This window comes from Meles meles, chromosome 9 (genome assembly GCF_922984935.1).
Source record: "Meles meles chromosome 9, mMelMel3.1 paternal haplotype, whole genome shotgun sequence".
Taxonomy (NCBI): domain Eukaryota; kingdom Metazoa; phylum Chordata; class Mammalia; order Carnivora; family Mustelidae; genus Meles; species Meles meles.
Genome location: NC_060074.1, coordinates 66,152,658 through 66,294,416, shown reverse-complemented (window position 1 = coordinate 66,294,416; position 141,759 = coordinate 66,152,658). Strand labels below are relative to the sequence as shown.

Genomic DNA, 141,759 nt, shown 5'->3' with positions numbered 1-141,759 from the left:
CCGGGAGGAGTTGTACAGCTGTGTATAGAACATTCAACTTTCCAAGCCTCTGTTCACTACTCCTATGATTCTTTTGAGGAGTAAATGATAGAATTCATAAGGTAGGATTTGGCACTGGGTAAATGCTCAGTAAATGTTTGTAAACAGTTGAAGTAGGAGACGGCAGTGGAACTAATAGGGATCTTAAATCCATATGTTATCTACCTATTGGTAGATCATTAAGGAAACCTTGTTTTCTCATTTGTATTTGAGTATCCTTCATGTTGCCTAGGACAATGAACTCCAGAGGAACACTGGGTCCACCCAGAAACTTACTTTTTTGAATGTAACCTTCTCCATACTGTTGTTTGATATCTGGAGACAGATGCTTCCAAATTGCGAGTTTTTTTTCAGTGGCTTTTATTGGATCTGATAATCCTGTTTTGAAAAATCCTGGTTCAATACAGGAAACATGTACACCAAAAGCTTTCATGTCCCGTCTGTGAAAAGAACACATTGGTGATGTTTAATCCAGGTTTGTTTGGAGAATGTTTGCTATTTGGGTGATTATTTTCGAATGAATTTTTTCATGGGATCACAGAATTGCATGGGTTGGAAAGGAGTATTTAGTTCTACACTCTCAGTTTGCAGCGAGGAAGCTGAAGTTTGTGTGGTGAAGGCTGGTTTAATGGCAGAATGGGAAAGGGATCTGGGCAGACCTCCTCCTGGACTAGTGCTCTCCACTAAGTCACACTCTCTCATCAAATTGACAAGCAGTTGGGTTAAGGACAGGTTTCTTCTCAGTATGCAAAATACCTGATGGGGAAATGGAATAACGATTGGCCTGGATGGACAAGTCTACTTCCATTTTAGAAATGTGAGGACATTGCAACACAAATGAGGACAGGCTGGGGACTCAAGTGTGACAGTCTCTGATGTGGCTCACCTGCTCCCTAAGCTTCTCAGTGAGATCTTTCATTATGTGGCCTCAGAAAACCGAAAGTCTACTGATTTACTGGGCAACAAGGTTTTAGGGGAATCATGATGCACTTTCCCCTTTTAAAAGCAAAACAAAGAATTGCAAACTGTTATATGAACAATTATTTCCTAAGTTTAACGTATATTTCCACCAAGGATCTATGAGGAAGTAATTACTCATTTTATACAAGTCTTTTCCACATGATTTTTAAGGAACTCTACCAATGAACTTAAAATGTGAATTATCTTAGGTTCTGCTTTCAGCAACATGCCTATTGTTTCGTTTGCAATGTAGTTTACTAAAAATGCAAATTAACTTGATCTTGAAAGATTTTGAAAAGTATGTTGCTTGCATCATAATTATTAAAAAGTTATTTGCTAACTTAATTTACATTACTCACCTATCTTCTGTGCTCGTTTGGGTTTTGGGAAGTATTTGGAAAGATTTGTCACCCCATCTACTAATGAAATAACATACAATCTATGGACAAATGGCTTTAAGTCACCCAACTAAGTTTACCAGGTAAGTCAAACCAGTATGAACTCAGTTATGTGTGCTGTGTTGGGCAAATACAGCTTTGAAGAGCCCCAGCCTTCTCCCAGTTGGACCACTGCCCCTAAATCCTCCTATATACAGAAATTCTGGGGCCACCACTGGATTGGGACCTGCATGCACAATACCATTTCCAGTACGAGCTCCATGATTTAGAAAAGAACAACAACAAAATGAAACCATTCTTTACTGGGTAATTTCAGGTATGGTATAGTGCATTGCAAACACACAAGTCCTTTAGTTGAAATCCCTTTTTAAAAGTGGTTATTAGTCTCCAAGAGGGTGGGAAGAAACCCTGGTGCTTTTTGTCTCTCTCTCTTTCCTCCCATCATGTGGCCCCATGCCCAGCATACATGTGTGAAGTAGTTGGCAGAATGGAGTAACTTCCAGCAGGAGGGCAGTCCCAGGAAACGAGAGAGAACTGGAAAGACGACAGAGAGAAGAGCTCAGGAAAGTGAGCTTCTAACATTGTTTATGCACTGCACACGTGCATGTGTGGGTCTGACTTAGAGAAGCGAACTCTGGGACAAGCTTCTTCCATATCCCAGATGGCTACTGTGTAGTACATCTGCAGAACAGATCTGAATAGCACAGCAAAGTCTTTAAAAATCAAGCAAACATTGAAATCTCAAAGTACAGAATGATGGTTAGCGATTGTGACCTGAATGCAACCTCATCAGCTGTCTGCTAAAACAAAAATACTGGTGCACCTCGGTGGCTCAGTCATTTAGGCAGCTGCCTTCAGCTCAGGCGAGCACCGTCCCTCCCTCTGCCCCTCCCACCCCACTCATGCGTGTGTGCTCTCTCTCTCTCTCTCTCTCTCAAATAAATAAAATGAAACAAAAATATCAACATTCTCCATAGGACTTAAATAAGACCCATAGTCTCATATCATTCCAAATACTCAGCATAAAACTGGCACATTCCAAATGTTCAGCATAAAAAGAACTGGAAAATCTCAACTCACATGGGAAAAGACAATGGCAGATGCTAATGGTGAAGGACACAGATGTAGGAATTATCAAAGTCCTTAATGCAGCTATTATAAAAATGCTCCAAATACAAAGGAAAATACTCTTGAAGTGAATGGAAAGTTAGAATGTTTCCCAAAGAAAAGAAAAGACAAAGAAGAACCAAATGAAAATTTTATACTTGAAAAACACAATAATCAAAATAAAATTTTTTTGGTTGGACTCAATAGCACAGTGATGATGGAGGAAAGTCAGTGAAGTTGAAGGTGGACCATTAGGAATTACCCAATCTGTACAGCAGAGAAAGAAAAAAAAAGAGAAAGTGAACAGAACCTTAAGGATTTGTGGGACAAAGTCAAAGGTCTAACATTTGTGTTATAGAGTCTCAGAAGGAGAAGAGAAAGACTGCATTGCAGAAAATAATGTTTGAAGAGGCAATAGCTGAAAACTCATCAAATTTGACCAAAGACATAAAGCGACAGATTCAGGAAACCCAGTGAATATCAAATGTTATAAATCCAGAGAAATCCATGCCTGAGGGCACTGAGTTGGGGGTCTTTATTTGCTAAATAGATTCTTTGTTTTGAGCTCTGGGGTTCTCTGATAACACACAGCAAAAAGATGTGGTCAGTGCTTTCCTGTGGGAGCAAAATCTTCACCTCTGATTAGTAAATTCCCCCTTTTGTGGTAAATGGAAGCATCCGAGGAAAACTGTCTTTCTTGTCTTTGTGGGGTGGGGTGGGGATGGGAAAGTTATCGTCCATTTAGCTGTAGTGTCTGAAATGTACGGAAATCTGGATCCAGACTTGCAACAAGAGGGGGACAAAAGTTGCATAGCTGAGTTATTATTTTGTGATAATTACATTTACCTTATAAGATAATTTTCTACTGAGGGTGTAAATAAGATGGTACTATTGTTTCTGCAACTGACAGTTATACCAATGGAGAGTTCTACCCTGCCTTAGGTTTTCTATATGATTCCCTGACTGTATAACACACCGACCTGCAAAATATAAATTTACCATCACCGTCAGCATCATACATTAATGCAAAAAAGTAAAAAAGACTTAGATAGACTTAGGTTCAAATCTCAATTCCACTTACCAGCTGGGTGACCTTGGGCAAGTTACTTAATCTCTTTGTTTCAGTGGTATTGCCTACAAAGTGGGAATAATTTAAAGCACTAAATAGAGTGTCTAGTACATAATTAACATTCAGTAAACATTACAGATATTATTTCCTAATATGTCAATGTTTGCTTTACCTTAAGCTGTCATTGAAGCCTTCTACTGCATATTTGGATGGATTATAGCCCCCTCCGCTGAACGCCAGCCGACCTCCAATGCTGGAGATATTGATAATCCTTCCTTGAGCTTTTTTGACCAAGGGAAGCAAATTTAGAGTCACACTGATGAGGCCAAACAAGTTCACTTCAATAGGTTCTCTGTAGTCCTCCACTGTCAGCCAGTCGGTGGGAGCCAGCACGCCCAGGACACCGGCATTATTGATCAGCCCCCAGAGACCTAGATCAGAGTGGAAAGGAAGCAGGTGTGATGGAAGATGGCACTCATATGGGCATCCTTGATGGAAATACAGCCCCTGCTTTACTCAACTCTGCCATTTCCTCCTTGTAGACACCTTCCTGCTCTGAAATGCTTTACAGTTTTGGGAAGGAACTACTCTCCGAGAGGGCAGGGAGGCGAAATTAAAACAGTTGGAGCTCTGTTACTGGAAGCCAGTCTCACAGTAACTCTAGTTCTGGTTCTGTATGTAAAATACTGACACCGTCTGAATGAGCCTTTTGCTTTTTCGTCTTTTTTTAAAATAATTTTTTATTTTTTTATTAACATATAATATATTATTAGCCCCAGGATACAGGTCTGTGAATTGCCAGGTTTACACACTTCACAGCACTCACCATAGCACATACCCTCCCCAGTGTCCATAACCCAGCCACCCTATCCCTATCCTCCTCCCCTCAGCAACCCCCTGTTTTGTGAGATCAAGAGTCTCTTATGGTATGTCTCCCTCCGGATCCCATCTTGTTTCATTTATTCCTCTCCTAACTCCCCCCCCACGTTGCCTCTCAAATTCCTCATATCAGGGAGATCATATGATAATTGTCTTTCTCTGATTGACTTATTTCCCTATTGCTTTTTCATCTTAGATGCAGAGTAAATTGGTCTACTTTTTCCATTTGCTAGATCGCAAAGCCAGAGATTATTTCATTATAAACTGCTTTTTACAAAGAGCAATACAATCTACTTTATATCTATTTTCAGTAAAAAAAAAAAAAATCCAGTCATCAATTATTTTATGACTGAAAACATTTAATATTGTTAAAGTTATTTGGAATTCAAGCATTAAAAATTATCAGGAGCATTATTAAGCCATTGCTTTTGTGGTTTGGAGTCTCAACTAAATGATGAAGATATGATAGAGAAAATTCACATACATTGATTGCTTGCATGATCTCCTGTAGCTTCAGCCCCAAGTTCCTTCACTGTGAATGTAGCTAAAATGTAGCTAATGTAGCTAAATGTAGAATTTTATGTAGCTAAACTAGAATTTTATGAGAGAAGTGCAGGAAAAGTCAATACCTCAAACTCAGTTCTAAATTCACCCACTGGGACTTAAGACTGAGGATGATGTGAGCTGTGTCTCTCATGCAAACAGTGAGCTTGCCGCTCAAAACTACTGAGGGCTTTATCCTAAGATTTCCCCAAGGTTCTCCAGTACCATAGCTGGTATTTAGGAGACATTTTCTTGAAAGGTCATTTAAGATCCGAACACTTTTTATTTAGCTGTAGCTAATTTACAACACCCCCTCCATTCTTCCCACCCCCACATCACTCACCTTTCTCCCCAACTTGATTTTTCACCCACTGGGCAGTCCTCTTGACATTCTCCGGGTCAGTTACATCCAGAAGCACAGTGTGAAGCCTTTCTGAGGTTTCTGCCTTTAAAGCTCTTGACTGTGATTCAGTCAGACAGGCAGCAATTACACGAAATCCTTTTTTATCAAAAGTTCTGGCTGCCAAGTTTCCAAAGCCACTGTCACAACCAGTTATGAAAATATACTTATCTGTGATGTCTGCAATCTTTAGTTGTCTTTTATAGTTCCATAGAAAACCACAAAGGATTAGGAGGACTAACACCCAGAAGAACATTTTTTTCCCCTCTGTATAGGATAGGGACTCTCCTTTCTGGAACAATAAAAGAAGACGTTGACCTGAGAGTTCAAAATTAGAAAGAAAACTCAAATTAGAACCATCAAGGTGCGATAACCCAACACTGACGACTTCAGATATTTTAATGCATTTGAGTGAATAGTTAAAAAAAAGAAGAGTAACTATGATTTGGCTAGGAAGATGGCCTTTTAAGTGCTCAACCATTCCTCTAAAGTAATGCAAAAAAAGCCAGAAAAAGTGAACAGGAGAGGGGTTCCATGGCAAAGCTGACGCAACTCTTGTGTCGATGTGAATGGATGTATGAATTCATCCATCTGAAACAGAGACTGTCACGGTACAATCTTAACGCTTGCAACCTCGTGAAATTCAAGAGTAGAATAGGCGAATCTATTAGAAAATGTTCGGTTCCAATTGATTGATTAGAGTCTTAATTATTTTTATACTGTCAGGCAATGTAGTTGCCACTATGAAAATATTTCCAAGTTGGTTTTCATTTTCTTATGTTCAGTGGGTTATTGTCATTCTTCAACCCAACTCTGAGATCATCCCATCTCCATGCTGAGAGTATGCAAGTGCATGGTCACCAGGGAGCGCCTGGAGAGAGGGTGAGATGGATGGGAAGAGACTGAGGGATGATGGCCAAAGGCACAGCATCCCAAACAGAATCAAGAAACCTCAGATTCTGTTCTCTTTGCACACTAGTTTCTGTGAGAAAAAGAATCACATGACATAGGATAAAGGAATGCAAATTCTTTCTGGAAAATCATGAGGTTTTGACCATAAGTGCAGCAGAATGACCTAGAAAACTAATTAGTACAGGCTAGAGGTGACCTAGGGGCAAAAAATCAAACTGGTGGAGGGTTTCCTTTCTCCTTTCCTCAGAAGACTACCACTTGCATTTTCCCTCAGCATGTATTACCTTTTTATCTTTTCCTACATAAAAAAAAATTACTATTTCATGTAGGCTGACTGTACCAATTTAGAAATATCACATTTGTTTTGGAAATGTTAAAGAAAGACAACTATGTTAAATTTATAGTTTTTGTTTTTTTTTTTTTAAGTAGGACTTGATTTCATGACCTTGAGATCAACACCTAAGCCGGATGCTAACCAACTGAGACACCCAGGTACGCTTATTAATTTTATAGTCTTGACCATTTAAATGCATATGCCATCTTAAAAATTGTACTAATTATTATACAATGTTTGGCTGCAAAATAACATTTGTGAATAAATCAAGCAATTGTATTATTGAAAACAAGTGTGATACTAATTTGGAAGCATAATATCAAAAGTATCATGGAGTGAGACTTCAAACTATTTGGGATATAAAATCCCATATATATTGCAATGTTTGTCATTTACAAAGACAATCTATACTATCACTTTTATTGTGGGTACTGATTGCTTGGGAAGAGAAAGCTATCCCGTAGCAGGAAGTGAACAAGAACCAGGCAGAGATGGGGGTGGGGAGGCGGGGCGCGCGGGGTGGCATTTGCCTGTTTGCCTCAGGTCTGAGCATCATGACAGCTCAGACTTCCTAGCTCAGTCATAGGCAAACCAAAGGAAGGAGATCATTAGGTCCCACCCCACATAGGAGCAGCACTGGGTCTGCATTGGCTCTCTCTGCCTTTGGAAGCAAGAGGAATCACAGAGAATATCACCTGCAGGAGAGACCTTATTTCCTTCCCTTTCGATGCAGGAAGTTTCCTTGCTTTGCCCTATGTTCACACATATCTCTGCCCTTGATCTGGATCCACCCTTAAAATCAAGAAGGGCTTTGAGTGCTTCATAGAGACAATGGATAAGTCTGGAGTTGAAGTTTAGACCTCACAGATGCTTTGGGAATCATGACTGTTCATGGACCTTATGTTCAAAATGCTTGCAAGGCCAAGCAATTTTATAAACGTGGGCTTTCTTTTTTCTTTTTTACAGATATTTCCTGGTTTTTCATTTGAACCATTTAAAAAAATTGTTCATCTATTTTCTGTTTGTAAAAGTAACTTATGCTCATGGTAAAAAAAAATTGGCAGATACAGAAAAAAAATAAAGAATGGAGTAATCATTATCACATTTGACTCTTAATATTTTTGGTACATATTTCTTCCAGTTTTTTTCCTGTATATGTAAATATTTCTTTCTCTAATAAGGAATAGAAACATACACACAGATAGAATTATACACATATACTCACCTACTCACATTCATGCAACTTTGTTTCTACTGCTTTATAAGGAACAGATTACTTCAGATAAAAAAAAATCACTTGCTATAATATATCATCTTCACTTCTCAAGGAAATTTTGGTCTCTGCTTTCATCTTTCTTCCCGGCAAAAAATCTTTAGCTAAAGAAAGAAGAGGTAAGGGACTGTCCTTTGATAAAACTAAGTCAGAGGTGAATATTAAAATATAGTGGGTTTAAGCAAACTGGCCGATTCTTTTGATATGGCTGTGTCTATTTTTAAGGCGTCAAGTTTTTAGATGATCATGCCTTAATAATTTGGGTTGGTTTCCCAAATCTTTCCTGTGTAAGAGTTACTTATTTATGGAAAATTAATGCCCAACTAGTAGAATTTTCCCTTCTTAAATATATAAATACATTAAAAAGTGTATAATTTTGAGGTAAGGTGCTGGTGTAACTATCTCTTGGGAAATTTCATTTTTAGAAATTTTAAGGAAATTTTCTATTTATAAATTCAATTAGCATAGTGTGTTGTTCAACTCTAGCCTCAATAAATTGAATAATCGAATAACTAAATGTTGAATTGTTTTCTAAATGGATTCTGTAGACTTCATTGCAATCCAAATTTCATGGAGTTATTTGAAGAAGGCAAATGTTCATGGAGTTTAACGTGCCCTAGATCAGAGAGTGGAAACTTTCTATGTCATCGTGTTTTGCTGGGCAAGTAGAAGGGGAGGAATAGTGAAAGAATGGTTTGCATTTGTGAAGCATTCTACACTACACTTTTAAATATACATCTCATTTGATTCTCCCAACAACCTTTTTTTTTTAAATTTTATTTTATTTATTTATTTGACAGACAGAGACCACAAGTAGGCAGAGAGGCAGGCAGAGAGAGAGGGAGAAACAGGCTCCCCACTGAGCAGAGAGCCCGATGCGGAGCTCGATCCCAGGACCCTGAGATCATGACCTGAGCCGAAGGCAGAGGCTTAAACCACCGAGCCACCCAGGTGCCCCACCTAACAACCTTTTGAGTTAAAGGGGGCACGTTACTTGCCTCATTTTATAGAAGAATTAATATGACAACTAATAAGCGTAAAAGAAATGATAGAGTTAGAAAAATCACCATTTGGCAACTGTAATAGTAACAACTACATCAGGCAAGAATGATCAATGGATGCTAAAATTATTAGGTGAAATTCTGATAAGAAACAATAATTATAGAATCTCAAAATATCTCCCTGTGAGAAATGTACTAATTAAAAAGAGAGAAATAATAATTTCACAGTATAGAAATCTGACAGATACCACCTTAATCAAGTAAGAAAAACTCACACCACTAGTTGTGGGACAAACCAATATCATGGGCCTCCTGGTACTGTGCACCGGGAAGGACACAGCAGCACTTTCCTGCATAAATGGAAGCTAATCCTGCATGAAGACATATCTCCCAATTCTGCACAATGTATGGCCTGTACTCTTTAAAAATGTCAAAGTCACGAAGGAAAAGAAAGAGTGAAGGCTGCCTCCAGATAAATGGGAACTGAAGAGATGTGATAACTCATGCAATATGTGATATGGATCAGAAAACTATTTTTTTTTCTTTTGCCAGAAAGAACATTATTTGCTCAGCTAGTGGAATTTGAGTAAGATTTGTCGATTTGATAAATAATATTGCATTCTCAATTTTTATAATTTACTATGATTATGTAGAAAGTGCCTTGCTTTTGGGAAACACACACGGAAGTATTTAAAGATTTAAGTAGCACCGTGTCTGCAACTTACTCTCAAAGTTAAGAAAATAATAAGTATATTTATATAAATAAGTAAACATGTTAAGGAAGCAGTCTAAGTGTTCATCGATAGATGAATGGATAAGGAAGATGTGGTTGCCAAGCCACAACAGGCAGTTGCTGGGGCAGTGGTGGTCGGTGGGTGGGGGTGGGGAATGGGTGAAACAGGTGAAAGGAAGTAAGAGTTACAAACTTCCAGTTAGAAAATAAGTAAGTCCCAGGGATAAGAGGTAGAGCATGGGAAAAATAATCAATAATAACATAATAACTTGTATGGTGATAGGTAGTGAGCATTTTGTAATGTATACAAATGTCAAGTTACTATATTGTACACGTGAAATTAATATAATATTGTATACCAATGATACTGCAATTAAAAATAGAACAACAGCAACAAAAACCCCCCATACATAGGATATAAAGAGAGAATGACAATGCAGATGTGGTAAATGTTAATATTTGGGGATTCTGGGTTGTACTATTCTTTCCACTTTTCCGTAAGTTTGACATTATTGCAAAATAAAAAAGTAAAAATCTGACAGGGGAAAATAAAGCATTTTTTTTTCTAAGAAAAGGCTTCTTTTAATCCAAAGGAGTTTCACGCACGAATCAAGAACTCCAGCACTCCAAGATCTAGTGACCTTGGACTTCTACTCTGTGGTAAGTTCACCTTCACAACCACTAGAGAAAAGCAAAAACTCAAACCAAAACCGTTAGGCTCCCTCTTCCCTCCTCATGCTCTCCATTTCCTCCTTACTTCCTCTTTCATTAGAACTCATTTTTTCCTTGGTGACAGGCAACAGAGAAGAGCTTTTCAGTTGTTAAGGATGGGCTCACATTAAAATGTGTGATCTTCATTATGTACCCCTCTGGGCTGAGAGTCATTTCAGGCGCTGGTGTCCCAGCCTGCAGCCTGAATCCAGGGGACTACCAACTCTGACCTGAGTTTTGTATAGCCTGTTCTTACCTCAAATATTATTGTCCAGGAAATAGCGGTTCTTCTTCAATTCCTAAGGTTCACATTCCTCTAGGTCATTGGATTGAGTCAATCACAAACCAACACACACAAACCTTTGACCTCTATCTTAGCCAGGATTCCACGTGCGGTCGTGTTTGCTAGCAGCAGCCCTCGGTCTGAGTCATTGGGAACGCGACGTGGACGCAGAAGCTGATTGAAGGCCGATTGGTTCGTCGACCACAGAGAAGTAAGTGAATGACTGTGACTACTATGGTCGCCTCAACCATATTCTGCCAGCCTGGCTGCCTCCGATAATTCAGACTGGGGGCACTGACCCTAGTTGCTTGGGCTGTTTGCTTATCAGCTTTGTCTTCCAGTTTATCTCACAACAAAGCGCTTAGCAGGGGTACACACCACTTGGCTGAAGGCAAGAGCCCCTCATCTGTAACATTCTTCTTAGGACCCAGGGGCTGTGAGCCCGTGGGCTAGTCAAAGCTGAGGACAGAGTGAGAGGAAGCAGATCTGCAGCCCCACATGGGGCACGAGGACTGGCGCAATTCTAAATATGCATCCTCTGAACTGGCCTGGAGATTTTCCCTAAGCTAGTAAAAATAAACCTGGAAAGCGAGGACTGAGGCCGCGCGCGCGCGCACACACACACACACAAACACACACGCACACACACACCCCGGCAGGGCAGGGGTTCGGAACCCAGGTCTCAGAATCAGGCAGATAGAGGTCCAGTGCCCTCTTCTCCATCATCAGAGGTCTTTGGGGGAAATTATTTATATTTTCTTAGCCTCCATTTTCCTAGCTGCAAAATGGAAATAATCACTTCTCTGGTGGAGAGTACCTGGTAAAGTAAAGGGACCAATGCCTGCTGCACAGGAAGAACCTCATCTTTAGGGCGGGATCAGTCGTGTTCACTGGTGAGGGGCCTGCTCTGTGTGCTGCTCAGACCTCCGCAATGGGTACTTTTTGCTATTTGGGGTGAAACAATTATTTGTTGTGGGGTCTGTTCTGAGTATTGCAGGATGTTTAGCAGCACCCCCTGGCCTCTATCCCCGAGATGCCAGGAGCACCCCCTCCCCAGTTGTGACAACAAACAATGTCTCCAACCATTGCCAGATGTCCCCTGGGGGACAAAACAGCTCCCAGGTGAGAACCACTGGTCTAGAGCTTCCTTGTGTTGGGGGTCCAGAACCACTTTTCTGGAAACTCTGTCATTAGTTCCTTGGTAGGGCCACATTGATGAGAGTTATCTTTTATGGCCTTACCAGAAAAGTTTATTACTTATAAATATTACTTCTAGGCTGCTACTCTAAGCGTTAGTTTCTATGATTTTAAAAAAGTGTCTTTTTCGGGATGCCCAGGTAGCTCAGGGTTTAAGCATCTGCCTTCGGCTCAGGTCGTGATCCCAAGAGTCCTAGGTCAGCCTCCCTGCTCTGCAGTGAGTCTGCTTCTCTCTCTGCCCCTCCCCCAACTTATTCTCTCAATCTCTCTCTCTCAAATAAATAAAATAAATAAAAAACAAGACTTACAGTAAAATTATCTCCATTACATAGAGTAAGAACAAATTTAGAAATGCAGGCTACACTATGGAGTATTATGCCTCCATCCTAAAGGGTGAAAACTCAACTTTTGTATCAACATGGACGGGACTGGAAGAGATTATGCTGAGTGAAGTAAGTCAAGCAGAGAGAGTCAATTATCACATGGTTGGAGTTGAGGGAAACTGGAAGGGGAGATGAACCATGAGAGACTATGGACTCTGAAAAAAACAATCTGAGGGTTTTCAAGGGACAAGGGGTGGGAAGTTGGGCCAGCCTGATGGTGGGTATTGTGGGGGGCACGTATTGCATTGAGCACTGGGTTTGGTGCATAAACAATGAACTCTAGTACACTGAAAAGTAATTAAAAATTTTTAGAAACAAAACAAAACAAAAAGAAATGCAGGCTAATTGTCTCAAGATAGAATTGTAGCACTGTTTTGAAGACGGAGACCAGGGGCCACTCACATTTGGTCATTCACCCTTTCTGCCTCTGCTACACTGCCACCTGGCTTCCAGCTCAACCCCAGGATCTAGGCTATGCGCACACTTCTCTACAACCACCAGTACTCGCATGATCCTTGGCATTAGGTAAAATAAATGCTGTCGAAGGAAAGAAGGAAGAGAAGAAGGAAAAACTTTCAACTCTAAGCCCAGGGTTTTGGTGGTAACTGGATTAGTCTTCGAGCCCTCTGAACCATCAGACAGAAGGGTAGTAATAGCAACATAATATTCACACTTCCAATTTAGAGAACTTTAAGAGTTTTTGAAAAGTGTTCGAGGAATATTTATCTCATTTGATTGTCAAAATATTTCTGTGAGCTAAGTAGAGCAGGTATCATAACAGAAAGGCATTATCCAGAGAGTGGCTAGAGCTAAAATTCTGATCTCTCAACTCCCGAACTGTGTAGAAGGAGCAGGAAGAAGTGCAAAGAAATTAATGCAGTATCAGTTAATAGGAGGAATAAACACACCTTATCAAAAGTCTTGATCATACCACAAAGATGGAAAAGGAACCAAGAAAGGAGAACTAATTGTCTCTTTCATTTGCCATGCAAAATGCTTAAGTGTAAGCACGTGTTTCCAGCTGTAGGAAACTATTGCAACTTGATTGCTGCCCTTTCTCACTTCCGCTTTTTTTAAACTTTTTATACCTGGGTGTCTTTTCCCCGTAAAAAATTAAAAAATAAAGATCCTCTGATTTCACTTCTCTTATTCACATTCCTCGCCCTTTAAAAATAAATGGCAGTTACAGACAAACAAAAAGAACTGAGAATAATGTCTCCATGTCTCAATGTCATGGTGAGCCCCACTCTTCATAAGAAATACAGAATTCTTTCTTAATACTCCCTTCCATGTGACTTGATTTTATTTCTGCATAATTCCATGAGGGGCTTTGTTTTAGAAGGCGATACTACAACTAGTCAGTTACACTGACTGATTGGAATATGTAGAATTTTTATTTACTTTCAATTTGTTATAATCACAATGCAAGCTGAATCAACAACTAAACAGTTTCTTAAAGAAAATCAAAGATCATTAAGCAGCAGCTTTCTCCAATGTTTTCCTTTTGAAGTTCTCTTTCACAACTTTCTTAATAACCATGGCATTTAGGACATGAATGTCCTTAGGACACTTAAATTTTGTTAACCTATCTATGTTATACCAAATTCCTTTTTATTTTGACATTTTCCTTGAAGTAAGAAGTTCTGTTTGTTTTTTAACCCAAGTGAGCTTTCACAGATTTCTGCCACACCTCTAAGAAAAATAAATAACTCGACCTAATGCAAAACTAATTTATATGATGAATAAATAACATTTCTGTGAAAAAAAAATGTTCAAGTTGGGCACCCAGAAATCTAAGGAAATTTTTTTCAGCAGAGCCAAGGGATCCTATATGAAATATGCTACATGAAGCAGCAAAGGCTTCTCTGAGGGTCTGATTAAAATAATAGTAATAATAATAATAATGGTTATGATGCTGCTTGCTGATACAATTGAGGTGGTCTTCATCGTCATGGAAACAGTAAGTTCTCTCGCTCTATGGAATAAAGAAGTTCCTCCACCAGTTACATTCCCTTGAATCCTGCTTCCTTCAGGAGGGAGTTAGTGTGTGATACCCAGAGTGTTATTTGTCTGGTGGGACCAGTGAGGTGTGGAAGAGTGTGTTTCCTCTGCAGATTCATTCATTCAGAAAGTCTCCTAGGAGAGGGAGGGCAGCCACTCCTAACGGAGGGAAGGCCTGATGGGCTTACACTGGTATTTTTAGTTCTAAGGATAAAACTATCTCTAATTTTCTTTTGCCTTCTCTCAAACATTTTAAGTTATAATTCATCATAATAGCCACAATTATCAGTTAATAAATTATTCCCCATTCTCCTCAGGTTCATGACTTTGCCAATAGGCTTCCTGATGGTATTGGCAGGTTAAGAATTATTGTTAAAGCCATGGGTGCTTTACTTAAGAGATGATATATTGTATATGGTTATAGCTTGTCTTACAAGGCTTCAAAGAAAGCTTAGACGGGTGCCCGGCTGGCTCAGTCAGAAGAGCACGTGACTCTTGGTCTTGGCGTCATGAATTCAAGCTTTCTGCCGGCTATAGAGATTACTTAACAATGACAACAACAATAGTAACAATAACAACAACAACAACAAACTTAAAAAAACCAGAAAACTTAGTGTTGGGTCCATGGTCAAAGGAGCAAGACTGATAAAAAGTGAAGGTCAAGCAAAGCTTTATTTTGCACCAAGCATCGAGACTCAAACTGATGGGCCAGGGCCGTCTCTTGCAAAGAGGCGACCCCTCCCAGCCTCACAGACTAACTTTTATAGAGTAAAGGCCATGTGGTTGAGCCTGGCCACACACAGGTCAATTCACCCTATAGTAGCTATTTGAACTAGCCTATCACTCTGGTCAGAATTGGTGCCCAAAAGGCAGGGCCCACATTCTTGGGTGGTTAGGGAGGTGTTTTCCTGATTGGATGTCTCCACCTGGCTTGACTCATCCTTGTATTTTGGGCTCTGTTACCTCCTCCTGACCTGACACGTCCTGGTATATGGGCTCTGTTATCAGGGGCTGGTCAGTCATACTTTACTGGTTTCCCAGAATTGGTTCTAAATACGTTCCTCTGGGGGGGCAGGGTCAATCTAAGTTTACTGCATAAACAACAAAATGACTTTCTCTGGCTAAGTAGGTCCTTACATTTAGAATATGGAGACAATGTTACATATAGATGCTGAAAGTGTGTTCAAAACTTTAGTGTGTTTCTTTTTTCTGCACTTAAATTTGAGCAGAAGGAAAGCTCTGAGGTTTTAGTCTGTACCTTAAGAAAGTGACATTTGTTATAAGGATTTTACGACCAATTCCCCCTCTCCTCATTTAAAATGTAGGAGATAACTATTTTTTTTCTTGTATTTAAGCACTGGGATTTGTTCTAAAAATTGGACACACTTTTCAAATCTCAAAAACTCAATACAAAGATGATATGACATTTAAATTTCATTTTATGCAGCATCTAACCAAGGACATTCTTAGAGCATCTAACATATGCCAAAGGATTCTAAGATAAATAAAGCATAATCATTACCCTTGAGCTAGTAGTGTAGGGGGACATTTCAGAGCTATTTGTACAACCCAAGTTGATTTTTAATTTAAAAATATGTTTTATTTAAACTTTTTCTGCAACTGCTAAAAATCAACCTACTGAGGGAGTGCACCATACACCATTTAAATCCTAAAGCCTTTAACAGGGGATGCTGGGATTAAGTGGCAGCAAAACCACTAAACTACCCACTGTATTTTGGGAGTCAAAGTGAAGACAGACTTGGACTTGGGGGAAAGCTCAATATCTTCTTGGCAAAATGCCAACCAGAGGATCATACATCGGAAGCAGGCTTACTGCTGTCATCTTAGTATCCAGGAATCCAATATTGTGCATCATACGCATTGTGAGGAAGTTCCCTGATTCCTTCTGACCCAAAAGGAATTTTTCTCACTCACTGAGCATGCCTGTGTGCATTCGCCTCAAGGGACGTCTGGTAACACTGGCAAAGCAGGTAGACAGACAGATCAGACCCATAGTTTGTACAGAACCCCAGTAGCACATCTGTGGTTCCAGTAAGAAACTCAACTAAGATTCCTACTCCTTTCAGAGCCCCTCCCCAATCCAGTTTCCAGTGAATTGTAAGATTTACAGATGAGATATAAGATTTTACAGAGGGAATAACTAGATATAAATTTGGTTGTAACTCTAAGGTGCCAAAGAACATTCAAAGAGAGACCTGGGGGGCAGTTCCAGGCAAGGACCCGGGTGACACTGGGATCACGTCTATGGTAAGATGGACTCAGTGTCCATCACAGCCTTCTAATAGTAATATTATTATTACTATTGTTACTTCATAACATGAAAAACAACTTGATTAGTTCTGTAAGAGTGAGGAAAATCAAAGGCAGTTTGAAGACGGACACGAGAAAGGGAGGGATAAATGACAGAATTCAGTCACTGGTTACCTTACTGGAGATGAACTGGAGTAGAGAAGCTGTTGGGGACCGGCTGGGTGGAGGGTGGTTCTGCCCGCTGTGCTGAGGAAGGAAGGATTGAGCCACCTGACCACACCAGTCCTCTGGAGGAGGAGATTCCCCGGGCTTCCGTCCAGCTCTGAGCACACACATGTGTGAAGAGCCCTCAGGTTCCCTCCTCACTCTGAGTCATTCTTTTGTGACACCGACTGATAACTAAGTCTTTCTCCAGTGGCTGGAGGAAGCCAAACAGCTGTGGGTCATGTGTTTTTGGAGGAATTGGTAGAACCTTCAGTAACTTAAATTTAACAACTTTCAGGAGGGACTTAAAAAGGATGAATAACATTCCTGTATCTCTGAGTGCAATCTCTTGACCAGATTCAGCAGTTGAAATAATGTAACGTGGAAGCGTTTTGTAAACTGTCCCATGCACATTGTTTTAATCAATTAATTTTTTAAAAAGATTTTATTTATTTATTTGACAGAGATCACAAGCAGGCGGAGAGGCAGGCAGAGAGAGAGGAAGGGAAGCAGGCTCCCAGCCGAGCAGAGAGCCCAATGCGGGGCTCGATCCCAAGACCCTGAGATCATGACCTGAGCAGAAGGCAGAGGCTTTAACCCACTGAGCCACCCAGGCACCCCTAATCAATTAATTTTGAATTATGATTACTGTTCATAGTCTCTTTTGTTTGTTTGTTTTTTCTTCCTATTAACTTGTCTGTTCTGATTTAGTACTCTTTGCCTGCTAAGAGAGTAGGTAGGGGACACCAATCTTGGAGGATTCTTTTTCTCTCAGTTTTTCAGCATCGATGAGCAAGGAGATGAAAGTGATTTAATGCAATGAGGTTCTGTACTTATTTATGAGTTTTGATTGGTGTTTGAAGGCATGACAAGGAGCGCTTACTGAAGTGGTGCCTGGAATGGAGATTCCTGCGAATGGAGATCCCCGCCCAGAGCTGGTCTGCTTCAGAGCTTGTCACGATTGACCTGCCATATCCTGGGACCACAGGTGAAGAGGAGGATGAGACTGTGCTAATCTGTAACCCCCCCTCCCCCAAGGCTACCACCTTCCCCTTAAGCACACAGCCAGGTACAAACTCCATGGATTGCTTACTTTCAGTTTCCCTATATGTCAGTTTATTGCTGTAGGTCTCAGGCTTCCCAGGCTTCTCTCTTCCCTCCTTGAAAATGCAATTTATTATAGTTTAGCTGGGATGAGTGAAAGAAAGGCTGTATCTGTCTAGGTAGGGTTTAGACACTGCTTTCATCCTGTAAATCAAATGGGGATCTTTTTTCTCCAAAAGAACAAAAAAACCAAGACTGAAATTTACAGAGGTAAGGATGCAAGGTGCCAAAAACATGCCAGATATACTTCTCCATTATCTTCTGCAAGTCAAAGTAAAGCTTAGATAGAGAAACCTCTTAGGGAAGTAATACATTGACTCCCATCCACATGAAGAAAGGTATGAATGATTGATATCAGACCCTTCCTGTGTGCAAGTTATTGTCACCGAGGGACATAGAGAGCCATAAGAATCTGGGTGGTCTGGAGGAGAGAAGGGAAAGGAACAAAGACAAAGCTATCACATAGGTCATTTCTGTCCTTTTCAGGTGGTCCCATATAGAGGTTCGGTTAATGGAATCATTTGTCAGCGGTGCCTTGTCTGGACTACATTCAAATTTACATCTCAAGAGCTAAATTTTCTTTCATTATTTTCTTTAACAAGGCAACCTATGAAGGGCTTCTTTTTTTTTTTTTATTTATTCGACAGAGAGAAATCACAGCTAGGCAGAGAGGCAAGCAGAGAGAGAGGAGGAAGCAGGCTCCCTGCGGAGCAGAGAGCCCGATGTGGGGCTCGATCCCAGGACCCTGGGATCATGACCTGACCCGAAGGCAGAGGCTTTAACCCACTGAGCCACCCAGGTGCCCCTGAAGGGCTTCTTGTTCAGAACTTTCCCTATATCAGATTTCTGGTCATCAAAGCTAATGTAAAAATTACAGAACCAATTTGCCATTCTATTTTTTCCTAGTTCCTTTTAAAATTGGAAGATTGCACTGTGGATTTCATTAAGCTATAGAAAACAAAACACTAAGCATATGACTGTCCTTTTTCTTTTAAATCTCTATGTCATGAGCAGACATTTCTGCAGAGAAGACATTTAAATGGCCAACAGACACATGAAAAAGTGCTCAACATCACTCGGCATCAAGGAAATACAAATCAAAACCACAGTGAGATACTACCCCACATCAGTCAGAATGGCTAAAATTAACAAGTCAGGAAACGACAGATGTTGACGAGGATGTGGGGAAAGGGGAACCCTCCTACACTGTTGATGGGAATGCAAGCTGGAGCAGCCAGTTTGGAGACAGTATGGAAGTTCCTCAAAAATGTAAAAATAGAGTTATCCTATGACCCAGCGATTGCACTACTGGGTATTTATCCCAAAGATACAAATGTAGGGGTCTGAGGGGGCAGCTGCACCCCAATGTTTATAGCAGCACTGTCCACAATAGCCAAACTATGGGAAGAGCCCAGATGTCCACTGACAGATGAATGGATAAAGAAGATGTGGAATATATATACACAATGGAATATTATGCAACCACCAGAAAATGAAATCTTGCCATTTGTAATGACATGGATGGAACTAGAGGGTATTATGCTAAGCGAAGTAAGTCGATCAGAGAAAGACAATTATCATATGATCTCACTGATATGTGGAATTTGAGAAACAAGGCAGAGGATCATAGGGTAAGGGCGGGAAAAATGGAACAAGATGAAACCAGAAAGGGAGACAAACCCTAAGAGGCTCTTAATCTCAGGAAACAAACTGAGGGTTGCTGGAGTGGAGGGGGGGTGGGAGTGATGGGGTGGCTGAGTGATGGACCTTGGGGAGGGTATGTGCTATGGTGAGTGCTGTGTGTTGTGTAAGACTGATGAATCACAGACCTATACCCCTGAAACAAATAATACATTATATATTAATAATAATAATAAAAAAATCTCTATGTCGCCCATATTTCCCCCAATTTCTGCCCAAGGGTGCTTTTTTTCCACCCTTTCAGACACCAAAACACAAGAACGTCCAGATTCAAGGCTATCTCAGGCGACATGTCTCGGGTTTCTTGCAATTGCACTGTGCTAGGTTCCAAGGCAGAGATAGTCTTGAAAGGAGATCAGATGAAGAACAGCACGTAGGCCAGCACTGCAAGCTAATGGATCCAGCTCCTGGAGCATGGCTGGTGTCACTCTTGTAAGGGGGCCATTGGGGGCAAGGCTGTTTAGGGAGGGTGGATGCTGGCCTTCTCCTTCCTGGAGTAACGGAATCCTGTTTCCAAGGTCACTCTCAGTGCAGTGTGTCATAATGATGAATTGGTATTATGACTTTGCATTTTTACAAGTGTACATTGCAATTTGTACTTCTTCTCTTTGTCAACAGATAGCTTTCTTATTTCCAGCATAAAGATCCCCCTTATGACACCAACAATGACTTTTCATCCGAGCAGCTTAATGCTTCCCATAAATGCATGGCTAGGCTTGGTCAAAACTAGGAGCTTTGCTACTCATTTGGCATTTCCCGGTTCTCCCAATTGTAAGATGAAGCTGGGCTAATCTTTTGTTCCCCTTCACTGTAAAGTCCTTAGCTAAACTAATAGTTACGGACTGAATTGTGAGAACATTTGGTAGATTCTTTGAAGAAGATCTTTCTTATTTGCAGAAGGCACAGCCTTTTAGCTTATTCAAATAAAAGGTCTTGGCTGGAAAGGTGAGGTAAGGAGTATTGTATTAGGGAACATTGACCTGGAAAGGCAAAAGAAGCAAGAGAGATGAATGAAAGCTTAATAAGAGAAATGTGACTCTCACAGAGGAAGGGAGATGGGTGTTCCTTTTGGTGTGACCATCACATGCAGAACATTAAAAAAAAAACAAAACACAACAGAACGTTCCATGACATAGGAATGATTCGCTTGCCAAGTTTCCTGGCTTCTTCCAATCCAAGACAAATTCTTTTCCCCAGAATTTTAGATGAGATGGAGAGACTCAAATGAGATTAAGGGCAGATACTAGATACATTCCATCATGTAATATGCAAGTACCACCTAGTAGGAAAGAACTCCCTGGGATCCATGAAATGGAGAAGAGTTAGAGGCAGCTCTTAGCAGTTAGAGGTAACTATTTTCAGACCCTGTTTGAGGGTACTCAGAATTTTTTATTCTGTGCCAGGCCTGTGCTAGGATGATGAGATACAAAGATGAATAGGGTCATTTTTATTGAAGAACCACTTACCATTAGCTCACTCATTGCTGATGAGGGAATCCCATGGAGCTTTTCCTGGCCTTGAATGACCCCTGCTCCTTGCTGGCTCCCAACATGTGATTCTCACTTGTGACTATTTTTTTTTTAAAGATTTTATTTATTTGACAGAGAGAGAGAGAGAGATCACAAGTACGCAGAGAGGCAGACAAAGAGAGAGGAGGAAGCAGGCCCCCTGCTGAGCAGATAGCCCGATGTGGGGCTCGATCCCAGGACCCTGAGATCATGACTCAAGCCAAAGGCAGAGGCTTTAACCCACTGAGCCACCCAGGTGCCCCTCACTTGTGACTATTTTTTCCCCCCATTCCTTGAGACTGTTTTAGATTGTAGAGGAAAGGGTGACCTCCTCTTCTGCTGGTGGATATGTGAACTGCTACAATCTTTCTTGAAAGCGATTTGGATAGATCCATTAGAATAAAATATACAGAATACTTTTGGACCCCGCAATCTCACTCTCGGGAAATTCATCCTATAAAAACAAAGACCAGTATATATGTGTATATGAACAAGATGTGGCAACGAGATCTAAGAACAAAGTATGTGCCACCTGCATTAGGATGGCTGAATAAATTGTGGCAAATACACCCAGAGAATATTATTTTGGAGCCGTTAAATGGGAGCTCTACTACTTGGTTTGGAAAGCTTTTTGAGATGTCTTTTTGTAAAGCAAACAGAGAATCTCCACACATGCATGAAGATATTTAAGTGAACATGGAGAAAATATGGAGGGATATGCATTGGATTGTAAATATGGGGCATGGTAGTTAGGTGGTGTAGGTGAAACGAGAGGACAAGGCAATACAAAAAGGAAAGGATTTTTTTTTTAAAGACTACACTGAGAATGAAATGACCCAACACAGTGGCAACTAGGGAAAAGTCCTGCCCACCCCCATCGCCCCCCAGAAAATCACCAAAACCTACAATACTTGAATCTAATGGAGCCTTTACATCCCAACACTAGTGTACAGGAAATACAGAGAAAGGAGGAAACAGAATAAATTATACGCTGGAGTTCCCATCAGCAAACCAATGGAGGGAATTCGAAGGACAAACAACTTTATTTATTCCATAGAAATAAACTGCACACACACACAAATGGAGAGGAAATCTGTTGATTAAAGGAGGCTTAAATTAGACGTAATAACCGTGTGCCATATACAGGAATTATTTGGATCCTGATTCAAAGGGACATACTTTAAAACAATAATAAATCCACTTATAGCAATTTTTATGACACAATTGACAATTTAAATAATGGATAGTTGATTCTATTAAGTAATTATTGTTAATTTTCTAAATGTGATGACGGTATTAGGGTTATCCAAAAAAGAGCCTTTGCTGTTTAGGTTAATTACCGAAATATTAATGGAGGAAATAATAGGATGTCTGGGAATTGTTTCAAAATACTACAGTAGTGGGAGGAATGGCTATGGGTGTGGTTGGGCCAGGATTAGCCATGGGTTTAAGCTGGGGTTGGTGATGGGTATCTAGGAGTTCAGGACACCAACATGTCTACTTTTATGTAGATTTGAAATAGTCTATTATAAAAAAGTTTCAAACGTGATATAACATACTTTTTTATTTTTGTAACTTTTTTTTACAAATGTGTGTAGTGTTAGACTGATTTTATGTATGCATGAATACACGTATATATAATCAATGTTCTTCTGCACTGAAGTTCAAAATTGGATTAAATTATTATTGGGGAGGAGAGAGGCACACTGAGATTAGCTTCAGCCTTCATAATCTGTGCTTGGAATGAATACCTTATTAAGAACAGACTGGTCCCTTAATGGAAGATATAGGTTTGCTGTAGGTTTTTTATGCTTCTAAATATGCTTTTAAATTTTCCCTACTTCTTTGTCATAATGATATTTAAACGGTAACATCCCTCACTGCTATTTTATAAAGTACATCAGAGTCTTCTCTCATGGTCATGGAGTTGAGCCTGCATTCACAAGCACCCAAATGTCAATTCAAGTGCTTTGGCTATTAATCAACCAACCCAGGCAGGCCCCACGTATTTCTTGTGCAAAATACTTTGCCAGGTGTTATGGGAAATACGAGTAATAGGGAACAAACTTAGCCAGCAACAAGCTTACTTAGCCAGCAACAAGCTTACAATGTCTGGAACAATCATTGCTTTTAAACCTAAATATCTTTATCATCTAGACGCAATGGATTCATTTAGTTTGCAAGATTTATGGGCACTATTAGGGTGACTGAAATTTGTGAAACGCTATTAGCTTTTCTGATTTTCCCAATATAATGTTCTTTTCTTGCTTGAATACAGTTATGTAAACTTGGCTTTTTGGTGGTTACTTCTTTTGCAATGTGAATTATTAGTTTCACTGTGTTTGAAAGCAAACTACCTGTAAGCTGATTTGTGTGCAAAGCCTCCCATCCTGGGAATGGAAATGTTGTTATTAATGAAATCTACCAAAAATAAAGGACATGTCCCTTGTTTTAATAGCTGAAGTTGATGGGCTGTAGACACAGAAAATGACCCGCAGTGATGTCCATCTGGCCTAATATAGGCTAGCTTCCGGTGGCCCTTTCGTGCATCACCAACATTGTTAAGCAAATGTCCCAGGTGAACTGTTTCTTACCTTTATAGGGACTACTGCCTGAGAGCTTCTCAAAGCACGGGGGCCTGGTTTCTCTAGCTTTTCCCTGAACGAGAGAGAGCCTTTCCTTTGCTGAACTGCGGCTACAGAACTTGGGTTTTGGCTCTGTTCCATCTGTATGGAGGCTTGTTTAACATTTAAACAAAATCCCAATAATTCCAAGAATTTTTTTTACTATTCCTTTAGTTTTGTTATTAAATAAAAGTAACTTAATCTCATCAGAGAAAAATCAACAGAAAAATCTTTCCTTATTTAGCGACTCCGAGTAATACTAACAAACTTCAGTTTAGTTGGCCAAGCACAACGCTACAAACATTAGCTTCTTTAATCCTCGTAACAACCCGATCAGTTGTTAGACTATACACTAATTTGTAGTTGAGAAAACTGAGACCCAGAGAGGTTAAATAATTGATCCAATGTACTTACCTTGTTATTCAGACCCAGATCTGTCTCACTTTAGAGTCTGTATCAGCATACTCAAAATCATGGTTATAATTTAGAGTACATTTATTTAGTCTTTTTCTTGTATGATGTATGTGTGTCTCCATGTGTTTTACCAAAACAGTATTATATGTATTGTTGGCTGCTTTTTTTTTTTTTTTTTTCCTTTGAGAGAGAAGGAGAGAGAGCACCAGCCATTGCTGGGTGGTGGCGGGGGGGTGGGAGGGGCAGTGTGGCTGTTGGGGAGCCGCAGAAAGAAAGAAGTAGACTCCTGGCTGAGCAGGGAGCCCCATGCAGGGCTCGATCCCAGCACTCCAGGATCATGACCTGAAACAAAGGCAGCTGCTTAACTAACCCAGGTGCCCCTGTTGGTGGCTTTCTAGAAAATTTACCCTAAACTTATCCAGAACACTTTCTGCTATCAATAAATATTCTTCTGTTCAGTGATTAAAAAAACAAGAAGTTGGGGTGCCTGGGTGGCTCAGTGGGCTAAAGCCTCTGCCATCAGCTCAGGTCATGATCCCAGGGTTCTGGGATCAAGTCCCACATCTGGCTCTCTGCTCAGCGGGAGCCCGTTTCCCTTCCCCTCTCTCTGCCTGCCTCTCTGCCTACTTGTGATCTCTGTCTGTCAAATAAATAAATAAAATCTTAAAAAAAAAAAAAACAAAAAACAAGAAGTTGTATTGTATCCCATCATAGGGGTTTGCTTCCTAACCTCCATAATTGTGTGTTTAGAACATTTCTGATTTTACATTACTATGAATATTCCTTTGAAGAACATTTTTTTAAAAGATTTTATTTATTTATTTATTTATTTTAGAGAGAGAACGAAAGAGAGAGCATTTGAGAAATGCAGAAGTGGGAGGAGGGGGAGTGATCAGCAGATTCTGAGCTGAGCGCAGACCCCAGTGAGGGGCTTCACATCACAACTCTGAGAGCATGACCTGAGTCGAAATCAAGAGTCAGGTGCTTTACCGACTGGACCATCCAGCCACCCTTTAACAACATCTTTAAACAAACATCTTCGCATACATCTGATGTTACTTAGAATAAATTCCTAAATGTGGACTGTTAGGCATGTTTATATGGTTGAACCGTATGGTAGACCATCGCAGTAACGGACAAGCCTTTCCATATCCATGTACATGTGTGCAATCCCTTCCCATACTGACTCTGGGCTTGGCTGTGTGAATTATTTTGGACAGTGGGGCATCAGCGTAAGCGATACAAGGACAGGTTTAAAACTGGCACATTGGAGCCCGCCTATTTGTAATGCTGTCACCATATAAAATCTGGGCTAGGTTGCTAGAATCCTGTGAAATAGCTGTCTGCTGACACCAAACCACCAAACCTGTGAGCACACCACCTCAGACCATCAGTCCGTTGGTACATGAGACCGTGGGTTACCAGATGACAGCAGCTTGGTGCACGACCCCCAGTGAGACCTCCCTCCTTCCCCACCCCAACCACGCCCAAGTCAGCAGAGCCCATTGCAATGCTTCCCTCACAGAATTGTCGGTAAATAAAATGGTGTTTTAAGCCACTAAGTTTTGGGATGGTATATTATATAGCAAAAGCTAACTGATACACCTTTGAATAGCAGGTACTTATTTTTACGCAACGTCATCTGCAAGTCCAAGAGGGAACGTGACACTAGGAGGGCTTGATAACATTATACCTGGCAGTAAGTGCTTTCTTAGTCTTTTCTAATTATCAGGTCATTTAATATGGATTTTAAATACGCAAAACATCTTTTAATTTCCTCTGCATTTCCATTAACTTTGTGGGAAGCAACAGTTTATATGCTTACCTATTTGAAAAGCAAATTATTTGTGGTTCTCTGGACAAAGGCAATGTCCTATATTTGCGAAGAGTTGAAAAATTATTTAATCATTACTACAACAGCACCAATAATTTTAAAAATGATCATCAGCCATGGAAAACAATCCCACTCAATGATCATCTTAAGGCTTAATCTTTTTTTCGGCCTGGAAGCTTTCAGGTCTTTTCCCCTCTGTCCTTGTAATTTGATAGTTTTGTTGTTTTTTTTTTTTTTTCCAGGAACTAACCAGATATAGTTCTGCTTTTATTGACCTTCAGTCTTTACACTTCAAAAATTTTCAACTCCGGATGTTAATTTATTTCAATGATGATGTCCTCAGTGTTGTTGTTGTTGTTGTTTTTGCTTTGTTTCTTCCATGGAGAGCCTTACAATTCTTATCTTGTCTCCATTTCCTATCATTTTATTTATAATATCTATTTTATCATTTTCATATTTTTGCCTTCTTTCTCTATAGTCTGGAATAATTCCCACATTTATGTAATATGTCACTGATTCCATTTCCTACAGTGTTGGTTCTTTGTTTACTGTTTGCAATGAAGATTTTAATTCTGATAATACATTTTTAGTTCCTTAGTTTCTTGTTTTTCTTCCTTATCTAACTCTATTATCTTTCCATGTCGTTATTTTGTCTCCTCATATATTTCACTTCCATTTCGCTTAAACAGTGTCTTCTTGTTTCTTTTCTTTCTATTCAAATTGCTAAACAGTTTTCTAAAATTTTGTGTGTGTAGATTCTATAGAAAGTCACTTTCAGATCTGCATACCTGTATTCGTTTGCTAGGGCTGCCATGACAAAAGTACTGCAAACTGGGTGACTTCAACAACAAAAATTTATTTTTTCACCATTCAGGAGGCTGGAAGTCCAAGTTCAAGGTGTTGACAGTGTTCATTTCTTCTGAGGCATCTCTCATTGCCTTGCAGGTGGTCACCTTTTATATCCTCCTATGGCCTTTCCTCTGCACTTGCTTGGACATGATGTCTCTGAGTGTCCAAATTTCTTCTTTTTAATAAGGACATCAGTCAAATTGGATTGGTGACAATCTACCCTAACAGCCTCATTTTAACACAATACTTTTTTAAAGGCCTTATCTCCATTCTGAGGTACTGGAGATGACAGTTTCAACATATGAGTTCTGGGGGTACACAATTCAACCCATAATAGTACCTCAGTTGTAAAAATGTTCTTCCTTTTTCCTCAATGTTTAGCCAGGCAATTTATAATTCAGAATTGACCTTCACTTCCTGCTTAAAGATCAACTAGAAGTGGGGCACCTGGGTGGCTCTGTGGTTAAACGTCTGCCTTTGGCTCAGGTCATGATCCCAGAGTCCTGGGATCAAGCCCCACATCAGGCTCCCTGCTCATCAGGGAGTCTGCTTCTCCCTCAGCTTTTGCCTCTGCCTCTGCTCCTTCCTTCACTTGTGCTCACACTCTCTCTCTCTATCTCAAATAAAATCTTAAAAAAAAAAAAAAAAGATCAACTAGAAGTGAAAACTTATTGTCTTTCCTAGTCTTCTCCGAGCATGTTTGCTGCCGTGGACATGCACATAGTTTTCTAGACGAGCTAGTATACTCAGGAGATTTTCAAGGCTCTTATTCCCCAAAGAATCTCACTCTACTCCCCCACTATTCCTTCCTGGCTTTAGTCTTGTCTACTGTTTGCTTCAATTGTTAATTTTGGTGCCCGGTGGCAGTACTAAGCTGTCAATATTTTTGAGGAACTTCCTCTATCGTAAGAGGGTTACAAGTTAGGTGAAACAAAGGCCCACTCCTTGTGTTAGTTCTTCAGGGAAACCACGGACACGGGCAGGTTAAAACAAATGTAACTCCTTGGGAACAAGGTTTTCTCTCTTCCCTCCAGTACCATGTATTCATACTGAGGATTCAAGCTGCCATCTTGAAGACTGCCACCACACTGGGAAGGGAATGGGTTGAGGCTAAGTCAAAATGCCACGGAATTCTCTTACTGTATTCTAGGAGCCTTTCTCCGGTTAACTGCTCACTTGATTGCTATAAACACTTCCATCTTGCAGAATTCCAATAAGGTTAGTTTTTATAGTTTTTGCTAGATTATTTGGGGTGCCTGGGGAAGCACAAGTCCCTTGAAATCCCTACTCCTTGATCTTCATTGATGTTATCAATCCACTTGGATGATGTTTGAAGCCCTGGATGGCAGATTGACCCAAATACTACGAATTTAACTTCTACTGTCTAGCATACTTTCTTCTTTGATGATTGTGGAAGACAATGGCAGATTTTTTATTCTTGGCTCAATGAAAAGCTTAGTTTCCAGAATCTGCTACTAGAGATCCTTGTGGTTTTTAATCTATATTTCTGGTAGTCAGCTTTTAATCTCTTTTGCTGATTCCCCCTTCTTAAATGATGGAGTCCTTCAGGGACCAATTGCAGAAATTTTTTTTTTTTTTCATTTTATGCTCTTCTGGGGGTTTTAGATCCTTCCAAGTCCATAATTATCATGGAAATTCCAATTATTCCAAAATCAACATCTCCAGTCCTGTTACATGTTGAATTCCAGTCCCAGTTGTTACTCAATCTTTCTCTTAATATCTCACAATATCTCAGAATAAACATATTAAAAACCAAACACTTAGTTCTAACTCTTGCAACAATTTTTCTCCTTGGTTCTTCTCCATGTCACAAAGTGACACTTCTACCCATCTAGTCATTTTTTCCAGGGATTTTGGAGTCATCCTTAACTTAACACTCCTGACTCCCCAAAACTGTTAAATTTAATACTTAATAAATAAAATCAATCATATACATACATATTTCTTGAAAGTGGCCAATTTTTGAGAACTCTACTATCAGTATAATAAGATAAGCTGCCATATCATATTTTTGTTTGTATTTCTCCAATAGCCTTCGACCTATGTCTCTGCTTCCAAGCTTGCCACCCACGACTCAACCTGCAATCACAGTGAATGTTTAAGAGCACAAGTTGGATCACATCACTCTTCTGTTCAATCATAAGTCATTAATGTGGCTTATAGGGTCCTTATATACCAGCCTTCCACATACCTATCCCGCCATAGGCTATGCCACCCTCTCCTTTTGTCATCACTCTTCAGCCATAGTGGCCTTCTTTTAGTTACTTTAATCTACAAATTCTCTCCTGCTTTAGGATTTTGTATGAGCTATTTTCCCTCAGCTCTTGTCCTCTTCTTCCCACCCTTTTGCTGGCCAATCCCTCTGGCCTCTCTTCCTCAGGCCAGCCTTCTCCAAATTCTCAATCTAATTTATAATGCTCTGCCTGACTCTTGCACAGCCTCTCGAACTCTGCCCTCATAGATCTTATGACCTTGTCTATGGTTACTTGTATGATTATTACTTATTATTGGTTATTACTTATTATTAGGACTATAACTTCATGAGACCATATCTGTTTTCTCATCATCTCTATCCATAGTGCCAAGTTAGTAGTCACTGATAAATATTTATTGCATAAATAAATGAAAGAATGGGTGGATCTTGGGTCAGAAGCTGTCCTAGTCTGGTTGTTCCCAAGGAGTAACAAGCATTAAATATTTCCTGTGCACCTGCCTCCCTTCCAGTAATGAGAGTAAATCCCTAACTTCCCTTGTTTCCCTCCCCCCTCATAGGTGTCAGGAATGTGGTTTGCTTTGTTCAAAGACTTTGCTCTGGGATGGAGGAAATGAACACCAAGATGAGCCAAGGGTGAGAGAAGGCTTAAGATGCTCATGATGAACTGGTAATTGGCAATGAAGAAGGAGAAAAAGCCATTGGATTGTTCAGGAAGTTCACAAAGCCATGCATTTATACAAATGATTTATCAGAAATGTTTTACTAATATAAATAAAACCGAATGAGAGAAAAGGATTCTGGGGTTAAGATAAACTTTAATAACGGTGTCCAAAAACACAGCTTCAGATCCTTACAAAGGGAAAGAAAAAAAAAAAAAAAGAATCCAAGGGAGTGTGAAGAAAAGAAGTGGTTTCTTAGAGTTGAAGTTATCAAGAGTTTTGGGGCATAGGGATTTAAATGCCACAATTGAGAAGCAACACTGGAAATCATAAGGAAGGTTATGCAAACAGCATTGCTGTGAATTTTATCCCTCTTACATTTAATGGGAATATTTTGGAATTTAGGATATAGTAGGAGATATTAGAAGTTAAAAATGGGGTTTCATGCCTGAAGAAGGTCTTTTATTTAGATACCAGTGTGATCACACATGGTCCAAGAACACTCAAATAGTACATGACATATGATCAGATGTAAAGATTGGTCCGCAGACATCATTGCCAATGGTGCTGTGCTTGCCCGTGGTCTCACTGATATGAAACCTCACCCATATATCAATGGCCACCAAACTACTCAGCACAGCTTCCTTACCTGTGAGCTGTTTGTAGCTACCAGGTTGAGCACTACTGATGATTATTTTTCAGGTTCTAAGTACTTACAGGCATTTCAGCAGGGTTTGGAAGAACAAGCTCAACCTTGAAGTTGTGCCCAAAGTTGGCTAATCCAGGCTTTGAGTGAGTCACAGCAGCATCTATCAGGACCGGAGCCTTCTCAGTGAGGTTATGGACAAATAGCACCACGGTGGTAGGATGGAAAGTTTGTCACCCTGAGTGTCTGGCTGAGTTAGGTCTAGATATTTTCAAGATTTGATCTTTTACAAGACTGATAATAAGAAAGGGCTCCAGGAAGCAGAGGTGTGAAGGAGAGAAAAGCTTAATGCTTCAACAGTAAACTTGAATTTCCAGTGACACATCAGGAATAAAGGTGAGGGATGAGGAGAAAGTCAACAATCACTGAGGTGGGGGAATCACAGGGAGAAGCCATGATAGTGATTGGAATGAAGATTTGAGATGAACCATCAAGGAGCCATTTAGTTAGACTGTTTTTTCCTTTACTTACTCTTCTTACTTAATTTCTGTGGCATTTTCTGAATTTTCCTTGATAAAATCTGCAGAATGCATAGAATTGTGTGCATGTGAGTGTGTGTGTGTATGCACACACGCACGTGCACGTACACACGCGTATGTCTGTCCTATAATGATGCGATGTAGTTTCTGGAGCTACCTAAGAATGTAAGGAGTATCAGTTAGCACGTGTCTAGCTGCATATCCTAGTAATGGTGATGTTAGTAATAAGAACCATTATTTCACATGATGTGAAATCTGGAGACATTGGATTTCAGGGTTAGTTCAGTGGCCCTATCCTATCATCAAGGCCCAGCCTCTTTCTTTCTTTTTGTCCCAATATTCTCAGCATGTTGCTCTTCATTTTTTGATATATCGCCTCACGGTCACCAGACATAATTCCTTGAGGTCTGACTTGGAGGGAAATACTATAACTTTGTCTATGAGGTGTTATGAGTTGTGTTCTGCTTAGCACACTTACACACACACACAACATTCTGTACACACTCATTTATACTAAAAATCAAGACATATGCAACAGTCCAGAAAAGAAAGGAACTAGCGACTATCATTTGTACATGCCCATAAATGACAGGGGAAATCCCAAAATAAATTTCTGAGAACTCAGGCAGCCAGGCTTCCATACTCAATAAGGAAGTGAAGATATGCCAAATCAGCGAACGTGGGATGGACTGTGGTCTGAAGGTAAACATGACTGTCTACATCCTGGGAGAGATAAGTCTGGACTCTGACATGAGGGCTGCTGGAAAGTCTGACCTGAACTGGAAGATCCCTTAGTAGTATGGCATCAACCTCAACATTTCCAGGAGAGTCAGATGCAGGTGTAATTTGGCTTCATGTCCTTAATCTTATCCTACTTTAGTTTGAGGTTTGATGCTTATGACCAGGGTCCCTTAATTCATCACTTTTAATCATTGTTTTTTAAAATTTGACATTTTCGAATGTGTGCCCAGACAAGTGTCAGTGAGAAGTAATGAATCAGCGAATCAGGTCTTGAAAGCTCCTGCTTTAAAGCAGCATTTCACAAACTAAGTTTCCTGGTGTAGTCAGGAGTCACCCGGAGTTAGTAAGAGTAGAACTGGGGAGCTCTGAACGGCCACTGGCAAGAGAGCAATAAAAATAAAATATCTTCAATTTTTCTCCTCAAAGCTAAAAGTATTAGTTTACCCACATCCAACTGGATTGAAAAACGTACTGAAAAGAGAAGTGGGTTTTGGTTTTATGAGGCTATTAGATTGCTGTCCAAAGATATGAGGGGCTAATTTGGTAAAACTGGTTCCTTGTTGCCAAGGCATGTTGCATTTAAGAATGAATTGCCTTGCGTTAAGCTAGGGAGTAGTAGATACACCCTCCCACACACGCATTATTTGTAACCACTTGGCATAGATCATTATGACCTATGCTTGACTATAGTTTCCAAGACTGATACATGACTTTAAGAAGGAAGCTGTTCCCGGTGAAGCTGAGACATGAAAACCCAGTCTTACCAGAGCCTCAGCAGGCTTGTGCCTTTCCAGTGAGAAATGAATTCATTTTACAGTTTAAATGACTACTTGATGCCATAGGCACAATCACTGGGTAACAAATGTTCCGTAGCAGTGTATTGTCTCTAATTTTCTTCCTCTTTAGTTTTTTTTTTTTCACCTATTCTTCTCCCTTCTCCATGTACTAATGTTCCCTCGTTATTTTGATGAGTCTTCAGGGAAGATGAGAACTAGCCCACTTGAAGGTATGAAAAGAACTGCTCATGAATAAAGTTTACATTTTTTTGGTCAGTTTTCCTCATTAGGGAAGGAATCAAAAATAGAAATTCTGACCAAGTACTGGGAGCTGAAGAAGATAAATAGCTGTGTATTTCAATGTATTTCATCAGATAATTGTAAGCTACAACTTGCTGAGAATGTGAGGAGAAAGTCTCATTTGGTGGTGTTAGTTCTATAGGGGGAGCATAAAACATCTAAAAATATACTGAGGTGGCCCAATTCACCATTTTAAACTTTTATCTCCATAACCGTCTTGAAGGAAGCATGATTTGAAGACCATCATGAAGTGTTTTATGTGCCAAACACTGTATTCTAAATGGCCACACAAGTGGGAGTCCGGAGGAGTCCCAGGAGCCAGAGCCAGCCACGAGGTGTGGTTGGGACAGACTGTATGAGGAGCCAAAGGGGACCCCAAAGGCTGTTCAGATTAGAGCCAGCTTTGGGAGAAGCGGGCCCAGGGCACAGGTCTGGAGTAGGATGGATTCTAGATTTAAGACCACTGGGCTATACACACAAGTACGAGCCTCACGTACCCCCACATGGAACTTTTCTGCGTTAGGATAAACCAGGATTGCAGTGCACACAGAGCCTTCAAATCCACAGAAATTTTGCCTGTGATATCCAAATGAGGGGGTCCATATTTTTTGCAGATGCTAGAGCCTTCAGGAAGAAAAGCATCAACTGAACCACAGCTAATATTTGGAGAGCATTCAAAACCTCCAGATATACTTAAAAAAAGTATTAGTAGCATACATTTTATTAAGCATCCTTATAGACATTACTTTTGTCATATACTTTATTCTTTTCATTTAATAAATCAGACATTAAAAACAGTTTGCTTTCATTGTATACAGTTTAGAAGATGCAGGAAAGCACAAAGAAGATAAAACTCATCCACACTCACATTGTTATAACTTAGAGATAATCACATTTGTATCTTTCTTCTAGCCTTTTTTACATGTCTATGAAACAAAATTAGGAATATACAGATTTTGGTAGGCAAAAACTGTACAAAATTCACCTAACTGCCTACCTGGAGAAGAATCACAGGGTAAGGAAAGGGGAAGAGAAAAATGCACAGGTCATTGGTTCACAGTGTTCCTACTACACTAACACTAAATCACTCCTTGATGGGCACAATCAGAGGGCCCATCTCCTTTTTGGATATCATTGACTTATTTGGAAGTGTTCTGGGAAAATATGTGCTATTAATATCTTATTGTGGATATCAATTGTGGACACCTTTGACTAGACGGAATGAGACTGAGAAAGTTCATTTAAAAAATCTTAAGCTTGAATTTTTCAAGGCAGAGCCAGCCAGACTCACAGTGCTGTATGATTAAGGAGGGTACCTAATCATTAGCTTGAGGCATGTTGGGTCTGGGGTGAGTATCCACAAGCCATCCAGATAGACTGACATCTCAGACTCAAAATTAAAACTTATCCATTTTAGGGCATAATCCTTGGTGGGGGTGTTTCAGATTAACTAGTGGTGGGCACTCCTTCTGGAGGATTCCTTTGAGGATTAGGTGAAAGGATGCCCCCGCATTCAAAATACTTTCTTTTCCACATGCAGCATGTTTGCCCAGGCTCTATGGCACAGGAAAGTTCAGGCCGACTTCATCACCGTGTAACGATGCTACTAGTACTTCCATTTTACTGATGAAGAAACTGAGGCTCATGGAGAATAAGTAACCTGTCCAATGTCACATATTTGGGAAGTGAATTCAAATCATTGTGATTCCAAAGCCCATCTCTTGAGACTGACTTGCTTTTGACCACACCTCCTGGGTGCACAGCTAAACTTCATCTCCTAGTCTCTTTAACAGTGAGGTGAGGCCAAGAAACAGAGTCCTGGCCAATGGCATATGGCTGCTGCTTCTGGGTTTGGCTTGTGGGCACTGTATGTATGCAGTACTCCATATTTTCTCTTCTGTTGTGGGATGACTAGATGCCAATGTCCCAGACCTAGAAAGTCACATGTTGAGGATAGCAGAGGCTCCGTCACCTTGGGTCCCTGAGTGACTTGTGAAACCAAGCACCTTCTCTGGCCAGCAACTTCTCTTTAATTAAAAACTGTTGAACTTTATGTGAGGTGGAAATAATTAGTAAGTATCAGTACCTTAACTAAAATCACATCACAAGTAAGTGACAGAAGCAGGACATGAGCCCAGTTCTCATGACTCCATAAACCAATGCTCTTTTCACTGTACCATCTATTCCCCCTCCCTTTGCAGTGAACTCAACTATGGAGACTGTATCCTTCCACGTGGCTTGCTTTAGAAACAGAAAGCTACCCAAGGAAGCTCTAATTCCGACATTTTTCTCTCTACTCATCTTTATGCCACAAAACACGACTAATTATATTGTTTCAAGCTGGATTTTCACAATTTATATTAATTCTTTGGGGTGGGGATAATGAAGCAAAAGAGCCTGTCATGGGTGTACACGGGTAAGACTTCTTCTGGACTGAAGCTCCTATTTTACACTATCTATAACTCACCTTACTGGCATTGAAAAATCTTTCTTTGCTTGTCTTCACCTACCCCAGCAAACTTAGATGCCACTGTGGGCCAACAAACAAAAAACCCCCCACTATTTTCAAGCCTCTTCTCTCATCTGGTTCTTCCTAATGTTGTCTGTGTGTGTTCTATGAACTTGTTCATGCTGTATTCCTGACTGGGTCCTCCTCATACTCCAAGATGTAACTCCAATTCCCTCTCCTCGGAGACTCTTTCCCTAGTGATTCCTGTCCCCACTGATGTGTCATTTTTTAAAAAATATGTAAGACATGCGTTGAATGTTTTGCCAATTGTTGTTGTTCTGCCTTATTTTATTCTTAATTGCTTTTTTAAATTTTTATTTTATTTAAAAAATTTTTAAAAAGATGTTATTTATTTATTTGACAGAGAGAGATCACAAGTAGGCAGGGAGGCAGGCGGGGTGGTGGGGAAGCAGGCTCCCCGCTGATGTGGGGCTCGATCCCAGGACCCTAAGATCATGACCTGAGTCAAAGGCAGAGGTTTAACCCACTGAGCCACTCAGGAGCCCTTCTTAATTGCTTTTTTTTTTCTTAATTGCTTTTTATGTGGAGCTTTATCTTCCCTTTAAGATTTATACTTCTCGAGGACACTAACTCTAAAGTGTACAAGTGGGCAACCAGCATAACATCTGACAGGGCATCTTGCAAATAGAAGATGCTCAATGATTTGTGTTTGAATGATTCACGTATTGAAAATAATACTGATTTATTTTGTTTCTTCCACAGTGCCCAGAATGGTCCTCAATAGACTTTTTTTCCCCCAGTATAATTTTGGGAACAATTAATTGTTGGCTGAATTCTATCTTCATCATTTGGGCCTTCCTTGAGGCATTTTTCGGTATGAGTTTGAACCATGGTCCAAATTGGTCTGAAGTGACCCCTTAAGATTTTATGATAGTGGTTCTCAAACTTCAGCATGCTGAGTCCCACCCCAAGAGTTTTTAATCAGGACATCTAGTGTAGACCCCAGAATTTATATTTCTAACAGCTAATGCTGATGCTGCTGTCTAGTAATCGCATTTTGGGAACCACCGTTCTACTGCCATTACAATGATACCATTTACTACCGCTCTCTCTCTTACTCTCCTCCAGCTCTACTGACTTCCTTGTGATTCCTTAAACATAGCAGGTGCTCCCCTGCCCCAGAGCCTTCGCACTGACTGTTCTTCCAGATCCTCATGTACCTGCTCCCTCACCTCGGATCATTCCTCCTACGTCACCTTCTCCAACCACCTGACTTAAGATGGCGACACTTCTGCTCACCTCACAAACACACCTTGACACATGCATATACTCCCTATCATATTCCTTTCCTCTAATGTCTCTCTCCGTATCATCTCTCACCATCTGCACATATGTTGTGCTTGTCGTTTACTATCTCTCTGCCCCGACTCCCACCAGAATATAGGACTCCTGAGGGCAGGAATTCTCATCAGTTTTGCTCACACTGTTTCCCAGAGGTTAGAACAGTATTTGGCACACGGGAAGCTCTCAAAACTGTTTCAGTTGATGTTTTAACTGGAGGACAGCAGGCACCACAGCTCTACCTGGTTTTAGACTCTAGACCATAAAGAAAGCTCACCTACAGCTGAAACACAATAGGAATGGTTAACTTGGTATTCATCCTGTCCTGGCTGCTCAAGGGAACAGAGTTGAAGGAGCAGAGGAAGATGTTATCAAACCTGGAAGGGGCTCAGGTCAGGTCATTTCTCTGTCCTCAGTTTTTGCATCTACAAGATGAGGTGGTATCTGCAATATTGTTTCTAGCTCTAGAACTCTCTTTCTTTTTTTTTTTTTTTTTTAATCTTCCAGTACATCTCCATGTCACACAAAGGGAAAACTTAGGACGCTAGGACCAGTGAGCAGCTCCTTTCCATCCTGTGACTGTTATCAACAATTTCACTAGAACGAAGGTCACAAAATTCTACAGAGGCTCTTTTCCCTATCAAGGTTCAATCCCACAGCTGTGCTGTCTTTTTGGTTTTGTGTAGAGCAAATTTCTTTTTCCTGGGTCCTAACCAGTGCCAAACTCAGTATTACTACATTTGCATTGCCTCAGAAGTCAACCTGTCCCAGGGCTTTGCAAACTAGCTCGGAGAGGGGAACATCTTACAAATCTTCCTTATGTTTGCTGACTTTGATATATGGAAAATTTAACATATACATATAATAACATAAAAAATTTGGGGCTAAATTATAAATCATCATATATATGGATTCCAGTAGAGACAAACAGTAGTGGATGCTGAATTTTTTTAAAAAAGATTTTATTTATTTATTTGACAGAAAGGCAGTGAGAGAGAGAACATGCAGGGGAAGCAGGAGAGGGAGAAGCAGACTCCCCGCTGAACAGGGAGCCCAATACGGGGCTTGATCCCAGGAGCCTGGGATCATGAACTGAGCTGAAGGCAGCTGCTCAACCAACTGAGCCACCCAGGTGCCCCGCTGAATTTTTTTAAAAAGATTTTTAATTAATTTATTTGAGAGAAAGTGAGAGAATGAGAGAGAGCACAAGCAGGGAGGAGGGGCAGAGGGAGAGGGAGAAGCAGACTCCACATGAGCAGGGAGCCTGATGCCTGGTTGGATCCCAGGATCCTGGGACCATGATCTGAGCCGAAGGCAGACACTTAACCAACAGAGCCACCCAGGAGCCCTGTGATTGCTGAATTTTAAAAAAAGTTCATGACTGAGAAACTTTAAGTTGAGAAAACTTGATCTTATGTTTGATCTTCCTTTCTGTAAATGGAAAAGCACTGGCCCACCTGCATTTTAGAGCGTGGGTGAAAGGTTAGCAGAGAGTGGTTAGGAACATAAGCTCTACCCTTAATTGTAAGACCTGGGATGGGTTATTTATCCCCTCTGTGCTTCCGTCCCCTCCAGGATACAATGGGGATGATGAAGAGAGCGTCTAACCCCTATGCTTTTTGAGAAATCCAAATAAGGGGGTACAAATAAAACTCTTCAACTGAGTCAGGTTACCCAACAAGGGCTTGACCAACACTGGCTATCATTATCCATCGCTGAAGGCCAGAGTGAGACACACTTAGCAAAGGATTAACTCAGGCAGAGAAAGAGAAAAAATAAGAGCATCTGAGAAAATGGGAAGAATTCACAAGAAGGGAGAGGAACAGATCCAGACCACACAAAGGCATTAGAGCAGCTCTATGTTTTTATTTGACTTGGATTTTTGTTCATTTAAAAATCATTTATCTCTCCTGACACAAGGCTTCCTCTGGTGGGTAGAGCCTGAGGTCGTTGACTGTGGAGGCCAGGGTGCAAAGGTCATGTGAGCGCACAGAGTTTTGAGCAAAAGGCTGGTTCAGGAGTTCTTCCAAGTTATCTATCTCCACACAACTCCGGGGCTGGGGCAGGAATATCAGGGGCCTGCCACGTAAGGAGTTTCCAAGAATAATCTTTCAGGTTGAGGGGAAAAGTTTCAAGGTTTTTTGGTCTTGGCTTGTTAGGTTTTAAAATAACTTCTTCAGACCAAGGACCTATGAACAGAAGAGGAGGACCGAGCCACAATCAGAGCGCTCTTGTGGGGCGGGGGTGGCCCCACTGTCTGTGTCTCCTTTCAAGGGAATCCTCACTTTCCGATGCCTGGTGGCGCCCTCAGACGCCTTCCCCAGCACACTCTGGGTCTGAGGTTATTGTTTCCAGTGTGCTCAACCTTTCCGCAGATGTCACTGAACTGTGCTTCGCCTGGCCTTCGGGGCATTGACCCGTCAGCAAATAGATAATGTTTTCAAAAAAGCTTGAATTCTGTTCAGTGTTTTATAATGATGAAAACTGAAGTTGGAAAAGGTGGTAAAACGCTTTGACTCTCCACAGTAGAGTCTCTTGTTCTCTGGCTTCCTCAAATTCACGCTCACAGGTAAGTGACTTCTACTGTCTAGAGCATTTGAGACTACGTTCTTCAAGTCCGTGGCCTCTGGCTTCTACTCTGGGGGGTGTTATGTTTCTGATTTACTAAAGGCTCCTCTTGTCATGCGATAAGCAATACTGTAATACTTGGATAGGAACTTGCAGAATACATTGATAATTTCATAACAGGATGTACAATACAGATGGCTCTTGGTCACTGTTTCACTTATAACTTTATGCATCAGCTCTCTTGAGAATGTGTGTGTGTGTGTGTTTGTGTGGTGTATGAGGTGTGTAGTGCGAATGGGTGAATGGATCGAATAATCTGCCCAAAGTAAAAATGCTAGTGAACTTTTAAATCTTGGCTTTATGAAAGTGCAATGCTATTTGCACAGATCACCACAAATCCCATCCCAGAAACCTGGTGCTGGTTTATTAGAGAACTATACCAGCTTTCTCTTTTCTCCAACACCATGCTCATTTCCTCATACTCCCAGTTTTCAGTAATTAAGATACTAAAAAATATGAGCTCTGGATGCATGGCTAGAAGGAGAAAGGTTGGTTTCTAGAATCTAATTTCCCTTTTTAGGTTTCCCTAGCTAGTAGAAATCACATGTTGCTGATAATTTGAACACATTGGTCAAAAATCGAATGATGTCTGGGAATAAAGTGTGGTATTTCCAAGTGTTTTGAGGAAACACTAGCTTACTAGACATATTAGAGACAAATTATAATGACTGCACTCCAAACTCTTAATATTGGGATCTAATTGCGGTTATCATTAAACTTGTAAAGCATCAACTTATTTACAGGGTCTTGTTTAATACAAGTTCTTTCTCTATGCAGCAACACCCCCCACCTCAGCCCCACAACACCCCCCACACACCCACTACCCCTCCAGACTTGGGTACCCTCTTCCTCTGCTCTGTAACCTTCTGGTATTTTCTCTGGAGATTCCATTTCCCTGCCTGGGAGTTACTGTTTACATGCCTTACCCCCTACTTGATCATTAAGCCCCTTGAATAATTTGTGTGTCCTACTAACAGTAAAGGTGACAAATATTTGCTGATGGTTGCTGGAAATCAATTAGGAAGTAATGTAGGGGGAAAAACCCCAAACCCTGCTCATTTCATAGTTTTAAAGGACACTGAAATTGCTAAAAAAAGAAAAAGAAAAAAATGCCCAAGTTCCATTGCAAGAATCAAGTGTTAGGGTTTGTGTGTTGCTTTGAGCAGATGGGAGAGCTGTGCGTGTAGAGGCCAAGATAGGCTGGGAGTAATGTTGACCATAAACTCTTGTTTGAGAACAATTCTTTAGTCCTCCATTTCATTTCATTCCCTTGTCCATCAGCTGCAGCCCTCAGGCTAAAGGGGCCTCATTTTTATCCTAGCCTATCTTCCACATTGTTGACTCACACCATCACGCCACAACCTGCTTATCTATAAGGCAGTATTTTTCTATTTTTCTTGTTTCTTAGTGTAAACTAATCTTTCTTCCTTTTCATGATCCTTGGGAAAAACAAATCATTTGCTGGGTTTAATAATATCAAAAGTGCACTATCTACATTTATGCATGTCAGCAGTTGAAAGGCATTTTCAGGGCTTAAAAAAAAAATAACAACAGAATTTGTGGCTGAGGAGGTGACTTTCAAATTCCAGAAGACCAGGAGCCATTCTGCGTTTCTCCCTGAGCAGCCCAGGGAAGGGGAGCGTGTGGTCCTGGAGGCTGGAGAGCTTCTATGAAAGGAAAGGCCTCATAAGAGAAATGCCAAGGAGAATATTCACAGTTGGTGGGATGAAGACCATTGCACTCCTGAGCCTGGCCTTGTAGCCCTCACTGTCCCTCCAGCTCCTCATTGACTGTCAGGGCATTTAGATCCTCCTTATCACCTTGGCCTGGATGTAGGAAAACCTCAGCCTCTTCCTCCTAAATTCAGCTGAAGCAAGGTCCAACATGTTTCAAGGGTAGTATTTGGGAGAAAATGAAATGGAAAGCAGAACAAATCTCCCCAGAAACAATTGAAAACCTGATGAGTAGAGAAGGGACAAGAGCCAAAAGCCACAGGAGCCTGGGCACCAATGGCCTATCTGTCTGGGGATGAACTGTGTGGTCTGTGCCCTGCTAAATGAGGGTGCCCGCTGCCTGGCCTGGCAGAATATTTGTCCTTCCCAACCGAATTTCCTAGTCCTTCTGGGTGTGGGCTCTCCAAGCCTTATCAGAGCGTTGGCATTTTTTTAAAAGTATAAAAATGACCATATCTTTATCTTGCCTAAAATTCTTTCTTAGTTCCCTTGCCATTGGGATAAGGTCCCAAGACCTCAGTGTTAAAGATGAGGCCCAGAAGAATCCAGCAGCCATGTCCTTCAGAGATGTCCATCCACTTTCCTTCACACTCACTGGACATTCTTCTGTCCTTGAGCCTATGTGCTCTCTCTTGGATCTGAAGCCTTTTCATGTGCTCTTCCCCGCCAGGGATGCTTTTTGGTCTCCTGTTTCCTTGGCTAACTCACTCTCATCTCCTGTGTCCCACGCTGAAAATGCTCTGGCTCCAAGGCCTCTCTGCACTCTCTAGACCAGGACAGGGCCTCTGCTGGAGGGTCTAGGAGATGCCCATGCTTCCTCTTCACTCACAGTCACACACTTGTCATCTCTTATGTGGCACCTGCTTTCCCTGCCACACTGTAAGTTCCATGAGGATAGGGCAGGTTGGAGGGCTGGGGCTCCATATGATTTTTAGGTTGGGTAAATCAGGCAGTATTTCTCCCCAGGCACCAGGCTCTCCTGAACTGACCTCATAATACAGGAGTCAGCAAACATTTTCTGCAGAAGGCTAGAAAGTAAATGGTTTAAGCACTGGTGGGTGGATGGGGGGTTGTTAAGTATAGTCTGTCACAACTCCTCAATTCCTCCAGTGTAGCACAAGAACGGCCAAGGACAAAATTAAAACTAATGGATATAATTGTGTTCCAATAAAGCTTTATTTACAAAAACAGACAGTGGGCTGAATGCTCCTATTATAGTTGTATCTTCATCCTGGAAGGATTCCAGCTTCTAGGAGAACTATTTTCACCCCGACCTGTTTCTTTTCTCTCTTCTTTCTTTCTCTCCCCTCCCTTCCTCTTTTCTGCTCTACCTCCCACCCTCCCTTCCCCTTCCCTCCTTCCTTTCGGGTTGCCTGCCTGCCTGCCTTTCTGTCATTCTTTCCCTTTCTCTTTTTCAGTTCTCCTGAAGCATCAAGAGTCAGACTGGAATCTTGAAGTCACACTTAGCAGCCTTGATGCTATGATCCATGGTGGGCACTGACATTTGATATTCTTTGGATTTTTGGGTTGTCCCTGACATAGCTTACAGAACTTTGTCTCATCTAGTTTTGACAGCCTCAACCCCTCATGGCACTGCTTATTTATTTCCTTTCTGAGGTTTGTCATTGTCCTAGGTTCTGTCAGGCAACCCATCCAGGTGTTACTTTCTGTCTTCTCTCTCTCCTCCCCAGCAGTGGTCTTCCAGAATATTGTTGCTAGTGTTCTAAAGTAGAATTATCTGTGATGTGTCTACCAGTAAAGGTCAGGAGACTCTCCTCTGTGTTGATAAGATTACACATCTTATCAAAGAAAAGAAAACTTCAACCCTGGATAGTGAAACAGAAGTACAGATAGTCTGCACACAGACCACATGCCATTTAGCAGAGAGGGATGGCCAATTAAAAATTCTTGGGGGTTCCACAATTAGGTGACCAAAGTCTGCCAGCCAGTGCTTAGGAATCTTGATTTCTGACTTTTGACTCTTAGATTTTCTAAGTTTATTGGAAGACCATCTTCCTGGAAGATTCTGAAAATTCGGAAAATTCTCAATTTGTGTCGAAAGAGAATTTTAGGAGATTAAAATCATTTATTTTATGAAAAGGCAGAGTGAAAAGGAAATAGCATGGTACCTCATTTTCAATTCTGAGTTATTTTGTGTGGTGAAAGTAAAATTTTGTTATTGTAAATTGTTATGAAACCTTAATTAAAGCTTCCTGCAATGTGTGATATCCAAGAAACCTTCACACACTTTAGGAAGCTCAAAAGTAAAATTGTTAGCTTGGGTACTATAGATAACAGCTGAGAGAGTAGAATTAGACGACATTACATCTGCTGATATTGACGGGGAAAAAATGTGACAACACACCAGAGTACGCTTAAATCGTGGAATGCACCAGGTGAAGAGGAGACACACTCTTGTGACCCTGTGAAACAAACCTGTTTACCACTGAAAACTAGATTCCCACTATGTTCCCAGGGTTTCAGAAACTATCAGAGGTACTCTCCAGCATCTGCTATGTTTCCCAGAATCTCATCTAATAAAAAGGGAACTAACATGTGGAAGAAAACATGGTCTAGTAATATGCCAGAGTTTCATTCTATGCTTAAAATGATATGAGGTAATCTATCTAACATCCAATTCTGGAAATATCGCCTTTCCTGAACAACATCATAGGCAAGGCTTTTGCTTATTCGTTCTAGTAATTTTGGTATCTCGTTGTCCTTTCCCAGACTCAACATTATAAAATTGCCACTATCTTTGTGGATGCATGCAAGTCATGAACTTTTCCAACACCATGGCCTTCAAAAGTCATCACTGCCATTTCTGAGTGGGCAGAGATAAGGGAACTAGCTTCAGTTTCTGACTGAGCAACCAACCGAAGGGCCTAGAACCAGTAGCTCTGATGTCCGAGGGCAGGAAAGGATGCATTTCCTCGCTAAAGTAAAGGAACAAATTCATCCTTTCCTGACTTCAAAAAAATTAATTTTTTACTCAGGTATGTTTGACATATGACACCGTGGAAGTGGAAGGCATACAACTTGTTGCTCTGATACGCTCATATATGGCAGTATGCTCACCACCAGAGCTTTAGCTAACACCTCGATCATGTCACATAATTATCATTTCTTTTTTGTGGTAAGAACATTTAAGATACAACCTCTCAGCAATTTTGAAGTATGCAATATGGTATTGTTGACTATAATCACTCTGTTGTGCATTAGATCTCCAGAACTTACTCATCTTCTAGTTGCAAGTCTGTATCCTTCAATGTCTCCCCAATCCCTCCACCCCTCAACCTCTGGTAACCACCATTCTACTGTTTCTCTGAGTTCAGCTTTTTACAACCAGAGGGTTTTGAAGGGGCAGAGGGGTGGGAGTTTGAGGAACCAGGTGGTGGCTAATAGGGAGGGCACGTACTGCATGGAGCACTGGGTGTGGTGCAAAAACAATGAGCACTGTTAGGCTGAAAATAAACAAATAAAAAAAAAAAAAGAAAAGCACACACACACACACAAAAAGATTCCACGTATAGGCAACATCATATAATGTTTGTCTTTCTCTGTCCAGCTTATCTCATTAAAAATAATGTCCTCAAGGTCCATCCATGTTGTCACAAGCGGCAGGATTTCCTTCTTTCTTATGGCTGAATAATATTCCATTGTTTGTACACACATACACATATGTAGTTTTTATATATTCTATATATGTGTGTGTATATATATGCCACATCTTTTTTTTTGTTTTTTTTTGTTTTTTTTTTTTAAGATTTTATTTATTTGAGAGAAAGAATGAGAGAGAGAGAGAGTGAGAGCGGGGAGGGTCAGAGAGAGAAGCAGACTCCCCTTGAGCAGGGAGCCAGATGTGGGACTTCATCCTGGGACCCCAGGATCATGACCTGAGCTGAATAAAGGCAGTCACTCAGTCAACTGAGCCACCCAGGCACACTATGCCACATCTTTTTTATCCATTCATCCATTGATGGGCACTTACATTGTTTCTCTATCTTGGCTATCGTGAATAATGCTGCAATAAACACAGGAGTACAGGTATTTCTTCAAAATCCTGTTTTAATTTCCTTTGAGTATATACTCAGAAGTGCAATTGCTGGATCATATTATAACTGTATTTTTATTTCTTTTTTTAAAAAAGATTTTATTTATTTATTTGAGAGAGAAAGAGAAGGAAAGAGAGAGAGAATGAACAAACAGGGGCAGAGGAGAAAGAGAGGAGAAGCCGACTCCCCGCTGAGCAGGGACTCATGTGTGGAGTCCTGATGTGGACTCAATCCCAGGATCCTGAGATCATGACCTGAGCCAGCACTTAACTGGCTGAGCCACCCAGGCACCCTTGTATTTTATTTCTTAAGGACCCTGCACACTGGTTTCTTTCTTTCTTTTTTTTTTTTGAAAGATTTTATTTATTTATTTGACAGAGAGAGAGAGATCACAAGTAGGCAGAGAGGCAGGCACAGAGAGAGGAGGAAGCAGGCTCCCTGCTGAGCAGAGAGCCCGATGCGGGGCTCGATCCCAGGACCCTGAGATCATGACCTGAGCTGAAGGCAGTGGCTTAATCCACTGAGCCACCCAGGCGCCCCAGCACACTGGTTTCCATAGTGGCTAAACCAGTTTATATTCCCATCAACAGGGCACGAGGGTTCCCTTCTCTCCAAACGGTTATCAGTACTGGTTATTTCGTGTCTTTTTAATGATAGCCCTTCTAACAGATGTGAGGTGATATGTCATTATGGTTTGGATATGCATTTTCCTGATGATTAGTGATGTTGAGCATCTTTTCATGTACCTGTTGGCCATTTGGATGTCTTCTTTAGAAAAAATGTCTATTTAGTTTCTCTGCCTCTTTGCTCCATTCAGGCCTTCAAAGGACTGAATGAATAATGCCCATCTGCACTGGTCAGGGCAGTCTTCTACAGATTCAGATGCTAATCTCTTCTGGAAATACCATCACAGACCCAGAAATAATGCTTTACCAGCTATCTGGGCATCCCTTAGTTTACTCAAATTGATACATAAAATTAACCATCCCATCAACCTCAGACAAACTCGCTTTGAAACCAGGAAAACAATGAAACAAAGGCGAGTCCATAATTTTGCCCAAACACAGGCAAAAACAAGGTCATTGTGCAGCCTTCAAAAATATCAAACACCCCTTTCTCTTGCTATGAATGACTATTTCTGCATGCAATCATGAAATTGCTCTGGCTTTCTGACAGCATCCAATCTGGAGCAAACCCCAGCTCTCTTGGATTCTCTCGCAAAACACACAACTGAAGCCCACGTTCTGCAATAGTTTCTTCCTAACACCCTCTAACTGAGACCCCCATGGTCCCCACTGGGTGTTCTCCCCTACTGCAATTGAGTAATAAATCCAGATTGTTCCACTACAGTTGTGTTCCCTGTGGTCTTTGGCTGAAGGGCACTGTCAGTACCACAAGGGTGGAAATCCATGCTATGCCTGAATTTTGGTGTTTGAGAATATTACTCTTAAATAGTAGAATAGAGATCCCAACAATCATTGCATTCAGAAAGAAGTGAAATGTAAGCAAATCCAGTGTGAAAACAACTGTACAGAATTGCTGAGGGCACAGAGAGGGAAAATGAAGAGAGTAGGTTGCTTGATCATCATCCTCCTCCTTAAAAGAGAGTGGATTACTGCAAGTGACCCCAGTGGGAGGGGTAGGGAGAGAGTTTCTGGGCTTGAAGGCCAAAAGGAGTGTTAGCCATCTTCTCCTTTTGTGTCAGCTGATGTGAAAACACAGTTTCATGTCATTTTCACACTAGTCCTCCAGGGCAGATTTTATCACCATCATTGACTTGAACGATGGAGAATTCAGGGCCTGGAGAGAGGTTAAAAAACATACAACAACATGGAGTGAAGTCACAGGATCTGTGAAACTCTGAAGTTCATGGACAAGACACTACACAACTGGTTTCTAAGGGCTGCCAAATATTTACACACCAATGGAAAGAAACATTTTTTAAAAAGATTTTATTTATTTATTTGACACAGAGAGAGATCACAAGTAGGCAGAGAGGCAGGTGGAGAGAGAGGAGGAAGCAGGCTCCCCGCTGAGCAGAGAGCCCGATGTGGGGCTCAATCCCAGGACCCTGGGACCAGGACCTGAGCTGAAGGCAGAGGCTTTAACCCACTGAGCCTCCCAGGTGTCCCAGAAAGAAGCATTTTAAATGAAGAACCAAGCCAGGAAAAAAACAAAACAAAACATTGAATACTGAATTTAAAAAAAAATCTTATCTAAAAATTAGGAGATGTAATATTACAACTATTGTTAAAGTTTTATTTTCTCATTATGGAAGTATTTCTTTTCCCTTTGAAAAACAAATTTTTGGTTAAAATTTCAAAAATGATATAACCCATGAATGTTGCATTCTCTGAATGTAATACTGCTATAGTGAAAAAAATTTGTTGTTGAATAAGAATTTTGAATCTAGCTCATGTGCTTTTTTTTATTTTACTGACTTCCTAAATTGCTTAATGAAATAATGTTTCTCACTCTGCTTCTGAATAATGAGTTTATTTTGTAAAATTTATTTTTCATAAATCATGTTGATTGGCACTATTATGTTGATAATGATGCTTGATAAAATGTAATGAGAAGGGTACTTTATCTCTGTGGTTTTCCTTCCTAAAATACACAGTCCCTGTCTAATCCTGAGAAAAATCCAGAGAAAAGTATCAGGTAAGTTCCATTTTAGGGGACATTCTACAAAATAACTGCACTCCTCAAAACTGTCAAGGTCATCAAAAATAAGGAAAGTGTGAGAAATGGTGAGAGCCAAGAGGAACTTAAGGAGATAGAATGACTTAATATAAAGTTTTTCCTCTACATCTTTGCAGTACTTTGTACTATTAGATATTGAATCTTTGCCAGTATTTCAGTTAATGGTTTTAGTATTCATTGCTGATCGTTACCCAAAACCTATTCATCAGAGTGCCAGATAATGATTTCTCTAATTTTATGAGGTTTTAGAAATCAGTAATGGATATTGATTTTTATCGATACCTTTTCTGCATCTATCAAAATGATCAAAGTTTTTCATTAAATGATGACTGCATTCCTGGGACCAACATTGCTCATTATATTTTGTTCATGAACTGCTGAATTATACCTAATGTATACAGAAATTTTGGATCTATTTTCAAAAAGTCATTATAATTCTATTTTTTCTTATAGCATTCTTGTTTGTTTTGATGTCAAGGTTATACTTGTTTTCTAAAGTGAGTAGGTAGCTCTTCCCTGGACTCACCATATTCTCGATATAGGAGCTGTATTTACAAAGGAGCACTGCAGGCTACCCACCAGTGATAGGTGTTGTCCTTCCAGACATTGATCCAATAATGTCACCAGTTGCTTGTGCAGCTCTAGTGGTTTTTATTTTTACTTATGGAAGGAGGGAAAGAAGGAAGGAAGAAAGGAAGAAAGGAAGGAAGGAAGGAAGAAAAGAAAGAAAGAAAGAAAAAGAAAGGATGGAAGGACAGATAATCAGAAAGGACAAAGAAGTAAAAAATAACCATCCATTCATCAACTAGAGAAAGCCATAATCAATGGTTTGACTTTATCTTTCCTAATAATTAGAGTCTTTCATGGAGCTATTGACCAACTAAAAAAATCTGCTTTTTAGTGAAAATTGAAATTGTTAGTGATTGTACCAACTGTTTTTTCATTTGACTACTTTGTTTAAAGAAGAGAAAAGAAATAATTGCAATGCTTATTTTATTTTATAGGGCCATTGGTTGCAGATTGCAATGTCTGACTCAGTAATTCTTCGCAGTGTGAAGAAATTTGGAGAGGACAATTATGGTTTTGAGTCAGACAGATTCTGTAAGTGGTCTTTTTCTTTTACTGCCTCTTAAACAAAAAGAGGTTAGAGCAAAAGTGGGCAAGCTGGTGAACTTCCAAGGGGCAGAGAAGACCAACAATAATATGAAGAACATTACTGGATGTATTTCTTACTGACTAATGGGTGGTTCTCTCCAGAATCCATGTAATGGAATGTTTGAAAATGCTGGGTAAAAACATATAAAGTGTGGGAGAATGTGGGGTGGCTGCATACACTGAAGGACACAACCAGTGGAATTGGTACGTTTTGCAAGACTGAAATCATGGCAGGTCCAGAAATTGATGCCCAATTCCATTTCACTGATATCAAAACATTTTTCAAAAGCACCAGCTGTGAAAGCAGCATAAATGGATTTTAAACTGTACCTCCTCTGCAAATTTCCCATGCCTAGGGAAGCTCATGTCAACGCATCATGTAATACTCAACCCATACAATAAATTAAGAACCTGGGGGAAAAAAACTGCACAAAGTGTAGGTGAATGAAACTATCTCATCTACAAAATCCAGCACTGGTTATTATTATTGCCTTTATCCATCTATTGTTAAAATTGATTACAGTAGTAATTATTTAGTGAGAAACAACCAAGACTATGCTGGCCAGAATGAGATAATGGGAAAGAGGGCCCATAGCATTAATACCTAACATCTAGTGAGCACAGGTGATTCCAAGCAATTATTATTATTGTTATTTTAAAAAATATTTATTTACTTATTTGAGGGAGAGAGAGAGAGTGCCCAAACAGGGGGAGGGGTAGAGGGAGAGGCAGAGGGAAATCACAGGGGAAGCAGACTCCACTGAGTGCTGAGGGGAGCCTAACTGAGGGGGCTCCATCTCAGGACCCTGAGATCATGACTTGAACTGACCGGACACTTAACCTTTTGAGCGACCCAGGTACCCCACAATTATTAGTTTTTTAAACAAATTCTATGATTTTACGACTTACAGTGGAAGAAAATGAGACTTGAATAAATTGTTTAAACTTTGATAAAGATTTCATGACCAGTGATTATGGAGCCATCATCCCAATCCAGTTCTGATTTCTTTATTTTTTTAATTTTTAATTTTTTTATTAATATATAATGTATTATTAGCTCCTGGGATACAGGTCTTTGAATCGCCAGGTTTACACATTTCACAGCACTCACCATAGCACATACCCTCCCCAATGTCCATAACCCAACCACCCTCTCCCTTCCCCCCTCCCCTCAGCAACCCTCAGTTTGTTTTGTGAGATTAAGAGTCTGTTAAGTTTTGTCTCCCTCCAGATCCCATCTTGTTTCATTTTTTCCTTCCCTACCCCCCAAGTCCCCCCACATCGTCTATCTAATTCTTCATATCAGGGAGATTATATGATAATTGTCTTTCTCTGATTGACTTATTTCAGTCAGCATAACACCTTCTAGTTCCATCCATGTTGTTGCAAAAGGCAAGTTTTCATTTCTTTTGATGGCTGCATAGTATTCCATTGTATATATATATATACCACATCTTCTTTATCCATTCATCTGTTGATGGACATCTAGGTTCTTTCCATAGTTTGGCTATTGTGGACATTGCTGCTATAAACATTTGGGTGCATATGCCCCTTCGGATCACTACATTTGTATCTTTAGGGTAAATACCCAGTAGTGCGATTGCTAGGTCATAGGGTAGCTTTATTTTCAACTTTTTGAGGAATCTCCATGCTCTTTTCCAGAGTGATTGCACCAGCTTGCATTCCCACCAACAGTGTAGGAGGGTTCCCCTTTCTCCTCATCCTCGCCAGCATCTGTCATTTCCTGACTTGTTAATTTTAGCCATTCTGACTGGTGTGAGATGGTATCTCATTGTGGTTTTGACTTGTATTTTCCTGATGCCGAGTGATGTGGAGCACTTTTTCATGTGTCTGTTGGCCATCTGGATGTCTTCTTTGCAGAAATGTCTGTTCATGTCCTCTGCCCATTTCTTGATTGGATTATTCGTTCTTTGGGTGTTGAGTTTGATAACTTTTTATAGACTTTGGATACTAGCCCTTTATCTATATGTCCTTTGCAAATATCTTCTCCCATTCTGTCAGTTGTCTTTGGTTTTGTTGACTGTTTCCTTTGCTGTGCAAAAGCTTTTGATCTTGATGAAGTCCCAATAGTTCATTTTTGCCCTTGCTTTCCTTGCCTTCGGCGATGTTCTTAGGAAGAAGTTGCTGTGGCTGAGGTCAAAGAGGTTGCTGCCTGTGTTCTCCTCAAGGATTTTGATGGATTCCTTTCTCACATTGAGGTCCTTCATCCATTTTGAGTCTGTTTTTGTGTGTGGTGTAAGGAAATGGTCCAGATTCATTTTTTTCCATGTGGCTGTCCAATTTTCCCAACACCATTTTTTGAAGAGATTTCTTTTTTTTCCATTGGACATTCTGTCCTGCTTTGTCGAAGATTAGTTGACCACAGAGTTGAGGGTCTATTTCTGGGCTCTCTATCCTGTTCCATTGATCTATGTGTCTGTTTTTGTTCCAATACCATACTGTCTAGATGATGACAGCTTTGTAATAGAGCTTGAAGTCTGGAATTGTGATGCCACCAACTTTGGTTTTCTTTTTCAACATTCCTCTGGCTATTTGAGGTCTTTTCTGGTTCCATATAAATTTTAGGATTATTTGTTCCATTTCTTTGAAAAAACGGATGGTATTTTGATAAGGGCTGCATTAAATGTGTAGATTGCTTTAGGTAGCATAGACATTTTCACAATATTTGTTCTTCCAATCCATGAGCATGAGATGTTTTTCCATTTCTTTGTGTCTTCCTCAATTTCTTTCATGAGTACTTTAAAGTTTTCTGAGTACAGATTCTTTTCCTTATTGGTTAAGTTTATTCCTAGGTATCTTATGGTTTTGGTTGCAATTGTAAATGGGATTGACTCCTTAATTTCTCTTTCTTCTGTCTTGTTGTTGGTGTATAGAAATGCAACTGATTTCTGTGCATTGATTTTATATCCTGCCACTTTACTGAATTCCTGTACAAGTTCTAGCAGATTTGGAGTGGAGTCTTTTGGGTTTTCCACATAAACTATCATATTATCTGTAAAGAGAGATAGTTCGACTTCTTCTTTGCCAATTTGGATGCCTTTCATTTCTTTTTTTTTTAAATTTTTTAAAATTAATTAATTTATTTTTTCAGCGTAACAGTATTCATTGTTTTTGCACAACACCCAGTGCTCCATGCAACACGTGCCCTCCCTATTACCCACCACCAGGTTCCCCCAGCCTCCTACCCCCGCCCCTTCAAAACCCCCAGGTTGTTTCTCAGAGTCCATAGTCTCTCATGGTTCGCCTCCCCTTCCAATTTCCCCCAACTTCCTTCTGCCTTTAATTTCTTTTTGTTGACTGGTTGCTGAGGCTTGGACTTCTAGTACTATGTTGAATAGCAGTGGTCATAATGGACATCCCTGCCATGTTCCTGACCTTAGCAGAAAAGCTCTCAGTTTTTCTCGGTTAAGGATATTCGCTTTGGGTTTTTCATAGATGACTTTGATGATATTGAGGTATGTACCCTCTATGCCTACACTTTGCAGAGTTTTGATCAAGAAAGGATGCTGTACTTTGTCAAATGCTTTTTCAGCATCTATTGAGAGTATCATATGGTTCTTGTTCTTTCTTTTATTAATGTATTGCATCACATCGATTGATTTGCAGATGTTGAACCAACCTTGCAGTCCAGGAATAAATCCCACTTGGTTGTGGTGAATAATCCTTTTAATGTACTGTTGGGTCCTATTGGCTAGTATTTTGGTGAGAATTTTTGCATCCATGTTCATCAAGGATATTGGTCTATAATTCTCTTTTTTGGTGGGGTCTTTGGTTTTGGGATCAAGGTAATGCTGGCCTCATAAAATGAGTTTGGAAATTTTCCCTCCATTTCTATTTTTTGGAACAGTTTCAGAAGAATAGGAATTATTCTTTAAATGTTTCAGAGAATTCCCCTAGGAAGCCGTCTGGCCCTGGGGTCTTGTTTGCTGGGAGACTTTTGATGCCTGATTCAATCTCCTTACTGGTTATGGGTCTATTCAGGTTTTCTACTTTTTCCTACTTTTTCAGTTTTGGTAGTTCATACATCTCTAAGAATGCATCAATTTCTTCCAGATTGTCAAATTTGCTAGCGTATAGTTGCTCATAATATGTTCTTATAATTTTTTGTATTTCTTTAGTGTTGGTTGTGATCTCTCCTCTTTCATTCATGATTTCATTTATTTGGGTCCTTTCTCTTTTCTTTTTGGTAAGTCTGGCCAGAGGTTTATCAATCTTCTTAAGTCTTTCAGAGAACCAGGTCCTCGTTTAGTTGATTTGTTCTACTGTTTTTTTGGTTTCTATTTCATTGATTTCTGCTCTGATCTTTATTATTTCTCTTCTCCTGCTGGGTTCAAGCTTTCTTTGTTGTTCTTTCTCCAGTTCCTTTAGGTGTAGGGTTAGGTTGTGTATTTGAGACATTTCTTGTTTCTTGAGAAAGCCTTGTGTCGCTATATATTTTTCTCTCAGGACTGCCTTTGTTGTGTCCCACAGATTTGGGACAGTTGTGTTTTCATTATCATCTGTTTCCATGAATTTTTTCAATTCTTCTTTAATTTCCTGGTTGATGCATTCATTCTTTAGAAGGATACTGTTTCGTCTCCATGTATTTGGGTTCTTTCCAAATTTCCTCTTGTGATTGAGTTCTAGCTTCAGAACATTTTGGTCTGAAAATATGCAGGGAATGATCCCAATCTTGTGATACCAGTTGAGACCTGATTTATGACTTAGGATGTGATCTGTTCTGGAGAATGTTCCATGTGCACTAGAGAAGAATGTGTATTTTTTTGCTTTGGGGTGGAATATTCTGAATATATCTGTGATGTCCATCTGGTCCAGTGTGTCATTTAAGGCCTTTATTTCCTTGTTGATCTTTTGCTTGGATGATCTGTCCATTTCAGTGAGGGGAGTGTTAACGTCCCCTACTATTATTGTATTATTGTTGATGTGTTTCTTTGATTTTGTTATTAATTGGTTGATATAGTTGGCTGCTCCCATGTTAGGGGCATAGATATTTAAAACTGTTAGATCTTCTTTTGGACAGATCCTTTGAGTATGATATAGTGTCCTTCCTCATCTCTTATTATAGTCTTTGGCTTAAAATCTAATTGATCTGATATAAGGATTGCCACCCCAGCTTTCTTCTGATGCCCATTAGCATGGTAAATTGTTTTCCACCCCCTCACTTTAAATCTGGAGGTGTCTTTGGGTCCAAAATGAATTTCTTGTAGGCAACATACTGATGGGTTTTGTTTTTTTATCCATTTTGATACCCTGTGTCTTTTGATTGGGGCATTAGCCCATTAACATTCAGGGTAACTATTGAGAGATATGAATTTAGTGCCATTGTATTGCCTGTAAGGTGACTGCTAGTGTATATTGTCTCTGTTCTTTTCTGGTCTACTATTTTTAGGCTCTCTCTTTGCTTAGAAGACCCCTTTCAATATTTCCTGTAGAGCTGGTTTGGTGTTTACAAATTCTTTTAGTTTTTGTTTGTCCTGGAAACTTTTTATCTCTTCTATTTTCAATGATAGCCTAGCTATATATGGTATTCTTGGCTGCATGTTTTTCTCTTTTAGTGCTCTGAAAATATCATGCCAGTTCTTTCTGGCCTGCCAGGTCTCTGTGAATAAGTCTGCTGCCAGTCTAATATTTTTACCATTGTATGTTACCACTGAAAGCAGCAACCAGGATGCTTTCAGGATTTTCCCTTTGTCACTAAGACTTGTAAGTTTTACTCTTAGATGATAGGGTATGGATCTATTTTTATTGATTTTGAGGAGGGTTCTCTGTGCCTCCTGGATTTTGATGTTTATTCCCTTTGCCATATTAGGGAAATTCTCTACAATAATTCACTCCCATATACCTTCTGCCCTCCTCTTTCTTTCTTCTTCTTCCAGAATCCCAATTATTCTAATATTGTTTCATCTTATGGTATCACTTATCTCTCAAATTCTCCCCTCATGGTCTAGTAGTTGTTTGTCTCTCTTTTGTTCAGCTTCATTATTCTCTGTCATTTGGGGTTCTATCTCAGTGATTCTCTCTTCTACCTCATTTACCCTATCAGTAAGAGCCTCTCTTTTTTTATTGCACCCCATTAATGGCTTTTTTAATTTCAGCTTGGTTAGATTTTAGTTCTTTTATTTCTCCAGAAAGGGCTTTTATTTCTCCAGACAGGGTTTCTCTAATATCTTCCATGCCTTTTTCAAGCCCAGCTAGCATCTTGAGAATCATCATAGTGAACTCTAGATCTGACATATTACTCATGTCTGTATTGATTAGGTCCCTAGCCTTTGGTACTGCCTCTTGTTCTTTTTTTTTTTTTAGTGAGTTTTCTGCCTTGTCATTTTATCCAGATAAGAATATATGAACAAGAGAATAAAATACTAAAAGGGTGGCAAAGACCCTAGAAAAATGTGCATTAACCAAATCAGAAGAGACTCAAAATTGTGGGGAGAAGAAAGGCAGTAAAAAGAAGTTAAAAATTTTTGAAAAAAAAATATATATATTAGACCAGTGAATAGAACAGAGCCACCCACTTGATTTTGGATATATTTTGGTCTCTTAGAAGAAACTACCTCCCAAAATTTTAAAGGAAGAAGAAGAAAAAAAAAAGTATATATATATACACACAAAAAAATCAGGGTAAACATGATGAAGGGATGAAATGTGACTGTAAAGATGAAAATTTAAAAAAATTCTAAAAAAGGAGTTGATAAGTTGGTTGGGAAAAGAAAGAAAAAGAAAGTGGAGAGAATTTGATTAGGCTGGAGACTAGAACAAAGTCCTGTGCTAGATTTGGGGTATATTTTGATCTATTAGAATAAGTTATATCCAAATTTTTTTAGAAGAAAAAACCTTATATGTATACAAAAATAAAGTTAGTTACAATGAAGGATAAAATATGATTATAATAATGAAGGTTCAAAAAGACTTTTTTAAAAAAGGTATTGTTAATATAAACTAGTTAAAATACGTTAAAAGAGGAAGGAGTAAAAGTTAAAAAAAATTAGAATAAGAAAAAAAAATTAAAACATTTATTTATGGGGCGCCTGCGTGGCTCAGTGGGTTAAAGCCTCTGCCTTCGGCTCGGGTCATGGTCCCAGGGCCCTGGGATAGAGCTCCGCATCGGGCTCTCCACTCAGCAGGGAGCCTGCTTCCTCCTCTCTCTCTGCCTACTTGTGATCGCTCTCTCTCAAATAAATAAAAATCTTAAAAAAAAAAAAGAGTAACAGATTAAAAAAAAATTTATTTAACTTTGCAAGACTAAAGAATCATAGAGCAAAAGCCACGAATTCCATGCTTTGCTTTCCCCTCCTCTGGTATTCTGCTATTCTCCTTGATCAATGAGTTTGGTCTTGGCTGTATGTTCTTGCTGATCTTCTGGAGGAGCAGCCTGTTGTAGTGATTCTCAAGTGTCTTTGCCCCAGGCGGAATTGCACTGCTCTTGCCAGGGGCCAGGCTAACCCAGTTCACTCTTGGGAGCTTTTGTTCCCTGAACTTTTTCCTTTCCCCAGAGCTCTGGAAGATGGGAATGAAAATGATGGCCTCTCAATCCCTGGCTGGCGGGGGGCCGAGAGCTCAGGGCCACACTCCTCAGTGCACTCTGGGAGAAAAGCGCTCAATCACTCCCATCTCCCTGGTCTCTGGCCGCGCTCCGAGCTCACCCGGCATGTGACTCAACATTTCTGTCTCTGGCACACAGCCCCATTTGGAGTCTCCAAACCCAGCTGATTCCTGCCACTCTGCTCTTCTTGGGGTTGGGGGTGGAGGTTTCCCTGGATCTGCCACTTGTGGGGTCCCTGCTCAAAGAGCAGTGTCTTGACTATGTCATGGATCACAGTTTAAGGTAACCCCGAGCTGAGAGCTCACTCCTCGGCTCCGTCTCTGTAGCCAGCTTCCCTGCTCTATTGCCCATGAGCTGTGCTACACTCAGACACCCTGATCCTTCCGTGACCCCATGGGACCTGAGACCACGCTGTCCCCATGAAGGCTCCACCCCCCGCTTAGCTTCTGGAGGGATGTCCCTCAGTGGAGCAGACTTTTAAAAGTTCTGATTTTGTGCTCCGCCACTTGCGGGGAGCTGGCCCCTCCCTCAATGGCCTATCTTTTCTTCACTTCAGATTCACTTCTCTGCAGGTCCTACCTTTCAGAAAGTGGTTGACTTTATGTTTCTAGAATTGCTGCTCTTCTTCTCTTCGATCTCCTGTTGGATTTGTAGGTGTTTGGAATGGTTTGATAACTAACTAATTGAACTCCTGGGACCTGATTTCATCTCAGCCTGCTCCAGTTCTGATTTCTAAAGCCAAGATGTTTAATCTCTATCTATACTACAATGCCTCTTTACTCTTACTTCAATTAAATTAACTAAAATGCCAGGGATTCAGGATGTGTTGTCCCATGGCAGGGGTTGACATTAGCACCCTGAAATGCCTTTTCCTGTTACTTCCCTACACCCATGTCCCAGCACCCCCACTTTCACTTCCTACGCTCTATTTGCTCTCACCTACCTAGGCTGGGGAAAATCATATCCAGCTTAATTTGGTGGTTTCTCCTGGCATGTGAGTGTCAACATCATCTTATTGTCTAATTAATTTGTAGTCTCAATTTTAAATAGATAAATTCTGATGTTTCCAAGGAACAAAACAATAAATATTCATTTTACTTGATAGTTCAAAGAACTAAATTTTAAAATTTAAACATTTAAAAATGTTGGTCTCCAGTTGACATTCATGAAATATAAATACCTCATATCCTGTAGAAATATCCAAAATAAGTAGTTAAGCTAGCAGTCCTGTACGTGACAGGGTGTCTTCTTATGTAATATGAGAGACAGAGAGGGAAGGAGAGAGAGAAAATGAAAAAAAAGAGAGAAGAAAGAAAGGCAAATAGTCATTTTTCTGTGTTCCATGAGTAAAGCTAACTTATGGGAATGTTTTTCCAGAGCAAAATTTTTAATGACTGTGTTGTTGTGTCATTATTATTAACTGCTTTGTGCATTGTTTTTATCCTGACAGATAACAATGATAAGAATTCAAGGTAAGTGACTATTTCAACAATATATCATCTGTTCTAGAATAACTCCCTAATATTCCTTTTAAAGGCACAAAGCAGAGATAGTACTTTCATGCCTCTTGTATTTCCCATGAAATGACATAGGTATTCCTTTTCTCTTTAAAACATTGCTGTAATTTGATTTCAAAAATCTTTTGACATATCCTTTCTGGATTAGGAATATTCAGCAACACTACAGAATTTCTAACCTAAATGGGTGGAGGAAAAGGTGAACAAGTATGATTTCATGAGCATAGCGGAGACCCCTAAACCTCAAATTCTTCCCACAGGCAAATAGTGGAACCCTAAAATTTAATTATTAGATATTTCTCTTTAGTTTGAGAATTTAAATACTCACATAAAAATGTCAGTTACTCATACATTAGTAAAAAGGCAGGACTAGACAGAGTCTAATCTGAGAATACAGAAGGTAAGCATCAGGCAATTTTCTAGAGAGAAGTGGTGGAAAGGCCAAGATTCAAGTGGTATAGGAAATTCTAAGTAAGTCACAGTAGAGGGGGTGTTGGATGTGGTGACATAAGTTTTAGACTAGGAGTACTAGGGTCAGCCTGGACCTAGAAGAACCACGCTTTTCTCACTGGGTAGAAAAAAGATGAAAATGGGTGTGGATGTAGATGAATGGCAATGAGAGAATGAATAGGAAGGTTAAGTGAATTCAATTTTTAGAGGAGATGAATCTATCTTCTGATACATGAGGTAATGTAGAACGAGAAGGTCATGGTAAAAGTTTGAGAAAGCTGTGGAGGAAAATGGGACAATCTGTAGACAGATGAAGTACAGAGCTATAGATTGAGCTATGACTAGAGACCCTAATCATTCATTCATTCTTTCATCCATTCAGTTCACAAATATTAATTAAGTGCCTACCAGGTATCAGGCACTATTATAAATGCTTAGTATAAAGAAAAGAACAAAATGGGTCAAAATATCTGTTCTTGAAGAGTATATATAGCATGGTAGCTAGTAATAATCTATCACTTTTTTTTCTAAGAAAAAAAAAGCAAACATGGAATGGAGGTATGGAATGATGTGGGGAGAAAGTTGAAATTTCTAAAGGTTTTGGCCAGGGAAGGTCTCATTGAGAAGGTGACTTAAGAAGGAAAATCTGAAGGAGATGAGGGGTTTGGCCATGCCGGTATCTGAAGAAAGAACATTCTGGTGAGAAGAAATAACAAGTGCAAATGGTCAAAAGTGAGAACAAATTTGACATGAACAAAGTCAGCAAAGAGGCCAAGAGGCTTGGGTGCTGAGAATTAGAGTGCAGTAGGAGGAGACAAGGTCAGAAAGCCAAATGTCCAGACCGTGGAGGGCCTTGGGCATCTCAGCAAGGACTTGGGCTTCAACTCTGAGCTGGAGGGGAAGTTTAGGGCAGCTGACTGCCAGGAGTGGCATGTGTTGGCATCAGTTCACATGTGTCTCCAGCAGGCCCCACAGCCTGGCTTCGGGAGAAGGGGGGCAAACAGATGCATGGATGTAGAGATGGAGTTTCCAAAGATGGAGGTGGGGAAAAGGATTAAGGTTGATGGTAAGAATGTAGTTCAAATGGCTGATGTGGGATCTGGGACACACGGGGAATCTTGATGGGGTTTTACAAATTATAAATTAAGGAGGGTTTAAGGGACTGTAGGTCTCAACTGAGATGACAAATAGGTGGAGAAGGAGGAAGGAAGTGACAAAACAGGATGCATAGACAGTCCCAGAATGCCATTGGAGCAGAGTAGTTTCTGGTGAAAGAAAGGTCCAGGGTGTATCCATGAAAGGATGACTCAGGTGAAGTAGAGATCCCTGGAGTTGAGAAGGTCAAAGATGGGTTACATGGTTACACACAACTTTATGAGAAATGAAATGAGTAAGAAATAGTGAGGAAATACAATATTATGGGGAGTATGAGAGTTCTTTAAAACGTTTCCATCATATCAACACTGTTTAATGTAGTTGTTAAATTTTTAAGTGCTGGAAGGAAGCTTTAAATCAGCTAATCCAACCACCTGAACTTACATTACAAGGGACTATAAACAGAAACGGGTTGAGGGTCAAGGTTGAGGTCCAATAGTTTCATGTTAGTATAACCGGGAATACAGAGCACCTTTTATTTCCTTTCAATACCTCTCAGAAAAACTGTCCTGACTCTCTGCTAAACATGAGATATAGCTATACTGAAATCTCTGAAAAAGGTAAATCTGAAAAATAAGAGCTTGTTTTCAAGATGCCAGGTTTGGCAGAATTTCTCAGTCAATGGGGACTTTATTTCTTACTAAAGGATGACTCATAAAATCATTATCTAGGGAGAATTTCTCTTTGTTTTGGAAAGAATGGTCTATAAATCCATTATGTGTTTTTCCTCAGGTTACAAGATGAGAGGAAAGGTGACAGCAGTCAAGTTGGCTTCTTTCAATTGGTAATAAAACTGTGCTGATTTTTTTGTGTGTGTGATGATTTTTGACATAAATTTTGCAACCACAAATTGTTCAGATCATGGAGGGAGTGTTAAATCTTAAGTCACTGGCAGGTTTTTAAGAACAATGTTCACTTTTTCAGTCACAAACTTTGTCTATGTAATAACATCCTAAATGGCAGTTAGAAATATATTGGTAATTAAACTTAAATCCTGGGTGCCTGGGTGTCTCAGTCAGTTAAGCATCCAGATCTTGATTTCAGCTCAGGTTGTGATCTCAGGTTTGTGAGATCAAGCCCCGTGTTGGGCTCCACGCTGGGTGTGGAGTCTGCTTAAGATTCTCTCTCTCCCTATGTCCCACCTCATTCTCTCTCTCTCTCCCCTCCCCCATTATAAATAAATAAATAAATAAATAAATAAATAAATAAATAAATCCTATCTGGTAATATTAAACACATAATCCTCTCTGGTAGATCAGAAAAGTGTCCTGGAAAATAATCACTAAGTCCATAATTATTTTAGTAAAGAAAATCATCACAGTAATCATATGACATATATTTATCCTTATGGATAATTTGGAACTTGGAAATTCCATAGTGTGGTATTTTCCCCTAATTTTCACAATGCTGAGGCATTTCTAGACACTAATAGGCACTCTTGTTTGTCAGTATCAGTTCTGGGATACAATTTATGCTATTGCTGAATCCTTCACACAGTATTTCTACATGGCAATGGCATCAATGCCGTGACCACTTCCCACTGAAGTTGTGAATCAACAGCTAAGAAACAAAATCAGTTCTTGAGGTAAAGAGAATGAATTCAGAGACTAGGAAAGAAATAACAATGTAAGAGTCCAGTGTTTTAGATAATTAATATACCACTTATATCTTCTTAAGATTTTATTTATTTATTTGAGAGAGTGAAAGTGAGAGAAATCACAGAGGGATAGGCAGAGGGAGAAACAGATTCCCCACTGAGCAGAGAGACTGATGCGGGGTTTGACCCCAGGACTCTGGGATCATGACCTGAGCTGAAGGCAGACGCTTAACCGACTGGGCCACCCAGGTGCCCCAATATACCACTTATTTTTATATAATTAGTGAAAACTCTACTGTTCAATTAAGACGATTCCCATAAAATTTGGTGCTAAATGGTATTTATCAGAATCTAGTAACTAAAATTAAATAGTCCTCCTACTTTTCCTGCTTTTCACCCATAGATGATCTCTGAATCCTTTGTTTTTCAAGTTTCGATTTTCTTCAACGACTGACATTTGGCTGATGTTTGTGGGAAGTTTATGTGCATTTCTCCATGGACTATCCCATCCAGGCGTGCTGCTCATTTTTGGCACAATGACAGATGTTTTTATTGACTACGACACTGAATTACAAGAACTCAAGATCCCTGGCAGAGCATGTGTAAACAACACTATAATATGGATCAACAGCTCCCTTAACCAGAATGTGACCAATGGAACGCGGTGTGGGTAGGCTGCTATTTTTTTCTCCTTTTTTTTGCTCATATATTAAATTGTAATTCAAAATGTGTAAATGGAATTTTATTAGCTGAACTGGAGTGATATCTAACAGAGAGCAAACAGAAACAAAATTTAACCCATATTTCTGAAAATGACTCTGCCCTGAGGTTCTTCCTATTTAACCAGGTTTTTATATTTTTAATTTTTATTTACTTATTTATATTTTTAAAAGATTTTATCTATTTATTTGACACAGAGAGGTAGATCACAAGTAGGCAGAGAGGCAGGCAGAGAGAGAGGGGGAAACAGTCTCCCTGCTGAGCAGAGAGCCCGATGTGGGACTCGATCCCAGGACCCCGAGATCATGACCCGAGCTGACCCACTGAGTCACACAGGCACCCCAAGGTTTTAATCCTAACAAAAAAACAGAATTAGAAATTACCCATTAAATGGGTCGCCCAAATTTAAGCACTTTGTAGACTATAGGCTTGAGGATGAACACTACCAGTACAGTAGGAAGGTAAGCCTTGAATTTTACTTGAGTCTTTGTCATGTCTTATGTCTTATATGCAAGACTTCTTTTAGTTCCTTAACTGCTTTCTGTTTCTTAGCTTCTGTGGCTATGGCAAATGGCCCACATGATCTTCAGTCTTCTTTCTATAATGGGAAACTCATTAGTGTGCTACAGCACTTGGAGTAGGGGCTGCTTGGTCTCAGTAGTTGAGTCTCTGCGGAAGAGTGGTGTGGCGCTATAAACAGAAGGGGGGCCATGCAGTATTAGCCAGAACCCACTGTGCTACTATTCATTTTGTGATAAGCCCAACAGTGAGTCTATAGTGTTTCATGGTGTTGACTCATTGTCATAGAATGAACTTTGCAGCCTGCCTCACACTGCCTCAGGGCCAGAACAAGCTCATTGGCATGTATGAACCCACACGCTCAGGTTCAAGAGCCAAGGGCCCGGCACATCCTGACTAGAAAGACACTTGGAATAGCTCCCCTAGGCAAATTTATATTTTTCACCTTCATTTAAAAAATATTTCCACATATTTCATTTAGATTATGAGCAAATCCTATTAAACCACTGATACTGTTCCATAATATTATCTACTGTTAGGGTCTTTCATTCATTTACTCATTCAACTAAAATTTTTGAACACCAACTTCATACCAGGAAATTGTGTAAACCTCAAGGATATAGTGGTTATTTTGAGTCATGGTCCTTTTCTTCATGGTGTTTAGATCTAGTCAGTAAAATCATCATTAAATCAGAGACCATTCAAATAAATATGTGGTTACAGCTGGTTAGTACTTGACAGAAAAATACAAGAAAATATACAATGTGTAGAATTATGTTTTTAAAAATAATAAGCTTACTCATTAGAAACAAATTTCCTAATGTCTAAATATAAATGTTTCTTTTCTAAATATGGAAGTAAGATTCAGGACAGTTTGTATAAAATAGTTACTGTTGTCAATGACAGTCTTTTAATTTTAAGTCTTTTATGTTGGAAGACAAAAATGAATTGCTTTTTACAGAGTAGTTCGACTACAAAAATGTAAGGTTAATTACCTCCCCCTTTGAAAAAAGTGCATTCAGACTTATGTATGATGTAAATTGACCCAAATCTATTAATAACATTTATGAAGGTAAATTTTCGAGGGAAAATTCCTGAAAGTATAGGATGTTATGCCCTAAAATTTGGTAATAAATGTTAGGCTAAAATTTGAGACATGTCCCTGATAACAAGTGTCCATAAATATTTATTAGATAATTTAAAGAGTGAATCTACCATTAACATCTATATCACTAACATCCAGTAGAAAGGAATTTTCCGTGGCTACCCATCACTCACACTTTAGTTATTCTTACTAGGTCATATACTTGAAAGTGAGCAAATAGTGCAAAGCAAATGGGGGCTTTCAGAAGCTCATTGGCTTTGGCTGAATTTATAGGATACAGAACATGTAAATGGATATTTGTCCTTTTTAAAAAATTTCATATGAATTTCTGGAATTGTGTAAACCTTGTCTTTCTCAGGTTTTTTCTTTATGAGGATCTCCTTTGATGAGTTAAATACTTTAATTGTGAATTATTATGGTCCCTGACATGACTCCTGCTTTACTTCTGGGTAAATATTTGTTTAGCTTTTATGTAGTTAAGATCACTGTGAAAATGGACTTGGGTGGAACAGAAGAGAAGGGACTGGACATTTTCCTACCTGTAAGTAGTTTACATGCCTTCAGAATTACTCAGCTGTTTTGCACCTTTTTCTTTGGAAAAAGTATATCATTAAAAGTGTAATTTCTCCACCTATTATAATAAGTATATTAGTCTTGGGCAAGGCTACTCCATGATTTTATCAACATTAGCAGGCATGTGTAATAGTAGGAACTGGTTTTGCTCTTTCATTTCACTGGTTGTTTTCCACATATCAGTTATAATCCATTGGATGGAATTTTTAGGCAAGCCTTCCAAATGATTCTCAGTGCATAATGCTGAAAAGTATGATAGAACATCAGGCCTCCTGATTAGTTTATCAGAATTTATTTGTTCAGAATAATCAAATAGTAAGACAAAAGAATGAAAAATGACTGAAAGGGAAGTTCAAAGAGTCCAAATACCACAGTGCAGCTTCTTTCTACTTTCTTTTTTTTTTTAAAGATTTTATTTATTTGACAGACAGAGATCACAAGTAGGCAGAGAGGCAGGCAGAGAGAGAGGAGGAAGCAGACTCCCCAGCGAGCAGAGAGCCCGATGTGGGGCTCGATCCCAGGACCCTGGGATCATGACCTGAGCCAAAGGCAGAGGCTTTAACCCACTGAGCCACCCAGGCGCCCCTCTACTTTCTTTTAACCAACTGAAGTGTAAAAATTCAAATGGAAGCCACAAAGCCTTGTGACTTAATTGTGGAAGTAACATACCATACTTTCTGCCATTCTCTGCAGCCATTGAGAAGTCCGATTCCTCATTTCCCCCACATGTGAATGCATTAAAGTAGAAATCAGCCTGTATTTTCTCTTGGATTTCAGTCTGCTTTCTTAGCAATGTACAGATAGTGTATGCATTCAAGCACTATACTGAAGTTAGACACTGTAAAACCATACACTTTTTAAAATAGTTTTATTAAGACATAATTTACATGCCATGAAATTTACCAACTTAAAGTGTACAACTCGATGGTTTTTAGTCTTTTGCAGAGTTGTGCCTCCACCACTATAATCAATTTTAGAACATTTTTATTACTACAAAAAGAAACCCCATATCCCTTAACTATCATTCTCTGATTCCCTCATTCCCCCCCTCAGTCCTAGACAACCACAAATCTACCTTCTGGCTCTGTAGATTTACCTATTCTGGCCATTTCATACAAATGGAATCCCACAATATGGGGTCCTTTGTGATTGGCTTCTTCAACTGAACATAATGTTTTCAAGGTTCATCATATCATAGCATGAATTAGCACAGCCTAGCATGTGTCTATCCTGGAGAGTGTTCCATGTGCACTTGTGGGGAATATGTATTATGCTGTTATTGAATGGAATGTTCAAAAGATGTCTGTCAGCACTAATTGGTTTTTGGTGTTACTCAAGTCTTCTATTCCTAGTTGTTCTATCCAATACTGAAAATATAGAGTTGTAATCTCTGACTATTATCAATGAATTATTTCTACCCTTGAATCTGTCACCCTTTGCTTCATGTATTTGGGGGCTCCGTTTTTAGATGCATATATATTTAAATTATCTATAATCTTTCTATAGATTGACCCTTTATAATTACAAAATGGTTTTTATTTCTAGTAACAATTTTTTAAAGTTTGTCTTATATTAGTATAGCCACTCTTGGTTTGTTTTTACCAAGACACATTTTTGTGTCTTGCTTTTTACCATGACATATCTTTTTTCCATACTACTTTCAACTTGCTCATATCTTTGAATTTAAATATGTCTCCTTCAGACAGCCTACAGTTGGAGCTTGTATTTCAATTTTTTATAATTTATCCAGTCTCACAATCTCTGCCTTTTGATTGGATTATTTAATCCATTACATGTAAAACCAATCTACCTAAGAGTCTAAAAAAGTGGGTAGGAGAAGGTTAGAGATCTCAGGACCCAAATAATGACATGGTTGTGTATTTCATGGATTTTCTTTAGGCTTCATATATACTAGATTGGGTGTTGGGAAGCTGTAACCTAGAAATACAATTATGTACAGACCACAAAGGACTCAATAAAATTCTGCTCTCTCTAGACAATAGACCATAAAGAGGCAGCCTGGCAAAAGAATTTCAGGCAGTTACTGTTCTACTCAAGCCAACACCACAGAACAAAACAAAACACACATAACCTTACTCTTATCCATGGCAGCAACATTGAATTGGGGACCTAGACTTTCATCTTTGCCAGGTATCAATGAGCCACTGCCCTGTCTCTCCCCTACCCAACTCCTGTGGTGTCAGTGAAGAATATGTGGAGGCCTGAACCATCCCCATTGTAATGAAAAACCTCTCCCCTACCTGCTTGGGTAGGATCAGAGAGTCAGGACATTCATCACCACCCCCATGGAAGAGAAAATCAAGACATTTTCAGATGAGGGAAATGAAGAGAATTTATTGTCAGCTGACTTACTTAAAAGAATGGCTAAAGGAAGTTCTTTGAACAGAAAGGAAACAATAAAAGAAACCTTGGATATTAAGTAGGAAGAACATGGTAAGCAAAACTTCCCTTCTTTTCCTGAGTTTTCTAAATTATGTTTGAGGGTGGAAGCAAAAATGCTAACATTGTCTGATATAGTTCTATTGTAATACTATCTGAGGTGAGTGTGATTTGGAAATATTAAAGACAATTAAATCATTAACAGGGGAGAATAAATGTATATAAAGGGAGGCAGTGTTTTTATACCCTGCGCAAACTGGTAAAATGACAACACTAGCTGACTATAATAAGTGATATATCTATAATGGAATTCCTAGAGCAACCACTAAAAAAGCTATTCAAAGAGATACAGTCAAAACCACTACAGATAAATTAAAACTGAATTCTAAAAAATGTTTGAGGGGCACCTGGCTGGAGCAGTCTGTTAAGCATTTGACTCTTGATCTCAGCTCATGTCTTGATCTCAGGGTTGTGAGTTCAAGCCCAACATAGAGCTCCATGCTAGGTGTGGAGCCTACTTAAAATAAAATAAGAAAATTAAATAAAATTAAATTAAAATTTTAAAAAAAAGTTTGAGTAGCACATAAGAAAGCAGGGGGAAGAAAACAGAAAAATATAAAACAGAGAGAACAAACAGAAAAGAAAAAAAATGTTACATTTGAGCCCTAACATATCAATAATTATATTAAATTTGTGATTTATTTTATTTTTTAAAAAGATTTTATTTATGTATTTGACAGAGAGAGAGATCACAAGTAGGCAGAGAGGCAGGCAGAGAGAGAGGGGGAAGCAGGCTCCTTGCTGAGCAGAGAGCGCAATGTGGGGCTTGAGCCCAGGACCCTGAGATTATGACCTGAGCCAAAGGCAGAGTCTTAACCCTCTGAGCCACCCAGGCACCCCAAATTTAAGTGATTTAAATCTACTAAATAAGACAGGGATTGGCAGAATGGATTTTAAAATAACCCAACTACATGCTATTTATGAGGAAATCACTTTAACTAAAAAATAGAGGCAAGTCGAGGGGTGCCTGGGTGGCTGAGTTAGTTAAGCATCTGACTCTTGGTTTTGGCTCAGGTCGTGATCCCAGGGTTATGAGATGGAGCCCCATGTTGGGCTCTGTGTTCAGCTGAGAGTCTACTTGAGATTCTTCTTTCTCTCCCTCTGCCCCTCTTCCTGCTCACACTTTCTCTCTCTAAAGAATGGAAAAAGATTTATCATGCAAACACTAATCAAAAGAAGAAGAAATGGCTATACTGATATGAAATAAAATAGACTTTGGAACAAAGAAAATTACAGAGACAAAGAGAGAAATTGTACAATGATAAATGGGTCAATCTGCCATAAAGACATAGCAATCTTTTTTTTTTCCATTTTTTTATTTTTTCAGCGTAACAGTATTCATTCTTTTTGCACAACACCCAGTGCTCCATGCAAAACGTGCCCTCCCCATTACCCACCACCTGTTCCCCCAACATCCCACCCCTGACCCTTCAAAACCCTCAGGTTGTTTTTCAGAGTCCATAGTCTCTTATGGTTCACCTCCCCTTCCAATTTTTTTTTTAATAAACATATAATGTATTTTTATCCCCAGGGGTACAGGTCTGTGAATCGCCAGGTTTACACACTTCACAGCACTCACGATAGCACTTACCCTCCCCAATGTCCATAGCCCCCTCCCCAAGACATAGCAATCTTAAATGTGTACTCACCAAACAACAGAATTGCAAAACATGTGAAGCAACAACTGATAGAATGGAAAGGAAAAAGAGACAAATCAAAATTACAGTAAACCCCTTAAATATCCATCTCTCACCAATTTGTAGAACAGGTAGACATTAAATTATCACGGATATAGAAGAACTCAACACCAGCAACCAACGGGATCTAATTGACATCTATAGAACATTCCACTCAACAACCACATAATACACATTCTTTTCAAGAGCCTATGGGGCATATGCCAAGACCGACCATACCCTGAGCCATGAAACAAACCTCAACAAATGCAAAATACTTGAAATTATAGAGTGCATTCTCTGACTACAATGGAATCAAAGTAGAAATCAAAACTAGAGGTAATGGAAATCCCCCCAGATACTTGGGAATCAGACTATAGACATCTAAATACTCCATAGATCAAAGATGAAGTCTCAAGGGAAAAGTTTTAAAAATTAAACTGAGTGACAGGGAAAAAGAAAATGTGAAAATCTGTAGGACACAGCTCATACAGGGCTGAGAGGAAAATTTATATCACTAAATGCATACATTACAAAAGAGGAAACATTGAAAATTAAACATCTAAGCTTCCAACTCAAAAACCTAGAAAAAGAGCAAAATAAGTCCACTGAAAATGTATGAGAAGAAATAATAAAGATAAAACAAACAAATATAGAAAATCAATGAAATACACCATGACCAAGTAGAGTGTATTCTAGAGAAGCATACATTGTTCAGTATTAGGAAAAGTCAATGTAATCCACCATGTTAATGGGCTAATATAGAAAAACTACACAATGCTCTCCATCAACATAGAAAAAGCATTTAAAATTTCAATATCCATCCATAATAAAAACTCTCAGAAAACTAGGAACGGAAAGGAACTTCTTTAACTTAAGAAAGGACATCTAAAAAAAAGTCCTATGGCTAACATTATACTCAAAAGTGGAAGACTGAATATTTTCTCCCTAAGACTGGAAACAAGGCAAGGATAGAGGCTTTTGCTACTATTATTCAACACATTACTCAAAGTTCTAGCTTATACAATAAGGAAGGAAAGGAATACTGATTTAATACTGAATGCTACTGAACTGTACACTTAAAAATGGTTAAGTTGGTAAATTTTATGTTATGTGTTCTTTATTACAATCAAAACATTTGTAATGAAAAAAATACAGATCTAAAAGGAAGAAATATAACTGTTCATTTTGGAGATGATATCGTCAACATAGAAAAGCTGAAAGGATATACAAAAATATCCTAGAACCAATAAATGAGTTTGGCAAAGTCATAAAATACCAAATACCAAATAAATAAACAAAATTAGTGGTATTTCTACATACTAACAATGAACACGTGGACACCAAAATTCAAAATATAGTGCCAAAAAATAAAATAAAACAAAAGAAAAGAAAATAAACATCATGCCATTTATAATTGCTCAAAAATTTTATTTAGGTGCAAATCTAACAAAACATGTATAGGACTTACATGCTGAAAAATGCAAAATGCTGATGAAAGAAATCAAAGGCCTAAATAGACGGAGAGACATACTTGCTCATGAATTGGAAAATTCAATATAATAAAGATGTTAATTCCCTCAAGCTGACATATAGCTTTAATAAAATTCCTATCAAAATCTCAGCAAGATATTTTATAGATATAGACAAGATAACTCTAAAATTTATATTAAAAGGCAAAAGAACTAGAATATCTAAAACAACTTTGAAAAAGAAGAATAAAATGTGAGGAAACAATCTACCTGATTTCAAGACATGTTATATAGCTACAGCAATCAAGGTTGTGTGGTATTAACAGAAGAACAGAACAGAGAACTCAAACATAGACCCATGCAAACATGTCCAATTGGTTGTTGGCAAAGGTAGAAAAGAAATTCAATGGAGAAAATATAAACTATTTATCAAATGGTGCATGACTAGTTGGACATCCATGGGCAAAAAATGAGCCCATACAAAAAATAGCTCAAAATGGATTTTGGACTTAAATGTAAAAAATAAACTGTGAACTTTTAGAAAAATATGTAGGTGACCATTTTTGTGTCTAAGGCCAGACAAAGAGCTTTTAGACTTGACACTAAAAGAACAATCCATAAAAAGAAAAATTGGTGAATTGAATTTCATCAAAATGGAGAACTTGTGCTCTGGAAGACCCAGGGAAGAGGATGAAAAAAAAAAGCTACAGACTGGGAGAGCATATTTGTGAATTACATATCTAAAAAAGGACTAGGATCTATAAAATTCGAAGAACTCTCCAAATTCAATGGTTCAGAAAACTCCAATTTGAATATGGTAAAAACACATGATCAAGCATTTCACTAGGGATATAAAGACAGCAAATGAGCACATGAGAAGATATTTAGCCACATTAGTGGTTAGGGAATGCAAATTAAAATCAAAATGAGGTATCAGCACAAATCTGTTAGAATGGGTAAAATAAAAATAATAGTAACACCAGAGCTGGTGGGGTTGTGGAGGAACCGGATCACTTACACCTTGCTGGTGGGAATGTAAAATGGTGCAGCCACTCTGGAAAATAGTTTGGCCATTAAAAAGGAGTTAAATGTGCAAATACTATAACCCAGAAATTCTATTGTTGGGGATTTATCCCAGAGAAGTGAAAACCTATGTTTACATAAAAAACTGTACATAAAGGTTACAGACACTTTATTTGTAACAGAAAAAAAACTGGAAACCCTTCAGTGGGCGAGTGGTTCAGCAAACTGTGATACATCTATACCACCGAATATGACTTAACAATAAACAGGAACAAATAATTTATGAAACTCCCTGTTAAGCAATGCACCTTGTTGTAAAGACCTCCTAGGTATTTAAAATGAAAGCCCTATGGCTTTAGTAAATCTGAAATCTTGAGGTATAGATTGAGTACTTTGATCTTATGGTGCATTTATTTTTCATTAAAAGCAAGGTAAGAATCCACATATCTTAATAATTTGTAAAATATATCTTACCTTTCCCCCTAATTGTCATATTTCTGCCTCCTTCTCTCTTAACACTCATTAACAAATGAACCTTAATGTAGTCAAATAGATGTTTGTCAATTTTGCTGTTAAAAAAGAAAGGCACCCATTTGGTGAGCCAAAACGCCTGCACACTTTAAAAACTCCTTCCCAGGATTTTATAACCGCAAGAAAACTTTCCACCTGATGATAAAAAAAATTTGATGTGCAGTCAAACGAGCCAAGCCAGCCTGCTCCTTTCCTTCCTATCAGTTTTTCTGATAGGTTTGTCCTGTTGTTCCAGAAATATTCTCAAGTAGTTTCTAAAACCCTAATAACTTCTTATCTCCAGGAATAAAATAAAAATAAGTTAACCATTCATCTCTGGGGTGCCTCAGGAGTGAACAGAATCATAAACTACACATGTCCTTATCCACACCATCCAGCAATGATATAATTCTCCTGAAGTTTGCCCTAATAAATTCTGGAGCTGGGTCAGTGCTCAGTACTTTTAATCTGAGTAGGTCTGTTTATTCCTGGCAGCTGCTTCTTTCACAGCAGCCATTTTATTGCCTCTGTGTGTGTAGGAGGAACACACCACAGGATATCTAAGTAAAACTTACTGACAAATACTCCCAGTTCTCTGTTTTGGGACGCCCAAATTTCATTTCACAATGAAAAATTTCACAGAAAACAAAGAGTATGGCCTCATTTACACATTAGAAGTCTTGTTCTCCATTATGCATTTTATATGGAGATACTTAACATTTGTGAGAACCTCTGATTGTGGATACTTATATATTTAAGTTTTCTAGGTCTTGTTCATTCTTGGGTTCCCTTAAACCATCATAAAAGACCAGAAATGTGTTGAACAGACATATTAGCTTTAGAGATGATCCCTCCAAAGAGGGGTTGACCAAGGTAATTATTTCCCTTCTTGATAAGTATTTTGAAAGTCAAAGCAAAATCAAGAAACATTTATGGAGGTATTTTGTCTGCTATGTGTAAGGTATTATACAAGGATTCAGGCAGTGTGAGCAAGCAGCTAAAACCAAGCCCTTGTCCTCAAGTGGCCTACAATCTTGCAAAACAAGCATAAATCTATTCAGTATAGATATAATCAATGAAGATATCAAATAATAGTGCAAGATGTCAATAAAATCTGGCGTGGAATAACGGTTTGTTCTGAATTAAAGAAATTATACTTAAACATTTGGTCTAGTTCAGTAGAGGAAGAGAACAATTCAAGCTTGAGTCACAGAAGGAAGCCCTGACAGGAAGCAGAGAGCACATCAGATGGGAACATCTATGCCCAAGACGCCGGTTTCCGGTTTTCTAAAGAAATGGATTTGCGGGGCGTCTGGGTGGCTCAGTATGTTAAAGCCTCTGCCTTTAGCTCAGGTCATGAACCCAGAGTCCTGGGATCGAGCTCCACATGATCCCAGTGTCCTGGGATCCAGTCTCAGCAGGGAGCCTGCTTCCCCGCTCTCTCTGCCTGCCTCTCTGCCTACTTGTGTGTGGTCTCTCTCTCTCTCTCTGTCAAATAAATAAATAAAATCTTAAAAAAAAAAGAAATGGACTCGCTATCATTTAGAGCATCCTCAAGGGTTAGAACTGTTAGTAACCAATATGTTAATTTCCTAAGTACACAATTCTTTATTTTCTGAAAACAATTTCAGACTAATTTGTGCCTCCCCTCCCTACGCCTGCCAATCTCCAAACCCTGTGCCAAAGTGTGGTAGTTGCACTGAAAAAACACTGTAGAGTTTTCTTGCTGTTCCCCACAAATTCTCACCTTAGAAATTGTCCCAGAGGGGCACCTGGGCTGCAGTTGACAGAAGGATTAGGCTGATAAACTATTTTTCTCCTTCTCTGGGATGATGACACATACATTTTTCAGTGTTACTTTGAGATAAGCTGTTGAAAAGCTGATTTGGTCCTGGAAGAGGTAGAGGTAAAGCTCCTGACTTACAGCCCGCACCTCTCTACCGGTGTCTTTGCAGACATCAGTCTAGCTTTTTAAACCTTTCCCTAGCAACCCTCAGTTTGTTTCCTGAGATTAAGAGTATGTTATGGTTTGTCTCTCTCTCTAGTTTCATATTGTTTCATTTTTCCCTTCCTTCCTCTATGATCAGAATTCTGTCTTGTTTCTCTAATTCCTCATATCGGGGAGATCATATGATAATTGTCTTTCTCTGATGGACTTATTTCGCTTAGCATGATACCCTCTAGTTCCATCCACATCATTGCAAATGTCAAGACTTCAGTTTTTGATGGCTGCATAGTATTCCATTTATATATATATATATACAACATCTTCTTTATCCATTCATCTGTCAATGGACATCTTGGCTCTTTCCATAGTTTGGCTATTGTGGACATTGCTGCTATAAACATTGGGGTGCATGTGCCCCTTTGGATCACTACATTTGTATCTTTACAAATGGGATAAATACCCAGTAGAGAAATTGCTGGGTCGTAGGGTAGCTCTATTTTCAACTTTTTGAATAATCTCCATATTATTTTCTGGAGTGGCTGCACCAGCTTGCATTCCCACCAACAGTGTAGGAGGGTTCCCCTTTCTCCGAATCCTCACCAACATCTGTCATTTCCTGACTTGTTAATTTTAGCCATTCTGACTTACATGAGGTGGTATCTGACTGTGGTCTGGATTTATATTTCCCTGATGCTGAGCGGTATTGAGCACTTTTTTATGTGTGTTGGCCATTTGGATATCTTCTTTGCAGAAATGTCTGTTCATGTCTTCTGCCCATTTCTTGATTGGATTAATTTGTTCTTTGGGTGTTGAGTTTCATAAGAGGACATGTGCTATGGCGAGCGTTGTGAACTGTGTAAGACTGATGATCCCAGACCTGTACCCCTGAAACAAATAATACAGTTTATGCTAATTAAAAAAAATAACCTCTCCCTCGCAGTGATTGCTCCATCGCTGCATAATGAGCATGAGGGAAGGGCCCTGGTAGACAGAGCACTGAGCTGCCATCTACTGCCCCTGGTTTCTAACAACTGCCAGTGAGTTATTTCTGCCCATAAACATGAAGGGGGTAGGGGCGCCTGGGTGGCTTGATGGGTCAAGCGTCTACCTTCAGCCAGGGGTCCTGGGATGGAGCCCTACATCAGGTTCCCTGCTCAGCAGGGAGTCTGCTTCTCCCTCTTTCTGCCCTTCCCCCCACTCATGCTCTCTCTCTCTCTCTCTCTCGCTCTCTCTCAAACAAATAAGTAAGATTTTTTCAAAAGTAAAAATAAGGGGCACCTGGGTGGCTCAGTGGGTTGAAGCCTCTGCCTTGGGCTCGGGTCATGGTACCGGGGTCCTGGGATCGGGCCCTGCGTCAGGCTCTCTGCTCAGCGGGGAGCCTGCTTCCCCTTCTCTCTCTACCTGCCTCTCTGCCTACTAGTGATCCCTGTCTGTCAAATAAATAAATAAAATTTTTAAAAAAAGTAAAAATAAAATGAAAACAAAGGGAGTAGGCATCTTTGCTGGGGTTGGTACCATGAGGTCTAGGGAGTGAGTTGTTGGATGGATGATAATTCTACATAGATAAGATGTCTTACCCGTATTTCATATACCATTTTCCTCTGTAATATATTATTACATTACCCACAAATGTAATCTTTGGTAAACTTGACCCTACTTCTGAATCTTAACATTTTTCCCCCTCTTTTGAAGGTTGCTGGACATTGAAAGTGAAATGATCAAATTTGCCAGTTACTATGCTGGAATCGCTTTGGTAGTACTTATCACAGGATATATTCAAGTGAGTGGTGCCAACATTTTATTTTTAGGTCAATATCTGGGCTCAGAGACATTATAATGAAATGCAAAGTGCACTCTAACTTTAAGTTGTTCAGAAGCCCTAAGGACTACAATTTTATTTGGAGGTGCAGGGGGCGGTGAGAGGAAGAATTCTTCTCAGACTGGGAGAAAATACAGACAATTGTCTAGAGAGACTGAGAATAGACTGAATTTCAATGTCTCCTCTATTTCATCTTCTAAACTCAAAAATAGGCGGTTGTGGGTGTGTTTGTAGAGGGAGTGTGGGTCCCCCAGAGAAAGCCAGACATGAGGAGTTGGAGAAAAGCAAACTTTACTTTCTTTTTTTCTTTCACTGCCAAAATCTCACCAACCTGTGTTCCAACCCCAAATCTGTAAACTGAATCTTAATGTAGTCTATATTTAAGCCATGGAAGGCCTGGAGTTACTTAACCCTTATTAAAGAAGAAAAATATTTCATCTTTTACCTTCTTCTGTAGAAAAAATAATGACTCTCCTCAACCTCCATTCATTCAAGAATTTCAAGAAGTTCATGTTCATTATAAAGAGAAATGAATCCATTTTCCCCATTCTGGTACTGAGAGTTTTAATGACAGCCTGACTTTGCTTGGTTGGGGATAGCTATCAGAAGATTCCCTGCTTATGTCATAATTTTTGTCTTCCTTTCTCTGAAAATCATTGTCCCACAGTCTGAAACCTATGCATACACGCTTGTTGGCAGGCCTCGCAGGGGGGAAAACTACACTCAGAAGTGCCATGCAAAAACAGGGATATAAGAGCAAGAATTTCTTGGGGCGCCTGGGTGGCTCAGTGGGTTGGGCCGCTGCCTTCCGCTCGGGTCGTGGTCTCGGGGTCCTGGGATCGGGTCCCGCATCGGGCTCTCTACTCGGCGGTGAGCCTGCTTCCCCCTCTCTCTCTCTCTCTCTCTGCCTGCCTGCCTCTCTGTCTACTTGTGATTTCTCTCTGTCGAATGAATAAATAAAATCTTAAAAAAAAAAAAAAAAAGCGCAAGAATTTCTTTTTGGCGCTGTGACCCTTCTTTCCGCATGTGGAAAGTGAAGTTTGGTAAGGTTAAATCAACAAGTGGCAAAGCCAAATTCGCACCCAACCCTTCCTGCTTCCCTGGCCACAGCTGTTCTGCTCATCCTCCTCTCAGCAGCAGGTGCTGAGCTCACTGCACTTCCCATGACTCGGCATTCTGTGACTCACTTTCCTCTCTTCCCCAGGGCTTATACTGAAAGTATTTTCTTCTGAAAAGTGAAGGAACAAAGGAATATTTTTAACATCACAATGCCCATTTCTTGCTCCATTTTCAGATATGCTTTTGGGTGATTGCTGCAGCTCGTCAGATACAGAAAATGAGAAAAATTTCCTTTAGGAAAGTAATGCGAATGGAAATAGGATGGTTTGACTGCAATTCCGTGGGAGAGCTGAATACAAGATTCTCTGAGTAAGTAGCTGGTAGGAGGTTTAAATATACGTGTGTATTTTTCATCATAGAACCCTTGTTTCTAAATTAAATAACAATTAGAAACACGTTTTCAGTCATTTTGGATAAATTTTATCTCTTAAATTGAGCTTTTATGGGTAGCATCATTTTTTCATAGGCCATGCTTTATCTGATATGGTCATTAACAATTGAAAGCTAGGATACTACAGTTTTGTTTGTAGGTCCTTGATCAAAATACTAGAAATGGAGGATTACAGAATGGAGTTAAAAGAAATAGGGCTGTGTGGCCTCTAAAAGAGAGACGGAGGGATGTCACAGTCCATTTATCTATAGGGAAAAAACAATGCACTTGCAATGAATTATCTTGCCTTGGTTGTTGAGGGCATTTCTGTACATAAAAACAAAGACCAAAAAAAAAAAAAGTCCAAAGTGTTTGAGAAAGATTCAAACTAAACAACTGGATTTAAATCTGGTTAATACCCAAAGACCCAAAGTTGGGGTCATTGATAGCCCCCCCTTCCCCTCTTCCTCCAGGTATTCTGAATGAGCCCTGAGTAATTAGAAGCAATTGAGCCCTACTGAATTGAACTCTGGGGTCCCATGAGGTCCCATGAGAGAGTGTGTATTACAGTGAAGATCAAAGACTGAATGTTGGGATACTTAGATTCTAGCACTCTTTCTGACCCTTATTTACTGTGACATTGAACAGATACTTAACCTTGCTAGAATACAATTGTCAAATCTCTGGGTAGTATTTTGATACTTTTTTTGCTGTTAAGTCCTGAACCCTGTTTATTCCATCTAAACAAGAGATGATGAGAATGTTCCTAGGAATATGAATTTAAAGTAATTATATTCAACCAATATTCTAGATGACTTCACTATACGCAAGCCATAAAGATAAGCCACACAAGTCCTGGTCTCAGGGAACTTACAGCCTAGTGGGAGGGATAAAGGTGCAAGGAAACAAATAAAGTTGACACATTGATGGCTTACTGTACTCTAAGCACTGTTCTATATACTTAACATATACTAACTAATCCTCATTACAACTTATTGAGGTAGGTTCTGTCATTATCCCCATTTCACAGATGAGGAAACTAAGGTACAGAAAGGTTAAGTAATTAGCCTAGGAAAAGTTTGTGTTCTTAACCACAGAGTCTGTGATCTTAACCACTATTCTATACTGTCTATAAGCAGAATGCAATAATTATATACGTGTACACATACATACACAGATTCATCACATTGCCGTGCAAGAACAGGGACAAGATACTAGTTTTCCCTTGGGCATTTTTATGAATTAGGTGGTGTGTGGGTTGCACCTCGAGACTAAAAGAGTTTAGCAGTTATAAAGAAGGAAAGAAGGACTCTTCAGGACAGACCAAGAATATGAGTTATAAGCAAGAAAGAAACAAATAAGATTATTTCTGAAAGTCTTTGTCAACATTGAATGGACACCAGTTGGGAAAACTGGGTTGAGGACAACCTTACTGGGCTGTATGGGAGGAAGAGGCTTGATGTCCTCACAGGCTATAGCAAGTTTTTTCAAATGTGAAAGGCTGTTTTCCACAGGCAGTGGGTACAGAGATGGCAGTAGAAGGGAAAGCCTGGGATTTCTCAACGAGAATTTGAATTGACCAAAATCAGTTTTAGTGATCGAAGCCTCTCATTTCTAGCGATATTAACAAAGTCAATGATGCCATTGCCGACCAAATGGGCATTTTCATTCAGCGCATGACCACGAGCATCTGTGGGTTCCTGTTGGGATTTTACCAGGGTTGGAAACTGACCTTGGTCATTATCTCTGTGAGCCCTCTTATCGGGATTGGAGCAGCCATCATTGGTCTGGTAAGAATGTCTTCTCACTTCTCCCCAAGACATCTGCACTAAGAAACAGCCAGAAATGTGAAATTCGATTCCTTTGTCCTATGTATGTTTAGTCAACATTATTTATCACTGTTTCAGTTCATTTTGTTTGGTTATCCTCAGTATCAAATAACATTCCATCAATCCAGGGGTTGATGCTGTTTTAATAACATAAATATTATTGTATTAATAACAGTAACAACTACATTTGTTGAGCATTTACTATTTTGCCAGGCACTATAAGGAACTTCATATATATTATCTCTAATCTTTACAACAATCTTCAAAAGTATTAATGCCATTTTAGCCATAAGAAATGGAGGCTCAGAGAGTAAAGAGACTTGTCTGGGACTGTACAGCTAGTGAGTGACAAAACTGGATTCAAATACAAGGGAGTCTGATTCCAAATCCCATCCACTCTCTCATATGCCTGTTGCTTCCCATGGTCTCCCAATCAGATGTTTTCTCCAAAAAGTCCCAACAAATGTACCCAGCTCAGTAACAAAAACATAAAGGAGATTTCTGCATTCACAGCTTTGTTCTCCATGCAGTCTGATCAGTTTCAGAAAGAGGTCACCTGACCCATTCTGAGCAGTATCTCCATTCCCCAGGCATGCAGGCCAAGAAAAAGTGTAGGAGTAGGAATTTTGGGTCATCCCAGTTAGAAAACACTCCCAAGGATTAATAAATGCTTATATCTTACTTTCAGAGTAGTCACATCAGATAGCAGGTCATGGGATCAGGCACACTAATAATTTGCTGTAAATGAGAATAGAATTTATGTGAAAAGCTGCATACACTCCTATCACTGAGCAACAGGAAACCAATCTCCATAATATTTTCTAGCAAAATATTCTTGACAATCTGCTGGCTCTATGACTCAAACATTTCCCAGGTAGTACGGAGTGACAATGGCAAAGAGCTCATTCCTCTCCACTGATCCCCCCCGACTCTACAATCTGGCTCAAGAAAGATACATTTAGCATGTCAAAACTTGAGCTTCCTCATCTTAAAGATAAGGATAATACTTCCCAAAGGTCATTGTGATGACTTAAGGCATCATCCATGTTATGCACTTAGGATGGCATCTGGCACAGAATTAATTGTTCAAGAGATATTGTTTTATTTTTTCCAATCCACTATGACAGTCTTTCCTACCAAACACTTCTTAGCTTCACTCCAGGGGAGCCTCACTATCCACGGGGAAACTTTGGGGATTTTGTAAACATTTGATTCGGCTTTTTCCCCCTAAATATACTTAATCTCTTTCCTCAAACCTGTGATAAATATTCATACTCAGATGGGTCAATGTCACATTTCAACACAGGGGAGATGTAGCCTGGGTAACTTGATTTTGACAGGTTTAGGGCATGGTTTCTCTTGCTATCTCAATGCCCATATTTCAAATTGTAATGTAAATGTGTCACTGATTTGGAATGTTGTAGTTCTGCACTGGTTTCTTCTTGAACTCAAGTCTATGCATGTTTGTGTAAAATGATACAAGCAACCTCCCTAAGCCCAATTCAAAAGCAGGACCAAAAGTAGAAGGCAGGCAATATATGACATGTTACATGTTACTGTGGGTTTTATATGTCTTTGTCTGACTTTTATATTTACCAAGAGAAACATGTGCAATCATTACATATTTTCCAATTTACATCTTTAAATTCCTGTATCACTTTAACAGAAGTAAACTGAGATTGTTTAATGTGCATTAAATTACAATAAGGTTATTAATATTCACAACTACTTCATTTCCTCAGTACATAATTTAGAAATAAATTAGAAGAGGATTGTGGTAAAAACTGCAATGTCATTCGTAACACCTAAATTCAGATTTTCATGTTGATGAAAATAGCCCTAATTTCCCTATGGTTGCCCTTTCAAGTCACAACTTTTGTAAAGTGTGTTCTTGTGACATAAATACGTTGTAACAAAATGCTACATTTACTTATTTTGTATCTATTTTGTATTAAATTCCATTTAAGATTTAGTTTGAGAAGAGTTCTGCTGCTAAAAGTTTGGAAAAACTTGGAAGATAAATTCCTTCAGTCTGGGTACTATATACATTTTAGATTTCTGAGTAGTCAAATTTCCACAATATTTGCTTGTGTTCATTCTGGTATCTTCATCTGTGCCAGGGATTTCTTTGGTGATTAATTCTTATTACAACTTAATCCAAGTCCAATTTTAAGAAAAATAACTGGTTATGTATTAAATGCAATATCATTTTAGTTCCTTTTGTAAAGAGCAAAACTAGTTAGTTGAGCACCTACAGTTGAGTCAAAATGGATAATATTTATCTGGAGCTTTCTCCTGTGCAATTACCATTGCAGCATCATGAGCCTCTGTGTGGTCAGGACCTCTCTCCCCATTATATACTCTCACTAACCTCCAGTCTCTGTCTCTGGTGTTTGTCCATACATTGTGCAAAAGGCCTGTGGTCAATAGCAAAGAAGTGTGGTATGGTATTCATTACTATAATGAGTGAAACACTGTGGTCTCACAGAATGCCCTATTTGGGGCTTACTCTGTGAGACATTGTTAGAGGCTGACTTCCAAAGAAGTCATTTTGGTATGCTAACAACCAAACATTCATGGATAGGGCTTAACACGGCTCAAACTTGGACTAGATTCTTTCCTTGGTGAACACTGTTATAGCAAGGATCTAGTCTTGTATGAAACCAACCACATACTTAACTCTGCTAAATGAATCACTGAATGACAGGCTGACTTACCTAATTCTCTGGTCTTCATGTTTTGTTTTCTTCTTTTGGATTTTAGAGTGTGTCCAAATTTACTGACTATGAATTGAAGGCCTATGCCAAAGCTGGGTCAGTGGCTGATGAAGTCATTTCATCTATGCGAACAGTGGCTGCTTTTGGTGGTGAGAAAAAAGAGGTTGAAAGGTTGGTTTATTGAAATGTCTGCCACTTTCCTGAATTTCATTATTTGGCATACTACCCTGAATCTTCCCTATTCTGTACAAAGTGGCAGATTTACCTTGGTCTGTTTACCCTGATAGAGCTTTTTCTTCAAGAAGTAGCTGAGAGTAACGATGCCTGGGTGGCTCAGTGGGCTAAAGCCTCTGCCTTCCGCTCAGGTCATGATCTCGGGGTCCTGGGATCGAGCCCCGCATCAGGCTCTCTGCTCGGCAGGGAGCCTGCTTCCGCCTCTCTCTCTCTCTGCCTGCCTCTCTGCCTGCTTGTGATCTCTGTCAAATAAATAAAATCTTAAAAAAAAAAGAAGTAGCTGAGAGTAATCAGTTGGGCAAAGCATTATAAGGACCCCAAGCCTTTAGCTGTGTGTTTTTGAAAATGTAGGTGGAGATTTTTAGAACGTTATCTTGGGTTAGGTATTTATTTCAACCCTGGTGGTGTATATGTATGCACATATTACCTCCAGGAGGCCTGTAACATAGCTGCATGATCTGAAATGCTGCTCAATATTTTTTATTCAGCATCTTTTACTCAGCTACTGTACTACATGCTCTTTATAAAGTCTGATAAAACTTCCACATAATCAAACAAAATTTAGCATTGGGTTTATTATTTAATCATTCTAGGAGATTAATTCTTAATGAAAATAAAAACCCTAAATGACCCATATAACACAGTTGTCGAGAATTTGATTTTGTTTATTTTTCCTTTTGTCTAGTATTTATTAAGTGCTTACCATGTGCCAAGTACTGATTTTATAAAAGAGTCACCAAATGAATTCAACTCTTATTTCATGAGTTGTAGATCTAGTATGATGATGTCATTCTCAATTGTTACCAAATAAAAAAGAGAATAGAATTTACAATCTCTAATTATTCTCTTTTCCTTTTTTTTTCTCCTTTTGCTCCTTTTGGTTTATAGAGTGAAGTTACTTAGTTTCTTACACAAAAATTTCAGTACCATACTTCCTCCACCATAAAAGATATTCATTATTGCTATTAATAGCAGTTTTATAAATGTTACAAAAATGGTAACAAACACAGGATAGACCTTCACTTTGTCCGTAGAAATATTAAATATTCTCCATGATTTTCTTTTTTTGAGAAGGAAGGCAGTTACAGAATGTCTGAGCTTTAAGACAATGCCAGTTATTAATGTCTAGAGATCATAGAATCACTGCAGCCTAGTGCTTGGATTGAATTTCTGGATAGTTATCCATATCCCATGGCTGTGAACCTGACGGGTCAGGTTACAACATAGCATTCTTGGTCACAGGGCAGATGGGTGAGTGTATGGAGATGAGTTGGTGCAAACATTGGCTTTGAACCTGGGGAAAAGAGTTGCATCATTTTCTGATGGAAATCATGCCATGTGACTTGGTAAAAACAATTCAAGCACAAATAGTACTAGGTCCCTCATGTCCAAACATTTGTGTTGAAAATTCTTTTCTCTTGGGGTAAAGTTCCCACTTTTTTCACACTGTTCTTATCCAAGAAGTAATCAGCCATGAGGTCTGGTTAGGCATCCTTCCTTCAACATATTTCATTGGCTGGTGGAAATAAGCTAAATAACTCCATGGAAATTTGTTATTTTCTTTCCCGAAAGCTGCTGTGTGTCTGGGGTGATTTGATGACCATTGAGAAAAAGCACAGTACTGTAGCTGTTTTAGACATTCTAACTTAAACTGCTGCTGCTGCTGACATAGACACAAATGCTTTCTCTTCACAGGTATGAGAAAAATCTTGTGTTTGCCCAGCGTTGGGGAATTAGAAAAGGGATCGTGATGGGATTCTTTACTGGATTCATGTGGTGTCTCATCTTCTTCTGTTATGCACTGGCCTTCTGGTATGGCTCCAAACTTGTCCTAGATGATGGAGAATACTCAGCAGGAACCCTCGTCCAGGTACTTTGGTCTTAATGACCTAGACATCACATTTCCTGTTGGAATTTCAGAAAAACCTAGAGTTAAGGCATTTTGTTTGCTCCTTTAGTGTCTGAGAGAGGAGAGCAGCAAGGATTTGATGGAGTCCGTCTGCAGAAACAAGCAATACCTACACATTTTATAGTAAAGGAACACTAAGCATTGGAATTGACGAGACCAGCGATTTAATGATTTCCACTTAACTGAAGATTTTGTAGCTGTAAAACAATGATTTTCTGACTGAGTCCAAAGATAATATGCCATGAAAATGGGAAGTCAGTGGTCTCTCAGCTAAAAATTAACAGCTCATGTAGTTAAGCTTAATAATAGTACAAGCTATGTGCTAATGGGCATATTTGTGGAACATAATGAGTTACTAGAATATCAAGCCAATAATATTCTCAACTGAACAGGTGATACAACCATATTTTATTGTTCATTTGTGCTATAGTCATGCTATCCCCAATGCCATCACTACTCTAATTTTCAATATTTTTTCCATTGTTCTTTCAAGAATTATTGAGAAACTACTATATGCCAGACCCATAGAAAGCCCAGAAGAGTCAACAGTGAACCAAAGAAATGTGATGTTCACTGAAAAGAAATAAAATAAAATAAAATGAAAAAAAAATGTGATCTCTTCCTGATGTAACATGTACATCAGTGGGGAAGAGAAGCAATAATTAAACACCCCATCAGTGTCTAATGACAGATGAAAACACATGCTATGGAAAACAAGGACATCAGAAGCAAAGAACAGGGTAATCGGGTGTTGCTAGGGTCAGAGAAATCTCTTCCTCCTGCTCATGAACCCATGTCTTTCCTCCTTAGCTTATAGCTCCTCTCATTACAGCTGGACTCTTGTCATCGTTCTGGTTCTCAGCTGAATGGCACCTCCCCAGTAAGGCCTTCCATGCTCATCCAATCTTGTATTCTCTTGTATGCCTTGCTGAACTTTCCCTTCAGAGCCCTTGAGTGAAACTGAACACTTGAATTTGTTTACATTTGTTTCCATCCCTTTCTACCCTCACACAGGAGGCCAGGGAGATAAAACATGAAATAACTGTTTAATTTGGCCTATTAATTTCTTAATTAAATATAGTAATCTTTTTTATTTTAGATTTTATTTATTTATTTATTTGAGAGGAGAGAAAACATGCACGCACGAGGGGTGAGAGGGGCAGAGGGAGAGAGAGAATCTCAAGCAGACTCTCCACTGAGGGCAGAGACTGATGTGGGGCTCCGTCTCACAGCCCTGAGGTCATGCATGACCTGAGCTGAAATCAGGAGTCGGACGCTTAGCTGACTGAGCCACCCAGGTGCCCCATAGTTAATTAGTTAATTAATTAATAATTAATTTGAAAGGCATCGAGATGAGAAGCAGTTTCATATAAGATTCTTAAATAAAAATATTTAGGCTCAAGATTCTGGGTGACACAGGCACCAATTAAACAATGAAAAATGCTAGGGGCACCTGGGTGGCTCAGTGGTTTAAGTCTCTGCCTTCCGCTCAGGTCATGATCTCGGGGTCCTGGGATCAAGCCCCGCATCGGGCTCTCTGCTCGGTGGGGAGCCTGTTTCTCCCTCTCTCTCTGCCTGCCTCTCTGCCTACTTGTGACCTCTCTCTCTGTCAAATAAATAAATAAAATATTTAAAAAAAACCACAACCCCCCCCCAAAAAACCAGTGAAAAATGCTAAAAAATCTTCTATACTAGAAATTTCCTAGCTGATACCTTATAATTTGAGGTCTACTGCTTTAGTATAAATACATTTCTAGGGAAAGTTGAATGGAATTTTACAGATAGGAATGATTATCAGAGGTCAAGCCATAGTCTATCTAAGTTACTACTTTATTTCATTAACAGCTTGATGATGCACTAAGAACAACTTTTTAAAATTCAGTCCTTCTTTGCAAGATGAACTACTGGCATCACTTGAACTTTAATTTTTTAAAAATTAAAAATTTTAAAATTTAAAAAATTAAAAATGATAGGGGCTCCTGGGTGGCTCAGTGGTTTAAGCCGCTGCCTTCGGCTCAGGTCATGATCTCAGGGTCTGGGATCGAGCCCCACATCGGGCTCTCTGCTCGGCAGGGAGCCTGCTTCCCTCTCACTCTCTCTGCCTGCCTCTCTGCCTACTTATGATCTCTCTCTGTCAAATAAATAAAAAAAATCAAAAATGATAAGACATATTGAAGTGTCTTTTGGACCTTAAAGGGATAGTATAGAAGGAAAATGTTGCTTTTATTGTAATTTAAGCACTTTCATAAAACTCTAATATAGCTTTACGCATTTGCAAATCCAGTGAAAGTACTGCAGGTTGGAAACCTGACTATGAAGGCCCTCGTCTTTATTGGTCTAATGGCCCTTAAGAACTTTCAACATTTACCAGTTGACTTCCATCCCAGAAGCTTATATCTGCTCATTCTGCAGAAAAACATGCATTGAGAAAAGACATCCTTCCTTTCATTCCATGCCAACAAGGAGAGGACAGAGGTGTGCCCAAATAATAGTTCAGAGGGAGGAAAGAATTGGTTAATTGAAAATTAAATAATACACAATTCCAGCTGGAAACACCGAATTTAAAAAAACCCCTTGGTTACTCTCTAGCAGGAATCCAATATTATGTTTCTGCTTAAAGAGAAATTGAGGCATACTAAAATTTTTAGAAGATTCTTTAAGCAAAAATAATTCCAGCTGAGCAGCACCAAATCAGAAGTGATGAGAAGCCACTCTCTACCCACAGGACCAGGGGGAGGGACTCTTACAGAGAAGAGGCAGAAACAAAGCAAAACAATTATTTGATGGGCTCTGGCTTAAGCAGCTGCCTTGCCTGGGGAATCTGAATTGACATATGTGATTGGTTGACCTTGGGCTTTTGATGTCTTGAGCTTGAGACATTTGTGCTTAGGTTTTAGGTTGCTCATGTAGGTTACTAAGGCATCAAATCAACCTCAGCCTAATGGCCTCCTTGTTTAACTAATTTGATGCTCCTCAGCTTCAAGTGTCCACTCTTGTGCATACCTTTTTTTTTTCAAGGATTTCAATTATTTTTTATTCAAGTAACATTCACAAATACCTACTATATATTATATTGTGTGAAGAATGTTAAAAAATAGAGAATCTTTCCTGCCCTCAAAGAGTTGATATTTGAGTTACAAACACAAAGCCTTCCTGGAAATAATCTGGACATGTAGAAAGTGCTTAATTTGAAGTTAACAATGAAGGAACAAGCTCTAAGGCAATGAATAAAAAGTATGAATTTTACTGTAGTACTTTGCTACTGTCTGCTTTTTAGGGCAAGCTACCATATTTCAGAACAAGAGTAATTGGCATAGCAAAAGTTTTGTTGTTGTTTTTTTTTTAACATGGTAATGAAACGCCCATATTAAACACAGATAGGCATAACCCAAAAACAAAACAAAACAAAAAGATCCAGTGTAAAAACTTAATAAATCCGTGTTTTAAAGTTCTTTCCTGCCTTTTCTTTTTCTGATAAAGGCCAAGAGATTCAGGACATGACAAATATTCAGTTACACATTTTTTATCCAACAAAGAATATTTTACCTTTAGGACCAGAACACCTGATTGTTTCCAGAAGACCTGGAGTATCATAACCCTAATGTAAAAGACTACCAATACTATGAGTACCCTTTTACATATTTAAAAGGATTTTTTAAGCCATTAATGGCAATTAATGCCTTATCTTGTGCATACCTTTTGTAAATAACTGGGCTGAGAGAGTACTTACTTTGTGCAGATGTGACATACTATGTGTCTCTAACATTTTTTTTTCCATTTTATTTATTTTTTCAGCGTAACAGTATTCATTCTTTTTGCACAATACCCAGTGCTCCATGCAAAATGTGCCCTCCCTATTATCCACCACCTGTTCCCCCAACCTCCCACCCCTGACCCTTCAAAACCCTCAGGTTGTTTTTCAGAGTCCATAGTCTCTTATGGTTCGCCTCCCCTTCCAAATTTTTTTTTTTAATAAACATATAATGTATTTTTATCCCCAGGGGTACAGGTCTGTGAATCGCCAGGTTTACACACTTCACAGCACTCACGATAGCACTTACCCTCCCCAATGTCCATAACCCCCTCCCCCTCTCCCAATCCCACCTCCCCCCAGCAACCCCCAGTTTGTTTTGTGAGATTAAGAGTCATTTATGGTTTGTCTCCCTCCCAATCCCATCTTGTTTCATTTATTCTTCTCCTATCCCCCTAACCCCCCATGTTGCTTCTCCATGTCCTCATATCAGGGAGATCATATGATAGTTGTCTTTCTCCGATTGACTTATTTCACTAAGCATGATACGCTCTAGTTCCATCCACATTGTCGCAAATGGCAAGATTTCATTTCTTTTGATGGCTGCATAGTATTCCATTGTGTTTTAATCATCAATTATTAGCCTTACCTCTTACTCCTAAATGCCTTCCTGCAAGCTTCTGCTTGCACCTTAAGAAATATCTCTTTGGGAAAATAAGAGACCTCCATTAACAGTATAATCATTGATCTTTCTCTCCCTTCCTTCGTTCCTTCCTTCCTCTGTCCCTCCAACTCTCTCTTTCTCTCACTCATGTGTGCAGGCACATTTTTGGCCACACTTCTGAGTAGCAAACTATGAAGTCTGAGTATGTATGAGCTGGGTTGAGTGTTCTTAACCCACTAAAGTAATTAACAATTAGGCTAATTGAATATATTTTTTGATGAACTAAATCATTATTGGCTGCATGGTAATTGAGCATACATGGTAAGTGGTTCACATAAATGACTGATTGGTATCACTTGTACACAGACGAAAAACAAACTCTGTGAGCTATTAGGAGAGAAGATGAAAGGAATTGAAGAATGCAGAAGGCTGCTCTTTGTGCTTCCCAGGTTTCAGGATTCAGCAATAAAAAGTAACAGCAGGAATCGAGAGTAACATTATTCAGTGTGTATAAGGTATCAAGCACTAAGTGACATATTTCATATAAATACCATATGTCATATCAAAACTTCCTTCTATATTGATGCCATTCTACTACCACTTAAAAATGAAACGGAGCCATGAGATTGAAAAATATGTGTTGGGGGGCATGGAGTCTGGATCTGACTTCCAAGGAGTCAGTGATCCACTTTTCCCTAGCACAGCACACCCACAGATAGATTGTTCCCCTGTGGTCTCCCTTGCATTTCCTCTTCCCACACTGCCATCCTTGGGGCTAGAGTGAAATGTTTGGGGTAGGAATTGATGGTCAGTTGGGGTAGGTGCTAGCCATTGTGATGATACTGGGTACAGGTCTCTGGCCAGTCCCCACCCACTCTTTCCCTAAGTAGCCCGAGGAAGACGTTTGCAAAGCCAGGCTGAGCAGGGTTTGATTGCAAACCTCAGCTTAGGCCCCTAGTGATTCAATCTAGAATCTAGAGCAGGAGTCAGCAAACTATGGCCCACCAGACAAATCCAACCTGATGCCTGTTTTTTGTAAATAAGGTTTTATTGGAACACAGCCATAATTATTTGTTCACTATTGTCTATTGCTGCCTTCGTAGTACATAGCAGAATTGTGTAATTGCATCAGAGCCCATATGGCCTAAAAGCCTAAAATATATACTATCTGGCACATTGTAGAAAATGTTTGCTGACCCCTGATCTAGGACATGCGGAAGGCTTCCTTTGCTCAGCTAGGAAGACCTCCTATAAAGGTGGTCTTAACTCAATTTAGAAAAGTACCATTCTGTCTATTCACTGTATCACTTTCTTTGTGTGGAATCTTGCTTCTGTCAAAATCATTACAATTATTTATGTGGCTAACACTGGATTAATCACTCTTAGACTAATTATTTCATTTAATGTTCATACAAGTCCCATGAGGTGTAAGCTATTAGTATCCCTGTATTACAGATAAAGGAATTGGAGCTTGAAAGATGAAGTAATCTGCTCATAGGAGGAACTGTAACTAAGTTTTCTGTAACTAAGGAAAAGGAACAAAAAAGATGAAGAGAGAATGGTTGTCCCACACACCGAGTGGGGAATTCAGGGAGAAGGCAAGAGGGAACTGGGCACATCATCATGGTTTGTGGAATGGAGGTTACTGGAGGGAGGGAGGTAACTGGGAGGCTCTGAGGAGTCTCATGATCCAGACAGAAAACCAAAAGAAAGCAGGGAAACCATCACAGACTAAGTTCATTTGACTGCCCGAAGAAGACTACCATCAGACAGCAGCCAGTCTTCAGCTCAGCAAGTAACTCCTGTCCCTGATGGATGGTGGCCAATGAAACATCCTCCATGAGAATCATGTGACTAGCACCCATTTGGTCAAGAGAAGTCTTGTGCTCCTCCTAGGGGCACATGACAAATTGCCCCATTGCTTCTTCCTTTATCAACAGCACTGATAAACACAAAGCACTATTTGGTAGGAATATCTGCTCCTTAAGTCGCCTTCCCCTAAACCAGTGAAAGGGCTGGGTTGGTGAGTTAAAGGACAGCTTCTTCAGTAGTGCTCAGGAACCTGGCCATACCAACTGCATGCCACCAGCAGAAGCCAAGCCTGTTTGCAAGACAGAATGTCAGTCAAGAGCCTAAGTTCAAATGCTGCTCTACCACTTAATACAAGTTTTAATGTAGGGTAAGTTAGGGAACATCTATACACCTTGGTTTTCTCTTCTGTTGTATGAATTAAGCAAAGTAATACAGGTAAAGCACTTAGAAATATACATGAGTAAAAGCAGAAGTAGTAGTAGTAGTAATAGCAGTAGTTATCCTAGTAATGTTCTACTAGTAGCAACAATAGAGCAGTAGTAGCAAACCTGTATTGCATGTACCTATCTCTAGGACAATCAAGCTGATTATACTATCTTCATTGCTTCAGTGGCCCTTTAACCAGAAGATCATATAAGCCTGCTTATCTTACAAACTGAATTATCCTATCACTATTCTAACTCACTTTGTGTCTATATGCTGTCTTGCTTAGACCTCTTGCTCATTTCAAAATATGTTCTTCTTTGTAGAATAGTGTTCTACAGTCTTGTAGTGTAAGGTTCCATACATAGATGTTCAGTTAAATATAAAGTAGTCTTTTAAACCATAACAATAGAAAAATTGGAGCTACTTTGCTGGGGGAAAAAAAAACTATTCCAGGTGTTTCTAAAGAGCTATTTAGCTTTCAGATTCCCATGGAAGAATATTTCTGAGAAATATCTGAGCTCACATGGATAGCCCAAATGATGGCACTATTTACACATTGACAAAACACATGAAAACCATGTTTATCTCTTTTCATTTCAGATTTTTCTCAGTATTCTACTAGGAGCTTTAAATCTTGGCAATGCTTCTTCTTGTCTGGAAGCCTTTGCAACTGGGCGTGCAGCGGCCACCAGCATTTTTCAGACAATAGACCGGGTATGTGAAAGCCGAAGTAAAGGCCATGAGCAGATTGAGCGTGGGGAGAAAAATGAAGTTCTGAGGAATTTACCTTCCATGTTAAGAAAAATGTGGGACTATTACAATGCCCTTAATTCAGCAGTACTTAACTGGGACTGTCATGAGCCAGACCCCATACTTAGTTGGGACTGCAAGAGTGAAATAGAACAAATAAGGCTCTTGCTCTCCTGCCATATTGGAAAACAGGCAATAAAGAAGTAAGTGCATTTATGGATTGAGAGGATATTATGCTGAGTGAAGTAAGTCAGACAAAGAAAGACAATACCATATGATTTCACTTATATGGAGAATCCCTATTTGCAAAGCAAATGGACAAATGAAAAAAACAGAAACAGACTCATAAATACAAACAACAAACTGGTGTTTGCCAGAGAGGAGGGGGCTTGGGGGATGGGGTGAAGGGGATAAACTGCCAGTTGTAAAATAAATAAGTCACCAGGATGAAAAACCAATGATATCCTAATAGTAGCCAGTGATAACCTAATAACTTTGTATGATGACAGAAGGTAGCTACACATATCTTGGTGAGCATTTATTTGGTAGTGTAATTATTGAATCACTATGTTGTACACCTGACACCAATCTTGCTTCAGTGAAAAATAAAAGTTGGAAAAAGAAGTAAGTACATTCAAAGATAAGATAATATCAGTGCAATAAAGGAAATAAAATAGCATGGTAATGGTTGGGGTGAGGAGAGGAGTCGTTAAGTGAGGGGAACCTCATCTCTGAGGGGATAGTATTTGCACTGAGAACCCCAGGAGAATCAGCCATGCAAAGCAAAGTTTAGGGGAGGAGCGGTGCATGGGAAGTGAGAACCAGGCCGCGATTCCTGGAAGAGAGCCCTTCCGGTTGGTGAAAGATTGGTGAGTGCAGGGACCAAAAACAAGGTCAGTGTGTCAGAGCAGAGTGAGCAAGAGCACAGAGGCTGAAGAGAGAGGAAGGGGCCAGATCATGCAAAGCTTTAAGGCCAAGTTCATAAGTTTGGATTATCTTCTAACTGTGACAGAAAGCTTCTACAAGCTTGTAGAGGATTCTGGTAGCCTAGCTAGGATTTCCCTGAAGCACACTGGACGTCCAGCTAGAAAGTCAAAATCCTAGAATAGAAGGGGAAGACGGCAAGATGTTGTTCTTCCTCTGTGGCAGCCTTGGAAAGCCAGAAGTATTTCTTTGGTCCCTTAAATATTCAGTATTTATGAAGCATAAAACCTGCCTGAGGAAACTTCATCACTTCATCTGTTTTATATTTGGAGGCTTCACATATTGCAGTATAAAACGCATTCTTGAAAACCGAACAGGCACATTGAGATATCAAAATTCTACCTCATTCTTAGGGCTGATATATGTTCAGATAAGATGATGAGTCTAAAAGACCTTTGAAACTATTACAAAAAATGAAGGCATTTAAAAATTGCTTCATTATCTTTACTACAGACCCAAGAGGAAGAAAGTAGATTACACCGTTGTCCTAGATAGATATATGATGATGAGTTTCTCACAAGTGTAGAAGGGGGAACCTGGCTTTGGAGATGGCCCTCATTCTTGTCTGGTTAACTAGAATGGTTAAATTCTAGATTAGGCTCACTACTAACAACAACAGAGGTGAAATTCAGCCTAACAACTGAAAGTTGGTAGTATCTGAGGATACCACTTAAGCTCATACAGTTAGTTTTAATCATCATCTACAATAGTACTCAGATATAGAGTACAACTAGACCTTGGCTTAACTGACTAGTTGTGTGGCCTTAGGAAAGATACTTAACCTCTCTGAGAGTTCTCTACTTCCTCAAGCGAACAACTGAGCATAGCGCCTGTCTAGTTAGGTTTAGTGACAATTACATAAGTGAAAAAACAAATACCTTGTAAATTGTCTTCCATGGTATCTCAATAATATAACAATATATAATAATGTTAACATATTATATACTAATATAATTATAGATCAATACTGCATATTATATTATTATATTATTGTTATACAATATAATGTCATAGTAACATATCAACAAATAGTAATAATTAAACTAATTACATTTAATTAATGTGAAGTTATATATCAATTATTTATCTGCATTCTTTTCATATTGATTATAATTAATTATATATTAATTCTTTGTGTATGTTCTCTATTAATATATTGTATGTAATATAATATACGAATACTATTCTTATCTAGCAATGTAATATCTCATATTAATATCTCAGTAATTGTTAGAATTACTAATATTATTAATAAATATTTAATGTGGAAGTAACTTTGTTGCAATGTTTTACCTGGTGATTGTTCTGTCTTATCAGTAAATTCAAACCAAGTTGGACAATAAATGCATATGTATTTGTTGCTGCTATATTCCTTTATATTCTACTCCAGAAACCCATCATTGACTGCATGTCAGAGGACGGTTACAAGTTGGATCGAATTAAAGGTGAAATTGAATTCCATAATGTGACCTTCCACTATCCTTCCAGACCGGAGGTGAAGGTATGTGTTTCTCCGGGAACAACAGCACCTTTCTTCGATGATTCATATCCAGGCCACAAGTTACTTGTTTTTCTGAAGCATGGCAGTTTTCAGGAAGAAGGAACAGAAGCACGTTTCTCTAGAAGTTCCCTTAGGCATCATGTCATTTCTCAGGCAACAAGTTCCATTCCTTTGTAATAACGAAAACCTGCCAGTCCCTCCGGGGAGGACACAGTCCGGCAGCCCGTTCCGGTTAGGTCAGGTTAGGTATGAGCCTCTGTTGAAATGAATGGAAGGACCCGTAATGAGCTGAATAAACTGCCAGGCAATCAGAACAATCCAGAAGTACAGATGTGGAAGGCGGGACACTGCGTGGGTAGGGCATTTCTGGCAAAGAAAAGCTGCTGCCTTTGTAGTTTTTCACTTCCTATCGGTAAGTTCAAAAGGGTCACTAGATCAGTCTTTGGAGGAAAGGTAATCTTGGGGCCCCCTGCTCTTGGGCTGTGTCTTGGGCTGGGCGATTGCCCAGGGCAGTGAGGAAGAACATTTAGTTTTACTGCACCTACAGAGCGAGTGTGTTTAAAGGCGATTTGCTCTATAGGAAAATTAGCATCTACTCTCCTTGCGTAGGTTGACTTTGAAATGAGAATTTCTCCTAATTTTTAACAGAATACCTTTAGCCACCCTTTCTTAATATTTCTGTTATAGGAGCTAAATCCCATGCAACTTAATTCTGATACTCTATCAGAATCTGTATCTATATTACCTAAAATATAGGTAAACACATACATACGCACACACAAACATACACACATACATTAGACGTATGTATAAAACATAGGTACCTATATATTCTGATTACATTGCTCAAGTATATTTTCCATTGCTGTTACATATCACATAGATATGGAAACATTTAATGTCATAACATGTGTCAAAGTACCTTGTGAAAGATAAGCCACAAGGCAGTGCTCAGTAAAGATTTTCTAATGGATGGCTAAAAGCTTGCTTTATAATATCTGTTCAGAACCAGCTCATAATAGCTGTTTCATAAATACCAGTTGAATTAAAACACATTTGTTTCATTTCTCTTTTATCCTCTATTCCCCACACCAGTAGTTTGTTTTAATAAAATCTTCTTAACTTACACCTATATGTACTTAGCCCTGCTGGGGGGGGCGTACCACACTGGGCTATAATGAGGGAAAGCAGTGCCTGCCTGCCCTGGGGGAGGTTACAGTCCAGTAAGTGAAAGTCTATTTGCAAGCCTGACTGTTCAGTGTGAAATGAAATACGTGTGGGATTTTGTCACACAGAGGACCCTAAAACACCTTTACCTAATAAGTATAAAAATCACCACTGACTTGGTGAAAATATCCAACAGATGCTTATGAATTAGCTTCCTATTCTTCCCTTTCTAGACTTAACAATGTTCAGTCTCAACATTTAACAGTGCTTTAAACTTAACAAATGCACCACAAACATTTGTTAGGGAAAGTTTTCCAGATAATACGTTCGCACACAATACAAGCGTAGGACAGCTTAAAATTTGTGAATTAATTTGTTGTTAGTCTGTGATCAGTAAATTAGTATTATATTTCGAACTTAATGGTTTTCTTTCCTTAGCTAATTGGGACAGTCTCTTCGAGGCATCCTAGTATATCAGAAGTGTTTGTTTGTTTTTAAAGATTTTACTTATTTATTTGTCAGAAAGAGCACATGCAGAGGGTACAGTAGGCAGAGGGAGAATGAGGCTGATGCAGGCCTCAATCCCAGGACCCTGGGATCATGATCTGAGCCCAAGGCAGATGCTTAACCGACTGAGCCACCCAAGTGTCCCTATCAGAAGTGTTTTAAATGTGGGTTCTGGAGCATACTTTTAAAAGTTGGCATAGTTTATTTACTACAACAGTGTTACCACACATCATTTGCTTCCTTGGGGGGGCGGGTGCCACGCTCAGTTTATTAATGAGTAATGTGCTAAATGCTAAAACCTCATCATAGGCACTATCTACTGATTTCCTGGTTATTGATGGATATTGATATTGTTTTGAGGGCATAAGTAAACACGTACAGAGTATCCTCACAAAGCATCCTAACTTACAAGTCTAATTGCTGACAATCTGACCATTGCTCTTTTCTTTTCTCTACAGATTTTAAATAATCTCAGCATGGTCGTTAAATCAGGGGAAATGACTGCTGTGGTAGGACCCAGCGGATCTGGGAAAAGCACAGCCCTGCAGCTTATTCAGCGTTTCTATGACCCCAGTGAAGGCATGGTGTGTGTCTTCCAGCAATCTCTCAATACAGGGGAATGGGAGAGTGCAAATGGGGATATGCCTAGCATACACTGAGACCATCCAGACACATGCAGAGTTGACTTACTGAGTCCTTGACTGAATTGAATGGACTAATTCCCGGCATGGTGGTCACGTTCCGTAAACAACCAGCCCGTTCGCTCAGTGATGTGCACACACGTTCAAAATGTGCACGTTCAAAATGGTGTTGCTGCCTCCCCAGTGAACTCACATTTCCATTTCCTTCTCTGTATTGTAACAAAATCGTTACTGTGTCTTCAAGCTTTCCAAACCCTAAGTATAGGAGAGGTTGCATGGCTAGAATGAACAGATTGATTGTTGGCTGCTTTGAGAATTTAGATGTTAAAGATCAATCATATAATTTCACAAACTACTTCGTTTCTTTTCTCCTTGTGTTTATTTGCCTGTAGACATAGACCCAAACTAAGCAAAAATATCCATCATTGTCATTTGTTGATTACATATGTCAAATACTTTACGAAAATGATTGCTCATTTTCAAAATGAGCCCCAAGGTATATATGCTCATTTTGTAAATAAAGGAAGCAGCGTCAAGAGAGATCGACACTTGCCCCCGATTTGAACCCAGGTCCCTTAAATGTCAAAGGCTCTCCTCTTTCTACACTCTCAAAGTTGTTCTTGTCAACATCTCCTTGATGCCTTGAGAGAGATTCATTTGAGTCTATATCCAGTGGCTTCAACGCAAGGCCTTCCCCGACATGGGTGCTCTGTTACACTGACATGACTAACACAATGGAATTCTTTTCGATGGACCATTCATCCTACAGGTATTCTTTGTACATACCAGCATAACTATACTCTGAATACATAGAAATGATGGTCTCTTGGTGTAAGATTTTTACTTTTTTGCTAATAGTGGTTTTTGCTTATCCCACTTATAGTTTCAATTACGTTTGAACACCAAAGTGTTATTTGATGAATCTGTCCAGAAAGTAAGAGTTACTGCAAAGCATGCCTACAAGATAGGGACCATTTCTTATTTTCTTGGTAGCTCTTAAAGTCCACTTTCGGTCATAAGTCAAAAGATAATAAAAACATAAAAAATACAGTGAATAACTGACTTGACTCCATTGAAAAATTAAAAATCTTCCCATTCCTGGGCCAATCCTGTTACACTAAATGACCTTTACATCATTTGTGTTTTTACAATGAATTGTTCTACAGCTAGACTTGATTTCAACTCTATTATCGTCATTCCTATGTAAATAACCTCATTATAGGAGGAATCATCTGTTAAAATCTTGCGGGTCTCTATTTTTTTCTCCTCATAGGACAAGTGAACGTAACATTTTGATTCAGAACCCTGAAGGATTCCAAGAGATGTGACGTTGTGCTCATGTTCTCTAGGTGACTTTGGATGGCCATGACATTCGCTCTCTTAATGTTCAATGGCTTAGAGCTCAGATCGGGATAGTGGAGCAAGAGCCTGTTCTGTTCTCTACCACCATCGCAGAGAACATTCGCTATGGCAGAGAGGATGCAACGGTGGACGATATCGTTCGAGCTGCCAAGGCAGCCAATGCCTACAACTTCATCATGGACCTGCCACAGGTACCCCCAGCCTCTCGTTCCATGGGGGGGGGGGGAATCCAGAAGTTGAAAAAGGAAAGAAAAAGTCCCAAATCCCAAATCATTAAATTCTTAATGCCACTTTAGGTTTCATTCCTGGAAATGTATCATGAGCTTTCCCCTTTGCCTGAAAGCATATTGTTGTCGATATATTAAAAATCTACTAAAGAGGAAACTTTCTTTTAAACGCTCCCTTTGACAAGGGCATAGTCTTCTTTCTCCATCTGTTAAGCATTTGTCCAAGCAGTTGATAAATTCGTTATGTGGCGATGACTTACACAATGCTCGTTGATGCCTACCAATGTCATTGTTCTTTCATTGCCTTGTGCTTGAACAGCTAATACTGTGGCCTCAGTATTGTATCTTGCATATTCAAAAGCTCCTCATTTGTCTTCATTTTAAACAACGACAACAAAAACCAACTCAATATTATTATACGTATTTTGTGGCCAATGGTCTGCTAGGTCAAAGAAGAGCTGTTATAACCAGTTAACATTTATGTAGTGCTTACTACCTACCAGACACTGTTCTGAGCACTTTACATCTCATTTAACACTCACAACCATCCTGTTGGCAGCTACTATTACTATTTTCATCTGTAAAGAGAGAACCAAGTTTCCGAGAGGCCAAATAACTTGCTCAAGGCAGGAGAGTCAAGGTTCACACCCACGTGGTCTGGCTCCAGAGTCTGCACTCTAGATCATTGCCTATCTAGTCTTTTGGATTACCTGTGTGAATAGGATGGCAGCTGTGAGTATGAGAGAGTCCAGTGGTAAAGAGTATAAAGCTTTGGAATCAGACTGCCTCCATGAAACTCCCAGCTTCTCCATTTGCAAGCTCTATGAACTCGGGCAAGTTACTCTAACCCTTATACCCCAGCATTTCCTTACCCATTGATTGAGGAGAACAGCATTACCTGCCTCAGGGGGCATCTGGGAGGACTAGCGAAGTAATATGTGTGAAGAGCTTAACTTCATGTGTTGCACATGGTAAGTGCTCAACTCATGTTGGCTAATAATAAACAAGACAAGAGTCTGACATCATTGTGGCATTCCAATATAATGCTAGACATGAAAGATACTCAGCAACTTTTTGCTGTCAGTGGTAATGATTATACAGCTAGTTTGATCTTTCATTTGCAATACAGAGATAGTGTTAATGTGGTGTTTTTCTGTGTTGCTTAGCTAGAGAAAAGAAGGAAGAATTTGGAAAGTGCTTTAACCCTTTAAAATGGGTTTTCAGGACCCTGATCAACTTTTTCTTTGGTGGAAACTTTTTTTTTTTTTTTTAAGTAGGCTCCACACCCAGTGTGGAACCCAACACAGATCTTGAACTCAGGACCCTGAGATAAAGACCTGAGCTGAGATCAAGAGTCAGATGCTTAACTAGCTGAGCCAACCAGGCTCCCCTACATTGGTGAAAACATTTTATTTCAAGTTGAGCTAGAGAGAAGCGTTTATACAACCCAGTGAAGACGGGAATGAAAGAATGAATCAATTTCTTTTTTTTTTCTTTCAAATATTTTATTTGTTTATTTGGCAGAGAGAGAGAGCACAAGCAGAGGGAGCAGCAGAGGGAAAGGGAGAAGCAGGTTCCCTAAGGAGCAGAGAGCCTGAGTGGGACTCCAACCCAAGACCCTGGGATCCTGACCTGAGCTGAAGGCGTATACTTAAGTGACTGAGCCACCCAGGTGCCCCCAAAATGAATCAATTTCTTTATCTTACACACAAATATTGATTAGATAGTAACCTGTTTCAGGAAACGGTATTTCTTTCAGTGAAATTTGGTCCTGTGAAAACTCATGTTTGAGAAGGAAGCTAGAAAGGATCTTGTAATAATCCCTGCCAAAAGCCATCAAATTGTTCCTCTTCATTACCGGTGTCACCTTCTTCCTAGCAATTTGACACTCTTGTTGGAGAAGGAGGAGGCCAGATGAGTGGTGGCCAGAAGCAAAGAGTAGCCATTGCCAGAGCCCTTGTCCGGAACCCCAAGATCCTGCTTTTGGACATGGCCACCTCGGCACTGGACAACGAGAGTGAAGCCATGGTGCAAGAGGCACTCAGTAAGGTTTGTTGGAAGTCTGAATTCATTTTTCAAAACCATGTGGAAATGTGCTGTAGGAAAGGCAGCTCGCTAAGAGAAGGCTTGGGGGTGGGGTGGTAGAGTGGGAAGAACAGAATGGAGATGGGGAGGGAAAGAGAAGGACTACATGGGTCAGTGTCTCCAGTCTATTTAGAAACTACTGACTGACGAGAATGTTCCTCACAGTTGAATAGAAGTCAGTATGGCCTACTTCCAAAAGCTACCAATGCAAATGTTAAATCTTATTAAATCTAACTTACGTGATTTCAAAAATTTCCATTTTGATTTGATTTTATTTTTTTTTAAATATTTTATTTATTTGACAGAGAGAAATCACAACTAGGCAGAGAGGCAGGCAGAGAGAGAGGAGGAAGCAGGCTCCCCGCGGAGCAGAGAGCCCGATGTGGGGCTCGATCCCAGGACCCTGAGATCATGACCTGAGCCGAAGGCAGAGGCTTTAACCCACTGAGCCACCCAGGCGCCCCTCCATTTTGATTTTAGCTGTTGATTGATAGCAGCAACTGGACTAACATGTGGGGTGTTCATGGCTTTGATAAAGTGTGGTGGCCTTTTCTAATATCTGCAGAGGACCTGTTTGAGGATTTTCCCAAGGACCCAGGATCTGATCACTTGTGGATTCTGAGACCATCCAAATGTCAATGTCCGCTCTGTCTTACTGTTTGGTTAACAGTGCACTGTACATTCCTGCAGATCCAGCAGGGACATACGATCATTTCAGTGGCTCATCGCCTGTCCACAGTCAGAGCTGCAGATGTCATTATTGGTTTTGAACATGGTACAGCAGTGGAAAGAGGCACCCATGAGGAGCTGTTGGAAAGGAAAGGAGTGTACTTCACTCTAGTGACTTTGCAGAGTCAAGGCGATCAGGCTGCTGATGTCGAAGGCACAAAGGGCAAGTGTCTTTTATTACACATGTACAGTCTCGAAAGCACTATGTTTGTTAGCTCTCATGGTTTCATGGATTTCTATATATTTTTATATACACTGTCTTATTTGTTCTCCCTAAAGCCCTCGAGGCATATTATACAGATGATAAGAGAAAGAACAAAAGCTCAGGAGGTTCAGTTACTTGATCAAGTCAGAGAGCTAAAACCCAGGTTTTGTGGGGAAGACGATCTCGATTCCATCCCCCTTGTTCCCCCCTCCCCACTTTGCAAATAGGAAAGCTTTCTTAGAGCACCCTGTGCACAGTAGGACCTCTATTCTTAATGATTGAGTAAACTAACCAATGACTAAATACTGGAATACCTATTTTCACTAAAGCAGATAGATACATCAGGCCCTAGTGCATCTTTTTTTTTTCAGTCTGAATTTTCAGATTTGATAACTTATCCCAGCCTACATCAACCGACCACTCCAAACATTCTCTACCACACCACATACCGATTTATGAACTCCACTGGGTACAACTATTGTGTATATTTAACACATGTGATTTCTTCTGAAAAGATTTTTTTTTATTTGTTGAATCTAAGTTCACCAAAGGGTGAATGAAGGGTTTCCCCTTCATTTTTTTTTTTAATCAGCCATGCTATCAGATATTTATTTGTTGGAGATAATACATGGCGTATCACACAGTTCCAATGATTTAATCCTGCTGAGTATTTTCTTAAGTCTGTTTGTTTGTTTATTTATTTATTTAAGTAATCTCTATGCCCAGTGTGGGGCTGGAACTCAAGACCCCATGCCTAAGAGTTGCATGCTCTCTTAACTGAGTCAGCCAGGCACCCCCTGCTGAGTATCTTGACTTTGTTGTTGTTGTTGTTAGAATGTGTTGGATAAGTGCTAAGTTTTTTTTTGCCACAATAAAGTTAATAGAATGTTTTAGCATCAGACATAGTAATGATAGACTAAGCAAGCATAGTAAGTTTTCTTTTGATATGGTTCTCCTTATTATATGCACTAAGGAATGGTTTATGTTGTGTTGAATAGGAGAAGATGAAACTGATGGGGCCTCACTTGACAGCAAACAGACCTTTTGCAGAGGGAGCTACCAAGCTAGTTTAAGGTAAGCTGAAGCCATGGACAAATTTTAAGCTTTTAAAATATTCTTAGGAGCCCTCTGAACCTATGGTCCTCAGGCAATATCTCAGGTACAACCAGGAGATCCTTGAGCGTAGCCCCAGGTTTCATGTAATATGAACATGCAAATGAACCCTTGAATGCTATAATGACATTTCTGTTTCCAGTTTAAGGGGAATTTTTGTTTAACTTTGGCTTCTTATTATGGGTAGGGTCATGACAGAGATGCTTTATAATTAGAATGTTGTTAATTGAGCTTAGAAAGGGTGTTTAAAAAATCTGTTGGGTCTTGGCCCCTCCATCTAACCATGGTATAAAGCACTGGTTTACATGGAGGTGAAGTTCACGGTCATAGGTCCATTCTTTCACCTGCTGAGCTGCAATTGAATTACAAATATTCCTGCTTCCAGAGCGACCCATCTGAATTCAAATCATTCCTTAACTAGATGAAATAAGAAATATATTTTTTAGCATTTGAAAACAATTGCCTTAGACCCCAACTATTTATTTTCTTGTGGCTGAATATAGAAGTATTGATTTTCAAACATATTTTTGGAGTATTTAGTCTTTCATCCTGACTTAAGAGTTTCAGTAAAATAGTTCTTTAATGTTAAATGTGTGCATATTAAGAAGGATTCTGCTCAAGAGTATCTGTCTCTCTTCATGAAAACATTACTTAGTATTTTTTCCCCAAGTTAGGAGGCTGTTTGTAAATAATGGGTGATGGCAGATTTCCTTACTCTTGCACTTACAATTTCTAGGATATTTAATTCAAGGCTGTACTCCGGGTAAAGGCTCACTTATAAGACTTGCCCTTTCAAGGTAGTATATTGCTTATTGAAAACTGGTTTAAAGAGGCTTAAAATAAAACATTTAGGTAACAACTCCAAGTAATTCAAACACAGATTTATTTTTAATTTTCAAAGAATAATGTATAGTGTTGTTCAATCACTATGGTGCACACCTGAAACTAATGTAACATTATGTATCAACTATACTAAAAAAAAAAATAAAAGAATAGTTCATGGAGCTTATGCCTAGGGTTTTTCTTTTCCTTTTTGAGAATAAGTTTATTCATAAAAATTTCAAGAAATGCTGGTTTTATCAAATTTATTGAATTTGGAAAACAATAAAGCAATAGCTTCAAGTTACTTTGGAAAGTAAAAACTAAAAAATTTGCCAAAATTATTAGGTGATTTTTATAGATATTAGGCATTATGTTTAACTATGCTTCTCTCATTGGAAGAAAGAAAATTATAAGGGTCATTAGAATCACAACCTGAAAATACTATCTTCTTAAACACAGGAAATGGCTAGGCACCTCTTTTGATCACTGGGCTAAAGGTTGCAAAGAGGAAGTGATCGATTTATTCATGGTCATGTCAGCAAGAAAATAAATATTTTCTTTTTTTTTTTAATTTATTCATTTGACAGACAGAGATCACATGTAGGCAGAGAGGCAGGCAGAGAGAGAGAGGAAGGGAAGCAAGCTCCCTGCTGAGCAGAGGCCCAAAGCGGGGCTCGATCCCAGAACCCCAAGATCATGAACTGATCTTAAGACAGAGGCTTTAACCCACTGAGCCATCCAGGCGCCCCGAAAATAAATATTTTCTTAACTTTTCAGATGAATAAAATTCTACTTGTTCTACATAGTTTACTTACAGTTTATTATTAGGACCAAATAACCATTTTTAATATAAATATTTCCTATATGGCTATTAATTCTCACACATTATACATTTTTGGTGACTAGGATGAGAAATCCAGAAATACAATCTACACCCAGAAAGTAGCTATTAACCTCCTGCAGAGAAAGATTTATAAGTTTGAGTAAGAAGGTCTGTTAAAAATATCTCATTGTGTACGCTGACAGATTTTTTTTCCTAAAAGAGGACTAAATTAAATGTTAATTTATATCTTATTTCCTTGGCTTTGGTCTTTCTGACAGCTCGGTCTCTCTTTAGTAATATATTTTAGGTTCAAGAACAATTTAATGGATAAGAGTAACTAATTTCCTGAATAATAATGATGAAAGAGAGAGAGAATGTGGGAGAGTTATTTAGTCCCCAAATCAGCTGTTTTTATTTGAAGAGAGAAGTGGTACACAGCTTTGAGAAGGGGACTGGCCCACGTGGTCAGTTTCTTTCCTTTTTTTTTTTAAGACATTATTTATTTATTTATTTATTTGACACAGAGAGAGAGAAAGAGAGAGAGCACAAGCAGGGAGAGTAGCATAGGGAGAGGGAGAAGCAGGTTCCCCACCGAGCAGGGAGCCCAATGTGGGGCTCCATCCCAGGACCCTGGGATCACAACCTGAGCTGAAGGCAGACACTTAACTGACTGAGCCACCCAGGCGTGTGATAGAATTCTAACTCTGGTCCTTATGGTGGACCAGAGGGAGCTGGCGGGTGGGCCCAGGGTTTCAGTGGGACAGCCTATGCTAGAGAGGTGGAAAGGTCTGCCAAATAGGGAAAGAGAGAGAGACTTAAGAAATATAAGAGTCAGGTAGTAGAAATCAGAAGGGACAAGGATGTGTTTTGCCATGCTCATAACTGGGAGGACGTCAGCCATGTTTCCTTTTCTACACACTCTACTATGGCTTCATGCTCTGAGCATCTCTCTAGGCCCATGACCTTATGTCTCGGCCCGACCCCGCACTCTGTCCAGTTGACACATGCCCATTCCTCGTGCATGCTGAAGACTTCTGGACCTGAGGGAACTAACTCAAAGAAGCAACTCTATCGCTGGAGAGTCTCAGGCCAGGCGGGAGGTAGTTGAGGTGTCCCAGACGGCAGTTTGATAGCAGGGAGGTGGGGTGAGGAGTGGGTTCAGGCCCAGTCATTATGAGAATAGGCAAGAGTGTGAATGTGCAAGAGCAAGGAAGAGGAAGGACTCAAGACACACACACCCGCTGAACCTGGGTGACTAAAAGGGTGGCGTGCCACTAGCAGGCTGTGGGAACGAAGCGGAGGAATGAAGGCATGTGTTGGTGCTGCGTCAGGGGCCGAGTTGAGCAGGTATAATAAGCAAGCGCCACCTGACCTGTTGGTCTTCGTCTAACTTCACTTGGATACAAATGAGGGAGAGGGATTTGTGGGTGGGTCCATCTAGCTCCTCTGCTCTGGCTCTCTGTTTACACCTTCTTACAGCAGATGAGGTGTTTTTTTTTTTTTAATTATTTTTTTTATTTGTTTATTTACAGCATAACAGTGTTCATTGTTTTGGTAACTTAACGACCTCCACTCATCTTCAGCTTGCCGCTCTCACTTTCTCCCTCTCCCTCTGCTGCTCCCCCTGCTTGTGCTCTCTCCGCATCCCCCAACTCTTGCCAAATAAACAATATCTTTAAAAAGAAGAAGAAGAAAATCTCAGGAGGCCCCATTTTCCTCCTACTAGCTCACTTGTAGCCAGGTGGCCTTACACAACAGTAAACATCAGGTGTAACTAGAGAGAGAAAGAGGTTTCCAAAACTACAACCTACAACCAAAAGGAAGGTAAAGGGGCTGGTCTGTTGCCATGGTAGCAATCAGCCGACCACGTGGATTCCGAATGGATTTGAATCTTGGACTTTTTGTGGGTAGACGGGTGGGGCAGCTTCCCTCTCCTTCTCTCCCTCCCTTCTTGAGCACACTCTGAATCAGAGTCTAGGTCGGGGTCAGATTTAAACAGCTACACTGCGGAAGAGTTCCGCGAAATCTAACTAGGAAGCCTGGTTGCAATGTGACCTGCAAACTTTTCTGTTTATTTGACACCTGTGACGTAAGTAAGTCCTGTTCCAACTTGCCCATAACCTACAGACTCTTTCATATTTCTGTTTATTTGCAGAGCTTCCATCCGAGAACGCTCCAAGTCTCAGCTTTCTTACTTGGTGCACGAACCTCCATTAGCTGTTGTAGATCACAAGTCTACTTACGAAGAAGACAGAAAGGTCAGGCACCAGTTGCTCTGGGGAGCGGAGGCAGTCTTTCCTGGGGACTACCGCATGACCTTTAAACCTGAGAATATGAGTTTTCAAGGCACAGATCCAGTAATTTCACTAAGTCAGATTAAATGGGAGAACCCATGAGGATGTGATGAAAACTCTAAATTCTCACAATGTATTAAAAGAAATGCAGAGTGATTAATTACTGTAAGGACACCTGGTAACTGAAACTGGACTATAACGGTTAATCGATAGTTTTTAGATGAACCATTGAAACAGACACAGACAAATTACATGTGTTTAGATTATTTGATCCTATATGCATAATTTTAAAAGTTTTTAAGAATACTTGAAAAACAATTTTTCTCAAATTTTAAATCTCCTTCTTAAATTATAACAACCTTGGCAGAAGTGCTTATTCCCCGAAGGTATTTGAGAACGTTAGCCCTTCCACAAGGTATCGCAATTTTTGAATAAACAGAGGCTAATTACGTTTTATGGACAGTTGTTTACCTCTCATAGTTTTACCATAGCTTTTTTAGGATACATCTAAAATTAACACTATTAATGTTAATATAGTTCAAAACAACACCAAAAATTGAAAGAAATAGAGGAATCAACAGACACAGCAATATTTCTCCCTAAGGATGCAGGTCCTCAAAGCTGTCTTGGGCATCTTACCTTCACAGCAGGTGCCCCTCATCCCCCTCCCAAAACCTTTCCTAATGTCTGCACTTCATTCTCCCACTATTCTTCATTTGAACCTCCTCATGACAGTTTTCTTATTGAGTCTCATTTAGGGTCTTATTCCTTTACTTAATTACAGCTTCTTAAAATTAGTGACTATATATTATTTGTGTTTGTATCCCCTTGGGCACTTAGGCCGATGCCCTATTAGGATATCAGGAGATTCTAAAACTAGGATGAAAAATTGAATTTCTACAGTTCAGTAAAGCTGAAACCACAAGATTTATGAAAGCAAGTAAGTCAGGGAATATTTCAATTACAAGCACATCCATTATGCATGATGTCATCTCAAACTGTCTTTAAAAAATTTAAAATGGAGAATCTGTTTTGGAAATAATTATAAACCTTTGTTCACAGTGACAAATGTGGAATAAAGTACAGTCTTCCTTATGATGTTATGACTATGACAGAAGGATTATCAAGGCTTTCTTGGTTCTAATCATTAGGAATGAATACATAGATGTCTCAATATCCAATAGAATTGGTTTAGTCAAATTTCATAGAGAAACACTTTTTCTCAGGAACAGCAGAGAGAGAAAACACATTTAGCAAACATGGTTGTTTACTGCCTCTTGCCATTAAGGACTCAACTCTTTTTCTAGATCTAGAGATAGATATTTCATTTATTTGCATGGTGCTGCCATTAACAACGACAAGACGCCTTATATAAGTAGTCTAGTAAAGCTCCATGGGACAAAGAAACAAACACTACATTGAGATTTCAAATGTAAGAGTACCAATCATATTTGAATCTTGCATTACGGTTTTTTTTTTCTAGTTTCTGTAACTATTTGACAACAAAAACAAGACAGAAAGGAAGGAAGGAGGGAAGGCAAGAAGGAAGGAGGGAAGGAGTGAGGGAGGGAGGGGAAGAATAGAAGGGAAAAAGAAAGGAAGGAAGAATGGAAGGAAGGGAGGAAGGAGAAGAAGAAAATCTGATTCTGCTCTTGCTGTTGAAACTGGCAGGTGGCCCAGCACAGCTACACAGACAGATTCTCAGAGATCTGGAGATCAGATTGCCACAGGGTTCTCATGATATGGAGGAAACTTAGAAAGGAACCATTTAAATAAGAGGAAACCTAAATCAAATATACAGACCAGTTTTAGAGAAGTAAAAATGCTCTATATAATAGTCTATGTCTCAGTGTTGTAAATTAGAATGGAATAATAAACTCAAGTGAATGTAAATCAATGTCATGTTTAAAAGATGTCACTTTATATTCTCTCTCCAGTGAAGAGAGAAGGAAGAAGGGGAAAAAAGGAAAGCCACTGTGATTTTGCTGAAGCTCTGAGAAAATAAGATCTTATGTTTATATTAATGTACTCATTTGTATGATGATATTAGAGTTTTTTAGATTTAAATTTTAGTTTTTAGATTTAAATTAAAACATTTTTTAAAAGATTTTATTTATTTATTTGGGGCAGAGAGGGGTAGAGAGAGAGGGAAAGAGAATCCTCAAGCAGAATCCATGTTGAATGCAAAGACCCATGCAGGGCTCGATCCCAGGACCCTGATATCATGACCTGAGCCAAAATCAAGAGTCGGACGTTTAACCAACAGAGCCAACCAGGTGCCCCCACCAATTTTTTAAAAAGAAACAGTGGAATAAATACCATTTAATTTATGGAATTTTTAATCCCAAGTAATACTTTAAAGTACTTTAAATATGTGGGATATTCTAATCCCAAGTAGATTTTAAAGCATTTTAAAAGTTAACTGAATTCCAGAAAGCCCAATACTGGCAAAATCCTTTCTTTTTCTCATTTTATGGAGGAGTTCTAACCTTATCTGTTGACTGGGAAGTGTTCTATCTTCTGTTGCAATGCAAAAAGTTTACCTACATAAAGGAATTATCTCCACCTTGTGGTCTCTTAGAGTTTTGACTCTGGGCATTTAGAATAGATGGTTGCATGGAAGCTTGTATTTCCAGACACTCAGTGGGGTTACGTGAGACCAAGGTCTCCTAGTTAACTGGTAACAGAGCTAAGACTGCAGCCTGTTTCTTCCCACTCTCCAAGCTGTGCTTTGGGCTCCTATAACTGGATTTAGATCTTAGCTATGATGCTGATAAAATTAAATGGAGGATTAGGGGGAACCTACAGACCAAAGGTGCCAGTCTTTGATATCAAGGCATGTCTCTCAGGGAAACTAATGAAGTAGAATCTATGGGAGTTCAAGCCAAGGTCACACATTTGAAACCCATCACAGCCAACTTAGAAGATAGGGTTTAAGCATTCCGTAAGAGGACAGAGACGGGCCACTCAACAAATGACTTTCAGTATGTGTCCATTGGGAGAACCTCTGCTCCTTTGTCATAGTCACCATTTCTTATCATCAAATCTTAAAGTCATTATTAAGGCAGGAGGTCCAGATGGATTGGCACACAGAAACCGGCATAACAATGTATAGAAAGTAGGACCTAGGATTTAAGTAGGAAGTTATATTTTCACCTGACCTGTAAGAGGAGATGGAAGGAAGGAATATCCATCACTGAACCATGTGCATAGTAGGAGAGCTCAGTCTTTTTTTAAAAATAAATGTCTCATTGCATGTATGCACCACGGGCATAAAAGTTTCATTCATTCTTTCATCCAATAAATATTGATCGTACATCTGCTGTGTGCCAAGGATTGTGTTAAGGATGCAAAGATGAACAAGAGCCACCATCCCTCTCCCTGCACTGGAGGTGCTAGCAGGATACTTCTTTACATGCAATAAACACATATGCATGGTGCAACTTGCCCTTGCTACAATAAAGGAGCCCTATCAACTTTTATAATTTCATCTCTCTCTGTGAGTTACTGCTTTGCCATAGATGCAGGGCAGATGAATAAATCATCTTTAGCTTTTTTAGAAGACTAAATTTGTCTTTAGCTTTGCAAAAATAAAAGGAAAAAATCTATACACAATGACTTTATATTTTGTGTTCTTCTATTCTTCCACTATTTTTTTTTTAATTCTCTTACTTTTTTTTTTTTTAGCTTTATCATATAAGTCAATCAGAAGTCAGTTACCCAGGGGCACGTTTTCTAGTTTTTGCATCATTCAGGCTTGATGGTGCATCTCTTTGGGGGTGGGTCAGGGGACAGTTTCCCATAAAGTCCAATATCTAGTGAAGGAGGAGAAAAGATAATTATTCAAATCAATTAAATTTTGTCTCCTGTTAGTTTATCTTGGAATGATAACTACTGGAAAAAAATCACTTTGTATTATTTTTACATGTCTCAGCTATTATTGCTTAGGGTTACAGATACCTTCAAGAATCAGAAAGCCAGGGAAATTTCTGTCATGTTGGGCTGTGAGTGGGCTGTCTCATAGGGCCCTGGTTCCGGAAAATGTCGGAATTTGATGTGCCTGGATGTACAACACAGCTGATACTTCCCAAGTCTATAATCATGGAATCCTGGGCATTCTGCTCCAGAAGGAGTCTTAGAGATTACATACTGCCGGGAATCTCGCAGACTGGGCTTTATTGTTAGAATTACCCAAGGAGTATTTTTAAAACACAGATTCATACTCAGGCTTACTAAATTTGAATTTCTGGTGATGGGGACCCAGGATTCTGTATTTTTTTAAAGATTTTATTTATTTATTTGACAGACAGAGATCACAAGTAGGCAGAGAGGCAGGCAGAGAGAGAGGAGGAAGCAGGCTCCCTGCTGGGCAGAGAGCCTGATGTGGGGCTCGATTCCAGGACCCTGGGATCATGACCTGAGCCGAAGGCAGAGGCTTTAACCCACTGAGCCACCCAGGCGCCCCCAGGATTCTGTATTTTTAATCATTGATCCACTGTAAGTCCAGCAAGCATCCTCGTCTGTACACTAACCACCATCTAGAATGGTAAAGGGTCTACATTTTGCTCAATTGCAAGCTTCCAAGTTAGCCTGACACAATTTCATGGGTGCTGGCAGAATATGCAAGGGTCCTGAACCAGAGACAAAAAACTTTATTACTCACAGCAAGAATAGTATCCAGAGTTTATCATTTGCACTGGTTCCCCAGCCCAAACCCCAGATTTAAAGAGGGCCAGTTGATAACCAGCAAACTAAGGGGAGGTGCTACGGGGGGGAATCCTGAGCTGGAGGAGCTTGATTGTTTTATAATGCACAGTAAACACATCTGCTCTTTTCTTGGGTTGGAGATATCATCTGTCCTCCAAGGCTATTTGCCATGAAACTGTCCTTGAAAAAATAGTCTGGATAGAGGTAGTCAGCGCATCTGCATAAGATGTGAAGAAACACAAGATAGAGAGTTGTCTTCCCCAAACAACTTAATCCAACTCTCTCATTTTGAGGATGAGGTAACTGAGCCCCAGAGAGCTAAATATATTCCATAGGTGGCTATACCCGGCTCATCCAAGAACCTTGTTCTTTCTATACTTGTTCTACTCATGCTTTTCTAGTCCCTCTTCTTCCTCCCTGGAATTGATTTGTAGAGTTAATAGATTGTCAGAGATGAAATTATTGAACAGAAGGGTTTGCTGCATGAATGTATAGTGACAAGTGCAAATGTTGAGAGCAGGCCAAAAGAGAATTTGCAATGGAGGCAGTAAGAAATCCATCACCTGCCAAGCTGTCTTCCACCCTAGTTGGCATGCAGTGATAATGACATAACATGACAGAAGGTTTTATTTAAACTAAATTGGTAATGTGGTCTTTGACTTTGGAAGCAAAAGGAGAGTATTTGAATTTCCTTACTGTTGCCTGTTCCTGACATTCAACTACCCAAAGGGTAAATTATCATGTATTAATGAAACAGAACACTAATTAATAGTTTTATAGTCAATTTATTGTATTTTTGTATATTTTAATAGAAAGAGTAAAAAAAAATCAATGCAAATCTATACAAGCCACCTAAAATCCTTTCTTAAGTGAAGTCAGTAATAAATTTAACAAATGATTGATTAATCCTACAAATCATGCACTGAGTAATATCTATAGTGAGGAAAAATGATAGTAAAAATGATGGGATTCTGAGTATAATATTTACTTTCAAGAGGACAAAAATTTGTTAGCTCTGACAGTTCAATGACAACAACTAAAGAGATCAGAATAGGGAAATATTAAAACAGTTTTCACACCTTGCAAAGAATATGTAGAATTTAGAAATCCTGAATGGATTACCATTTTCTTTCTTTTTTTTTTTTTTGGATTACCATTTACTTCTGGGCACTAATTAAGGGAAATCTTATAGAAAGCATGTAAATGGTAACTGTTGACACCATTTAATACATTTTAATAATTACTCTGCCTTGTTTCAGATACACTGCCCTGCCCTAGCGCTTTAGTCAGTTACTAGATTGGAAAACTTTACCATTTATGAAGGATTCACCTTGAAATTTTTATGAGTCCTCAATTATGTAAACAGCACCACCATAGACCTCCAAATTTTATAAATCGGAGGGGTTACTTTTTTCAAAGATCCAACATATTTATTACTCCTCTGGAGGTAATAAATACATAATTATGAAATGAAATAAATAATAGATAAATAAATACCTAATTGTGAAGTAGATAAATAAATATCTAATTGCAAAATGAAAACCACAATTTCGCCTTCAGTTGAGTACCCACCCAGCACATCCCTTCCAAGTCACAGCGTGGTCTCAAGCAATTCAAAACCATTTCTTACAAAACAATGAATCACAGCGTCTCATAGAACATAGAGATCACTCATAACCAATCAAACCATGACTTTTAAATCTGTGAATACCAGAGGGTCTGCCGTATAAGAAAAGAACATATGCAAAAATATCTGCATGTACCTTGAGTGACTACCCTTTTTTCCCCTCAAGGACAAGGACATTCCTGTGGAAGAAGAAATTGAACCTGCCCCGGTTAGGAGGATTCTAAAATTCAATGCTCCAGAGTGGCCCTACATGCTGGTAGGGGCCGCGGGGGCTGCTGTCAATGGGTCGGTCACACCACTCTATGCCTTTTTATTCAGCCAGATTCTTGGGGTAAGTGAACAGATGGATTAGCTTTAGTCTTCTGATATTTTTTTGTTTTTCCATCAGTGGATATTGTCATTTTTGATAGTTTGGCTCAGTATTTTAATGGATTTAGCTTTCTTTTCCTCATCTCTAAAGGATTCAAAGTGCCCCGAGTCTCCATACACAGAAGATAAGAAGACGAAGCTAGGCACTCTCATTTGGGCTGGCAGGATACTCATCCAGTCATCGTGTCTGTAAAAAGCTGCACCATGGCTGAGAATATAGTGTTAGGAGAGGGCAATTTCCCTAGATGCAAACAAAATCAGAATGCAAAGCAGGTTCGTTGAATAATACAGAAGGATTTTAGGGTCGTTTTGATCTTGCTGAAACAGCTGAGGTGCAAAGTTGGCTTATAAAAGCAGGTGTGAGTGCACGTTGCAGAATTGTCTGCTCTGCTGATTGCACCATTGAAATGGCAGGTGGGGGAGGAAACAGGAAAAGGAAGAGAGAAGTAAAACAAGGCATGGATAAAGAATAAGCTTATTTCAATTGTTCACTTCCTAGGCATTTTGATAGCCTCCATCTGACTTCATTGCTACGATAAAAAATAATAACTATGAGCATATATTCACACTATCTAAGCACTTTCTATATACTAGGTCACTAAATTTTCCTAGTAACCACCTCAGGTAGACATTCTTATTGTTCCTGTTTTACAAAAAAGTGAACCAAGGTATACAGACCTTCGGATAGCAAATAATGGATCTGGGATTCAAATCCAACATGACTGGAGAGTCAGGTTCTAATAAAACTCTCATTGTAAAATTAGTTATTGAAATGCTGCCAAGTTTTGTAGTTGAAATTTACCCACATACACAGATCCCATAAGATTAACAAGGAGAAAAACTTAGAATCTAGGTAACTTTGTTAATTTGTTCATAGTGATTAGGTGGTAGGGCCAGGACTTAGAACTGGGCTTTTCTGAAGCCAAGGCTGAAGAATTTGCCGGCACGCTGGACTGTCAGAGCTTACCAAGAGTCCTCAGCGTTAGTTTCCCTTCTACTTCTCTTTCTTTGGTGGCCTCTCTGGAAGAAGTCCTGACCTGAAAAATGTCCCCATGGGCACGAATCAGAAAGAAAGACTTGGATAGTCTACTAACAAAATCAAGTCAATTGTGTCAGGAGGGCCCCTGCCGCTGCTTTAATTTCCATACTGCCCCCTTGTGGTAAGTGAGGAAATCATGGTAATTTCGGAGAGCTAGGAAATTGGGAACTGGACCCTTCAACCCAGGTAAATTGAACTTCTGGTTGTGTGAAAGCCTTTATGATGACAATCTTTTAAATAATTAAATTACATTCCTTAATTTCTGGTAAGTACAATATCCTAAATATAATGGAAATGTTCTTTTATTTACTCAACAGATGGTTGTTGGTTGTTTCCCATGGACACTGTGCTAGGGACTTGGGATTGCATTCAATCATGCTAGCTCTAATGGAGTTTCTAGTCTATGAGGAAGACAGACATTAAACAGAAATCTACCCATAATTCAGCAAATATTTATGAATTACTTATTTGTCAGACAGACATCGTTGCTGGGATTGAGGATAGAGGGAGGGACAAGAAAACCAAAGCCCCTCCTTGCTCTCATTATGCTGACATTCTAGTAGGGAAAGGTTCTGGAAGTGCATCTCACTGAGCAGTGATGAGATGTAGAAAGGGTGGTGGATAGGGTTGAATTCTCTAAAGACCCAACTATGTTCTAGATGTTGCTTTTAAAAATAAATCTGGGGGGTGCCTGGGTGGCACAGGGGGGTGAGCCTCTGCCTTCGGCTCGGGTCATGATCTCAGGGTCCTGGGATCAAACCCCGCATCGGGCTCTCTGCTCAGCTGCTTCCCCCCCTCTCTCTCTGCCTGCCTCTCTGCCTACTTACGATCTCTCTGTCTGTCAAATAAATAAATAAAATCTTAAAAAATAAAAAAATAAATCTGGGATACTATCTTCTTTCCTGATCATCACTTTCTTAGAAAAACAGAGCAAAGAATACATTTACTCAGCCTTAGGCAAACTCTTATGTGAGCTATTGTGGAAAGAGTGCTGGATTCCCAGCCAGGAGATCCTTTCTTCTGAAACTAGGTCTTCTAGATGCTTATCAAGCACCATATGCCCTGGGGTCGCACCATGCCATTTCTTTGGGCCCTGACTTCCTCAACGGTAAAAGGAAGGATTGACAAAAATGGTTTCTAAGCTACCTTCCAGCCCTATTATTAGTCTACGAAGTGGCCAAGTTAGAAAAAAATTTGATTTTTCAAAATTTTAACCCCTGCTCTTCTAGAGCATCCCCCGTGTTGTTGGTAGTGAGAATAGTCTCTGTGATTCTTCGGGTCACAACCAGAAATCCTAGGAAAAACTCAACTTAAGCCATTAGGTTAAGGGCTGCAGTACCAGAGTAACAGGATCTAGTTGGCAAAATCCAAAGTCAGCTCACGGTTAATGTTCTCACAGGGTTATATTTGCTAAGCGAATGATGCTAAACGAAGTACTATTTTCCCTCTCTGATAAAGAAGATCATTTCTGTTTGTCTCTTAGCATAATTACCCCATATTCATCAGCAGATTCATGATACTTTCAACTCACAGGGTATAATCATGAGTCAGATAATAGTCTGTTTGTAATTACGCTATTTTCATCCTGACATACCTAAAGGGCACAATATTCACATTTGGTGTATTGAGACCACAGTTTGGAATGTAGACCCAGCGAATGAGGAGCCTGGTTGTTAATCGAGCGAGGCATCGATGCACACATAAGACATAATTTATCTGATTCACTTTTCATGGGTCTAGTTGACTTGGAAAGTGTACAAGTGTTCTGAGCACAGCAATGTCGATGTAGCCTGCTGGGAGAAAACTTGAACTTTGGAGCCAGCCAGCCCTGGATCTCTGCTCTGTATTCTCTGTGAGCATGTGAACAAGTGGCTTTTCCTTGATGAGTCTTAGTTTCCTCATCTGGAATGAGGGGCAAGAAAATCTACCTTACTGGGTTGTTTTAAGAAGCCTAACTTAAGGAAATCTTCATTTAAGTTAAAGTTGGCTAAGTAACATATTGGCATCTGGTAAATATCACGAGTGTAGTGAATGTTTCTTTTCTCCTTAAACAAACTTACCATTACAAAAATGGCAAATGTATCATAGGGGAATCTATGGATAGGTGGCCTTTTGGGTTGCGTTTCAACAAGAATATACAAAGGACTCACAGGGTAGAATTTTGTGAAAAAGGTTATAGAAAGACAGATGCCCAGTCTTGAACTGGACAGTCGTGTGGATCTAATATTATCCAAATACTTGTTTGATACTGAGAAGATGAGTAATGTCAGGAGCCAAGAGAGCCTGCCAGGAAGAAAACCACTGGAATCAGAAAAATAGACATTTCCTTATCTAATAACCACTAGCTAAATGAACTTGGATAGAAGGTTTGATATTTTGGGCTCTAGTTTTCCTTCTATAAAATACGAGTTAAGCTGACTAATCTGCACTTCTATGGACCTATAGTCCATGATTATAATAGGTGACATGAGGGAGCAATGGGAATTGTGGAATCACAGTTTGGGGTTTGGGGGATTTGTATACTTATTTTTTTTAAGATTTTATTTATTTATTTGACAGAGATCACAAGTAGGCAGAGAGGCAGGCAGAGAGAGAGAGAGGAGAGGAAGCAGGCTCCCCGCTGAGCAGAGAGCCCAATGCAGGGCTTGATCTCAGGACCCTGGGATCATGACCTGAGCTGAAGGCAGAGGCTTTAACCCACTGAGCCACCCAGGCGCCCCTGTATAGTGACTTTTAAAACCAAACAAAACAGGTCTTTAAATCCCTAAATTAGTAAACTCTTCTGTGCTGGGAAGAATGACCATGAAATCTTCTGATCCCACTTCCACCAGTATTAAGAACCATGAAGACCCTAGAAACAGTAAATCTTTAATCTAGAACCCCTCCCTCCACTTTGGAATTTGTGATGAGTTGAATGGGATACTTTGCTTTACAAAAAAGGATTTGTTCATGGAGTGGTATACATTGTTTTCAAGAGATTTATCTGGTATGTGGCAGGCACTCAATACGTATTTATTGAATAAATGGATTCTTTTGAGCAACTGCTTGTTAGGATTGTTCTGGTTACTTTAATTAACTTAGAACAATAAATAAGGCTGTCTAGTGCATACTTTTTCTGAACTCAGAGTTCCCCCTCACTTAGCTCACGTTAGGAAGTTTTGTTGTACCTGAAATCCATTTCCCTATAGAGCAATGTCATTAGAACATGCAGCTGTTCTCCCCTTGTCTTATTGCAACAGTTGAGTCCCCATCATTTGCTTGAGCATACGTCTGCAAGTTCAGAGTATGCTCATAAAGTATAGTCTGCTCCTAATTAAACACTCAAAACACTCCATTCACAACTTCCAGAGTGTTTTGGGGGGTGGGGTGGGAGGATGTTTTCAACTCTCCTGATTTACAAAGAACAACCTCAGATGGATAGAAAACTAGTTCCAGTTAATGCCTTGATAGCTAGTTACTTTCATGATGCTATGATTCACATATATATATATTGGTATACATACATATATATGTCTATATATATATACATACATATAGGTATGGTACCCGAATGGGAAAATCATCTTATCGCCTCTACTATTTGAGAAGGACAGAAATCATGATAACACTCTTTGTTCCAGATAACATTCTAATCTTCCCTCCTTCCATCTTTCCTTCCTTTTTTTCTTTGCCTTATTACATAAAGGATTTGAGATATTGAATCATATTTTTCATCTGTATCAGTGAAAAGCCAACATAATTGCCTACATCAGGCTAAAAAAATCAGACCAAAATTCTGCAAACTATTGCTGTTGGTTTTCATTTGCCAAGTTTTCTTTCCCACGGGAATTAAAGTAGACATGCTCATAGCTAACTTTGGTTTAATTACTAGTATGTTCTCTTAACTCAATGCTTAAGAGAAACTTCTTTTAAATGTATTTTATTTCTTTTGCTCTTGTTTGTAATAATAAAGTAATATTTTTGCTTACTGTCTTATGAAGACGTTTTCACTTCCTGATAAAGAAGAACAAAGGTCACAGATCAATGGTGTGTGCCTGCTATTTGTAGTAGTGGGCTGTGTATCCCTTTGTACTCAGTTTCTGCAGGTAAGGAATTTTATTTTTTAGTAAGTGATTTAGCTATTTCTTCCCTTTTAATGTTAAAATATCACTAAAGACTCCTTTATGTTTCAGGGATATGCTTTTGCTAAATCTGGAGAACTCCTTACAAAAAGGCTACGTAAATATGGCTTCAGAGCAATGTTAGGGCAAGACATTGGCTGGTTTGATGACCTCAGAAATAGTCCTGGGGCACTAACAACAAGGCTTGCTACGGATGCCTCCCAAGTTCAAGGGGTAAGCTTTGGGAAGTGGGGGAGACAAGGTGTGTTATTAACTGGAGTAACATTTTTTCTTTGAGCATTCTGATAATCACCTGTATGTTTCCTATGAAATAAGAACTCATGGGATTGAGATGTCCCAGAGCCACATTTCCCACCATCTTGACGGACAGCAGTCTCTCTCAGGCAATGTGCAGATCAGTGCCATGAGTCAAATCTGTCAGGGTTTTAGATTTTCTGGGAGTCTAGCAACTGAGAAATTTCCTAAGACTCATTCCTCAAATCGTTTTCAGGCCCAGAGGTTCAGATTCCATGAGACTTAATGGCGCCCCCCAGAAGTGGAAGTAAAGCCTCCTTAGACAGGTGCCCAGTGGACAGGTAATCTTAGAAAAAGAGATCTTAGTTGCCTCTGTAAACGCCAATCCAGAAACTGAAGAAAAGAATCCTGAGGCATTCATAGAGACAAAGCTGTGATTTCTGGACCCCAAAACCTGCAGCCTTCCTTGTTCAGGTGACTCATCCATGTGTAAGGTGAGGCGATGCTTTTAGAAAACCAGGGATTTGTATTAAAGTGATGAGAGTCAAATGTGCCGTCCAGCACCTCTGCTCACTTTCTGTGGGCATAAAAAGAAAGAAAGGGAGAGGAAGGAAAGACAGAAGGAGGGAAGGAGGAAAGGAAAGAAGGAAGGAAGGAGGGAAGGAAGATGAAAAAGGCAAACCACAATTTGTGAGGTTCTTGGAAGAAAAACCCTCGGGATTGGAAAACTGAGTACTGTATGTTTTGACTCGTAGCCAGTTCAACCAAAAATATGGGCAATGGTATGAGAGACTTTCAGAGGAGCATGAGATCTTCTTCCTCAGAGCTTTTTTTCTAGATATAAATGTGTTTCTCATAGACTTTGGGTCACACTGAACATATTGTTTTGTAATCTTTCTGTTTTTCCCCTACAACAATCTGATGTGAACATATTTTGGTAATTATATATTCTTCTAGAGTAGATTTTGATGGTTTTATAATCCATTATTTTAAGGTGTCATCATTTAAGAATTCCTTATCTAAACATATTTCTGCTTTCCTTCTTTATAAGCAACTTAAGCATTTTATATCAAGCTTGGCATATCCTTATCATTTTTTTGTTCTCAAAATAAAATCACTGGCTCAGAGTGTATAATCATTTTGAAGGGTTTTAATGTGCATTGTCTTACTGCTTGAAGAAAGTCTGTAGCAATCTCACGTTTACCATCTGAGTATTCTAGTGTCCAGTTTACCTGACTCTCAAGCTTAGATCAAATAAATAAGCAATCAGCTTATTTCTTCTATTTTTGCATCCTTCAATCTGCAAGGGGCTTTTTAAGGTTATTCACTCTCACTTGAATTCAGAGAGTAGCATCTGATCATCTTCCAAAAATTTTCTTATTCTTTTAAAAAAATGAAAAGTTTCTAAGAGTTTCTCTCATGTTTTGTTAAACATTTTTTATTTTTTAGTTTTATTTATCTATTTTCAAAGATTTTATTTATTTATTTGACAGATAGAGGAAGATCACAAGTAGGCAGAGAGGCAGGCAGAGAGAGAGAGGGGGAAGCAGGCTCCCCACTGAGCAGAGAGCCTGATGCAGGACTCAATCCCAGGACCCTGAGATCATGACCTGAGCTTAACCCACTGAGCCACCCAGGGACCCCGGTTAAACATTTTTTTAAATGTGATTGCTAACCAGGATCAAATTTATTTTAATATTCGTGTAAGGTAGAAATCTTGCCTTTTTTCCCCTCCAAGCTGTATAGAAAATACTCTTCCACCAAAATTTAATGTAGATTTCGTTTTCCAGCTATTTGAAATCCTCCTGCGCATTGTGAATATCAACTTCCTATGGATGCTTGGAGCTATGGGGATTCTCTCTTCTCTTTCATTGATCAGTTTGATTTATTCTGTGCCAGGACCTTCCTGTTTTAGTTATGTAACTTTATGATAAGTGTTTATTATCTGGTAAGTTAGATCCTTGCACAATAGTTTTTCCCCCTCAAAATTGTTTTATTTATTCCTGGACATTAACTGTTCTAATGTATTTAAAATCATCTTGGCTTCTTCAAAAAATTTATTTTGATTCCCACCGAATACATCTATGCAGCCACAACCCTTCCCCCACTCCCATGCACAAAGGTTGTTGTTGTGAGGATACTAAAAGTTCCCAAGAGAAACACATAAACTAGAATCTTTAGTTTTTAGTAAGATTTATAACTACACAATATACTATATGCTATGTCTAGTATATATAATACACAGATACCTTAATATATCACTATCTTGTTCATTTTTTCTTACATATTTTTTCACAATTCTGAATGAATGTCATAGATTGAGATTTTAGTTGTATATTTATCTTATTGCCATCCACTTTTTCAGGTTTTATTAACTAATTTTTTAAAAATTTAATATAGTCTTTTGAATTTCTAGGCATATAATCAAACTATATGCAAAGAAAGATAATTATTTCTCTATTTTTTCTTTTTCAATACTTATACCAACTATTTTATTTTCTTGTTTTATTTCATTACTAGAACTTTCAAACACTTGAGTAGAGTGCTAAGAGGAGGAAGAGGAGATTTTCATAAACAAGACAAAAATACATAAAGTAGACTTGTCAGACTACATAAAAACTTAAAACTTTTGTATAAACAAATGATTATGAAAATATTTGTAACAAGGATTAATATACCTAGTAAGCCTAACAATTGTAGTGCTCCTAAAATTGGTCGGAGAATTAAAAAAATAGGTAATAAAGATTTTTTAAAAAGGCATACGGACAAGCAACAACAAAAGAAGTGCAATGAGATAATGAACAAATGAAGAATTGTATAACCTTATTAATAGAAAAATACTAATTAAACAATGAAACACCATTTTCCACCTATCAACCCAATAAAAACTATCATGAATGACAACTTCCTATACTTGTGAGGATGAGGAGAAACTGACACTGTCATAAAATATTGGTTACAGGGGGTGCCTGGGTGGCTCAGTGGGTTAAAGCCTCTGCCTTCGGCTCAGGTCATGATCCCAGGGTCGTGGGATCGAGCCCTGCATCAGGCTCTCTGCTCAGCAGGGAGCCTGCTTCCTCCTCTCTCTCTCTGCCTGCCTTTCTGCCTACTTGTGATCTCTCTCTCTGTCAAATAAAAAAAAAATATTGGTTACAGTTTGAATTGCCAACATTTTTTAGAGAATAATCAAGTCTGCAAATTCTCTGACTAAAATTCATATGAGTAAATTCTCTCCTATTTTGTGACAATGTGCATTCAAATGTATGTTTATATTGATCAAAAATTACTAAAATCCCCTGGAAACTACCTGAATATCCACCAATAAGAAAATAGTTGAGTGAATACATCCATACGAAGGAAAATTAGGCAGCTATTTTTCAAGGTATTAATGTAATGATCTTGGGGGATGGTTATGTTATACCAAGTGAAAAAAATTGAAGTACAAAGTAATATCAAGACTGGTCCCTTTTTTGTGAAAAAAAATTTTTTTAAGATTTTTAATTTATTTATTTGACAGACAGAGATCACAAGTAGGCGAGAGGCAGGCAGAGAGAGAAGGGGAAGCAGGCTCCCTGCCTGAGCAGAGAGCCCGATGCAGGACTCGATCCCAGGACCCTGAGATCATGACCTGAGCCGAAGGCAGAGGTTTTAACCCACTGAGCCACCCAGGCGCCCCTGTGAAAATGTTTATTGTTGTATATGTAATCTATTTTGCATACCTTGAGCTGTATTACTTTCTAAATTTTTAAAAAATATTGAATGAGTAGAATGTAAAACAAAATGATAACATCCCAAAGAACTTAGCAGCTATTTTCCAAATTCTCTATAATGCCTGAGTGTCCTTGCCAACCAGAAATTCATTTGTTCCTTTTAACTGTCGTAAAATATACAAAACATAAAATTTATCATTGGTAACCATTTTTACGTGTACAATTCGGTGACATTAAGTATATTCATACTGTTATTCAACCACCACCACTCTCCATATCTAGAACTTCTATCATCCCAAATAGAAGCTCTGTACCCATTAAATATTAATTTCCCCTCTCCCCGCCAACCCTTCAATCCCCGATAACCACCATCCCATGCTGGCTTAATGAATTTGACTATTCCAGGAACCTCATATAAGCAGAACCATATAATATTTGTCCTTTCATGACTGGTGTATTTCACCTGACTTGATGTGGTCAAGGTTCATCCATGTTGTAGCATGAGTCAGAATTTCATTTCTTTTTAAAGGCTTGTATAATAACCCATTGTTTGTATAGGCCACATTTTGTTTATTCATTCATCTGTCAGCGAGCACTTGACCTGCTTCCACCTTTTGGCTATTATGGATAATGCTGCTATAAATATAGGTGTACATATAAATTTTTAATTTAGCTTTTCATTCCTATCTTCAAGGAAATTATAAGCAATATATAGGAATTCTTGGGAGCAGAGAGCTCATATTCCATGTGAGTCTTTAATACAGTATGAAGATGTAAATTAGTCTTGTCTACCACTTCCTTAGTACCTATGGTTACCTAAGGGTTTACCTGTGATTGTTTCGAATTCTTTATTTTTTAAATAACACTAAAGTCTCTAAAATCCTGACAAAAATCTTGCAATTGTACCCATGCAAGTCTTTTCTACACAGAAGACACCAACCTTTGGTCACATCTGCATAGTTGCAACTGAAAGAAGATTTGAAACCATGAAATAATTTTGTTTTAATATTTTATTTAGTCATTTGACAGAGAGAGACCACAAGTAGGCAGAGCAACAGACAGAGAGAGAGGGGGAGGCAGGCTCCCCGCTGAGCAGAGAGCCCATTGTGGGGCTCGATCCCAGGACCCTGGGATCATGACCTGAGCCGAAGGCAGAGGCTTAATCCACTGAGCCACCCAGGCGCCCCACCATGAAATAATTTTTATTATGAATAGTAATTACCACGAGTGTCTCTTCTCAACCTATATTGAGACTGAATCCTTTTTGTCCATTTTATATTGATGGAACAGCTAGTTATTAAGTCAACATGTGATTTTGTACCAATGAGCAGTTTAACTTCAATGAGAATCAACGTGGGCTCTTAGAATAGTCTTGTACAGATTTCAAAACTATAATTACAGAACAAGCATCAGTCTTCGCTGAATAATCGAAAAGATTATCATAAGACCAAGTCCTGGGTAGTTTCAAGCAGACCAAATGCATAGTCACCTGACATACAAGCAGCCCTTGCTTAGGGCTGAATTAATCTCATACGGACTGCTATGGCTCTGACACCCGTGAAATGAGATCAGTCAATGGATGAGCTTCCACAAAGCTGTGAATAATATGGACTTTTATTAATCCAGTCTTCGAATGCATTAGGGAGCTCATTATTTTAAAACATCTTTTTAAGCATGGAACTACCAAATGACCCAGTAATTTCACTCCTAGGCATATATCCAAAAGAAGAAAAACAGGGACACAAGTAGATATTTGTACATCAATGTTCATAGCAGCATTATTCATATGGCCCAAAGTTGAAAGAATGTGAGCGTCCATCAACAGATGAATGGATAAACACAATGTGGTACATACATATAATGAAATACTATTCAGCTTTGAAAGGAATAGGAATTCTCATATGTGCTACAACGTGGATGGACCTTGAAAATGATATGCTTAGTAAAATAAGCTGGACACAGAAGGCTATTGTGTGACACAGAAGCTACCTAAGTGGTTAGGTACTCAGAAGAGGCAAATTTATAGAGACAGAAAGTAGAATAGAGGTTGTCAGGGGCTGGGGAGAGGGAGGAAGAGGGGTTATTATTTAATGGATTCAGAGTTCTTATTGTAGATGATAAAAAGATTTTGGGCATTGGTGGTGGTGATGGTTCCACAAGCCTGAATGTATTTAATGCCACGGAATTGTATACTTATGAAGGGCTAAGTGTAAGTATAAACATCATGTTATGCATATTTTATCAGGATACTTTCTTTTTTGTATAAGATTGCCTTTTCACATAGTGGAATTTGGTAAGAGAGACTGCGTGTCTGAGATCGGTTCATTGCTTTTGGTTTGCAGGCAACCGGCTCTCAAATTGGAATGATGGTCAATTCCTTCACTAACATCACTGTGGCCATGATCATTGCCTTCTTCTTTAGCTGGAAGCTAAGCCTGGTCATACTGTGCTTCTTCCCCTTCTTGGCTTTATCGGGAGCCATACAGACCAGAATGCTGACAGGCTTTGCTTCTCAAGACAAGGAGGCTCTGGAGACCGCCGGCCAGGTAATCTCGCAGACCCAATTTTCCAACTGCTTACAGCTCAGTGGCTGTCAAACTGTTAAGAATGAGCAGTACAGAGAGATTTAAGGAAGCTGTTAGCCTACAAACGTTCATCCCCAGAAGCCTCCCACTGGCCTTTTTTATGTGTGCCTTGGCCTGAAGGCTGTGACAATGAAGCTCCGATGAGTGCGAGCAGGTGTACAGAAACAGCGGGGCAAACAGCGAGGGCTCCATATTCAACGCCTTCTCCGGTGGTTGTTTTCTCCACATCCCAATTCGGTATATTCTTTTTTTTTTTTTTTAAGATTTTATTTATTCATTTGGCAGGCGGAGAGAGAGGAAGGGAAGCAGGCTCCCCACTGAGCAGAGAGCCCAATGGGAGGTTCGATCCCAGGACCCTGAGATCATGACCTGAGCTGAAGGCAGAGGCTTTAACCCACTGAGCCACCCAGGCGCGCCCCCCCCCCCCCCTGCAATTCAGTATATTCTTATTTGCAGGAGTGGAGACTTCAGTTTTCTGTCTGCTTGGTTTTTGAGCTAAATGTTTTCCCCAGGTCACGCTGCCCCCACAGAGAGGACCTACCATTTTTTGAATGGCACACACTTTGGGATTTTCACACTTTAGTGTCTGCTAGACTTTTAACAAATGTCTTTCCCAAATAGAACTATGACATACAGTTTAGGTCTTGAATACTCTTAGTTTTCAGGGATGCGCTTTTAAAAGTGTGTTCTAATGAGTATCTGGTTATCAGGTAAATGGGGAGATGGCGGCATAGACATTTATCAGGTATAAGGAATCATACATACACACGCACACACCTTTACTCTTTTAACAAATTTACAGTTATCTAGGTTTTGTTTCTTAAGAGAGGGAATGTGAACATTGCCCAAGTAGACAAGCCAAGAAGTGTAGCCCACCTTTGGACTCTTTTAGGGTAGGATATGCCAATTCCAAAACAGTGCTGATCTACCCTAACGTACAGGTTAAAACAAATACAGATTCATAGTATAGACTAAAAATCGACTTTATATAATATTTGGTCAGATTAATTTTTTTAAGAAAATATAATCACATTTTGAACTCACATTGTTAAGTATCTTTTGTGTTGGGAGACATCTAAAGATATCGTTTTAGACATTTCAAATAAATTCACAAAAGAGCTAAAAAGCTTTCAAGGATCAGCGTGGGTGCATTTTCCGCCTTCTTTCTTCTAGGGGAAGTGGCAATAAGTCCATGTTAGTGTTAAGTAGAACTTGAGTTTAACTGACTCAGGGTCTTTGTGTTCCCAGATGATGCCTCTGTCGCAGACACATACCGCCTTCTGCCATTTACACCAGATCGAGTCCACGTAGCCGCTGAAACATCACGAGGGTAGTTACTTCTGCTCTTTTATTCCCAACACTCTTTTCCACTTTTCAGATTACAAGTGAAGCTCTGGGTAATATCCGCACTGTCGCTGGGATTGGAAAGGAGAGGCAGTTTATTGAAGCATTTGAGACTGAGCTGGAGAAGCCGTTCAAGACCGCCTTTCGAAAAGCGAACGTTTATGGATTCTGCTTTGGGTTTTCCCAGTGCATGGTGTTTGTTGCTAATTCTGCTTCCTACAGATACGGGGGTTACTTAATCCCCAACGAGGGGCTCCATTTCAGCTATGTGTTCAGGTGAGGATTATCAGGCCAAGGTCGAAAAAGATCAGCAGTCTAGGGAGGAAGAGCCTGGCTCTGTAAGGTAGCCTTCGCTGCTTTAATGAACCATACCAACCTCGGTGTCTTCAACCGTTGGGGTTTATGAGTTCTCAAGATTCTGTGGGTTGTCAGGGTGGTTCTTCTGGACTGGACTGATTCAGTCAAGCTTTTGCGTGTCTTCTGTCTCCTCGTGGCGTCTCTAGCCGGTGAGCTTGTTTTCTTCCTGACACCGTCTCAGCATCAGCACAGCAGAAGAGAGCAAGCCCTGTTGTGCTTTGTGAAACCACTTTTCGAGTCCCTAAAGGCACCACATTTTCAAATATCTCTTTAGCAGAGTAAAGTCATACAACCGAGCCCAGACTTAAGAGAATGAAAATCTACCTTTCAAGGAGAGGACCCGATTGTGTTTCTCTTTTATTGTCACACTGCTGTCACACAGACACTTCTGACCTCCAGTGGCTGTCCTACAGTTCAACTTAATTCTGACACCATTTATCAGGAAATCGTGTCGGATCGGATCTCACAGGTTAAGGGCTCTGTCCTACAAGACTGGGCATATCACTTTCCTTAGACCCTTCAGACACCCTAGCAGGTATAGGACTGAAATTTCCACCCCTCTACTTGTGTGCTTGCTTCCCCTGGCAACCTGCCCCAGCTCTAGGTTAGTAGGGGCCTTTCAAAGGCACCTCATTAACATAACCAAAGACACCTTGATCGCTCTCCAAATTTAGGAACTTCCAAGGACTTGAGAGCTCTGTGCCAGGACGGGAGCCAAAGACCAAATAGATATTTCTCACTGTAATTCACAATATCACAGAGGAGTAAAAAAAGTCATATTGCAAAGGGATGTGTGCAGAGTAATAGGATGAACGAACCATTTACAGTCGGCCATACTGGTGAACACTGAGAAAATCTAGAGGCCTTGGACCAGAGGGTTCTTTGAACCATCTTACCTGAACTCTACTTCTTGCAAGAAGGGCATGTTTCCAGCTGAATCCTGCCAGGTGGAGACAGCAAAGGCCAGGACAGGGGAATTATGTTCTTTTCTTATAATCTGTGCCTGCTCTTCTGATAAGATTAGCTTTGAATCCATTTTTTCACATTTCTGGAGGTGAGAGCCAAACGGTGTCAGGGTACAAAGGGACGAGGGGTGCATGTATATGGCTGTAGTGTGGGGGGTGTGGGGGGATGTTAGAGCGATGAGGGGGAATGGTCTAAGAAGGCCTTGGGAAGACCTTAGGAAAAGTGGTCCCGGTAGAAATCTGTTCTTTTGGGGTCCTTCTCAAGCTATGAGTTCTGTCTTCTTGCCTTCTATATTTCTTCTAAAAATATAGAAGAAGTTTCTTCTCCTGCCCCACTCGACCCACCCCGATCAGGAAAGCCTCTTTTCTGAATTTTGGCCTGTTCAGAGCTGTGAACCCCCAAATCAGATATCACATACTGTTGACTTGTTAGTTTATGTGAGATATTTGAAGAATTATTTGTGCATATGTAAAAATTGGGAAAGTGTGGAAAATTCCCAACTTCTGGCTTCTCTTTAAAAACTGAAACATCACCTTCCACCATTTCCCATTTTGTTCCAGGTGCTTTCTATTGCTTTAAGCTTTGGGCTGGGCTCCTAGAGATGTTTGGGTTTGCAAGTCTAGCCTAAAAGAATCCCTGTTCATTAACTCAGCTGTAAACACTGTGTACATCACCCTCCACCACCACTGAGGCAGGTCCTCTGTGCATCCCTTCAGTCGGAGCTCTCTCTCACCATATTAATCACTCCTGTATTCACACACCCATTCACTCACTAATTATGCACCCCGTGAATATAGTTAAAGGCTGGAGAAGCAAGCAGACAATTGTATCTTTCCCATGGTGTCTGAGCATGAATGACATGCATGCTTGGTACAAAAGGATGCTTAAATCACTAATCCTTGTGTTTTACACAGAGACTCAAAGAATGTTAGCTTTGGAAGAACTCAACCCAATCTGGTGATCTTTCAAGCCCCTCCCTTCTTTTTTTTTTTTTTTAAGGAGTCTTTTTTTTCCCCAAAAAAAGTTTTTGAAAAAGAGGTTATCATCCTTAAAGCAGGGTTTGGAGGTGTGAACACCCCTTGTTCAATTCAACTCACCATTTTTACATAGAACTCATTTGCAAACTGAGCCCCCATTCCCAGACAAGTCAAGGGAGACCTGTTCAAGGCTGCTCCATTCTTTCCTAGCAGAACCAGGGCTGCCTCCCGCCATGTGTGCCTCTTAGGCTGTCCTACCAACCGCCCCACACTCTTTCTCTACCGGGTGTCTGCCCTACTGCAGGGTGATCTCTTCGGTTGTACTCAGCGCGACAGCCCTTGGAAGAGCCTCCTCTTACACCCCTAGTTATGCCAAAGCTAAGATATCAGCTGCACGCTTTTTTCAACTGCTGGACCGACAACCCCCAATCAAGGTGTATAGCAGTGCAGGTGAAAAGTGGGTGAGTACTGAGGGGGGTACAGGGGGAGTGGGAGGACTGTGCTTATGAGTGTGTACATGTGCGCAGAAGGGCCGTTGGGGCTGGTCAGATGATACCACTTAGCTTTTCAATTCCTGCAGTTTATGGATTCATTCATATGCACTCAGAATGCACAGACAGTAGATTTATAAATGTAAAGGAATGAAGTAAATTAGCATTAAAATTATTCATAAAGCTGGCATTTGAATAAGGCAATGATATCCAGTGAATGCTAAATTCTGTGTAATGTAAAACACACTTAGTTCCAGAATGAATGAAGCTGGATGTCTTTTGAAACCTACCCAACCACCGTGTTTTCTACCAATGTTCTGGCACGGGATGTAGAAAAACCAGTTCTTCCTGTCCAATAACATTGATTTAATGTTTATCTAGGTTCAAGTTTTAGCTCATATGGAACCCCAGAACACTAAATTGATCTCAACAAAGTATCTTTTCTTCTGATAGTCCTCACAGGTGTTTTTTAATCCTCCCTGCCTATTTTTTTTTTTTTTTTTTTTTTTTTTTTAAAGATTTTATTTATTTGACAGACAGAGATCACAAGTAGGCAGAGAGGCAGGCAGAGAGAGAGAGGAAGAGAAGCGGGTCTCCGGCTGAGCAGAGAGCCCGATGTGGGGCTCGATCCCAGGACCCTGGGACCATGACCTGAGCCGAAAGCAGAGGCTTTAACCCACTGAGCCACCCAGGTGCCCCCCTGCCTATTTTTGTTTATATTTCAGTATGTTCAAGAGAGCAACACCAAACCAAACCCTAGTAAAGCTGAACAAAATTCAGAAATCTTTGTGAATTGGTCAAGTGACCCATTCCTCCTGTTGTTATTAAATGTCTATATCTTTCTATAATTCATGATTCAGATAAAGGCGTCCACCTTTGGATGGGTGCAAGTAACTTTCTGAGTCATTTGAAGCATAATGCTATTATTCGAAATCTTCAGGGGAGCACAACTGTAGGGGTTTGGACAGTTCCTGGCCTCTGCAATGGAATCGTATCTTCTAGTCGTTCTTTTCCATTCAGAATGTCAAGGAATGGATGACGAGGAAATCCCTTTAGGTTAAAATGGGAATGAGAGGTCTCGCATCTTTCATTTCACTGCTCAAACCTCCCTTTAGCCTCTACCTGCCAGAATAGGGAACAGGATGCCGTTTCATCACGTGGCCGTCTTCAGACTTTGCACTGTGGTTGCAGGCTGTTGAAGGTATCTGAAACAAGGACTTAAAACTCAGAGTTAGCTGCATTTTCAGTACTCTAGGTTCTAGTAGGAACCTATATAAAACCTATCTTCCCATCCACAGGACAACTTTCAGGGCCAGATTGACTTTGTTGACTGTAAATTTACATATCCTTCTCGACCTGATATTCAAGTTCTGAATGGTCTCTCAGTATCGGTTCGTCCAGGTCAAACGTTGGCCTTTGTTGGAAGCAGTGGTTGTGGCAAAAGCACCACTATTCAGCTGTTGGAACGTTTCTATGATCCTGACCAAGGAAAGCTGGTAAGCAATGCAAATGCCTCGGAGAATTTTGCTTTCTGCGGAGCGTCTCCAACTGCTTCAACGTGGTTTCCAGATCACACCTTGCCAGACTCACTCTAAAATGCTTGCTTTGGACTCTTACCCCTATGGATATTTTCCAGTTTCAGTCATTTGCTGGGTGACCTGATTCTACCTCACACTTTCTAACACCATATTCTTTCCAGTTCCAGATGTCCTGCTGACCAGTTAGACAAAGCAAACTGGGCGTACGGCAAAGCTAGAGATGAGTGTGTTTAACAGAAGTGTTCACTTACCTGTAAATGGAGCAGAAAGTGCAAACTAATCAGGAAACTAATGACCATGAAGGGAAAAACTGACGGGGGCGATAAGGAATGGAATGATAAATAAGCAAGGGGGGAGGGGCGTGTAGTACGAAAAATCTGACAATCCTGGTTTGAGAAACTTACGTCTAAATGACATAAAGAACTCAAATTGGTAGTTCTGTGCCATAAAACTTTGGCAAGGAGATTTGGAAAAATTGGTGAACTGCTTTGTTGCTCATTTTCCAGAGCATTTCTTCTCTTTTCTACCCTTTTCATTTTCTTTCTTTCCAAATGATATATACAGAGGGATACAAAATAAAATAGGAAAGATTTGTGATAAAAAACATCCTGTTATTCTACCCTTTTCTGCCGCTCCCCATTTCTCTGCTCAAAGACTATTTTTTTTTTAAGATTTTATTTATTTATTTGACAGAGAGAAATCACAAGAGAGGCAGGCAGAGAGAGAGGAAGGGAAGCAGGCTCTCTGCTGAGCAGGGAGCCCGATGTGGGACTCGATCCCAGGACCCTGAGATCATGACCTGAGCTGAAGGCAGCGGCTTAATCCACTGAGCCACCCAGGCGCCCCTCAAAGACTATTTTTAACTACATGATGTTTTTAGATCTTTCAATGATTACCTCAGTGTCTCTACATAATATGATTATGCTGCTATTTCCCAATTTAACAAATTTAGACTCTCTGTTGATTTATTCTCAAGAGATGGAAATTTAGCTTATCCTTCCCACTCCCCTTCCCCTTATGCACGTCCTCCCAACATAGATATATCACTTTAGACAGTTCCTCTCTTTGTACATTTAATGAATGTAATTCTGCTTCTTTTCCACCACCTACAGATAGTATCTCTTGAATTCTCATTTTCTGATATGAGGTTAGTAGAAGTTCTGTTTGTTTTCACCTCTTCCTTCCTCCTTTTATTTCTCCAGTCCTAATAACTGTACTTTTATATTATCAAAATGCAAAACAGTAATATTCTGTTTATAACATTTACTATCTTTCAGCTTTCACTCTAGGCTAACTCTAAAAGTTAAAAATCTACTAACAACTTTTGTTATGACTATGCAAATATTATTCATCCCCTAGTCAAGTGGTGAGGTAGGTCAGCAGTACATTTTCTTTCTTGATCCTTTTCTGAAAGGCTTTCTTTTTTCTTGCATCCTCTGCCTTTATATAAGATTTTTATACTCTTCCAATGTCTCTATCCTGCTGCCTTTTCTGAGGGAACTTCTTTTTTCTCTCATGTCTATCACTGTCTGGATTAATTACAACTTGTGGCTGCTGAACAGTTGTCACCCTCTGAGGTTCCTGCCAAGTTTCCTTGGATTAGATCCATTATTTCCTAATTCCATATCTTCTTTCCTGGGTTTCCTTTTCCCTTTGTTGGAGTGCATCCACCAGTAGTTTTCTACGAAATGATTCAGAGGTATAGGTCTGAAAATGTTTTATTCTGCTTCACACTTGATTGGTTGCTTAATCCTAATATTTAAAAAAAAAAAAGCTGTTTTGAGTTCTGTGGGTAGGATAATCTTCATTGCCATTCACATTAAGAAAATAAATGATGAAGCTCAAAGAAGGCAACTAAAGAGTCCCCTGCATAAAGCAAAACAAAGAAACAAGTGAACAGATATTGGTAGAATTGAGGAAATTGTGCAAATAAGGAGAAAGAGTTGATTATATATAATTTATAATCATGTTATTATTAATTTTTGGTATAAAGATTTTAATTTGCTTAAAAGTAAGTAGTGATCGATGAACCTAGAAAGCACATCACACTGGTGTCTGATCTCTGCAAAGGAGAGGGTCTAATTTCCCAAAATGTCAGATCACCCTATCACCCCAGGTTGACTGTGAACTATGAGACATACAGGGACCCAAATCCTTCACATTTGAGCTTTCCAGCATTAACGTATACTTTAAATGTGTTTCTTTCAATGTGCTCAGTGCCTGTTCTGGTCATAGGTAGGAAGCAATGCCCGTGACGAAATCAGCATGATTCCTTGCATCTCATAAACACAATACACTTTGTTGTATCATTGTAAAACAATTCTGCGAACCTTTTTCAAGTGGAAAGATACCACCTTTTATGCAATTTGTAAAAATTGTCTTTGCTCTTAAGAAAGCTACCAAATGCAGCTTTCAACATTTTCAACATTAAATTCTTGTGATATAGAGTACTGTCTTAGGCCCTCTGGAAGATTCTAAGGAGCATGAAGCATGTCTTCTGCCTTTTGGGGGCTTACAATACTAACTCATGTACAATAATTAGCAAAGAGCTCCAGTATGTAATTAGGTAATTAAATTGTGCTTTGCAAACTATAAGTACTATGGAAAATGAGTAGAGGAAGATGAACGAGGGCTAATTGCTGAAGAATGCCCTACATTGTTTTCCAACGAATGTTTGCTTTTTCCATTGCTGAGAATTTATTGAAAATATAGCATGTTCACAACATTTAACATAATCTTTTTCTGAAATCATAAGGCTAAACAATTTATGGTAGTGTTAGACATATCATACCTTTACTGTTTTAAGGTTTTTAAGTGAAACAGCTCAACTGGTAGATATTTGCTTTCCTGTATTTGAGTGTCTAGCCCACGAATAACTAGAACACAGATTATTTTTTCTTCACCTAGCAGCCAAAAGACTGCCTAGCATGGTGTCCTTGCAACAGGAAATTCAATATATGTTTGTTGACTAAGTGAATAAATGTACTTTCTTAATTGGGTCTATTATCTCATGTTAGTATCAGTAAAATAAAGGAAACAGATTTAATTCTTATATAGTCCAAAGCTTTACATAGAAAAGCCCCTTTCATAACCTGTGGAGTCTCAAAATGGAGCAATTCTTCATACTTGTAGGGGATGTACTGCACCAGTGTTTAAGGGGAAATTTTTCTTGACAAAATAACCGTTCTGAGTGCCTTTCTCATTTGCACTGCCTGTAAAGCTAGACTTTGGAAAACAAAGAAACCAACCATAATACGATCCTAACTCTAACACCACTCCTGAAACACATTACCTCCAGAGGTCAAAGGAAACATAACTTACTTGTGAGACTCCAGGGATTTTTTCTCTCTTAAGCAAAGCAAATGTCTTGTGTAATGCTACCTCTAGAATATGAACCTTCCTCACTGCTGGGATTCTAAAACTTAATGCTCTGCTTGTCCCCTCTATTGGCAGATGATAGATGGGCATGACAGCAAAAGGGTCAATGTCCAGTTTCTCCGATCGAACATTGGGATTGTTTCCCAGGAGCCAGTGTTGTTTGCCTGTAGCATCATGGACAATATCAAGTATGGGGACACCACCAAAGAAATCCCCATGGAAAAAGTCATAGAAGCCGCAAAGCAGGCGCAGCTGCATGACTTTGTCATGTCACTCCCAGAGGTGAGGACTAGGTCAGAGTCTGTCCCTGTGGGAGATCGGGATGGGCAGAGGTAGAGCGACCAAAAAGTGTTATGACTGTGGCTCAAGGAGAGGGTCAAAGTCAACACAGGTCTTTTCCTGGTGCCCTGGCCCTGGGATTGCCTCTGTCTTTTTTTTTTTTTTTTTCCATTTTATTTATTTTTTTAGCGTAACAGTATTCATTCTTTTTGCACAACACCCAGTGCTCCATGCAAAACGTGCCCTCCCCATTACCCACCACCTTTCCCCCAACCTCCCACCCTTGACCCTTCAAAACCCTCAGGTTGCCCCAACCTCCCACCCCTGACCCTTCAAAACCCTCAGGTTGTTTTTCAGAGTCCATAGTCTCTTATGGTTCGCCTCCCCTCCCCAATGTCCATAGCCCGCTCCCTCTCTCCCAATCCCATCTCCCCCCAGGAACCCCCAGTTTGTTTTGTGAGATTAAGAGTCATTTATGGTTTGTCTCCCTCCCAAGCCTCTGTCTTTTAAGCAAAAAATGTCCGTCATCAACCTACTTTTTAGTGTTTAGTGTTTAGTATTATATTATCCAGCGCAAAAGATGCCATGAAACTTATTGTACATAAAGCACAACTACACTGAGCCTCCAAGGAGCAAGGTGGGAAACAATCCTGAGATTTGGCACAGGCATAGGTTTGAACTCAAACTCTGCCACTCACTAGCTGTGTAACTGTGGCACAATTTCTTATCTTTTCTGAGACTCGGCCATTGGCAAAACAACATTAAAATGGAAGAATACACGTAATAGCCATCCAAAGAGAGCTGCTGCTATGATTATAGTCATGATCATGATGGCATTAATTAGCAGCATACTCTGTGCGTGCTGAGGGGAGTTGCACCTGCCTTCGTGCTGCTCACTTTTGCAGAGCCGAGTTTGAACTTAGTACAATATTGACTTTGCATTTTCCCATCCACCAAGAGCCTCTTGGGGGTTTCTCACAAAGAAAACTAACACATGGAAACAAAATTTTAGGAACCAAACTTTTAACCGTTCTCCCCTCTTTTTAAATATCACTGGAAAATTGCTTTTCTTTGTAAGTGATTATGTTTCTAAAATTTGTGCTCTTATGGTGGGTTCTTTCCTTTGTTCTTTTTCACAAGGGCTCTTAAGTCTTAGCCTGGCTCTACCCTGGGTAATGTAAGCCACAAGCATGTGGAAATTACTGGTTGTTGCATCCTGAACAAAGAGCAAAGCTCCTGTGTTCCTGAGAGATTCCTTTATTCCATGAATCTTTGCTGAACACGTCCTCATTTTGTGGGAGACAGTGTCTTGGAGGCGGTTTATGGTCTCTTTCTCATACGGACTTACCCATCATGCCCTTCACTGAGCACTGTTTCTCTACTAGGACAAAGCAGGCTATCAGGAATCTCTCTTGGCCGGTTAGCATTTTTCAGGAGGCAGGGAAGATGGGGAGGAAACATGCTTGTTGTGGAAGGCAAGGGAGAGTAGTGCTCAAGGGCAAAGTCTCGGAAGTAAGACACACCTGAATTTAGAGTTCACCTTCACTGCTTTGTATTTGTTTGTCTTTACACAATCTTCTTACCTGTCTGTGCCTAAGTCTGTAATCTGTAAAGTAGGGAGAAAATTATTTCTGTGAATGTTAAAGGATCATCTGCCTGGACTAGTTAACACAATCCCCAATGCATGGTAAATATTCCATGAATGTTAACTATTTTTTATGTAGCCATGCCAGGCATCTAGCTAGGGATTTTCCTTCATAACTTCACCTAAAACAACAAATATATGAATTAGTTATTAATGTCTGCATTTGGATGCAGACAAGTTGGATGCTCAAAGAAATTTAAATAATGTGTTCATGCTCACAGAGTTAGTAAGCAGCAGAGCAGGGATGTGCACATAAGCTTGTGATCCAGAATGATGCCTTCCCAGTAAGAGGATGGACCGAAAGATCTCTCAAAGGGCCCTTGCATTGGTAGGATCACTCCACCTTGGAAAGATCTTCCAGATAAGGGTTTGGAAATCAGGAATCTTAAATCACAGAGATCTCATAGACAGGGAGAAAGAAAAAAATATACAAACCTAAAATAAATGCAGAGAAAGGGATATAAAATCCCCTAGTTTCCCAACAAATGCTATATTTTTCTTATAACCCTAAATGGACTTGACATCCTTTAGAAAAGGACTCATTTGTTATTCCCAATTTAAAAAAAAAAATTGTTTAAATTCACGGCGAGGTCATTGATGTAGGCTCCATCCAGCATAGGAACAATGACTGTTTCTGGGTCTCAAACTTACCATACCTTTTCCAGAAATATGAAACTAATGTTGGGGCCCAAGGGTCTCAACTATCTCGAGGAGAGAAACAACGTATTGCTATTGCTCGGGCCATTGTACGAGATCCTAAAATCTTGCTGCTAGATGAAGCTACTTCTGCCTTAGACACAGAAAGCGAAAAGGTATGTATTGATTTTCTAAAGTCTTAGATCATTATAAATGAGTCTTTTGCTGTAATATATGCCCTTATAAAAAGGCACGCTTTTCAATTTTCTGATTCGTTGACGGTATAAATGGCACTACCAGGTGGAACAAAAAGACGATAGTCGAGGGGAAGTGAGGCAAAATGAAATTGTTTCAAATTAAAAAAATGCATTTGAATTTTAAAATAAGAATTGTTTTTAAGACTGTCTAGGCTAGGTGGCACTTTTCCAAGGGTAAGTAGTTAGCTGTCTTAAGTGAAATACAATAATCTAGGTCATCGGATGGGCACGTCATATTTTATAATTTCAAAGTTACATGGCAGAGCAGGTAGACAGTGTACGACACAAAGTAAGAGGTGGTGTCCAATGTGCAGCGTGCATGAAAGCAAATGAAACCAGGCAAAGCAAAATTACAAAATTTATCATTTATAGTGGACGGTTCATTTTGGAGAGAATTAAAATGCCCTCAATGAAGATCAGTATCCAGAGCGACCACCGAACTGCTACCTTACATGGTTTCCTTTGTTTCATTTTTGGCCAACGAGACCATCAAGTGTTTTAAAACTCCAGTGACCTCTAGTTTGCTTCATTCTTGCTTCACTGAAATTTCTCAGCCTGTAGAATGCAATGAAATCATTGATGCCTTGCAGTCGGCAAATACGTGTGCCATCTTTTCCCACCTGTCAAGCCTTTGGGTTTAACTCCGGTTTAACTCCGGAGAACTGCAATGTTAATGTTCAGCAGAATTCTTGCGATGTTGGGCCAGGCAACAAACATGTGTCTTTGCATCACTTTTCACCTTCTCTTTGCAGACAGTGCAGGTCGCCCTGGACAAAGCCAGAGAAGGTCGAACCTGCATTGTCATCGCTCATCGTTTGTCTACCATCCAAAATTCAGATATCATTGCTGTCATGTCACAGGGGAGAGTGATTGAAAAGGGGACCCATGAAGAACTGATGGCCCAGAAAGGAGCCTATTACAAACTCGTCACCACAGGAGCCCCCATCAGCTGACCTGATTCAGGAACTTCATGTACAGATCATGCACCAATGACAGGAGGGCCAAGTTTTCTCTTTTTTCTTCAAGGAGAAATGATTATATTTTACTTTTACAGACATTGTCATATGTTGGGATCCAGGTTAATTTCTAATGACCTTCAATACTATCTTAGTTTTTAACATGTGTATATAGAAAATGAAAGAAACTAGGGTTAGTATGAGTGAAAATCCAATGTCAAGCAGGTGCTCGGCCACTACCCAGTGGCTTTCTCCATGCAGAAGCCAGTCCTAACTACATGGGAATTAACGAGAAGTCATAGAGCAAATGAGACTTTGGATTCCTCAAGGGCAGAGCACTATACTTTGCATTTTTAAAAATTCAGTGTACACAGAGCCTAGTGCACTTATAATAGGCAGTCAGTGAGGACCAGGATCCTGTGTGAAGAGAACAGGAGGACTGACAACCAACTATTTCTTCGCTAAAGTTTTCTTGCAAGTGAAAGCAGACTCATTCATCTCTAAGATGAACTAAAGTGAAAGCAAACTCATTCATCTCTAAGAATGAGGATAGGTAAAAGAGGGCTTTAATACTCTGGATACTCTCAGGCTGGGAGAGGAAGAAAGGAGCAAGTATTTGCAGGGACTTACCAGTTAGGAGTGTGGATTTATAGATTCAGGGTGTAGTAGGTGGGTGATGACGTCAACATTTACTGCACTAGAATCTGCCAGTGTGGCTTTTTTTGGTTTTGTTTTGTTCAACACTATATGAAGCTGCAGCAAGGTAAAATGCACTGTTTTCATTTAAAGAGATAAAGGACAGCAGCCTGGGATAAAGACTCTAACCCAGGTTTTTAATCCTTGTCGCCACCCTCCACATTGGTTGCCCCTGTATGGAAACAGAAGTACACACTCCTCCTGCAGCAGGATGGCTGCCCTTCTGTAATTCTAGCAAAGGAACTGGGGATGGATGGGGAAGCTCACTTGCACTTAGAGACACAAGTCACATTTGAACGGGCAGCTGAAGACAAAGGGATTGAATATGAAGCTATATATGGACAGAAAAAAAAAATTCCAGCTCCCTCCTCTTCTGGCAGGAGTTTTTAGGAGTTACCCTTTGGGTAACTCCAAGAAAAGAGACTATCAGGGGCAGAGATCCTCCAACGAAACTCCCCAATCAGATTACTCTACTGTGAAGCCCACCTGCCAACAACACGTACCCATTGGCTTTTCAGTGTCTCACTCTTCCATAGGAATAGATTGTTGAGAATCACCAGGCACTGAGAAAATATTTTAACACAAAAAGCAAAATGACAGCAATAGAATGCCCAGAACAAGGATATTAGAGGTAACAGAGCCAAAGCAAAGGTTTGGAAAACATTAAGAATGCCTATAAATTTACATAATGAGATGAGGAGATATTTCCATCTATTTAAATAAAAGCAAGAGTTCATTAAAATGAACATCCAAAATAAAAATAAAAATAAAAACCACTAAAACAAAAAAGAGCTCTTGACAACAGAAGTGAAAAATTCAGTAGCGGTTCCTGTCAAGTTGTCCTGCCATCAAGATGTCTTCCTACCCTATCTCTTTCCCAAATGTACTCGATGTACACATTTTTTTCTTCCCATGGACAACAAGTGAAAATTTGCCTACAAATTAAGCCTGAGCTGTTGTATATTGAGGTATATTATTTATGTGTCTGTCCCATATTTCCTGGTAAATAACCATAAAGGAGGTTTAGTAAGTTAATTAGTTAGGTCATTAGAATTGATGGTTGCCAAGTCAGGGAGGGAGGGGGTGGAGGACAGCCGTCTAGTTAAGTCATGAAAAATGGCAGGAACAAGAACATTGCAGAATGAAGATGCCTGCAAGAAGGAATTAAATTTTTCAGTATGCATGTGCTCATCCTGTAATACAGAAGAAAGAAAACCAAAATCCATTTGTTTAAGTGTGCATTTCAAAGAAGGACATAAGCTCTGTGCTGGGAGGTTGCCAGTTTCCTGGAGTGGAATGTGTGGGGTGTGAAAAATGAATGAGTAAGAGTCATTTTTCAAATAAGGTACTTGAAAGTTATTGATGAGTGGGAAAATGTTGACAGCAGAGGGTTTGTGGGAAAGCAGTTGTTTTTGAGGCTCAGTGACAAGGTAAAGGATTATAACCTTAAAAATACAGAAATAAATAAAGTTGCAAATTTATTTTACAACACCAGGGAGCGCCAGTGTTTCCATATCTATCCCATATCTTATATTACTACTGGCAAGGATTTGATCTCTGCAATTTTACATTATTAATGTTTCTCAGATAATAGGGGTACTTGCTTTCTCTGTTCTATCTGACATTTACCTCAAGTCTTTCTGTGATTTCTAATGTTTTCAGATGGGTTCATACTATGATCAAACTAATCCCATAACCCCAAGTAATTAATTTTTATAGGAGAAAAAAAAAGTAGAAGGATTAGAAGATAAAATTGGGGAAATTTCCCTGAAAGTGGGACAAAAATATAGAGCCAAAAAGTAGAAAGAAAAGAAAAAGAAAAATTTTAGAAGAACAACCTAGGAGGTATAATAATTAGCTAATTGCAGTTCTAGAAAGAAAGATTAAAGGGGAGTAAATTATTATATGGTCTGAAGATATTTCCTGTAACTGGAGAATATAAACTTTCAACCTGAAAGGGTTCAACTAATGTCAAATGTAATAAATAAGTAAAGATCCTCTGTGGGCACACTATTATGTAATCTTAGAAAACTGGGGAAAGAAGACACTCAAAGGAAAGTGTCTCCTTTCCCCAAGGAAAGGGCAAAACATGTTATATATACTAAAGAATTATAATAACACAGAATCTCTTGACAATAACACGAAGTCTGAAGACATAAAGATTTGCTTTCGAAATTCTGAGGGGAAATTATTTCCATCCTAGAATTCCATATCCAGAAAGCTGTTCTCAGGAATGAGAGAAGCCTAAAGAAACTCTCAGTCATGTAAGGTTTCAAAACTTTCCCTCCCCACACATATTTTCTCAGGAAGCCACAGGAGGCTTTCCCTAAAATAAAAGTAAATGAAGAAAGAGGAAGAGATGGGACCTAGGAAACATCAAGAATTAGGTGATGGGGGGCACCTGGGTGGCTCAATTGGTTAAGCATTTGCCTTCAGCTCAGGTCATGATCTCAGAGTCCTGGGATTGAGTCCTACATCAGACTCCCTGCTGATTGGGGAGCCTGCTTCTCCCTCTGCCTCTGCTCCTCACTCACTCACTCTCTTTCTTGAATAAATAGATAAAATCTTAAAAAAAAAAAAAAAGGAATGAGATGATGGGAGTCTCCAGAATGATTAGGAAAGGAAATCTCAGGAAACCGATCTGCTGGACACACACACACACACACACACACACACACACACACACACACGGACAGATGGCATCATACCACCCATAATGATCAGAAACTCACTTCTACACAACATACAATGAACATCATTCCACGAAAAGACTAAACATAGGTCCATATTATCATTTCATTGGCTTCATGGTAAACATTAGGTCTCGACAAATTTTCTTTTCCCCATCCCCTTTTTTTGAACTTTAAGATTGTTTCCAAGCTATTCTGAATAATGCAGGAAGAGACAACCATGCTCACTTTTGTGATTAGAAATTTAGAATACACTATAAGAAGTCGGATTCCTGGTGAATCTATTTCTAGACTCTCCTATTCCTGTGATTTGTTTTTCAAATCCAGTTTCAGTATCTACATGAAAGGAAATACATTCCCAGTACTTTACTCAGTAACTTGGTATAAAGTGATAGCTCAATGCATCTTGGTTGAATAATCATTTTAAATTTATACAAGTAGTCAGTAATTTGTCAGCCCCAAGACAACTAACCCATTAAGTTAGAGCAGTGTCTTCCAATAAAAATGTGAATCGTTAATGCAAATTACATCTTTAATTTTAAATTTTCTAGTCACAGCAAGGAAAAAAGAAACAGGTGCAATGAATGTTAAATAACATATTTCATTTAACCCAATATATACAAAGCATTGTTATCACATGTAATCAATACACAAATTATTAATAAGATCATTTCCTTCATCATATTAAATATTCAAAATCGGATGTGTATTTATACTTAAAACACAACACAACTCTGACTAGCCCTTTGTCATGTTCCTCCTAGCTACACGTGACTAGAAGCTACCATATTGGAAAGACAGGGTTAGAATATCCAGTTCCATGAATTTCCTAGTCTGGGCCTCCATTGTTTTTACACAATTTGGGTCTTATAAAAACAAGAGCCCAGCTTCTCCCTTGGAACATGTTCTTATACCATACATGGAAACTTGGTAAAACTTGTTTCGGCTAAAGATTTGGACTCATTTGGACGAACAAGCAGCATCGTAAGACCTGGAAGAATCAAACATTCTGATGCCAAAAGTTACAAACAGAATCATATTGGCCCTTATCAGAGTGAATAAAATTCTATACCTCATTTATTTTACTTGATTCACCCGTTGGAGTCAACAAAGAGAGAAAACTTAAGATTGTTTAATGAAACACAATATAACTGGAAAAACTGCCATTTGATCTAATCCCCTTGAGTTCTCTTCCCAAGACATGTTTTCTTCCAATTATTTTAGAAGAAACGTTTATGGGTTTTTTTCTATAAACAGTTCTTATAAACAATTGGAGCAGCACGTTTCCCAGCTTATTTAGAGAAGAGATCCTGAGTCATTTGATACTTCTCCAAACTGCATGAGAGCAGATGACCACAAACCAGATATGCTATTATTTGAGAGAAAAAGTAGAATTGGCCTCTGGATTATTTTGTCTAGAAACCTTTTTCCATATAGTTACTCTGGGTCTACTCTACATATGCTCTTAGGAAATTATTTCAATGAAAGGTCACTTTGAATTCAGTAATGCATTCATGCGTGCAGTTTTGAGCAATTATACACTCATTTAAAAATGTATACCCCAGGATATTTGGATACTGTGTCATGAAAAAGGGAAAATACGTAGGATCACAATTAGGTACCATTTGCCACATATTTATTCATGTAAATGTAAATGTCCTATCCTAAGAAAATACCAGAACATTCCCATTGGGTTGGTTTAGGATCTCACCTCATATTTCCAGCTAAGTGTTGGATTGATTAATATCTCTTATGCATGCAGAATCTTTCTGTAATCAGGTCACATAAGCATGATAGTGGAGATAAAAAAAATTTGCAAATTTGGTTGCTGTTTCCAAACACATCTTGAGATAAATTTACATATATGTGTGTATCATTATAAAATAGGCATTTATTCCATTCATATTTGCTCTAAATGTCCAGGTCAAGGGAATAATTTCACCTGCCTATAAGAGATGAGAAGTGAAAATAACTTAAATAAACTTGAAACCCAATTCCAATTTCTTTCACACTGAGTTCAATTAAATGCCCAATTAATTTAAATGGATAGACTGTAAATAAAGCAGTGCACATGATTATCATCTAATTAGCACTGGCCAGCATTATAATGTGCTCATTAGTGAGTTGTCTGGTATCCTAAGGCTCATAATGAGTAATCAGGGTACACATGATTGGCATGTAGCTGTCTGGGTGCAACAACTCAATCCAATAAATCAGTGAGAAGACAGAATGTGCAGGAGGAAAAGGAAAAATGCACAGCTGGTAAATTGGCAGTTCCCTCCTTTGTATGATTC

General features: G+C 39.5%; 2 protein-coding genes across 4 annotated transcripts in view; one reads left to right on the top strand and one right to left on the bottom strand.

Annotated features, from left to right (window-relative positions):
* The window catches only part of DHRS9 (dehydrogenase/reductase 9), a 24,569-nt gene extending 7,769 nt beyond the window's left edge, over window positions 1–16,800 (bottom strand). Inside the window, exons 1-4 of the mRNA XM_046018087.1 lie at window positions 16,669–16,800; window positions 5,339–5,713; window positions 3,746–4,004; window positions 316–479 (exon numbers count right to left, since the gene is read on the bottom strand). Of these exons, the coding sequence (XP_045874043.1) occupies window positions 316–479; window positions 3,746–4,004; window positions 5,339–5,651 (736 nt within the window). The 5' untranslated portion in view covers window positions 5,652–5,713; window positions 16,669–16,800. The remainder of the gene's footprint in view (window positions 1–315; window positions 480–3,745; window positions 4,005–5,338; window positions 5,714–16,668) is intronic.
* A 22,130-nt stretch (window positions 16,801–38,930) lies between these two features.
* On the top strand, window positions 38,931–136,576 carry ABCB11 (ATP binding cassette subfamily B member 11). Of its 3 annotated transcripts, XM_046019400.1 has the most exons (29): window positions 38,931–39,009; window positions 42,220–42,291; window positions 48,564–48,660; window positions 57,729–57,750; window positions 60,133–60,184; window positions 61,429–61,667; window positions 74,696–74,783; window positions 76,117–76,250; window positions 77,930–78,101; window positions 80,904–81,028; window positions 82,787–82,961; window positions 90,254–90,367; window positions 92,778–92,888; window positions 95,021–95,146; window positions 96,553–96,756; window positions 98,671–98,841; window positions 99,568–99,769; window positions 100,810–100,885; window positions 104,725–104,827; window positions 111,364–111,528; window positions 116,586–116,690; window positions 116,778–116,939; window positions 123,013–123,216; window positions 124,634–124,875; window positions 127,204–127,360; window positions 128,689–128,886; window positions 132,382–132,588; window positions 134,896–135,042; window positions 135,876–136,576. In XM_046019400.1, exons 2-29 carry the CDS (start codon window positions 42,289–42,291, stop codon window positions 136,074–136,076), a joined length of 4,002 nt encoding a protein of 1,333 aa, XP_045875356.1. In that variant the 5' UTR covers window positions 38,931–39,009; window positions 42,220–42,288; the 3' UTR covers window positions 136,077–136,576. The 3 variants fall into 3 exon arrangements, with proteins under 3 accessions (XP_045875356.1, XP_045875357.1, XP_045875358.1); XM_046019401.1 differs by lacking the exon at window positions 42,220–42,291; XM_046019402.1 differs by lacking the exons at window positions 38,931–39,009; window positions 42,220–42,291; window positions 48,564–48,660; window positions 57,729–57,750 and having other exon boundaries at window positions 60,147–60,184; window positions 61,401–61,667.
* Window positions 136,577–141,759: the final 5,183 nt, after the last annotated feature.

Bases quoted from the DNA above. Each gene is read 5' to 3' on its own strand.
- ABCB11 (XM_046019400.1), top strand. The intron at 61,668-74,695 runs GTAGGCTGCTAT...CCTCTTTTGAAG, and splicing joins ACCAATGGAACGCGGTGTGG to GTTGCTGGACATTGAAAGTG. The intron at 116,691-116,777 runs GTAAGGAATTTT...TTTATGTTTCAG, and splicing joins TTTGTACTCAGTTTCTGCAG to GGATATGCTTTTGCTAAATC.